The sequence below is a fragment of the Diadema antillarum genome, unplaced genomic scaffold (genome assembly GCF_040938485.1).
Source record: "Diadema antillarum isolate AM-2024a unplaced genomic scaffold, OU_Dant_1.0 scf00000115, whole genome shotgun sequence".
Taxonomy (NCBI): domain Eukaryota; kingdom Metazoa; phylum Echinodermata; class Echinoidea; order Diadematoida; family Diadematidae; genus Diadema; species Diadema antillarum.
This window is the reverse complement of record NW_027271004.1, coordinates 589,729-711,624: the sequence shown is the minus strand read 5'-3', so window position 1 is coordinate 711,624 and position 121,896 is coordinate 589,729. Positions and strand designations below refer to the sequence as shown.

At 37.5% G+C, this 121,896-nt stretch overlaps 1 protein-coding gene across 2 annotated transcripts; it reads left to right on the top strand.

Moving 5' to 3' along the window:
* Nucleotides 1-20,637: 20,637 nt before the first annotated feature.
* On the top strand, nucleotides 20,638-68,597 carry LOC139719797 (methylmalonyl-CoA epimerase, mitochondrial-like). Of its 2 annotated transcripts, XM_071631183.1 has the most exons (6): nucleotides 20,638-20,710; nucleotides 24,021-24,123; nucleotides 27,974-28,029; nucleotides 30,900-31,046; nucleotides 54,396-54,586; nucleotides 68,489-68,597. In XM_071631183.1, exons 1-5 carry the CDS (start codon nucleotides 20,651-20,653, stop codon nucleotides 54,546-54,548), a joined length of 519 nt encoding a protein of 172 aa, XP_071487284.1. In that variant the 5' UTR covers nucleotides 20,638-20,650; the 3' UTR covers nucleotides 54,549-54,586; nucleotides 68,489-68,597. The 2 variants fall into 2 exon arrangements, with proteins under 2 accessions (XP_071487284.1, XP_071487283.1); XM_071631182.1 differs by lacking the exon at nucleotides 68,489-68,597 and having other exon boundaries at nucleotides 54,396-54,631.
* Nucleotides 68,598-121,896: the final 53,299 nt, after the last annotated feature.

Sequence of the window (121,896 nt, the reverse complement as noted above, 5' to 3'; positions counted from 1 at the left end):
TTTTTAAGAGAGCAGCAAAAATGTACAGAATGGAACGCCACAAAATATGGAGGATAATTGAATACGACACATCATTTGGGGATCCATTGGTGTAAATGTCGGAAACCAACATAATCTACCACCAACAAAGGGGGATTGACGTCATTTTCCCTTTGATACTACCATCACCAATAATGAGCTTACTGTAGACATTATCGGGGGCATGTTAAGATGACGTTTAGGCATATTGCAGTGCATACGAAATGTGTGTATTTTTCTTGTGCAAGCAAGCAAGCAAGCAAATTACCGTTATGTACATTTCTGTTTCCAGTGTCACATTAGTTTTGCTGCCGTGGTGTAGCATTATCACTCAAATTTATCATCCCTTCCTCAGGGAAATAACAAAGAAACAAAAATAGTTTTCCATGGACTTCTGTTCAGTGGATAGATATTGAAGAAGCTTCGTGTTTTCAAGGTCCTTCGTCCATTTTCCTGAAACACTTTGTCAGCACATGTAGATATTGGTGTATGACTTTGAGCTTACATCCCCTCTCATCAATTCTAAGAGGACAGAAGAAGTTATTCATCCAAACTTTTCTTGTGCTTTCCCCCTCCATCCATCTCTTTATTAAACTGGAAAATGTGGAAGAAAAAGTGGGACAGCCTCATAGATGATCAATATGTTAAAAGTGTGCCATTTCTCATTTGCTTATAAAATTGAACATGATGTTGTCAAAGTAGCATCATATAGAGCAGTGACCAAAATGGGCCTGAAATCAAGAGGAATGACGGAAGAAACATTTGTTCTGGTATACTACCACTCTCCTTCCCTCGCACTAAACGGAAAAAAAAAGTATCCTAACATTTTTGGGGGTCTACATGGTGTACCTTCAAAAGTTTGATTTATGTGATTTACCGGTAATCAGTTGGTATGGAGCGTAGGCGTAATGTGAAAATCAACAAATACATTGTTAGAACAGATGGGGCCCTTGAGTTGTTATCCTTCTTTTACATAATTAGTTTAATCCAAGCACACATACACACAATTATCTTGTCAGAGAAAGACAAATATGCAGAAGATGACTTAGTATCTGTGTGGGTATTCTTCCCCCCCCCCCCTCCCACCCCCAACCAAAGGGATTTCCTGTGTAGATTATGGGTACTGTATGTCATGAAATTATTTTAGAGAAATCCTTGTAACCAGCAACTTAGAAAATGTGTGAAAAGTTAGTGGAAATTAAAAAGTTAAAACTCGCAGCATGAAACAACTTGTGTGACGGTCTCCGTTGGGTTGAGAGTATGACATAACATTGAATCCCGTTGTTAATATGTAAAATAATTATCTCGCTTGTGAAATTTCTGTGATTTATCTGTATATTAGGAGAAACCTGGAGACAAATATGAATGAAAAGTGGTTGCAATCTTATTGAAGCGAGGTCTTGCAAATAACATTTGTATTTGCATGAATTTCCAGTTTGCTAACTCAAGTGTATATTTTGTAGGGTCTCATATGTTCTGTACAGGCTCACTGCTAAATGTAACCCAAATTATGTGAAACAATCTTCTTTTTCGTTCTCATTTCTTTCTCCCTTGGGTCAGCAGCGTCTCCAGCTGGTATGAATGTGCAAATTATGCTATAATTAATTCTCATATCTTTGTTTTGCCATTGATTTTTGTGATGTCAGTGTCAATGTCTTGTATATTAAACAACAATATCCCATACTCCTGTGTTTACAGTCTTTTCTTGGAAGCCCCATTGCAGTGTCCTTACAGCCGAATCTCTGGGAATACCGTTATTAAACACATCAAGACATGAATGTATAACATCAGATATACCGATCAATATACCTGATGTAACAGGGTACACGATATATATAGGAAATTTCAGTGGTGCTAACCACTGTACTGGTATTCTCAGAGACGGCTTAAAAGGGAGATTCTCCCGAAACACGCAAGTCTCGATTCTGTGAATGCAGAAATGATGGTAGAACCAAGGGGGTTCGAGAGAATGGAGTCACAACTGTCTTATTTCCTTTGCTAGATGTTCGATGCCGCCGCTCAAAAATATTTGAAGCACGTGCCAAACAGGATCTGCCACGCAGATAGTAAGACAATATGACTCGTGTCTCATTGCATAATCACCAGCCACTTTCCAAGGAAGATATGTCTTTGTGATGGTAATTACTTTCTGCTATCCCTTCTTATAAAAGGTAGGTGGTACAGACACAAGGATGTGCGAATAGAAATTGCGCAAAAAATGCTGAAATAAAGATGAAAATTACTCGACTGGGCATACCCAGGCACTAATCTGATATATCTATCAATAAAGAATTATATTTGAAGATTATTCCATGTTAGTTTTATTTGTCGGAATTGAGCGGAAAAGTGATAAAACCGGCTTTCCAGGATGGTACAGTTTTAAACATTTTCACATGATACAGCTCTGATTTACACTTTTGCACAAATTTCTGCACAGGATTGACTTTTGTTTTACATGCTTTATAATTTAGTGAAATTTCATTTCATTTCATAAATAGATAAGCAAAATACATTGTATGGCCAATATCATGTTAACGTTTAAAATGAATCTTCAGATTGCTCAGCAAGATGGCGGCTTTGAACATCGATCATCAAAGGCACAAATGCACCTGTGAAATTCTTTTGTACATCAATAGAAATCTGACAACTGTTTATATAATTACAGCCAGTTGGAACTCCAACTCTTAAACCTCTTTGGTAGAACACATCTTTGAGGTTAGAGGAAATTCAAGCAATCGGTTTGGAAAGTTATGAATGCCTAGGTAAAATCTGTGTGCTGTTACGACTGGATTAAATGGCTTCAACAGTTTGTAATGAGACAGTACCTATATATAAAGAAAATAAACTCGAAATCCACCGATTTTCTGTTGGTCGTAATAAAAAGTATACATACTCTTGACTTGTTAAGACACAGGCAAATATTCCCACAAAGGAGGCAAGTCACGCACTTTTTTATTGTGCCAGAAAAATAAGAATGTGTAATTGTCTTTATATTTTCCGTATACACTGTGTATTAATTCCTAATGTTGCATTAGTATTTCTGCATTCACTGAATCTACCTCGTATATTTGTTGTCGATTTCCCTTTGAATTCAAACTGTCATGTTAATTCAGACCATAGTGTGATAATGACGACGATGATGATGATGATGATGATGATGAAGACGATGACAATGAGAGATGATGATACTGAATAGCGATAAGATGATAGTAATGATAATGGTAAATTTATATCATAAGGTCTACCACTGCTATTGTAATAAAAAAAGAAAAATGACAAATTACACCACACACGCACACAAAAACACACATACACTCTTAAGCCAAAACCTACAGTAAATGTTGGTATCGGGGGGAAAAAAATATCAAATACAACGTAAAATAGATAATCAGAATGAACCTTGACTGAAAATATCCTCTCCTTTGTCTTTATTCTCCACTACACTGACACCACTTAGACAACAGACATGTCATATTACACTGTCAAGCAAATGACCTACTGTCTGCACTAAACAGGTCTTTTCTTACATACAATGTATCTCACAAGAAAATTACTGGTAAATTTCGGCAGTTCATATCTTGATCTTTAAGTCTGCGGAAAAATATTTCTGGTTGTTAACTCTCCAGTCAAAAGTTTTTACAGGTGTACCTTTCCACCATAAATCACACAAGGGGTATTAAAATTTTCATATGTAAAAATTGACCATGCAGGATATTCATAAAATCATTTTTATGAACTATTACAGGGATGATACAAGAGACCCTTGGGACTTGTGCTGAATGAAATATCACAAGTTCACCTTCCATGCATTATTGCAGACTAATAAAATACATCAGGGGTGGGGGGCTGGTGCCCATTTGTGCTACCAAGTTTGGAGAAAATCTGTCATGGGGTTTTCAAGAAGAAGCTGAAATGTACAAAGTTTATTCATGACACATGGCACACATCAGATGACAGATGATCGCAATAGCGAGCCTTTGGCTCAGATGAGCTAAAAATGTTTGCTCTCTATAAACACAAATGTCTGTAACATCGATGGGGCTCACCAACACCGTATCTTGATAAAGCCGCTGAGGATGTACATAACTAGTTGTTAAACAGAAGCCATTTATTGTAAGCACTGAACTCAGTTGCAGAAGGGTAGCATTATGAGTGTAATTCAGTCAATACTCGTAGCTCCATGCAATAACAAATTAAGCACTAACTGAAATACTGTATCAAAATAAAGGGCAAAGGAAGTGTTGACAGTATCAAAAGTATACACATACATTGTGATGAATTATGAAACCTATCTTGACAGCTGAGAGTTGCTGGGAACATTGCAAGATTGACACAAACTGATATAGAGAGTTTCCTCTAGATTGCAGCCCCTGCCTGCTGTAAATCAGGAATTTATCATGCAAATGTGACTGCCTCAAAAAGCAGCACCTCGGGGTACTTGAATCATACTTGAATGCCATGAGATCTATGAGAGTCAAAAGTTTGATATACAGACAAAGTCATAAAGTTGAGTAATCAATGCTGCATTTTTAGCATTCAAATGCTCTGTTTGAATGCAAACAAAGTGAGAGTGATATCAATAGGCATGATGGTAAACACTTAACAAATACCTTGTAAGTACTGATCTGTACTTGTGAAAATTAACTAACTGACTTTGCAGCTGTAAAGAAATATAAAAGTCCTTTAAACATTGGTATTATCGAATATAATTACTTCTCTGTTCTGTGCCACAACTCCCCCATACATCATCTCAGTTCTACAGTACCTCCCTTCTGAATATGCGTTTGGTGTTTTGGTGCAGCAATTCAGTTCTTAAAAACAGCATCATGTCTATATAGATGCCATCACAACTTTTCTGGGGGACAGACTCCACATAAGGTTGGAAAATAGCCCCAAAAACACTTCCACTGCATCTCTCTGATCGTGACTCAGAGCTGCAGATCTCGTGTGTCCTCTTTGCATTCACCTGCATATGTACTTGATGCCACATAATCAGCTCCATGACAAACTCAAACCTGAAGATAGAGCTTTACACAGGAGGAAGAGTTGATTCACTGATCTCAGCAGAGAGGGCAGTCTCACTATCAAAATATCTCAGCACCACACTGCTAGCTGCATGGGGTTGGGGCTCAATGCTTTCCTTCTTCACAAGAGTTCTGCGTTCAGCCGATCGTGGCACGGAGGATCGCTCCTTGCACATTCATTCTTTGAACTTCCACTCCTGCCGACACATGGGGCACTGCTGGTGGACCTGCTGCGAATTCAGCCACTTCAGAATGCAGTGCATGTGGAAGACATGAGAACACTGCCCCCACACTGTATGAAAGAGAAAGGAAAAAAAGACACAAGGTCGCCAGTTTTCAGGACGATGCCATGAATAATAGCAAATCATTCAATTTGCACCATCTCTAAATTTATAGGTGTGTTAGTGTGTGCTGAAATACTTGAGTATGAATTGAGTGTGACTCCATTGCAAAATAACCACAGAAAAAAAGGTCATCATACATGTACATCAAAGAAATGCCATAAAAAGGTATAACTTTAGAATTTTAATTAGTATTTTCTATCCACATCCCCTCCATTTCTTACACTGGCTGTAGCCTCTTCAAGTCATCAGAGGAATTAAGAGTCTACATAGTAAACCAGGGTAAATGATGCATGCTCATCATGTACAATGATGATGTATCTGTACCATGTAACATGCACGTTTATGGAGTAATTATCCAAATCCATACATGTACATCCTCCAAAATTCAAATCAATCAACCAACCAATCCTCCCAAGATTTTAACCCATTGAGGACTGGCTGATTTCGCTACAACATGCATTTCTCATAGACCCCTGCCCAAGTATACTCAGGACTTGTCCTCAACAGGTTAATAGAAGACAAGTGCTCCGGCAATATTACAGTGTATGTGATATATAAACAATGTCATCTGACATCAAAATAGACGAGATACAAAACGTCACTTGAAGACTAGTTAGGTATATATGCTTGGGGTCATCTGATACTGGTCAAGATAAATTTGGGGGGGGGGAACATTCATTTGCGCATATTGTTTCTGCCCACACAATAATATAAGCGACAAGTTAAGCAAAAGATTGTGTTTGAAAACAAAGCAAAAAAGGGGTAACGAAAAACTAAATTTTGACAGCTCTCTCGTACTGTACCTAATGGACAGTCATCACCAGGCATCTTACAGTCTGGGCAGCAACCGTCAAAGGCCATGCGACAAATTCCACAGTTGTCATCGTTGGCTATCCATCGCCATGTAGCCACAGCTGTCCAGCTGAAAGTGAAATGAAGCATTCAAACTCTCATTTAATTCAAATCATACAGAACAAAACAAAACAAAAAAGCGCTGAGGTATCATGAACACAAGTGTTGCTCAAAAAATACAGGCAAAACTGTATTAATTGGGCATTCAAGGGAGATGGAAAAAGTGGCTGCTAAAGAAAGGGTCTTTAATCCGTTGAGGACGGACTGATTTTGCTACAACACGCATTTCCCATAGACACCTGCCCGAGTATACTCGGGACTCGTCCTCAACGGCTAAACATGGCTTTTCTCCAGGAGGGAATTTTTCTAGTGGACTTATACAGCAGGTGGCCGCTATAATGGCCACTATGAAGGCAGGTTTGACTGTAGTTTGGGAAGACCCTTGCAAAACATGCTTTTGAACACCAAAATTTACTTCAATCATCTGTGATAATATTTCATCAATCCAATTTCAAATCTATCACTAGTGTGAACATGAACAAACATACAAATAAACAAAAGTACATTTATCCTCCTCAAGCTACAGTCTGATGGTGATTTTTAGCACCCATGGTCAGCCATGAGACTGAGTAATTTGGTTTCAACTCTATGGGGTCAATGCCAAGAATTCAAAAGAAATCAATAGTCAACAGAATAATACTAAATCCAAGTGTGACCTAATGATGACATGCACCTTTACTGCATTGACACTGGCAAACTTGAACAACTATTGCTTGACATCACAACTGTATGTCCTGCAAGAATGTCTTACAAATATTAAATTCATCATGGATACATTGTAGATCTCAACTTTTTGCTCAAGATTCACCTAAAGAGTTTTCCACATTTTAAAGTGTAAATCATCAGTCTCCCTGTTGTCTTCAAACATACATGTACCACGGTACTAGTCTAGGTTCTCTCTTTTTCTCATCTCTTGTCATATTTACTTTGTATATCAACTGATTTATCATTCTCCTTTTTTAACATGTACAGATGTACCTCTTTGCTGTATGAATGGTCTACAATAGATCCAGAACTCTCATATTTCATTTGCGTAAGTACATGAATTCCAGTTAGTAGCTCTGTCTCTATGGGGTATACAGTGCACTCCCGTTATAACGAACACGGTTATAACGAAATTCCCGTTACAACGAAGTAAAAATTCAGGCTGCAACATTATCTACTCTATGTATTTCTATGGTTTCTTTGTTTGGTTATAACGAAATTTCGATATAACGAAAGAAAACTGCTGGTCGCGAGGACTTCGTTATAAAGGGAGTCCACTGTAATACCATGGCACAAATACTCACCCTTTAAGAAAAAAATGATTCCATTGAGAATGCATCCAGACACGAAAGTCAGCCAAGGACAACAAACCAGGGAAGGAAAGAAGATGAAATCAAGTTAGGTGAAAGAACACAATACAGTACAGATTGTTCAAGAGCAAAATAGAAAGGGTACTGTCCAACATTTGATTGGAGGTTTTATACAAGCATGCCAGTCCTGCACATAGGAGTGAATAGCCATTGTCCTAAGGGTCTACCTCACTTGAGAAGTTGCTGTTGCTGTGGCTGCTGCAACTGATCTTTCCCCACAACTTGTGCGACTTGAAAGACCCCAAAATAGCTTGTGCTCTCACCAAGAAGGCAACTCCACGATGACATCTGAGAATTCTCTAAACAAGGTCTCAACTTTTCACCCTTTTTTAAGTTGCAGGGACGTCAGTGGCGGATCCAGAGGGGGGCACACCGGGCACACGCCCCTCTTTAGTTTTTGCCAAAACAAAAGAAATACTAAGGAAAAATGGGGAGGGGGCGCATGCCCCTCTTTAATTTCGTGAAGGTGCCTCCCCTTTACGGAATTCCTGGATCCGCCCCTGGACGTCTCGACAACTTCGTCGGTAAGTTGCCATAGGTCTCCGCAAGGTCGTGGACAAGGTCAAAACTTACCCACTCTTAGGTTGGGATTTAAAAGGGGATTATAAAATATCTTGCAAATCATTAAAAAAAAGTTGATCAAATCCCAGGTTGAGTTTCTAACAACGCGGCAGGCCGGCCCAATAAACTTCACAGGAGCCAGCATACCCTGACTGTGACAATTCATCACATTTGTTGGCTAATTTCAGCAGGCCGTGCACCCCTGGCTGCCAGGCATACATTACGTGCGTAGGTATTCGATGAGTAGCGAGTGAATCTCGAAATGGCATAAATTTGTAATGTCTGCATGCACACGACAATGTTTAATTGCAATAACTTCATGTATTTATGGTCCAAGTTGCATTGTAATGACAATGTAAAGAAGCTCAATCATATGAGAATATAATTCTGGAACCAAAATATCATCAGTTGGAGTCATTTTGAGGTCAAAAGGACAAAACTGAGTGTGTGTGGCCCCTTAACCCCTGGATTGCACAGGGGTGCTGTAGATCAACATAGATCTCTATATCTAGACCACGGCCTAGGTCTTTTGACATTAAATTTAAATAAAGGCCCCATCACACTAATGTTAGAATGAATGCCCAACGAATACCAAAAAAAAAAAAAAAAAAAAATTGACGATATGTTTGCATCCATTGGCATTGCTAATATCAGAATAGTTCTTTACAATAACATGTTTGATGTTCTTTGTATGATTAACTATTCATATATGGATATGCAAAGGCCAGAGTACGCTGGAGCCAATTTTTGTTATTTGAAACATATTTCCTTCTTTGATAGTGATACTATCCAACACCCCTCAAGCTCTGCAGGGAGGAAATCATGTACTTCTTTATTAAATGACAGCCCCAATTGGTGCAAAATAGATTGCCTGCAGGGATCTCTGTGAATCCCTACAGCTGTATGTATGAATAACGGTAACGTTAGCTAATTCAATATGGTACAAAGAATGTCAAACATGTTACGAACTATTCCTGTATTACTAGTATTAGCAAGGGATGCAAGCGATGAATTCATTGCTGGGTTGGGCATTAATTGTTAGGCTTTCATTCGCACTGGGGATTCGCTCTGCCACTCTACAGGGTTGCCAACTCTCACGCATTGAGCGTGAGACTCATTTACTCATTTTGGTCCTTTCTCACTCTAAAACTTTATTTCATTTGCATGCATTTCTATTGATCTCACTCTCAACTAGTTTCCAGTGTTGGCAGCCCTGCTATTATAGCCTCTGGTGTGACGCGGCCTTCTATTTGCTATAGGGGTCTAACCGCAGCAGCGACCCCAACGCAACAGTAACACGTACCCGACTGGTTACAGCGCCCCGCGCCAGGGTTTAGGGGGTCTACCGTCTAGTATTGATTAAATGTATAGAGTAAAATATCCCGTTTGCGGCAGTTTAAGCATTGTTAAGGGTTTTTCCAACTTGTAAACAAATCAGGCAAATTATTTTCAACCATCTCGTATATCATAGACAAGATTATTCATTAACACAATTGTTTTCATAAAAGAAATTTACCATTGACCAACGCAGTTTTCATGATTTACCAGGGCAAAACCCGGCACAGTTTTCGCCGATAAGGGCGATATGCGATGTAGTATTTCTGCTTGTGGCACGATGTACGATCCCTATGCAATGCGCGCGTGCTCCGCGATCTTTAGCTGAACGCCTTCACATGTCTCGCGAACATTGCGTAAGCGCCAATTCCCATTGTGAAAGCACGTGAAAATAGCGGGCGCACATGCATTGGCCGCAAACAAGATCGCAATTCTGGCGGTGTTGTTGATGTCTTTCTCGTGTTTTTCTGAATTTTTTCGATGGTAACATCCACTTTCCGAACAAAAATGGCGGCCCACATCGGCTCGCGAAAGTTCTATTTTATGTGAGGATATGTTTTCAAAATCCATGAGCATCGGGAAAACGACAAAAAAATCAAGTTTCTTGGACCATTATTTCTTAATTGTTGCGTTAAGAAGTACCGAAAATTTTATTTTGGATGCGATATGTTGTCATTTAGGTGAGAAAATTTCACTTTCTTCAGAGATCGAGCCCATTTTATCGGTTGGTTTTTGTTGATTGCTAGTGTGTTAGTATATGTGTAGTGTGCATGTAACAGTGCATGTAACAGTGCAACAGAGCAACTTGGACGTGGTCGGTGGTGGACGTCTCTTTTCATCCTCTCCGCCTCTTGAGCTCTCTCCGCCTCTCTCCTCACGTGGACCTCTCTCTCGAGCGATACGGGTGAAGGCTGAGCCGGTTTCGATGAGTACCACACAAGTGCATTAAGTTGATAAATAGAAAAGAAATATGTTAGTTTAATAAATATTAGGAAAATTTATATATAAATTAATCTGGATTAGTTTAAGGTTTACAGTAGTTCTCTTTGGGGCACTTTGGGGCGCTTCTACTCCTGAATACCTTTGTTTGTCTATGCTGTTTCTTTTTCCCTTACTCTATATCTGTGTGTTCCGTGATACAAGCGGCTCTGTTTAATGATTCATTTATATGTTCCTTCTGTTTCATCTACTCATCGTTTTGGAGTGACACATCTCATCGTGTTTTCTTCTCCCGATACCTTTGCATTCCTTGTATCACACTCATAGTTTATACACGTGTATACCCTCCGCTTAGCAAGTTGCTATGCGTACGGATACAGTTTCTTTTTCTCGTGATACACTCTGCTTTTACATGACCTACTCCTCATATCCTTGTATGTATTGATTATTTGCATATTGTATCTGTATTGATTATCTGAATACTCATCACTGTACCAATTTATGATACAGCAGCCTTTAATTTCATCGTATTTTATCGCAGGCTGAGGTGAGGTGAGGGAATTTCCACCTCATCCCGCATTGTTGTACTTTGATTACTATACTAATTTCTGCAGGTTTTTTTTTTTTCTTTCTAGTTTTCTATACTCTCTATAGTTGTGCGCGTTATAACTACAACGCTCCCTCCCTTCTCCATAGGTTTCATTACATACCCACAGTTTCACTGTCAGGTGCATTTCCTGTACAGTTTCTCTATACCCCATAGATTTTATACTCTGTCCTTTAACAGACAAAGTGGACATTCCTAAGCACGGAGATTAGCCCAGATACTCGCTACAAGCTCCACTGAAACTTTCCGGGAATTTCTTTCCTCCCCCCAGCAATAACAATAACCGTTTCCAACACCTCACACAAACCGACGCCCTTTATTTAGCTTACAAATTCTCTTCCTCGCACCTTCCTTAATCCTTTCATCAGTGACAATAGAAAGCCAGGACTAATTTCGAGTCTGTGGTTTACATACTCGCATCTCTGTGTTTTGTAGGTCCCTTCCACCTGCACAGTTCCCCTTTCTCGTTTTGTTTGCTTTGTTTTCTACCTCTCCCATACAATCATTACTAAGACATAGGTTCAGTTCATTCAAATCCATCAAATATGGAAGACACCGAAACGGAACCTGACCCCGACCCCAATGACACCATGTTCACTCAGCTACTGTCAAAAGGAAAAAACGATCCCGAAAAGACACTATATCACTCGAAGACAACGAAGATGAATTCCACACCCCCTCACGGCCGTCAATCTCACTTTTCGTCACTATAACCGGGGTTGACAAAAACATAACTCAATCCAACCCTATACAGGTAGCGAGAGAAATCAACCGCATGGCAGGACACGTTGTACATGTACGACACCCTAAATCGTTCGTCATTAAATGTGCCAACTCAAAACAAGTCCATTCTTTTTTAGCGACAACCAACTTCTGCAACACTTCAGTCTCTGTCACCAACACCAATACCCCCCTCAACTCAACAAAGGGAGTAATCAAACGCGTACCCGTTGATCTAACAGACGACTCAATTCACCATGAATTACGGGATCAGGGAGTCACCGAAGTTCACCGCATTTACAAAAAGGTCAATAACACTCGCTCAGCTACATCCGTTGTCATTGTTACTTTTAAACACAAATCTCTTCCCTCAGCTGTTTCATTAGGGTACGAACGTTTTGAAGTATCGACGTACATTCCCCCCATCACGCGATGCTTCAGATGCCAAAGATTCGGACACAGCATCGACACCTGCCGTTTCAAGCAGCGGTGTGTCAGGTGTGGCGAATCCCACCAACTTGACCAATGTCCAATGAAAGGTACTCCTCGATGTTTACGATGTGGGGGTCCCCACAGTGCTGCCTACGCCGGATGCCCAAGTACAAACAAGCAAGGAAAATACAATCAGTCAAAGTACTAAACAAATTGTCTTATGCAGATGCGGTCCAGCACGTACGGAATTCAACACAAACTACCCATAACCCTCCTCCCGAAAGCTCAGCTTCTCAAGTCATCGCAGACCCCGTCACTCACGTCTCCCCACGCCGATTAACCAACCCTCCTCCTCCCACACGAACTCATCCCTCACCGCCACGTCGTCTGCTACCCCTGAACCTCAACGCATTCACGCCACAGCCAAACACTCTCGAGTCCTCCCAACCCCAAACTTTCCTCCCATAAGACCTCCGACATCTGACGCTTCAACACAGGTAGACAAGCTTAACCAGTCTTCACAATGTTCTCCAGGTTCTCCACTCACAGTCGAAAACCTGGTTACCTTCCTTGTTTTTGTTATTAATAACCTAGAGACAGCCAACTCGAAGAGCAACAGAATAAAGCTAACAGTACAGGCCGCCAACACCTGCTTTGGCACTATAATACCACCTGAAAAAATCCATGAACTTTTATCATCCATTTCTCAATAATGGATACGCTGCTACTCTGTCTTATACTTTGTTCCTCTCCCTTGCTCATTATGCAGTTTACCCTCTGGCAGTGGAACGCCCGTGGAATATCGTCCAACGGACATGAACTAGTTCACAATATTAACACCTCTACACACCCCCACACATTATTTTGATTCAGGAAACCTGGAGCCATAATCACACAAATTTTTTTATTCCTCATTATGTATCCATCTGGCGTCACCGTCCCAACTCCCTTAGAGGAGGATGCGCCATCTTCTTACGCTCCGGTATCACATACAACATCATTAACTGCGCCCCCACACTCGAGGCGCAACAAGTAAATGTCTTGTTAGGTACTGTTAAATTGTCTGCTGTAAATTTTTACAATCCATTCAAAAAACTTACTTTAGATAATCTCAAAGAGCTAACCTCCAATTGTCTTCCAAATTTTATATTAGCAGGTGATTTTAACGCTCACCATCCCATGCGGGCGGAACCACGGAAGATCATAATGGGAGATTAATAGTTGACTATATATTAACCAACAGCATATCTATACTGAATGATTCTTCTCCCACACGAATCAATATTTCACGCGGGACATCATCTTCCATAGATTTAACTCTCTCAAGCCCTTCTCTAGCCGCACGATGCAACTGGTCTGTCTCTACTACCACGATGGGAAGTGATCACTTCCTGATCAAATGTGATATAGCACTAAATGCACCGGTACCTAACATCATTCCCACTGATTCTAGATCAGCAAAACCATCATTATCCTTTCACAGGGCCAACTGGGAGCTGTTTGAAAAGGAATTAAACAATATTTATAAGATGAAGAATGTTGATATTGAAAATATTTATGACTTTTACAATTTTTTCATCTTACGTATGCATCCAGAAAGCAGCGGATACTGCCATTCCAACTAATAAAATCAGAAACCTTCCTCCTAATCCTTGGTGGAATCAAACATGCACCGAAGTTACCAAGGCTAAACACAGAGCTAAAAGAAGACTGGAAAGTTCATATTTATATACTGATTTATGTGCATACCTCAAAGCCTCCGCTCTGGCGAGGAAAACGATTAAACTTGCCAAACGTGTACATTTTGAACAGTTTTGTAATACCTTAAACCGGTTTACTCCCCTTTCTACGATATGGCGTAAGATTAAAATACTTTCCAATAACCGCCAGCACGGCACACCTTTTCCTTCTCTCCATATCAATGGTTCTCTCTTTTCTGATCCCCTAACTATAGCCAACGCCTTAGCAGCCTCCTTTTGTGAGAAGTCCGTTTCTTCTCCCTTTTCCACACGTGAACTACCCACAATGGCTACACCGAATATCATTCATGATAACAACTCCCCATTAAACTCCCCCTTTACACTCAGGGAACTGAAAAAAGCCATCCATGTTGCCAAAAATTCGTCACCTGGAGCTGACGGGATCAACAAAGAGCTCATCTCCCACCTGACTGATAGCATGATCCATTCGCTGTTACGGATGATAAACCACATATGGGACACTTCCACCCTACCACCCCAATGGAAGCACTCTATCGTCATACCCATTGTGAAACCCGGCAAGGATAAGCACGACATACGTTCTTATCGTCCTATCTCTTTGACTCCTTTCTTATGCAAGACAATGGAACGAATGATATGTAGCAGATTAATTTATGTTATTAACAAACACCACTTGGTGTCTCACACTCAATCCGCTTTCTTACCCCATCGCAGAATAACCAACAACCTTCTTCTTCTTGAATCAGATGTCCGTAAATCCCTAATCACTAAACAATACACCGCAGTTATTTTTTTAGATCTCAGCCAAGCATTCGACACTGTCGACCACAATGCCCTTATTGCCAAACTCAAATCCATCGGACTACAAGGTAGATTCCTTGACTGGATCCGCAACTTTTTAGACTCGCGGACTTTACAAGTGCATGTTGATTTCACTCTGTCAGATACCTATCACCAAAATATCGGTCTCCCTCAAGGAAGCGTTATTAGTCCAATTCTCTTTACTCTTTTTATCAACGATATCTCTTACTGCAGCAAATCTAATATATCTCTTTACGCAGATGACATAGCGATTTGGCGTACTTCCACCAACCTACGATACATAAATTTCAAATTACGGGTGGACATCGACAACGTCGCTTCCTGGCTGAAACAATGGGGCCTCTCCTTATCAAGCAATAAATCCAAAGTAAGGATTTTTTATCCATGATCAGTTGCCGCCAGTAATTTCAACATACAAATATCTGATACTCCTTTAGAAATTGTGCCAAATTACAAATACCTCGGTGTCATTTTTGACTCCTCCCTGACGTGGTCGCCTCATGTCAATTACATAGTGAATAAATGTAATAGACGCCTTAACCTTCTTAGGTCTATATCCGGCACGTCGTGGGGTGCTGATACTAAAACTTTGCTATTGTTTTATCGTGCATTAATACGTCCCCACCTTGATTACTCATGTGAAATCTATCATTACATTTCCCCAACGCTCGCCAAGAAGCTGGACTCAGTTCAAGGCCACGCTCTACGTATTGCCACTGGTGCTCTTCCCTCCACCCCGCTACACTCTCTCCAAGTGGAATGCCATGAAGCTCCTTTAGACATACGCCGTGAAAGGGCCGCTTTCAACTACTGTGCATATTTATTTACTCTCTCCACCACTCACCAAGCCCGGGCCGCCATTTCTGACTGCTGGCAGTTTGCTACAGTCAAATGGCCTGAACACAAAAAACCGTTTGCCCTTCGTACCTCATATTTATTTCCCACTTTCAGCAAACTCATCCCGCTCTCTGACTGCCCGTGTCCGCCATGGTCAATAACACACCCAACGATTGATCTCTCTATACACGACCACTGCACAAAGACTTCCCACCTTGAAATGCAAAAACAATCTGCTCTCCAGATAATCAACACCGTTTATGCTAACCATCTTCATCTCTACACAGACGGCTCTCACGACCCCGCCAGCAACAGGGTTGGCATCGGGATTTATATCCCCCGCCATGAAATAAAAATTCATGAAAGAACCTCCCAGCTATCCACATGCCGTGCTGAACTCGCTGCAATTTTAGAAGCCCTTACCTGGCTCGAAACTTCACCGCCGTTGGAAGCTGCAATATTTTCAGACTCCCTCAGTGCTCTGTCTTTATTACAAAATTACTCCTCCAATAAACATGATCTAACTTGCGAAATTTTATTGAAATGTTCACAATTATTAGCAAACGGATTTTCTCTTTCCCTGGTCTGGATTCCCTCACATTGTGGCATTAAAGGTAACGACTGTGCAGACTCTCTCGCAAAGAAAAGCCTTAAAAAAGATTATATAACCATCATGATCCCTCCTACTGTTTCTGAAATTAGACAATTAATTTCGACAAAATTTCTGGATGCCTGGAGCGAGACCTGGCGCACATCCACCCATGGTCGTCATTTATACTTTATCCATAGTAATGTTAAACAGCCTTTCTTCATCAATTGCACCTGCCGACAAGACGAAATTATCATCCATCGACTCAGAGTGGGTCGTGCTCGACTCCCTGCTTTCTTACATTTAATTCATAAACACCCCACTGGCCTCTGTCATATCTGCAACTCTCCAGATACTGTAGGACACTACTTGCTATACTGCACACGATTCCAGAAACAACGCATAGCATTAGCCCAAAGATTACATAAACCCATCTTGCAGTTGTCTGATCTCTTCTCGAATCAGCAATCTATGGACCACCTGCTTCAGTATGTCAAAGACACAAACCAATATTTTAATCTTTGATTTTTTCTACCTTCTCTCTCTATCCCACTACCTACATTATACATAGGTCTGATGTTTGCAGAGGCTTCTCACTCGATTGCATCCACTATCATGTTTAGGCTCTATTTTAACTTAGAAGTATACCCACCCACTGGGAGAACTCCACCCTCGTGTACCATCGACATACTCAACACCGTCTCTGTTTTATATCAGTACCATGGCACTCTACTACTTGTATTCAAAGCCGTGCTTTGTTTTTATACCGTTATTTTTCTCTCAGACCTGCGGATCATCAATGGCTCGTGGCAATGCCTAGTATATGTGACTCATTTTTCACATTCCCTTTCTTTTTTGTAACTTTGGTAACGGGCTGACCCTATGTCAGAGAGAGGAGCTCAGCACCCTCCACCCCCTAGCTGTCTATTTTCTCTGCTCTGTCCTCACCCTTTCCGCTATTCTTCTATCATTCCCCTCTTCCATGATGTCCCTGCCTACTAGGCTAATAATAATTTAACACCTAGGCCGATAAGTCACTAGAGGCGCCTGCCCCCGGGAAAGGCCGAGACTTCACCGGCGTCGGCCGGTGGGTCCTCTACCTGCCTGGCCGACGGGAACGGCGTAACCCTGCATTTCTCTCGATGCAGGAGTAGGCAGATGACATTATTTCCGGAACCCTGTCCCTTTTCCTTCCGATGTACATACATCACTTGTAAATATAAAAATAAATGTAACTGTTTTTTTTTGTAAATAATTAGAAGTAACTTAGGTTTTTATGATTAAATTTAAGGGTATTTTTGAATAATTATATTTTTTTGGAGCAAATTGCTCACCCGGCAGAGAGCTCCACAATTCAAAAGAACAACAACAACAGTGCAATGCTGTGTTTAGCGGTATATTACCATGTATGTTGTACCTGCCGCGAACGGATGCACGGCCGCTTACTGCCGCAGTTACTCTAGTAGATTCTAACCGGTTACATTTCATATTATAGAATGGGTAGAGAGAATCCTGCGATCTGATTGGTCGAGAGCTATGTGTTCATTTTTACTGGCCACACGCTGAGTCACAGTGGTAAACATGTTATCGCACACTCAGCAAGAGTACGCGTACTTGTAACAAAGGTTCGCGCACTAAAGCAAGCGTTCGCGCACTCAGTTTGGCCATGCATCCAGTAAAACTGATGCATGGCTGGCCATGCATCCAGTAAAAATGGTAAGTACGGGTATGCATGCCCGTTTACGGCAAGCCAAAAGGAAATGCATCCAGTAATTTTGTCATCGGGTAACACGATAGAAAAATGAATTTTTGACAAGAAAATTACCCATTCTATAAATCAGATGACGCACATGTCTTTTCGTGCGTCAGTCGGAATGTAGTGTGCATGCGGTAACTATGGAATTTAGCCTAAACCCACTCGGCTTCGCCTTGTGGGTTAAGCATTCCATAGTTACCTTATGCACACAATTCCGACTGACGCACTCAGACCTGTGCATCATTTGTATATTTACCCCTTTGGGCTTCATCTTCAGCACACCACCAACATGACCAAACTCCAAGCAAAGTCAACGATTATCATTCATTAGTATCTACTCGCTCTCTGCTGCTGATTAGCCCGACAGACGCCGTAGCGACTTACGTCCAGTGTACACGGTTTACAGCGACAGGGCTGTGTGTAAACCGCACCATCAGCGACCGGGGTTGAAGGGCTGTACGTATGCTGTGCAGTGTACGGTCATGATGGCTACAGCTGAGCCGAGTCTTTAACAAATTCTGACCTGTGATTAGTGTGAACAATAAACCATACTTATAGATCTACTCACTTTTCACTTTAACTTTCATGCTTTTAGTCTGTGAATTCCTGTTTAGGACAAGCTCCAAGGTCTGTCTGTTTACTTCCGTCCTTTAGTTTTATACAAATCTGTTGAGTCAAATATCGCGGGCATCTCTAACGTACAGCTGTACAGTAGTTGTGACGAGAGTCCGATCGATATCCATCCAAGCCATCGAGAGCATGTATAGCTTTAGCGGAACAACGAAGGGAAGGAAGAAAATTGTATGGTGTCTTCAAAGTCACAGAAAGAAATTGTCAATTCAATTCAATTCAATTCAATTTTATTTGTTCAATTCCACCAAGAAAACAAATTACAGAAATTGTAATATTGAGTGAAGACAAGAAATCAATGATTACACAAACATGACAGATAGCTAAAAAGAGTGAACATATAATACATGAGGTAGAAAAAATAGGAGTCCTGCTGAGAAGCAAAGCTTGTAAATTGCAGAAACTCCTATTTACAGATTAAAAAAAAAAAAAAAAAACACCAGATACACAAGACTGGAAATTTCAGCCTGAAAACTATATACAATATATACATACAATATGCGAAAATGAGATATTCAGTGACAGAATTAATCAAGAACATTATAGTAAAGTATTTTCACGCATTCTATTTTGAATATTTAATATTGGGAGTGTTTGGCTTCTATTAATAGTGGATATCAAGTCGCCAAATTCTTCCTCAGAGGAAGTCAGGTCGTGTCTTGCCTAGTCTTTGGACATGATGTAGGCCTGTACTCTCCATGCTACCACATTCAGGGGCGGTGCAGCCGTGGGGGCCGTGTGCACCATACAATGGAAGAAAGGTGTCATCACTTTGGGCCCCCACACTTTTTTCAACCCGGAAGTACGTAAGTGGCACCAGAATGGGAGGGGACTGAAGGAGCTGAGGACCTTTTTTTTTTTTTTGCTTGTTAGCTGAAGAAACCCGCCGGGAAGAGTACGGGGAGAGATGAGCTGAGGACCTTTTTTTTTTTTTTTTTTTTTTTGCTTGTCAGCTGAAGAAACCCGGAAGTGGACGGGGACGGGGACGGGGAGAGATGAGCTGAGGACCTTTTTTCTTCAAGTTCTTTTTTTTTTTTGCTTGTTTTCGTAGCTCATGAAACCCGGAAGTGGGCCCCCTTTTGAAAACACTGCGCCCGCCCTGACATTTTTTGACCCACAATCACTCAGGCCGTGTTATAGCAAACGAAATCAGACTTTATTCTATAGGCCTATTGGGGGAGTTATAAATGACATCTGTCAGTCAAGATGACATTGGATCTGCCATGCTCTCCAGATTAGAGAACCAGTGGTATCAAAATAAGTTTGCCATTATACGGAGATCTAACCTTTTATCATCTTATGTTAAATATTGGGGGGGGGGGGGAGAAGGAAAACATGAAATAAGGTAACCCTGCTTCACCAAACTCGCTGAGATAGGCAGTTATGCACGTTGTCAGTGGCGGATCCAGGGGAGAGGGCCACTGGGAGCGCACTGGGGTGCCCCCTTTATTCTTTACTAAAACAAAAGAATGAAAAGAAAACATGGGGGCACGTACGTGCGCCCCCTTTGATTTTGTAAAGGTACCCCCTCTTTACGGAATTCTTGGATCCGGCCCCAATCCAGAATACACCCCTGGTTCTGTAGCGGTATAGGGTATATGCCTGCATGTTTAGTGTTTTTGATGATTTGCTCTTGCCACTGTGTAATTCTAAAAGAATGAAATTTCGAATTTCTCTTGGGACAAATATGTGGGAGGTAAAATAAAGTACTAGTAATGTCGATTTACCATAAAACTTGCAATATATGCTTTCTCTTATATAATTCTCTCGCGATAATTATAGGGCCTTGATCCAATGATGACATTCCTTAAACTCATCAATGCAATGTGCAAGTAGTTCATACTTTGTCAAGGTCACCAGAAAAGCAGGGCTCAAAGAGGTGAGAATTTGAGTTTGAGAATTGGAATAAATACACCTGCTAGGCGAGCCCATCACACGTACGTGTTGTTCTGGACAGAGGATGTTTTCTTTTCTTATTGCGAAAGAAGTTACCGCAGTAGGACAGCGACTAGTCATATTCAGGTGGCAACTTCATTGTATATTCCAACATGGCAGCCTCCATGGGTAGATTTGGAATCAGGAGTTGTCGATTATTCAATCGAGTTGGTGTAAGTATGTCGGTAAATGTACAAATAGTGCATGGGAAGCATTTACTTATGGAGATAAAGAGTCCTTGTCGTCAAGTAATCTTATAATTTGTAGTCAAACAGTGAGGTAAAATATTTAGAGTATATTACGTAGATGTAAGTGATTGTGTAGTCCCGCATATTTATATTAGTGTCAGTAAATATTTGTATATCATTGACCAAAGACAAAGTCTAGCTAGGGCAGGGCCAGGGGTTCCTAAATTTTACCTGTGTGTGGTAACTGGTTCTATCTAAGTCAGACATTTACCATTGTATGATTGAGTTAATGTGATGTCAGTGTGAAGCCTTTAAAGGACTAATTCTAGACTCTACATCAGGAGCAACTCAAACGGCGGCAAGCAAAATTTTAATAAACACATTTGAACTTTATTAGTTTAATAGTAATTTTAAAATAAAATAGTCTAGATCTAGGTGTTTCTAGATCTAGAGATTGATGCCCGACTGTAATTTTTTACCCTGCAACAGTGCAAGCGTAAATTACATTGGTCTACTTCTAGTAACCAAAAGATTACTGAATGTGTGATGTGGCAGTCATGTCCTCTGCTTTCTACAAAGAAAAGAAAGGAACAGTCATTCACCTCTTTAGTTTATGGATAATTATTATCATTATTATTATTGTTTTCATTATTTTTTATTTTTTTTATGTTTCTCATATCACCAATATTAAGCCTTTTCTCCTTACTTTGATTAAAAAAAACCAAAATCTATCTGTTCCATGTGAGTACCTTTTTACATCTTTTCAGTATTCTATTTTCTGTGTCCGAAGGAATAAAGAGTGGTGTATACTGTAGTTAGTGTAAGTTAAATCAAAGGTGATCCCAAAATGCCAAATGTACATATGTTATACACATGACATACCTTACATTATAGTATACCTGTCAGAGTCTATTCTGCATTTCTTTCACATGTTCTTGTTCAGTACCTTGAAACATGATGGGGGGGGGGGGGGTGGGGGAGTGGGAGGAGACATCCTTGAATAATGGAAAAGTGAGTAGATTTTTAAATGTTTTCATCATACTGCTGATTCTTTTGTAACTTTGTGCACAAGATTGGTGCAATTATTCAGATGTTATCACATCGATTTGATACTTTTTTTTTCATTTAAGTGTTTAAATGGCAAATTGTTTGAAAGTGAATGTAAAATATATTTACCTCCTAGAAGCTCATCAGAGAAACTTTCTACCTGTTGTATTTAAAATCAACCAACAATCATTTTTTAAATGAATTGCATGAGTGAAACCATAATTAAGTTTTGGGTCACTTGAAACATAGTAAGATGTTTATATTGTTTATTGTTAATTGTAGATAACAAACAGAATGATTATCTTTTCTGAAGGTAGCATTATTGTGAGTGTCATCGTTATAGTAATCATTCACACCTGTGTCATAATCTACTTTGATGGGGTTTATTATTATTAGTAGTATTAATGTTATTATTATTATTATTGTTATTTTTATTATTACATTATCATTGTATTGTTATTATCATTTTCATTCTCATTACAATAACTATTAATATTGTAATCAATATCACTTCTTTGATTATCATCATCATCATCATTAATTTGTTTTTAAAGAATCTTACCATTATATTGCTGGTGATGGGATGTCTCCAACCTGTTTGTTCAAATACATGATTTAACAAATGAACAGAGAAAGCGAGCACTGCAGGTGAATATGTAGTTACCACAGTAAGTTATCCTCAAAGGTATTTACAGTACCCCCTTTACATATTTGCAATCATACTTATTCTTATAATGTTTGAGGTGCATCAATTAAAATTTGCAATTTTTCTCCAAGATAGCATGAGCCATTTTTTCTATGAATCTTTGAAATGCTTCATTGTCATCAAAATCATACCCTTTTCCCAGATCTTTTGCCATATTTTTTTTTCTAGACATTTAACTAAAATTGTCTATACTGTAAGCTTTCACTTAATTTTGGACTGAAAGATCTTCCAAAACCTTCTGTTTTATAAGGCCATATGTCATCTACGATGCAATATTGTGTGTGGGATGAAACTATTAAAGAAAAATTTACTGTTAAAGGATAGTGAAACCCATATGTATTGTATTTGAATTGAGGAATGCAGCAATATTGGTAGAGCACATTTAAGTGAAGTTTGAGAAAAAATTGACAATCCTTTCAAAAGTTAAGTTTTGGTGTGTCATATCTGAATGAGAAGACTGCAACAGTTTTTGATGTCACTTTCACACATACCTTGTGTGGACAATGATATAAAGAAAATACAACATATGTTCACTTTTCTGGCATAGTGAAAGAGCCCTTGACTTATGCCGCTTTCAGAAAGTGGGAATGATGTAACCCTTAACATGTCAGTGACAAGTCAAGGGAATGTGTACTATTGATAGGAAATGAAAGTTTGTAGAGTTTTCTCTATAAATTCTTTATATCATATTACATATGTGACATCACAAACTAAAAAAGTCTAATCATCCAGCAATGACCGCACCAAAATTTTAAGAATTCATAACTTTTCTATGGATTGTCTGAAACTTCACTTATGTATTCTGCTAGCATTGAGTACTGCATTTACTCAAAATAGTGTATAGCATGCTTGTCATCAGATGATGTAAGTTGAATCTAAAAAGGATTCTTTTATTAGGGACAAAAGAGATTGACAAGATTAGGCTTACTTTCTTTCAGCTTAAATCTATATTTGATGAAAACCTGACATAATCAGCAGGGCAACTTTGAACAAACTATTCCCTGTCATAAAGAACAGAACAAGAAAAGAATAGATAAACAAATGAACAGAATAAGAAAAAAGGAAAGATGGAATATACTTAAAGAAAAGAAGGAAGACAAACAGACTTACATAAATGAAGAAAATTAAAGAAAAGTTGAAACTAATTCTCGTTCTAATATTGAGAGTGATGGAAGAGTGATATTCCCAGTTCTGATGTGAATTTTGTCACCTCCTGACTAACTAGTATATTTGTGATTTGAACATTCTTGTACATAAAATGAGAAAAGATTCTGATGTGAGTGTTATCCATTCTTTCTTGGAACATGATGACTGAAGATGTGTGATCCAAAATTACTTTGCAGCAAGAAGTCAGATTTTTATGAGGAGAGCTAGACTTGATTGAGCTATGACCAGAATGTATACAATTTGCGTGACATTCTTCAAATTTTTTATTAGAACTTTGGAGCCCCACACACTGTGAAACCTTCTCAGCTCTTTCTTAATTGCATTTAAGAATTAAAATTAACAAATCACCACATTTTGTGTTGCTGGACATTTCAGGCAAGCCTTACACAAGTCAGAAGAAGTCAGAGTTCAGATGGAGTATCCAAGCTGTGGAGTCTTGGCAAACTCAACCATGTTGCCATTGCAGTGCCAGACCTAGGTAAGGCTTTTTTGTTTCTCGTCCGGTATCTACCAATGTCTACGACCTTCTCGGGCACTCAAAGGGGAACTTTTTCCTCATTTACATGTGGATTAAGTGAATGCAGAAATAATTAGTTAAACACTTGTGGTGAAGTTTGAGGAAAATCAATCTCTTAAAAAGTTATGAATTGTTAAAGTTTTGATGAAATTTGTGTGCCATCATCGCTGGCTAAGAAAACTGCAACAAATTTGTGATGCCACAGTAGGAGAATTAGAAACAAAGAGGATTTTTCAAGATTCTTATCAGTTAATGAAAAGCAGACATTCCCTTGTCTTGTTTGTGGCATATGTTGAGGGTACTATTATTCTCCCTGATTTCTAAAGGAGGTATAGTCAGTGTGCTTTCTTGTTGTGCTAGAAAAATGAAAATTTAACATATCATTCTACAACACATTGTTCCTTTATGGGGTGAACAATATGGAAAGGAATGTATTCCACCAGAGAGGGGAAATCAAATGTTTCCATGATATGAAAGTGGTGTGTTTTCTTTCATTACCCACGCCGATGAAAATCGGCAGGGGGTTATGTAAAGGGTTCCGTATGTTTGTTTGTTTGTTTGTTTGTTTGTTTGTTTTTTTGTTTGTTTTTTTGTTTGTTTGTTTGTTTGTTTGTTTGTTTGTATGTTTGTTTGTTTGTTTGTTTGTTTGTTTGTTTGTGTACAAGATAACAAGAGAACGGGTAAACGGATTTGCACGAAATGTTCAGGGAATGTTTGGATAATGACAGGAAAGAATCGATTAGATTTTGGTGATAATCGGTTGACCCTTGCAAATTCTGTGTGACCTTGAAGTTTTGACCCCATGGTATAGTGACCATTCCGAAAATTTCCCGTTTCTCACTTTGCGATTTTCCGCTACCATACGAAGACATAAACTCCCCAACGATCCGACTTCGCTGCTCAAATGTTCGTAAGAATTCCGAAATTTACGTTTAGGCCTATTTGAGGGACTATGTCCTTCTAGATTTATGAAAGTTCGTTCTCCGTCATCACAAACTGGCCCGTATTTTGATGATTTTTCAAATCAACATTGATTGTTTTTTTCGTTGGAGGAGCATTTTGCTCGGTCGCAGTCACACTGCACGATATGCGCGCTCAATGTCAATGCGTGTGCAAGGCCGCTGAAAATGCATCGCGCTCTACACTGTTGGTGCAAAATTGCACCGGGGACGTTGCGGCGCTCGTTGGTGGGCTAATACTGGTGCAGTAGACATTTGCATTCAACCCTTGCATTGAATAATTCCCGTAGACACTAATCATAGGGGTAATTGCCTAGGGGGTACGTAAATTTTGTTTTTCTTTTTTGCTTTTGTGGATACCATCAAAGATCGTACACTCATACGACCTTTGATATTTGATGATTTTTCAAATTAACATTGATTGTTTTTTTTCGTTGGAGGAGCATTTTGCTCGGTCGCAGTCACACTGCACGATATGCGTGCTCAATGTCAATGCGTGTGCAAGGCCGCTGAAAATGCATCGCGCTCTACACTGTTGGTGCAAAATTGCACCGGGGACGTTGCGGCGCTCGTTGGTGGCCGAATACTGGTGCAGTAGACATTTGCATTCAACCCTTGCATTGAATAATTCCCGTAGACACTAATCATAGGGGTAATTGCCTAGGGGGTACGTAAATTTTGTTTTTCTTTTTTGCTTTTGTGGATACCATCAAAGATCGTACACTCATACGACCTTTGATATCATCACACTCTCGGCTTGCTATAATTAAAATATCCCGCAAGAAAACGGCGTATTTCTCGATTTTTAGCGCTTTTTCCGCGACCCGTCGCGTAGACAATACTCTTAAAACTGGACTTAATTCGCGCGCGCTTGGAAAAGTTCCGATTCTGCACTTTTGACGGTGGAATTTGGGATTTTCGATGGATTTTTGGAGGAGACTTAAGGACTTTCCTGTACGTGAATGAGTGTTAATACCGTATGTGTAATTATGTGATTTGCGTGTGATGTGACTGTAGAACCAAAGATCGTACACTTCAGTGTACGATCTTTGGTAGAACTCACTGGCTGGTGATAAAGCACACTGGCAATTAAGTGGCCGAATTCTGGTAGATGACCGAATGCACATTATGTTTACCCCGACTTTGTACTTAGGCGTGGGTCTGCCGCCTTTGACGGCCCCTCTCTAGTTTGTCAATGACTTTGATGGTTTTGCCTTAAAGAGCAATTATCAAAGTTTTTAGCCCTCATTTTGTATGAGCTTTCTCCATTTTCCAGCAAATCTGTTGTCAGAAGAAGGCATCTTGAAATGTTAAAGTTGGCTGTGTCAGATATATTAGCTCAAACTGTCTCATTTTAGGAGCAGAAAACTACAGCTATCCCTGAATTTATTTTCTTTTATGTAGTCTTTGAATGCTGAAGGCACTTTCCAAGATGAAGGAGCCTCCTGTATGAGATTAACGTCTCATGGAAACTTAAGTGTCCACACAATGTGAGATATTCAGAGCTAACAATGCACCAAGTCATATTTTCAGACCTTAAAACAAAGTTGTTGTTGTTGTTGTTTTGTTTTGTTTTGTTTTGTTTTTTTTTTTGCTTAATATGCCTGTCACCTATCAGGGAAGAAGGGGGAGTTTGTCATATGGGTGACGCTTTAAATCACTGCACAGGTGTTGAACATTATGATGTTTTACACGACTGTAAAACACAATATTTTTGCGGCATGAAATTTTGACTAATTGGAGCCGACAGCCTTTTTCATGGCATGAAATTTTCGCGAATTGCCTTTAACATTCGATGGATATTTCTTCTACTGGTCCGACCTGTCCATCGGTCCAGTAGGTACCCAGTTTTTCCATTTTTCACGGGTAAATATCTGAAAAAGTTACTGGTCCGACCGTGATTTTTACTGGTCAGGGACCGTCGGACCAGTGCCAGTGTGCAGCCTTGCATATAGTGTAGACAAGAACTTTCGCATGCATTTTGATTGTGCAAATCTTGGCTCTCGCAAAATTTGCAAAATTAAATGCACACAAACATTCTTTGTCTTACAGTATATGCATTAACACATTTATTTCATTTAGCCAAATCTCCAATTAAATCAAAGAATGGAAAATGAGGTAATGATAGATTTATGTGGATCTTGTATTCATAACAATTTCATGACAACTGTCACAACTAACAGTGTCAGATGTTGGGGAAAATACATATTGGCAGATGATGCACAGATCTATGCCAAAATATGTACAGTACCCTAGCATGCGCAACATGTATGGTTGCAGTCCATCATATTTCTGCCAAATTTGTGAGCATTTGTGTCAATATCACTGCACAGCCAAGTTCCTCCTTTCTTCCTTTCTTTTTTTGGTAAAGTCACACACAATCTGCAAGCCTGTATTCAGTATTGTAGAACAGCATATTCTGTGATAAAGAACACTTAGCTTTGTTAATCAGCATATAAACAACCACCAAAAAGCAATCAAAATCTTTTTCTTACATCAACTGCTGCCAAATTTGAGCTGTCCCCTTTCTCTTAGTTTTTTTTTTTTCTTTGATAGCACGGGATACTAGGTTAGTGGAAACAGAATAAACGTGACTGACTATGTATTCCTGACTTTACATTGAGCTGAAAGGGCAGCTTTAAACCGCAACTTTCTGACTGCCGTGTTGGCAAGAGAAACAAACTTTTGTTTTGTTCATTTAGCCACTAATGTTTAATCATTTTGTACTGCTGAAGAAATCACCATGTCTGTTGTCTTGCATTTCATGTAGAACATGCTGGCAGAGCGTTTTGTGAAAGCAGATTGTGTCGTAACATGCTTGAACACCTCTCCTCTCTCGTTTCCTATCGCAGATAAAGCAGCCAGTATGTACAGAGATATACTTGGGGCCAAAGTCAGCGAGACTGTGGTTAGTATTTGTCTCTTTTGCCCCTCATGGGGAAGAATGAAAATCATTACTTTGTACTCCCCTTAACCCATCACATCCCAGAAAATCACATTTCTATAATTTGATGCTATATCTTCATATCATAGTTCAGAATTATTCATTGTCAGTGTTTCGTGAGCTGTAGAATAAAAGGTTCTCTTTCATTTGAACATTTTGTATATCCATGTATAACTATTTTTTTTTCATTGCAAAATTGTTATAAGTTCCCTCTTAATTGCTAGATTCATAAATTCTTCTCATATTGGCAACACATTTTAGAAGGTTGACATTCCTGTTTCTCTCTCAAATTAGCAAAATTTTTGTAAATCTTTGTAAACTGCAGATTTCATGAATTCAATCAGTTCCATCGTATTTTTTGCCGATACAAAATATGCAGTGAAATTCACATATTTGTCAGGCAAAGAAACAGGATGGATGATGATGATGGTGATGACGACGACGATACTGAGGATGATTATTATTATTGCTGTTATTATCAGTTATTATCATTAAGGATATTATTATTATTAGTAGTAGTAGTAGTAGTATCATAGTTATTATCATTATTATTATTATTATTATTATTATCTTTATTATTATTATTATTATTATTATTATTATTATTATTATTATTATTATTATTATTATTATTATCACTATTGTTATTATTATATCATCATTTTCATTACTGGTAACATCACCATCAACATCATCTCCATTATTACAATGATTGTCAAAATTTTGAAATGGCATCATGTTTGAGTATGTGCACTGAAATGGAATGGTGTAATTTTGTTTTGTTTTGTTTTGTTTTTTTGGGGGGTGGCAAAAAATACTTCATGTCCATCAAGCAAGAGTTAAGGTTAATACTGAGTTAAACTTGTCTTCTGCTGTGAGCGAGACATATCCGATAGTCCAGCTCTGAGCGGGGCCCAAATGTTGCTACTTTGCCCTGTGGCTCCCAGCCAGTTGCCACATCCTGTATTGGATTGCATGTGTTTGATGAGTAATGCCACAACACACCTCACACTTAGCAGTGAGCGATGACAGTGCTTGTAAATTTGGAGAAGTATCTCCCTTGTGTCCTTGTAAATCTGATGTGAATAATGACATCTTGAACTTTTCATGTTCATGAATGGGTAGAGTACCCAACTAGGGAAGCATTTTGTTTAGCTTTTTGTGTGTGTGTGGCTTTGTTTTCAAAAAGCAGTGACACATTTGCGACAGATCAGTCACAAATGTCGGAGTAATGTTCAGAAAATTAACAGCAGTGGAGATACATTGTCAGTAAATCGTCTGATACAAAAAAGAGAGTAACTCTTTGAAAGGATTGTCCTGGTCATGTGACCAAATCAGTCGAAATATGAGTCACTTGATTTCTTCTTTCCATGAAAATTATCTTCTCTGTGAGTCTTCTGAAGTGACACCAGTAATGTCATCATACCTACGTCATTCATTCGCTGTTCTAGTATAAGCTTCTTTCCTCACTAAACTTTCAGTTTCCCTCTCTTCATATCTATGTACTGATGATGTTGATGATGATAATAATAGTAATTGAGTTATGATAATAATAATGATAATAATAACAATAATGATAATAATGATAATGATAATTATGATGATAATGATATTATCATTATTATTATTATTATTATTGTTATCTGATTTATTATTATTATTATTATTATTATTATTATTATTGTTATTATTATTATTATTGTCGTTATCTGATTTATTATTATTATTATTATGATTATTATTATTATTATTATTATTATTATTATTATTATTATTATTATTATTATTATTATTGGCTTTTTTATATTCATCTTCATCATCATTATTGTTATTCAATTTTTTTTTTTTTTTTGGATCTCCTGTCTCCAACCGTAGAGCTGTGTCCAATCCATGGACCTGGGGCATAACAGAGGGAATGTCACATAAAAAGTTTGATGTACATGAAAGAATGCATAAAGGCCAGAATGGAATGCTCTCTGAGTTAAACAAACCCTACTGTAACCCACTGCTCGTACTAACTGCCCGGTTCTCCAGCAGTTTAAGGAGCTCACCCATAGGGCAAAGTCCTGCCAGGGCAGACCAGTAACTCACAAGGAGCTCTAGAAAGCAAGCCTAACCCTATCATGTGCATCACCTTGGCTTCCTATATGTGATCATGTACACATCATCTTTGATAGGATCTTGAGAGAAATCTGGTTTGTCCCTGGGATGGAAATTCCCTGTACTGTACTGAAACTTATGTTGCCTGGTACATTGTATGTGATCACTAAACTGTCAGGATTATCATTATAACAGGCGATTCCCATTACAATAAAGTCCCCGGGACCGGCAGTTTTCTTTTGTTATATCAAAATTTGTTGTAGCCAAACAGTAAAGTATATAAAGACATAGATAAAATTTTGTTACCTGAATTTTTACTTTAGTGTAATGAGAGTTTCATTATAACTATATTCATTGTCATGGGAGTGCACTGTATTACTGTTATGGCAATAAATAAAATCAGTAGTCATAGTAGTTGTATTAGTTGTATTACTTGTACTATGTAGAAGTAGTAGAGTAGTAGTAATAGCATGTAGCAGTAATGGTGCCAGGTAGTTAAGTAGTAGTAGTAGTAGTAGTAGTAGTAGTAGTAGTAGTAGTAGTAGTAGTAGTAGTAATAGTAGTAGTAGTAGTAGTAGTAGTAGTAGTAGTAGTAGTAGTAGTAGTAGTAAATGTAGAAGTGGTAATAGCAGCAGTATTTCTATCATTACAATTGCTACATTACTTTATCATTACTATTGCTATCATTATCATCAAATTGATCATCATCATTATCATTATCCTTACTTCATCAGCCTCTTCCGGAGCATGGTGTCTACACCGTTTTCATTGACCTCGGCAACACCAAGCTGGAGCTGCTTCACCCACTTGGGGAGAAGAGTCCCATAGAAGGCTTCCTCAAGAGTAAACCAGAAGGAGGAATGCATCACATATGCCTTGAGGTAAAGCTTTCTGATGAAATTATTTAAAGGGATCATATAGATTTTGTTTTGACTTATTTTCAGGTTTCTAACATTTTTTGATGAGATAATGAGAAACCTCGTATGAAATATGAAAGAGCATGTAATTCCAAGAGGGATTCAACATTTATTTACTGAATATTGGTTTTGAAATGGCAGAGGTATCCAAAACAGAGCAATCCTAATAAAAAGTGGGACACACCTTTTATTAGGATCACTTTGTTTTACTTCGTTTTTGGATTTCTCAGCTATTCCAAAACTGATTTTCATCTAATAAACTTTGAAATCCTCTCAGATTGGTGTGCTCTGTATTGTTTCATAGATGGTTTCTTGATATCTTGCAAAAAGTTAAAAGCCCAAACCTCATCTCCACCAATACAATACCATCCCTTTAATACCTGCCATCTGCCCATAGGTCTGCTCAGAAGGCGCATAAATGCATTTTCAGTGGCAGTTGCCCCTAGACCTCCAGAGGGCGACCTTGGATGATGGGATCTTAATTTGTTCAAATGAGCCCTATGCCCTCACCCCCCCCCCCAAAAAAAAAAACAAACAAACAAACAAACAAACAAACAAAACAAAACAACCCAAAAAACAAGAACAAAAAACAAAACAAAGCAAAAAAACACACACAAAAGGGATAGAGCTTAGTTAGTGCTATGAGTTAGTACACTGGTGACTGCTGTTTCAAGTTTGTTCCATGCATGCCCCCTTTAGGGGAGGCGGGGGACAATTATCACATTTTTCTAATCTTCTTGAAAATGCATGGTCACATTTTTGCCAAACTTGCCAAGAATTTTTGCAAGGATGATAGAACATATATTTGTCAAGATGAGCTCTATTCCCTGAGCTCTATTTCCCCATTTGGGGGGAACCAGGGGCCAAGTACCGCCTAAATTAGAGAATCTTTACAAAATTGTCTTATGTGTAGCCAGTAAATACAATGTCCATTAGCAAATGTATTAAAGTTTGTTTTAGGCAGTTCCAAGAATTGGCCCCAGGCCTTAGAGCCAACACCAAATTGGTGGCCTTTTTTTTTTACATTGAAAACACATGGTCAAATTTTCTACAAACGTGGCAGGTGTTATTGCCAGCATGATAGAAGACACATATGGATGCCATGCCCTCCTAGAGATCCCCAAAGCTCCCCAAGTTTGTTATGTGCTTCTCTGGTAATAGTCTGGATGGATGTGTGGAAGGTGCATCCCTGGTCTCTTGTTCAAGTAACAATGTATGCATCAAACTGCATTGATTCATATCACTCTCCTCTTTGTATGGTGCAATTATTGGTGCTCTGTTTTGTTCTGTAAGGCCTCAATAAATGATAATGCCATGGGGGAAAAAAAATCTTTCAACTCTTCATACCTGTACCTCTTAAGTGATCAAAGACTTCATTATGAGGCATTTCTCTTTTCTAATCCTTTGCTGACATGTTGTGCTGTGGTGGGCTCGGTGTTGCATTGGCATGTGTCTTTGATGACTTATGAAGCATTGATTAGATGCTCTGGCGGCAGTCTGTTCTAGTGCAAAGCACAAGGACAGGTCACACACAACATGAGCAGAATTGAACGGGACCGAACATCTGCAGGCCCCCACACAAAAGGGGGAATCGTGATACGAAATCATCGCCATGGTTTCCGGAGTGCGGTTGGCTTACGAGGAGCGCTCCCGTCTCCAGATAAGTATGATGAGACATCTTCGTCACCCCCCGCATCACCCAGAGACCTTGATGCGGATCTAAATTTTGCATGCCGCACGGTGAGTGCTTGTGAAGTCACCGGGCGTGCTGCCAAGAGTTCGATCACTCTCCCTTTTTTTCTCTCTCTCTAGATCTCTCTCTTTCTCTCAGCCGTCCATGGAAAGTTTGACCTTTTGTGTGTCCGTAACTTTTCGATGCGCAAGGTCACGCTGCGATAGTGTGGGAAAAATGTATTGCATTGAATCCCCCTCCAATCACCCGTGCATTATTGAATAGAAGATTCCAATCTGCTTGCTGCTGTCCTTTGAGCTGTGCTTTTTGTACTGCAATGCATTGTGGGATTGAGAGAGGTGACTTTTAAGGCTTTCTGGGGCACAAGCTGTCCCCTTGTCATCTTGCTGATCATGTGTCATTTTCACTTCCTGTACCCTGTGTCAAGGAATTGCGTTTTACTTCACAAACACACTTAAAATTTTCTATTATTGGGACTTTACACATAGCGCCCTTTGCTGTCAATTGTTGGTGGGTGGGGAAACAGAAGTAAGCTATTAGTAAGATTAGATTGTTTGTCAAGGTTTTAAATTTGTAAATTGAAATGTCCCCATTACATGGAAGAATTACACCTTTTTGATGTTCGCATAAAAGACTGAAGGTGGCTGGCAGTGCACCGTACACCAAAAGGAAATTAGTAGGAAAGGGGTCTGTAGACACTGGCAACAATATTTCAGAAATATTTATGTGTCTCATTGCTAAACTAGGTGGCATATTGATGCAAAAAAACAACAACAGCATGATCATTCTAATGACAACACCAGAATACAGTTTTGTTTTTTATCAAGATGTGGGGTTTGTCTAAAACGACACTGAATAAAAAATGAACACACAATAAACATCACCCAAGCAGGTGGTTGATGTTTTTTTTTTTTTTTCTCTCTCTCTCTCTCTTTCATGGTGATCCGTTATGTGCCAAACCAGATGAACATAGAAAGAAGGCTGTAAAGTTGGAGTGAATTTTACTTGGAGCCAAGAAAATTCTGTAAACATTAAAATGTACACACTGCAATCTTCGAAGTTGGATGAGTAATAATCAATGATACCAGTGCAAATGAAAATGTTAAGAGACACAAAATAGGAGGTAAACACATAGCAATAGAAAAGAGGCAATAAATCACAGAATTAAAGTGGCAAGTGCACAAAATCGGGCATGATGCTGTAGCCATGATTTCCAAGGCTTGTGTTAACCAAGAGTACATGTTTAAATTTTCTGTAAAAAGAATAGATGTATTAGAGAAAGTTATCATGCAGAAGAAAAGATAAGAAAGAAGGCAAAAAAATGCTGGTGAGTTGCAAATGACTAGACATGTTCAGGGTTCGAAATTGGCGATGGTCCGCTGGCCATTGGCCACCCAAAAATCATGTCGGACCAGCTAAAAATCATAAAATTCTGAAGTTACTAGTCCGTCTGGCTAGCCAAAATATTGCTTCAGTGTCAAAATTGATTCTAAGTAGTCCGTTTGGCTAGTTAAAAAAAAAAGTTAAGTGCGACCCCTGCATGTTACTCTACTATTAAGTATAATGTTGTATGGTAAGAAAATTTATAGATAGACAAGATAGTAATACTTGTCCTAAAAATATAACATAAACTTGATATCTCAGATGCTAAACTGGTCAAACCTATGCCAGAAAGACTGGTCAAACCTATGCCAGAATTCATAAGTATGTCAACTCTGGGAACGGTGTGCGTGGCCAGTGCTCTTTGTTGCTTCCGTGGTCTATGTCTATGTCATGACTGTTATCAATAACGCATACCTGCATTTTGCTCTTGCATGGGTATTCATGTTTGAACCAGCATTGAAAAAAACAAATAAAGAAAAAAGTATGGACCCTCAGAGATTAGATGGCTTATTTTGTAAGAGCTATATCACACTGAGCCAGTATTACATGAGTGATTGTTACAGGTCGCTGTATAATGAGTATAAACCTTTCATCGATAGGTTTGGGATGAAATGTGTGTCAGCAGCCTCGTGAAAGATGTTTTACATCCAAATTGGAAGATAATGGGGTTGCTTTAAAGGCCCAAGGTCAAATCACATCGTGACCTTGGTGTTTTCAAGGTTAAAGGTGCACTCTCTACTTTGACCTTCCATCTTTGTAATTGATGACCTTTACGTGAAATTTGCATGCCATTATTTTTGTGCTTAGGGAGGTGCTTTGGGGGCCTTTGTAAGGTGTTGACTAATTTAGAGAGAGATAGCATGATAAATTTAGTGCAATGTGGTCTTAAAAAGGGTCCAGAACACAGAGAAGAAAGCCAATGTACGTGATCGATATTACTTCATGTTATGTCACCATGTTCAAACAGAGAGACAAAACAAAATCAGAGACACTCTGGATGCCAACATACGGTTCGTTTTGACTCTGCTGTGCAGTACCTAAAAGTAAGCCAAATGTAATATATTTAGCTAAAGCTAAAATTGTGCCTGCAATTATTGCAGCACTGAGACTGTCAAGCAGCGTAGTCATGTCCTTTCGTTGTTTTATTTCATTTCAGCAGACGCTACGCTTACCTGCAAAGTTTAAGCTTATGACGCAAAAGGCCATCTCGTTAAAATGGGATGGACTTGCTTCAAAGAAATGTGTTGCGGTGAAAGTAGCATGGTAATAACAGCGCAGCACTACACACTTAAAGCCGCTGATTTTTCATCTAGATGCGGGCTGTTGCTGTGCAGTCCTGAAAAAGCAATTTATTAAGATTACTAGATGTGCTTGTGTTGTAAAAAACAAAAAACAAACCCAGTTTCATTTTGCCATGGCATGTTGAATGAATCACTCATACATGATTCATAGCACTCAAGTATTACTCATTTATCACTGAAATATTCTGTCTGCACAATTTTTGTGCTTGAATGTGACACAGAACAGTGAAAACAAAAAGAAATGTTTGGAACATGCATGGCAGTTTTAGGGATTTGAAAGTGCCACAGAAGTGAAATCCCTGCCACGGAACAACATAATTGAAAGGACTTAGAATACAGGGTGAAAGATGATAGCGTTAACTAGTCGACATGTACATTTTTTCCCCCTCATGTCTTCTACCGAAAGAGCTATAATGAGTCACATGTGAAGCACATGGCACTTGATTGTCAATGTTAGTTTGGTGCAGCCACAAGTTGTCTGCTACCCCCTAGTGGTGGGGCATGGCCAGCTAGGACTCTGCCCGCATGCCCCGCTGAACTCGGTCACTGTACTTTTCCGCAATGCAATTTCCAATTTTTCTCCTCGCTGCTTGCCATTCATATTGTGCGGCCGGATGGCGACTAATACTGCCATTCTGCGCGCGGGAATAGATTTCCACCCAAGCTTCGGCACAGGGCCCCTTAATTGCACAAATATGAAAAACATCCATGCTAATTAATTTACTGAATCATGGACTCCCCCGCCAGAGGTAGATTGTGTTTGTAGCTCTGTGTACATCCAGGTGTAGGAGGACTATCTGTGTGTAATAAAACCCACACGAATACAACATTATGGGTGCCACCCTACCGCTGTGCATTGCATGTACGAGTGTGAACACTTGCAATAGCATTTGTCTCTGTAGTTTGTGGTATGTATTCGGTGCTGGGTTTGTGTGCATTCCGGTCATGTAGCTTGTCCTAGTCATGTGTGGTTAGCAGTATGAGAAATGACAAATGTATTCACAGGCAGAACAAAGTGGTTGAGGGGTGAAGAAAAGCCCGAACGAACGTGCATGCCTGGCTGGCTCGATTCCAGATCAGGGATGCCACCGGCCTGTCAGTCGTGAAGTATTTGACGCAGCACAAAGTATATGTATGCATTTCGATCATCCCGACATGAGTAGGATTTTTTTTTTCTGTTCCGGCAGAAATGATGCTGCGCCATTATTCTCGCGCCAGAGAGGGGTGCGGATGCAAAGTCACTGATGCATCGAGGGACGACTTTGTTTCTGCGTTCTGCTCTCTAGTTGAGACTGAGGGGAAAGGATCAAGAGAGATGCGTCATTCTTAGACCGTATGGTCTTCAGCGAATCAATTGGCAAAAGTCGCAGATGGATGTTACAATGAAAAATCTGAGGCTGTCATTCAAAAAAAAAAAGGAAATAAAAGTTATAGTCTTTGCTCACCAGAGACTTGCTTTATGAGGACAAAGGAAACATTTAAAATCTTAATTGATTCTTACACTTGCACTGCGTATAATTTCTCTCTGCTCAATATATCGGAGCCTTTTCATCTCTTCCCCTCCCTGTCCATTTTGGTGCTGTTAACGCTGTTTCCATACTGACTTATCAGGTGTGTATCATATCCCATGATATATGCCCTCTCGTGTCAAGCATGCTTATAAATGCAGGTAGCACCAGCGATTCTACTCATTGTTTGTTCATGTCTGCACTATTGTCTTTTTTTCAGTCCCACACAGGCTATTCTATGTCAGTGCATTCCTTCTCTTTTCTCCTTCCTGTGTAGATAATGGTGATTGATCACCATGTTTCAAAAATTCAGGGGAGAGAAAAAAAAAAACCTTGCAACCATATTTTTCCACTTCTCTTTAGTGAGGCGGGTGCACCCTTTTGAATATACGTCCTGATGATCTATGATGAAAAAAGAAAAAAAATGGGATTTTGATCTATCAAGAGTCAAACAAAATGACTTCTGGCCAGAGTAAAAGGTGTCTTTTATTTGTGCTGCCTTTGCCAAGTGCGGCATTTGGCACCAATGCATGAACGGTACACCAAAGTGCTTGTGTCTGTTGCTTTGTATGGACAAGCATGCACGATAGGGCATGTGATCTAGCTTAAACTTCCTTACCTTTCAGTGAGATTCAATAGGAGGATTTTAGGCAGGGCCAGAGTTTTATCATTCTGGGCAAGGATGGAGGCCTGTATTATTGTAATCACCACTATTTGTTTACTAAGGATACCATGAATTTAAGATTTATCAGCCCCTTCACATGTTTGCCACATCCCTATAGAGGCGTGTTGACTGACTGAACAACTTTGTAGTAGTATTTTATAGTACCCCTCGATGTTGTTGATTTATCCCAAACCTTTTTCACTAATGAAACTGAAAGCAGTAAGAGGCTCTGGATGTGAAGGTTATGAGTTTGGACGAGACATCAACGAAATAAAGTGGGCACTTGATTTGAATAAATACCCATTTAATGCAAAATTATCATTGGCATGCAAGTTGATAGCAAGTACTCCAACTGACTTGAGAGTGTCTATTGGAAAGATCAAAGCCCCCCCCCCCCCCCCAAAAAAAAAAAAGAGAAAAAAAGAGGAAAAAAAAGGAAGAAGCTGAAACTAGATGTGCTACTGCACACTACTTACACATCTTGCATCTAATAGATTAACTTGGTATTTCTTAGGCTTTAGTGCACAACAGACAATGGGTTAATGCATGTCATACTGTTTGGTTACCTCTCCTGTCCCCAAGACTACATTTTTCTTTCAATTTTGGCAGTTTTTCCCATCCTGTTCACTTATTTGCAGACCAAGTCTCTGTTCATGTAACAGTGTAGTCCTGCTTGCTATTACAAAATACTCTTCATTCCTGCAGTAGGAGGTGTTGTGGTTAAGATTGTGGGTTCTCAATCTGTAGGTCCTAGGTTCAAGTCTTTTGGCAGCAGTGGCAGTGCCCTGAGGCGAGGCATCATATCTTCATTGTACAGTAGTCCTAAGGAGGGCATTCTTGAAAGGCTGGTGGTTCCGTGGTTGCTTCTTTTGTCACCCAGCTTACCTCATGGCAATGTAAAACTGAAGCCAGTCTCAAGCTCAATGTATACAATGTGCAAAGCAAAGTGACACAGTTCTTTAATGCTGTCTCTGGGTCGTACGTTCTATATATATATTCATATCATATTTCTGGTAGCACTGAATGACATGCCAAGAAATATTTTGCTCACTAACAAAGGCATGTTTCTTGGTATCCCATGAAATGGGGCTATCCAATGTGATCATTGTTGCATTTGGATTGAATGATTCCATGCCCTCTTTGCCAGAATTTCATCTATTTTTGGCATTGTTCAGCAGTGCACACTGCCACCCGGGGCTGCCCCATTGTTTACAATACAACATGAGTATGGTATAATGTGCACAAGGTGGCAAGTTGAAAGTCATGCGCTGGGTCTGCACATTCTACGAGCAACTCCGCGGGATTTCCCACGGAATCGGGCAGCGTCATCGCGACAGCTGAGAAGCGGCCATCCTGACAAGTTGATTACTTCTGCGCATGCGCGCTGGAGATGATGCAAAAATATGCTCCGATATTGGACGCTAAATGAGTGCAGTGGTCTGTTCGGGGAAAATGCCGTCGTTAATACAGCACATATTGGGAAGGCTCTGCTGCGGGATGCATACAGAGGCGAAGCATGTATTTACATTGTAGTACTAGCTAAACTGCCCAATAGATATGATATTTCAAAACACTGCCCAGACTGAAAGATTCCTTGTTGGTTTTATGGTGAAGCATTTGCATGAAACTGAAACCTCCACTACTACAGAATCAAGTGAAGAAGATCCATTTTAATAGCAGTGATGAGTTATATCAGTTCAACTCATTTCTTTTGAAAACTTTAGTTGACATTTAAACATTCCCTCTAAAGAGAAAAGATGTTATTTTGTGTGTTATGTGTATGTCTAAGTGTGCAGTGATAATTATTCAATATGGCAGCAGTGACTTATGTAAATCTGGAAGTGTAAGTGCTTGTATGACATTAGAATATCATGTTGATGAAACAGAGAGTTGTAATGTTTTTTTCACCAGTTTTATTCCTTAATGTGTTGTCTAGACAACACATTGATATAGACAACTATAGGCCTACATAATCTCTGTATTTTCTCCTCTGTGTTACTGCTAATGTTGTTTTGTAAAGGGCCAATCCAAGCAATGTACAAATTTACTTATAAGTTATTAGACTAAAATTAGACAAAACAGAGTGTTTCTTAAAAATTGGACATAGGATAAGAAAGTTGTGGAATGTTTCAATAAAGTTTGGCATGATTTCCAAAAATTACCCGGCAACTTTCACGTTTATTTTGAGACTGTGTGGGATGCAACTAGGGTGCTACTGGTACTTGTCAGACATGTTGATGTAGGTGTGAGCGTAGTAAGATTTATGTCAAATACAATTCCTTGATGTAGAATTACAAGTATATGAGTACCTGCATTCATATGCCACTTTTATGATTACACTCATATTCTGTCCTTTATTTCATTCTCTTGTTTTATTAATTACACTATTACTTGTAGCACCATTTGTGTGTAGGTATGTACATTTACATTTCAAGATACACTCACGTACACACATCACTAGATACCAGTAGATATGTGTATGAATCATGAATAATCTGCTAATTTGATTCAAGGTAAAAGTATTTTTCTGGAAAGTACTGTATGAGCTGAAATGTTTGTGTACAGATGTTTTCGCAAATTGCTACTGGTACTTGTCAGACATTTTTGTGTGTTGTTAATCTGAGCTCTGTTGCAAGGTTCTAGTAATCGTAGAATAAATATGAATGAGTAACAAGCAAAAATATTAGTGGTGACTGTTTTTATTTTGTGAATCATCATTCATTGTACGTGAACATTCACCTAAACAAGTAGTGTGTTCTACATTTGAAGCTTACTGTGCTAGCATGCTGTTATGCCCCAGATATCGCTGCTATCATGACCCATGCAAGGGTACTAGACCTACAGTTAGTTACTACAATTTGTAGTTGCATGTGATGTAAGCGCTGGCGTGGCTTGATATTTATTTTCTTTTTAGAATTATATCTTGCATGTTATTGTTGTTTTTGCACCATTTCTATGTTCAGGGTTCAAAAGCAACTCACAAAATTTGCCAAAAAATATAACCACCACAAAAATTTCAGCTCATATGGTATAAGATTTGGAGTTGTTCATCCTGTCTCCCACCAGCAGCCCCCCCCCCCCCCCCCCCGAAAAAAAAAGAACAGAAATTTGACAATGCTGAAATCTAGTCCTGTGATTCCGTGCGGTTTATGAGACTCGCTTGGTTACATAAGCAGACGAATCAGAGTCGGTGATAACCTCTGCTCCCTGTGACCTACGGTGTCGTGCTAGTAAAGTATCAAGCTAATTACTGTACTGGTGCATCAGTGTTATTGAGAGATATTAATCGTGAAACTCTTTGTGTCCTGCTCTCCCTTCCTCCCCATTCGACTCCCCCTTCTTACCCCCCCCCCCCCCCCCCCCCCAATCCTCCAATCCTCCAATCCTTTTCCCCAAGGTTCCCCAATTTGTGTCGGGCTGATTGCTATTAAAGTGCATTGGAGTTATCACTATCAGGTGATACATGTACTAATCATACAACTTTTTCCTGCCCCTTTTTCACTTAACCCCCCCCCCCATGTACACACACACACACACACACATACACACACTCACACACACTCACACACACACATACCCTCGTACACATTGATGTCATGTACAGCCGTGCAGGACTGAAGGAATTGTTTGTGAATGTGGAAATGATTAGAAGCAATACCGCTGGCATGAATGTGTTGATCAGGGAGCCTTTTGTTATGGCTTGCATCTGTTGTTGTTTGTTTGTTATTTTTTTCTCTCCACGATGTGGTCATGGCACAAACAGCATCCGAAAATGAAACTTCCCAGGCGAGACAGTAAGATCTTTTATCCTGCCAGAGTATTGTTGTTTCACATTTTAGAAGCAATTAATGCATGTACAGCTCCGTGAATTAAAACGTACAACACACACACACACAGGAGCACACAATTCAAATGGCTGTCGCAGCGATGTCATCAGTATTTCTTCCCTTCTCGCTCCACATTTTGCAAAATACGGGCTTTAAAAAAAAAAAAGTTACCTTTGTTCATAAAAATCAGGCTTTTTCAAACTGTGCCGTCTGAGGACATCATTGCTAATTAAGTGGTGGCCAGGGCCTGCCGTGGCAGACTTAACCATCACATTAGCTTAATCAGTTGCTAACAATCAGCTAATTGGCATGCCATTTTCAGGCCGCTGTCATCAAAGTCGACGCGGCGAGAGGGAGGCAATAATTTTTTCACCTTAATTGGAGGGCCATAAAAAATTTTAGCTAATTGAATTGAAACACTTGCCTATTATTTCAATTCTTTCTCACGATAGTGATGTTCAAGGGATTTAATATATATATATATTAGATGTGTGTGTGTGTGTATGTGTGTGTGTGTGTGTGTGTGTGTGTGTGTGTGTGTGTGTGTGTGTAATCTGGTCAATGTAAGTGTAACAGTCCTCTTCACACTTGATACAGAAAAGATCAGAATTGTTTCAGCTAGACTTCCCACGTGGCTGAAGAGGGGATATCTTTATTATATATAAAAAGAAAATCTGCCTCTAGAGAATGAATGTGATGTATAATATTTTCCAGACAGATAGATACATGTATATATCATATATTCACAAAAGATATGGATAGATTGATGGATACATTGTAGATAAAATAGAAAAGAGACATGGAAAGATAAAAACTGACTGGAGAAAGATATTCAGGTGAATTACATCATGTTAATTTTTATACCAGGTTTGGGGAAGACTGAATAACATAAAGGAGAAAGCATGCTACGTTTGTGTATAACACACACATATACATGTAGATAGATAGATAGATAGATAGATAGATAGATAGATAGATAGATAGATAGATAGATAGATAGATAGACTGGAGAAAGATATTCAGGTGGATTATATCATGTTGATTTTTATACCAGGTTTGGGGAAGACTGAATGACATAAATGAGAAAGCCTGCTATGTATGTGTATAACACACACATATACATGTAGATAGATAGATAGATAGATAGATAGATAGATAGATAGATAGATAGATAGATAGATAGATAGATAGATAGATAGATAGACTGGAGAAAGATATTTAGGTAGATTACATCATGTTAATTTTAATACCAGGTTTGGGGAAGACTGAATAACATAAATGAGAAAACCTGCTATGTATAGTGTATAACACACACATATACATGTAGATAGATAGATAGATAGATAGATAGATTAGATAGATAGATATATAAATTGATAAATGAATAGAGAGATAGATAAATATATAGATAGATAGATAGATAGATAGATAGATAGATAGATAGATAGATAGATAGATAGGTAGATAGTTAGATAGATAGATTGATTAGATGGATAGATAGATAATAAATAAATAAATAGAAAAATAGATAGATAGATAGATAAATAGATAGATAGAGAGAGTTACCATGGAGCTACCACTTGTATCTCCATAGTTAAACTTCCACACTCCAGTGTATCAGCAAAAGATACAAACAATGTACCAGATTAAAGGGAGTTAGAGATTGTGGCATATGATCATACATTTTGCTCAGCTAAATGAAACTAAAGTTGTTGCTCCAATTTCCTGTTTGTGCCTCTGTGTACTCTTGATATTTCCTACATTTCTGAATGAAAGAGGGCATTTCCTCTTGGAACATGAAGTGAATTTGAATTTGTGCCAAGCGAATAGATTAGAGGCTGTACTTTGGCTAGTGGTCATGCGTGTGGAAACTAGGATGTTGCATGTGTGTCCAAATTCTGGTTTGCAACCTCAAACATTTATAGAGATGTTGCATTGAGTGTGTCCAAATTCTGGTATGCAACCTAAATCAGTTGTAGAGATGTTACATTGAGTGTGCCCAACTTCTGGTTTGCAACCTGAACATTTGTACAGATGTTGCAGGCTACAGCAAGCAATCATACACACATCATGTTGATAACATTGTAGATAGTTGCAACTGTCATGGGAGGTGGAATTGAGGGCTTACCAACAATGGTGGGGCTCGTTGAGGTGCATGTTGTTGCATGTTGTGCAACAAGTGGGCACCTATCTTGACGTCATCCGTTGCAGCATGGCGACCACTCGAGAGTCGAGCACTAGTGGCAGCCAGTAGTGGTGACCCGCTGCTTGCCACAACCCAACAGCAAACTTGCTATACTTGTTCGGCAACTAATCACACCAATCACAACTTTTGTGTTTTCTTTGCAATCTGGCTATATTCACAACCTCCCTCACACACCATCATGCGTCATTCTTTAGTCTGCAACTAACTTCAGCATTGGTGCATCCATAGCTTAAAGAGCTCCATTGAAAAGCTAGAGTAATTTGTTCATCATCTAGAAAGCAAAAATACAAACAAACAAAAGAAGCAGGAATTTTTCGGCCCTGACTGCACAATGCAGAACAAAAGACTAGAGCTTAACAAATTTACTAAAACACACACTGCTGTGCATGAGTGAGAAATGCAAGCCAAATAAATAATGACCCACTCGTTGGAAACGGAAGTAGCTACAACAAAAGCTACTCATGATGAAGTTTACCTTTTTTGTGTTTGTCTTTTGTATGTGTTGCATTCTTTCTGATGAGATCACGTTCCTGTGCAGTCACTCCTCTTCATTCTTGTTTCATCCCATAGTCCTGCAGAGACTCCAACTCTCCCGTTTTCGACGGGAGATCTCCCGCCGAAATCCCATTTTTGCAAAATCTACCGTTCTCCCGCTTGAGATTTAATTTCTCCCGCCCTGGCTCTGTGTCTCCCGCTTGAAATGATTTCTTACTTAATATCATTGTATGTTGAAAAAATAAGCCTTAGATAGCACGAGAGAGCATCTAGAACCCTAGAGCAAGGAACTTCGCACATATCAAATTGGAGTCTCCCGTTTGCTAGGGGTTTCAGGCGGGAGAATCTCCCGATCAGAAGGTGCTTAGGGTTGGAGTCTCTGGTCCTGAATCATTTTTACTCTGCAAGTAGTGTCAAGAAGCATGTTCATATGTGACACAGGGCTGTAAGTGACACATATCACCAGAGCTTTGTTTAACCCTTTCTCTGCCAATGAGTCAACTGTGCTCAAATTTCACACAAAAACCTATGGACAGGAAATCTATATGCCATGCAGAGGGTTAAAGGGATCGTATAGTTTTGGTTCAGACCTACTTTCAGGTTTCTAACATTTTTTTTGATGAGATAATGAGAAACCTCTTCTGAAATATGAAAGACCATGTAATTCCATGAGGAATTAAATGTTTATTTGATGAAAATTGGTTTTGAAATGGCTGAGATATCCAAAACAGAGCGATTCTAATAAAGTGTGGGACCCACATTTTACTGCAATCGCTTTGTTTTACTTTGTTTATTGATGTTTCAGTCGTTCCATCCCGATTTTCATCAAATAAACTTTGAATTCCTCTTAAAATGGTGTGCTCTGTACTATTTCATAAGTGTTTTCTTGGTATCTCGCAAAAACTTAAAAGCCCAATTTTCATCTCCACCAATACTGTGCCATTGCTTAAAGACTGGTTACTGACACTTTGTAAACTTCACATTCATATGCTGTGTTAAGTCGAGGGAGGGACGGGGAAGAAAGAAGGAACAGACAGACGGACAGACAGACAGAGAAGAGACAGAGAAACATATGTGTTTCTATCGTCAGCACCTGACAAGGACAGATGTGTAGTTGTATCATTCCGACGGCTAGTTTAGACCATTGCAATACCTCAATCCCCTTGTGGGCAGCAAGTGTTTTTTCTGGGAGACTGGCAGCTAACTCCCAGGCCTTGCCTTTGAACCTGACTTGCAAGGCAGCGGGTGGCACCCTTGAGTCGAATCGGTGGCCCCAACGAGCGAGCCCAGTCACCCTTTGCTCATCCGAGAGGAGGTCACTTGCCTGGTGCTAGAAACTTTTTGAGTCTCCAAGTCATAATGGGGCGGGTCATCGGAGGAAGGCAACAGTTGTCTGGTGACACCTTTCAGAAGATAAAAATTGAAATAAAAGGGGACGCCAAAACCGCAAGGATGAAAACCTCTGTCACCTTGCCTGTTGCAGAAGACGCTTTAAATAGACCGGTCTATTAGCTCCTTGTCGTCGGTGCAAGCAGTACAGATTTATTGCGTGTCCCTATCAAAGCTTCTTGTCGGCAACAACTGTTATAACCTATATCCAAAGCCTTGGAGACATGTGTATATATATTATATACATTTTTTTTTTCCATTATGGCATTTGTCTAGGCCTGACAAAATATTAAGATTAGAGGAACTAGATATTGGAACAGAGGAGGCATGACACAAATTTATTCATTGCATCCAGATGAGCAGGTATGCCAAATGCACCGAATAAGTACCAGTATATCTTGAGATATGCACTGTAGTTTAAAATGAATGTGGTATTGACATATATTAAGATACCCATATCTACCTCTCGTGGCATCTTTAGAGTTACCGCTCCTATACCATCTAGGACCATGCCATTATTCTTTGACCACAGCTTTGCCAGGTTCCCATTTCTTTCTCATTAATGCCTGGATGAAGAATGGCATGTACTGTAGAAGGGTAAAAACATCTTGTCCAGGGATGTTAACATGTGGTAGGTTTAGTACTGAACTACCCCCTTTTATGAGTCCAAACTCTTATCCACTTTGCCACAGTGCTCTCACAGTGCAGTGTAACAGATGGTAAATGTGGCTAGCTTCTTCCTCTATGAGCCAGTGAAAATTAACAAAGATTAAAAGAGGAGGCGGAGTGGAGGGGGTAGGGCACAAAATATGGTGCAAGGGGGTTGTATTTGATATTACCCTTGATATCCTCACTTTGCAGTTTTCACTAAGAAAACAAAATTAGTAAAATAGTGAATAAAAATGTGAGAAAAAAGGTGGAAGACGAAATGTAACCATTTAAGTGCCCAGGCACTCAGCTTACCTTGCCGAGCATTTTCATCAGCATTCCTTATTAAGCCATCCAAACTTGACCTATTTGTGACATTAACAAGCCCACTCAGTAACAGTAGTGTGGTTCAGCCTAACAGGAAAGCCTCGGTGACACAGTATAGGGATCAGGGGGATTAGGTTATCTCTATTCATTGACAATTAGTTTCCGGACATCTCCACCAACAGCACAGACAAAAGCACTGTCATCAAATTATTCACCTAAATCACTCAGAAGGAGTGGGAATATCTCATGTGATGAACTGCTATAAAAAAACAGCTTTTTATTTTTTAAGTAACATGTCTCAATCAGTCATATTGTGTGCTCAGATGCATGCCAATGGTACAAACTAATGAAGAGTTTCATTGCAAAATGGGCTAAGCACCTTTTTTAAACATTTTAAAGTATGTCCATTGTCAGATAGAGCAAAATAAAACCATTCCAATGAGACCTCACTTGTAACCTAACAAGGAATGTTCTAGAAGTTATGATGAAAATATCCCATATTTTCTTATTATTTTCTTTGTTTTTTTAGCAGCTTTAATCACTAATATCTCAACTTAACAAGAATGGAATTAGCTCCTTTTGTGATAAAACTCTTTATATGCAAAGAGGTACTTATTTAGATGAAATTATGTTAGGTCTTCATGAAGGAATCTCTCAATTTCTGTTTTCCTAAAACACATGTAAAATGTCATCTGCCTCCATTTTTATCTCTCTATCTGTCTTTCTGTCTACTTTTTTTTTCTGTAGCTAACTGTCTGTTTCTCTCTCTTATTATCTTTCTGTTTCTCACCTGCTGTCTCTTAATAATTATGTCTACTTATCTTAAAGCTAAATGTCTATCTGTTTGCTATCTCTAATACTGTAGTTATTTCTGTAGCCAGATACTGCCCCAAATAGTAACAATTATAAAAGAAAGGTTGCTGTGGTATAAATCTGTAATGTACAACACTATTCTGGTAAAATTTGGTTCTTCATAACTCCTAGGTTGCTAAGCAACCCACCATCCTCTCCTGGTATCTCTTTTGGCGCACCTATGATGCTCTCTGACTTTCTGCCGTATTCTGTGCTGTGTATACTCTCCTGCTGCCTCTAGTCCGTCCCAGGATGACGTTCGTCTGTCTGTGCGTGTGATAGTCAGCTGCCCTATCAACTGACCATCCACTGGGCCGTGGCTAATTTGTTTTTCGCCTCTCATCTCGCATTCTCCGTTGACATGAAGAATATATCAGTGAAGCTTCTCCTGTCTTAGTCCTCCATGAGAAAACTTGTTCTGATTCTTGCTTCTTCTTCTTCTTCCATTTTTTATGCATCACTACAGTTTTTAGGTCTTCTATTTTCCTGAGAAAACTCTCACTACCCTGTTGCTCATATTATCTTTCAAGGCTGCTTTCCACAGATCAAAATTTGTTCCCATCCCTCACACAAAGTGGTGTTAATGTGTTATTGATTCATCAATTAATTGATAATAATAATAATAATGATAATAATAATAATAATGATAATAATAATAATAATAATAATAATAATGAAAATGATAATAATGATAATAATAATAAAAACAAAATAATAATGATGATGATGATAATAATAATAATAATAATAATAATAATAATAATAATAACAACGATGATAATAATAATAATCATTCAATTCAATTCAATTCGAAGGTTTTATTTTCACTTCTTTCAACAGAATGTACAAAAAGTATAAATTCGACATGTGTTTGAAGGAATGATACATAGATAGCAAAGAATAACATTTGTCAGTAGTCATTACAAAGTGAGGCATTTTTCATACAAATATATTTATACATTCTGCGAAAAAAAAGTTGAGGTACCCACTCAAAAGACTGTGCTTGTACTATGTGGGCACCTCACAGGGGAAAAAAAAAAAATAGGTGAATAACTAAACTACAAGTGTGCGGGAAATGAGAAAAGAAGGGGAAAAGGGGAGAGGGAGGAAACAGAAATAGAAGTAAAGAGACGAGACAACTAAAAATAAAAAGCCTAGATCAATTGATACATTAAAGATCAAGCCCACAGAGACTATTAGCCATATTAGAAGTGTAGAGCATTGAAAGCGACCGAGAAAGTGACATATATGGAATTGCTGATAGCGGAACATATTATCTGTTCTGTGAAGGCACGTATGATAGTATACAAGTTCGCAATAAAATAAGCAAGGGATGTGATGTGGAATGCCGCGAAAGACGCGATCTAACATGCCTAAGAAGAATCAATAGCATCCTGGTGCTTACAAAACCTACATGCTTAAAAAAGATAGACAAACAAACTTAGTTTCTTTCTGTTACATCATAAGACTTAAGGAGGAATGATTTCAATATCTTTTTAAACGAATACAAAGAAGGAGCATTTTTTATGTCTGGACTAAGGGAGTTAATAATAATAGTAATAATAATAATGATAATAATGATAATAATAATGATAATGATAATGATAATGATAATGATAATGATAATGATAATGATAATGATAATGATAATGATAATGATAATGATAATAATAACAATAACAATAATAATAATGATAATACAGGGTACTTATAATTAAAATGTCAGATGTACTGTTGTGCTTGCTTGTGGAACTTTCACTCATGAATTTGTGTCAATGGACATTGAGTCTACGGGCTAGAAATTTTCCATGGCAGACACATAGCCAATAGATGTATGTGTGTCAAGGACAAATGATTGACGGCAAGAATAATGAATGAGGAAAGAGCGAGAAAATAAATAAGAAATGAGACCCAAAGTGATGACCATTTGCTGTTGATCGATCTTGCACATCTACAGAGTGCATCCAGGATGTACATCGCAATGTTGAGAAGCAAAGGGCAGCTACTTCATAGTTAATGTTCTATGTTAATGTCCTTGTGGCTCTCAGATATCAGTACATCTATCACAATGTCATCATCCTTTCCATCGTACAGAAATTATTACGTGGACCCTCCTCCATCCTGCTCTACTCGTCACATCCCTACCTGTCAAATCTAAATCGCAGCTTCCCTCCTTTGTCAAATCAGCTTTTAGTAGACAGAATAAAATCGGGCGTTCAGGAACAGTACTTTCATCAAAATCAGACATAAGAGTCGTACGGAATCTCAGCATCTCACATGTGTTGTACACAATAGAGATATGGTTTGCAACCACATTATTTTTGCATATTAGTTTGATATAATGTTACCAACTCACAACTGTTTCATTGGTGTGTGCTCATAATCATCATAGGATAGTGTGTTTCTGGTTGAAAATTTAGCAGCAACAACCATACAGGCCTAAACATGAGGTCATTAAAAAACTAGTACATGTCTATTGCAACAGGATGGAAGAATTTCTGCATGCAAAAGATGCAGATTTTTCTGATTTTGCGCATCTTTTAAAAATGAAATGCAAACTGAAGATTTGTGTGTAGCTCAGCTGAAGACTTGTGAAAGTCATGACATCATCACCTAATAATCTAATACAAATATCTGCTTCCTACTCATAACACTGATCTGTTAAAACATGAGGCACATTAGTATTCCATAATGATGCTTTTGTTGTTGTTGTTGTTGTAGGTCTGATATTGATGCAACCTCTGTCCACTTGATTTTACCCTACACTACTTTACAGAGAGCCAAATTGAAAGTGTTTTGGCATTGTATGGTACCTCTCTGCTTGTCTTTTGTGACATTGACCCTGTCATTTTATTTTATCAATTTCCTCTTCCTCTTCTTTTATCAACATCATACTTTTTAACCTATCAAGTCTCACAAAACATATTTCTGAGGTTGGGTGCTATATTAATCTTCTCAACTCAATTTTGATATCTCCTTAATATAGTTGCAGTGAAAATTATTATCTTTTATATGAGCCCTAATTTGATTATGTCCCATGATTTTACTGTAAAATTATCAAAATCCTCAAAATGTGCAATTAATAACTGATCCTTGAATTAGTATTGCATTTTGATATATCAAAAATAATGTTTTTGTCACAAAATCTGGCATATTTTCTGTATTTATGTCTGATTTCTCTTTTGCATATTATATGGAATTAATCAGTCCCGTCTAATCTTTCTGCGACACAAGATATACAGAGATCAATTCAAAGGTACCTGTTTAAACCGTTGAGGGCGAGTCCCGGGTATACTCAGGCAAGTGCCTATGGGAAATGGGTGTTATGGCAAAATCAAGTCGTCTTCAATGGGTCAATAACGGTGTGATGATAATTTCTACCGCAAAATTCAATCAGGATTTCTATATACAGGACCTTGAAACATGTTCATAAATGATTGTCTACATCTGCCTGTTCATTTGTTCCTTTTTCCATTGGGGGTGGGGGAGGGGAGGAAGGGGGCGGAAGGGGAATCGGGGAGGGGAGAGTTGAAGGAAAAAGAGAAAGAATGAAAATGAAAGGAGTGAGGAGAATGTCTGCAAAAGTTTATTCCTCCCTGTCGGACCATGATAATGAGAAATAGAATATTCCCTCATCCCAAGATTCCCTCGACAAGTCACAATCTGTATACGTGTGTATCTCCGTACGATTCACCTCCCGGTGAACCTAGAAAACCCGAAATCACGTCTGCTCCGATGAAGCTACTCAGAGTAAGGAGGAGGAGGTTGGTAAGAAATGTGTACATGTATGAGCAGCACTGATAGAAAGAAAAAAAACGCAACGAAACAAAACAAACTACAAACCGCTCCTTGCATCCAGTCGATCATTGCGGAGAAAAGGAGCAGAGAATCAAATGAAATGTAGCGTGCACTCCAATGCATTCGCGGATAAGCCTTATTCAGTCGTGTCAGCATCACTCAAGCGTAGAGGTGCAGTCCCTTGATGTGCGCTCCGCTCCCCTCCGTTGGCTAATATACGTCAGCGGGTCTCATCCACAGATACGGGATGTACTCTGCTGTCGCTGACTGCCGTTTGTGTGCCGTCAGGATGCTGCATCTAGTTTCGGTCATTACCGATGTTACTGATCTCATTGCAAGAGATGCTGCGTGCATGCTTGCTGTGTGAAGGCAGGTTGCCATATTTGATGAGAACTTTCAGAGCAAAAAGCAGGTCATCATGTTGTCAAAATGACAGACTGAGATTAGAATTAGTCTACATCTTTTAGAATATCGTGCAGGGGAAATATTTCTTCCTTACAATTTCTTTTTTTTAAATACCCCTCGTCTTCTACTTCACGTATGGTTGATACCTTGATACTGTTGGTGCCATAGGATTCTATTTTTGAGAAAAATGCTATACTAATACCATCTTTACTGTGCTGAGATCCGCCACAGCACAGCGCCCATTACTCAGTAGTTTGTTTACATGCCTTATGTAGTTTATGACCGCTCCATTGGAAGTGCTTGATCCTATTATATTACCCCCATTTGTTAGGCTTGAAATGATTTATGATGCAAGGGAGTCATGCAGTTTTCGTCTACTTCATGGCGTGGAAGTAGGTGAAATGAAATGTTATGAAATATCAGCTTTGTGTAACACTTTTTTGTCCCAAGAGGGAACACCATTGGAACGCTGTTTATGATAGAGATTACTCAATATGTGGAAATTCTAGAGCAATTCTTAATCTTATTGACTCGATGCATATGTAGTATTTAAATGGCAAAACACCAATATGATCTCTTTGAAGTACATTAATAACCATGATAAGATGGTAATTTGCATATATCTACACTATATTGGGAAAAAAGTCACTGGATCATGGACACAATGGACAAGCTAATATGTTTTAACCTTTTAACTGTTTGTTGACACTACGTCAGTGCAAATGGAAAAAAGAATAGATACTGTATTATCAGAACTTATCAAATGAATATGTTCATATGCTAGTACCTGTAGATACTTAAATTGCTGATGTTATATTTTAAATTCATTCATTGTTACTTGTACAGTATAGTCAAATGTCCATTATCATAAATATTATTATTATTATTATCATTATTATCATTATAATTATTGTTATTATTATTATCATTATCATTATTATTATTATTATCATTATTATCATTATTATTATTTTATTATTATTATTATTATTATTATTATTATTATTATCATTATTATTGTTGTTTTGTTATTTCTTACCATTATTTGTGTGTGTGTGTGTGTGTGTGTGTGTGTGTGTGTGTGCGTGTGAGTTACAGGACAGTTTTCCCAGCTGAAGTCCACCCAGTATGTTTTAGTCATTAACTATGTATCACAAACGAGCATTCCGTCCGATGTGACAGACACATCGTTTTTCAGGGATGTGTGTGTGAAATTATGCACTGGGTGTTCATGGGCAGGCAGTCAGCCCGCTATCAGTGTGCCAGAATAACAAAATTCTTTTTTAGTCTTCTTGCAGATTGGCCGTAACCAAAAGAAAAAATTGTAATATAGCATTCATCTTATCTCTTATACCCTGTTGTTTTTCTTCTGTATTTGCCAACACAGTGTTAAACCTAATTCATCAGTTACCTGCCTGTATGATACTGCCTGCTTGATTTGATATACTAGAGAAAACATAAATTTTTCCCCAATGTGGAAAAGCTGTAATTACAGACCCTGTGTAGAGTAACAACCCGATTTACTGGTGATGGTAGTATCTGAGGTTTTTGTTCTGTAAACAATATTTTACTGCAGTTTGCAGCCACCAGGTCATGGCTTTTCTGTGGTAGGCCAGACTCTAATGAACATAACAGCAGATGTCTTCACAAATCATGAAAAAGACCAAACAATCAATGAAAATACTACACTTCATTGGATTCATCTGTGTTTTCTACTGTTCTTTTATAGTTGTATATTAGGAAAAAATATCAACACATTGTGAGTGCACAATTTGTGCTTTAATAATCAAGAATAAAATTCATTGTCATTGTCATTGTCATTGTCATTGTCATAATGTCAAATGTAGTGCATAAATTGTGCATCAATGATGTCAAACGCAATATTTTAGAGCTTGATTCAAAATGGCTGCCAGGCCATTTAGTGCGGTTGTAGTGGTCACACGTTACATGTCCAGTGAGTGATAGCTATTTCAAATTAGTTCTGTATGTTTGTATTCATAGGCAGCTGTAATACTGGCATAAAGGGATATCATTTCTTGTGTGTTTACATTTCACATATGTGCGTACAGGAAGGCATCCATTGGAATTTGATTCAATCCAACTTAGGTTCAGGCAATCAAATGACAGTAAATATTTTGCAGAATCATGAGAGATGACTTTGATTTGTATGAAACCTGCAGTGGGGTTTTATGACTAAAATATTTACAATGAGCTCCTCATATTGTATCTCCGCTACTATCATTGATATTTGTCTCATTGCACACTTTCTAAAGCTCTCTTTTTCTTATCTGTCTATCCATCTACAACTGTCTATAATCTGTCTATCTATCTATCTATCTATCTGTCTTCATTTTTGTCCTTCTTTATTTTCCCCTTTATTTCTATGTATAATTTTTGTTTTCCATCTGTTTGATTCTCCTTCTCCATCTTTGCCTCTTTGTCTGTCTGTCTCTAGTTTTATATCTCCCATTTTCTATTTCTGAATATCATTCTTATATATATATATATATGTATATATATATATATATAATCACTACACTGACGAAGGCCCGAGGTGGGTTGAAAATTTTGTGAATAAAAACCTTCTTGTTGGATCTACAGATGGCGTATTTGAGACTCATTCTTCTTGTAATTATATATATATATATATATATATATAGATATATATATATATATATATATATATATGTGACGGAGGAATATGTATATATATATATATATGTATATATATATATGTATATATAAATATATATATATATATATCCATCTGCATTTATTTACACTCTCTCTCTCTCTTCTTGATGTTTCCTGATACAGGTAGATAACATACAGGAGGCAGTGAAGACAGTGAAGGCGAACAACATCCGCCCGCTGAGTCCCGAACCTCGGATCGGCGCCCACGGCAAGCCCGTCATGTTCCTCCATCCCAAGGACTGTGGCGGCGTCCTCATCGAGCTGGAGGAGAAGTGACAGTGTTTGTCCTTAATGTGGGCAGCAACGAAATACTGGTGACTGGTGGCCGCTGATATCAAACTGATAGAATGTGCAGTGTGTGTGTGGACTTCCCATCATGCTGGTCAAGTATTTTTTGGGCCTGGCATGTCGTGGTATATTGATATGGCAGGGGAATGGATCATTGCACACACAGTGGTAAAGGAAAGCCATCCTCAGTATTGTGCTTACTGAAGGAGGGCGTTAACATGAATACTATAAAATATGTGTATATCATGTGTGTGTAAAGTTATGTTTATGCGCATATATATATATATATATATGTATGTATACATTTATATATATATATATATGTATATGTTTATACATACATATATATATATGTATATATATATATATATATATATATATACATATACATATACATATACGTATATATGTACAAGGCTTGACATTAATGGTGGCCTGGTGGCATGGGACCACTAAAAATTCATGTCTGGCTACCAAGTTTCCAAAATGGCTATCTCTTTGTGGCCCAATCAGGCGGCTGAAATTCAAGATGAATTTCTGTATTACCTTTTATTTCAGACTACTTCATTTCTTTTTCAAGCCCACCAAAATTTCAGATTCAAAGATTTTAGTGGCCCAAACAGGCCACCAGAAAAAAAAAAGTTAGTGTCAAGCCCTGTTTATATGTAGATATACACATACACACAGACATATAATATATATGCATACATACATATGTACATTAACATACATATATACATCTATATGTGTGTATATGTAAGTATGTACACACATAAACATACGGAATATTCCGTGATTTGTATATTAGGATCGTGATGTGGCAAAAGAGGTCTGAATTCTCAGAAGGTTCCTTGATCGGAGGCGCCAGCTCTTCATACACTACACGGTGATGGGTATTTTGTTGCATGGCCAACACACAAAGATTGGTTTTATGGGAAACAGATGTGACCAGCATTTTAGCTGCAGTTCAATGTAATATAATGATGATATGTTCTTCTTTATCCAGGGTAGCCTCTTCAGTGTATGCACTTGTTCTTCCAGAGGGCCCTGCCATTATTAATACCATAGTGTTGCCATCTACCTAGTGCATGCTTGCAACTTTATGCACCAGAGGATAAAGCATCTCTTCTTTTGGGGGGAAATGCACAGAGCCTGAAGGTTTTTCTAGAAATACATTTTCTTGGAAATACAAATTCATAACTCTTCCCTCTCTCTCTCTCTCTGATTCCCTCAACTATTTGTTTCTGTAGATTCTATGTACCTCCTCCAAAGCGACGTAGTGTTAAAAAGACACCTGGGACCCTGCCTTGGAAAAAGAAGATACAGAAATTTATGTATAAATATATATATATATATATATATATATATATATATATATATATATATGTGTGTATGTATATGTATATATATATATATACATGTATATGTAATTTTCCTTCTGGGTATGCTAGAAATTGAGCGTATTATTGCAAATCAAGCTTTGGCCCAATTCTTAATGCGGTCGAATGAAATTGGATTCCAGATCCAACAAATCTTATGAAAACATAGAGAGAGAGAGAGAGAGAGAGAGTTAGAGAGGGAGAGTGGAAAAAAATGAGAGAAAGAAGGAGATAGAAATGACAATACTAATGTTGGTGCTGAGGTTCATCCTGCAATTGTGGGAGCATTACAGCCATAATTTTGTTATTTTTATTTTGCTTTCTTCCTGTGAGATTCACACGCAAATATTTTTAGTGCCAGTTTATTGATCTCCCGACAAGGAAATTCATCGGCTTGTTGATTCATTCAAATCAACTGAAGGGGACATCCGCAGAGGGCCTTTTTTTTCCTCTCTTTTCTTTTTTTATGTGAATTAATGCACTGAGATGAATTAATATCACAACTTGAAGTCATGGTCTGGGATGTATGGGAGGAATAGACTGGAAATGATTCAAATTTCCTTAAAATATTATGTACTCATGTAAGCATTATGTATATTACTTTGTATTACTTAAAATGGAAATAAAATCATTTTGAATTGAATTGAATTGAATTGAAATGAAAGGGAAGGTTTTATCTCTGTTATATAACAAAGAACAAAACAAAGAAAACCTTGTCTGTGTTCGTACACTATGTAGTGTTACCATAGATTGGACCTTTTTCTGTATTAATGTTCTTGCCCCTCCCCCCTCCCCCCCCCCCCCCCCCACCGAATATGGCTTATAAACTTTCATGATATGATGATAGGCAATACTGAAACATATCCCATTCTGCTTTGAAAAGTAAGTGTGGATGGCATACAGTAAATGAAGAGTGTATGCTTAGTATAATGAGGTGCCATTCCTTGATTACATGGAGGGTGGTATTCCCATCAACATGGAAGGTACAAATATCGAGATGATACCACATAAAATTTCATTATGTTAGTCTTTGAGTTTATCTATTGCACATTTCATGGAAATATGATATTCAGAGTATGGCAATGTGAAACTCATCCTTATATTTTGCATTTTGTGTAGGGGGATCCTGCTATCTTGGTCACATCAATGCAGAAAGCACGGAAAATGAAGAGACTGTGTGTATCTATACATGTAGATTACTAGCCATACAAGCCAGTGCAGTACCACACTTTAAATTGTCTTTGAAAAATTACAATCAGGCTTAAGAGAAGTCGAATTCTTGAATTTCAAAGAAATAAAGATTTGACTTGTTACTTTGACATCTTAATGCTGGATTTTTGTTGTTGTTATTGAATAAACAATCAAACAGACAAAACAAAGCAAAAAAAAAAATGTCTAGTCCAACCTCAATGAACTGTTAAGTCAATACATATCCAAGTCTATTATTGTGTTTGTGTGTGAAGCTTTGATCTTGATTTGTATTCAAATGTGGAGGATCAACGAAAAATGAGGTTGAGTGTATTAGATAATCTTCCACTTTAATTTTGGAAGGGGAGATGCCCGAGACAAAAATATATGTTTACAGACTATGCCAGTATTTTGTGACGTCATATACAGTGGAAGGTTGTGAAAACGAGGCTGGGTTTAGCGATGATACTTCATATATTCAAATTCTTTCGTCGAGTTTTTTTTTTTTATGAAAACAACTCGACACAACAATTCAATTAATTTGAATGAATATGCAGTACCCGCTGTTACACGGATATAACGAGATACGTGATGCAATAATGAGGAAATATCAGTGTACGCAGGCAGCTCGTTATAACGAGGTTTCCTTGTTTAATGTACTCGGTTCGTTGCTTCATCACATCCTCGCAGGATGTATATGTGCGTTGCAGAAAATATATGGAGATGACCTATAATAAAGAGAAAATTCACCCATTTGTTGTGTGAAACGGCAGTTTAAATTCATTGCTGGGGAAGTGGTCTTTGTCTCGGACAATCATGTGATTGGTTACGAGCTTTGTTTTTTTTTTCAATGTGTTCATCAGATATTAAAGTATTTTATTTGTTTGTTTGTATGTATGTCCGTACGTGTTTGTGGTTACATTGGGATTATATAGAGCGTCTGTTGTTTGATGGGAATGCGATATGGTAAATCTTTAGACATTGTCAAACTGAAACAAGTGTTGGTTATTTTTTAATCATTGAAAATCGCTTGAAAAATATCCGACTCCATTATTAAACAACAAAAATGCTGCACCACCCTACTCACTGTTCTGAAGTGAAATGTTTGCAGAAAGGAAAATCTTTCAATTTTCTTGCATGAAATTGCCTCAGAATCTTTCTTCTTCTTTTTTTTTAAACCTGAATGGAAATACTGCTGTACTAAATACGGTTCCTAGACGTTTGCTCCAGCGACAGTTACTCCCATGAAATATATACACGGCAAGCCAAACATACATTCTACCCACGAACAGAACCCTTTCCCTAGATCAAATTGGCCTTAATCCTTTCACAACCCTAACCCTAATCCTAAGAAATGGGAAAAAATAAGACCGGAGCAATTGTCGCAGGGGCGAATGTTGTGTCACCACGAAATACAAACTAAGATCTTAATATAATTATGTTTTGAAAAAATGAAAAAAAAGGAGATGCAATTACTGTGACGATGATTTATGTCTAATGACCTCATTTCATTTGGGATCATTATAACAGGTATAAAACAGTTATTATGGTTAGAGATGGAGGGCTATGGTTCTTAACACCTTCGGGTACTCGCATCAATACGAATGATCAGTTGTTTTTTTGAAGCCATTTTTTTTTTATGTTTGCCTGCGGACATGTATTTTGTTGAAAGGACCTGTAAACTCAAGTTCTGTCGATATATGAATGCAAATGTTTCTTTGTGTGTATGTCTGTGTTCTGTTATGTTTGTGCGTGTTTGCAGTGTATGTGTGTATGTATGTATGCATGTGTGTGTGGTGTACAGTATAGTACTTGGCTGTTTTGATTCGAAGGCATCTTTTAGAGTCGATTTCAAGTAAAGTTTTAATGTTTCAAGGTCAAAGGTGTATTCTTTGGCGATTTTTTTTAAAACTTCAATTTGCATCAACGTTCGAGGTTCGAACGACTCAGCTTATATCCAGAGTCCCGCCAGGCCACGCCGGACTTTGGGGCTATATCTCCGAGTACCATTATTAGAGGTCTTCTTTTCTTTTATTTATTCATGTATTTATTAATTTTTTTACCTTTCACATACATGACTTTGCATGTTAACTGTTTTAACAATGTGAAGTTAATTATGACCATATTGACAAGCTCTTGGTTATCCAAGCTCATGTACAGTAAAAAAAGAAGTCAGTTGTTCATTACTATTGTTATTTTTTATTCCAAAAAAGAAAAAAAAAAGAAAACATATTTTTTTTTTTAGTCAAAGGTCTTCTGATCTATGAGTCTCGCAAAAAGTCGGATTCTCTATCAGTAGATGTAAAGTATCCATTTTAAGTTGTTTCTAACTTTTGAAATAAATATCTCCTTTAGCACTAAAAACGAAAAGACAGTAGTTCAAAAGCGAAATATTAGAGGATAAAAACATGCACATGCTGTTGTTTGGGCGGCAGACAATTACCTATTTCCAAACCATGATTGTAACAGTTTTAATCTTTATAAAAGTGGACGATCTCATTTCAAAATTGTGAAATTTCTATACGGCTTCATGACGCTTGTGGTCAATTATATGGGTAGATGGAAAGATAGGATGGTAATGTACTCTGATTTGATTTAAAGCCACCGGCCTCCCCCTCCCATTGATGCTGATATCTTATGGCTCTTAATTGGATGTTGTGGTTTCTTGCTGAATAAAAAGTCGAAGTTAAAGGAAACCTACACCCAAATATATAAATTTAGATTATCAGTGAAAAGAGCAATATCAGTAGAACACAAAGAGAAGTTTTAGTAAAATTGGAGAATCGATTCAAAAGTTATGAATTTTTAAAGTTTTGGTGCCGTCATCGCTGGATAAGAAAACTACTATAACAGTTCATGACGTCATGTATGAACAATAGTATAAAGAAAATATTAAGAAAAAAAATCACTTTTCTAGCATATAATGGAAAAGCATTGACTTTTATAATCCTCTTGTAGATAAGAGGGGGAATAATATTGCTCTTAAAGGGGATGGCTAGTAACTGATCAGCAGGAATCAGTGGGAGTGCTGGGGGATGATTGTTCCAATCCTTGTGGGATACATTTAAGAGTACATTATCTACTGTTGTGTAAAAATTATTTGCTTCAGAATGGTCTCATATTCAAGTAATGTGCAGTTCAATGTTTCCAGGTTAGCATACCTGTACAGTGTCAGGGCGATTGTTATATCGTATATACCGTTATATTGTATATATCGAGAGATATGGATGATGGAAAGATTACTGTTCTGTTACTGCTTGATTTATCATCAGCATTTGATACTGTTAATCATACGATTATGGTGAATACTTTAAAGTCATTAAGTGTTGATGGTAAAGCTCTTGAGTGGTTCAAGTCATACTTATCTGAAAGGTTTCAGGTTGTTTTGTGTTAATAATGCAAAATCTGATCCTGCTCCTTCAGACTGTGGTGTCCCACAAGGATCTGTCCGGGGCCCAACCCTTTTTTCGATTTATCTGACTGGTTTGAATGAGATTTTACATTGTCACTCTTTTAACTATCATTGTTATGCTGATGATATCCAGATTATATACATCATTTCTACCTATACCCAAACCGATGTCGTTAACATCATTCAGAAACTTGAGGCTTGTATCCATGATGTCAAAAAGTGGATGAGCTCTCATTCATTGAAGTTAAATCAGGAAAAGTCAGAGTTGTTATTTATTGGCTCAAAAGTTCTACTTGACAAGGCCAGTCTTCCTTCTTTAACGGTTGACAATGACGTGGTTATTGCTCCATCTAAATCGTGTAGAAATCTTGGAGTATTATTTGATTCTACAATGTCTATGTCTGTTCAGATCGTTGCAGTCTGTAAATCCGTGAGGTATCAGTTACGCAATTTGGGCATTATTCGCAAGTACTTAACTCTCGTTCAGCCGCAGAAAATATAGTTCATGCTCTTATATCGTCCCGACTTGACTTTGGTAATGCACTTCTATTTCAGCTACCACAATCTCATCTTTCACGGTTACAATAATTGCAAAATTCTGCAGCTCGCATTGTTACCCTTACCAGAAAAAAAAAATACTCACATACCCCTGTTTTGTCCTCATTGCATTGGTTACCCGTTGAATCTCGCATTTTATTAAAATTATTACTGTTTGTGTTTCATTGAATACACGGATCTGCCCCAGAGTACAATGTTAATTTGCTGACATTTTATAATCCTCCCAGATGTTTAAGGTCATCCGATTGTAGATTGCTTTTTGTTGCAAAAACGAAGAAATCATGGGGGGATCGGTCATTTGCACATGCTGGACCTTACCTGTGGAATCTGTTGCCTCAAGCCATCCGTTACATTTCGAATGTTGACTCCTTTAAAGTTGCCCTCAAGACTCATTTGTTCGTAACCGTTTTCCAGTAGAATTGTATATTATGAATTTTTTTTTCACCGTCATTATTGTGTCCTTCATTTTCATGTGCATGTTTGTTTAATGATTTTTGTATTACATAACTCCTGCGCCTTGAGCACGTTAGTTATGTGGAATTGGCGCGTTATAAGTACTCTGTATTATTATTATCATTATTATTATTATTATTATTATTATTATTATTATTATTATTATTATTATTATTATTATTATTATTATTATTATTATTATTATTATTATCAACGGCCCCTTAACGATCCCCTCTACACTGTACAGGCAAGGATTGGAACAATCATTCCCCAGCATCCCACTGATTCCCACTGATCAGTTACTAGCCATCCCCTTTAATATAATATATATGCCAGTAAGAAGTCGATGGAATGAGTAGTTTTTATGAAAGATGACATTTTGTGAATTCTCCTTATATTCTCTTTCTATTGTTGTCCATACATGACGTCATGCACTGTAGTAGTCTCCTTGTCCAATTTTTTTAATGATCGTTCAATTTTCCTGAAACTTCGTTGTGTTCTACTGTAGCATTGCTGTTTTCACTAAGTCCACGTTTCTTTTAGTGTGTGTGTGTGTGTGTGAGTCCCCCCCCCCCCCCTCCCCCTTAAGTTAACGTTCCATGTGTAGGTGTGCTTTTGTGCATCAATGACATATCTCATGTTCTATTTATTAAACTGTGCGCAGTGCGCGCGTGTACAGCAGTACAGGCGAAGAGGCCGGGGAGGTGACGGGCAGAAAGGATTGGGATGGGAAGGGCGAATGCAAGAAGACGACACCTGCTCTTGTCTTGGAGCAATCCATTTATCGCTTCCTGGTGATGAGAGAATGTGACCAAACAAGATTACTTTGATCATCCATGTTTGGCGAAATGGACTTTTTCAATAGTTAATGGAAAGTGAAGATTTGGAGGGGTTTGTTTGTTGTTGTTGTTTGTTTGTTTGTTTGTTTTTTTGTTTTACGTTTGCCTTTTTCGGAAAGGAATATTTGTTTGTTTGTTTTTTTCTTGGATGGGGTATTACAAGAATTTGCTGATTATTATGTGCAGCGTTGATACAGAAATTGCATTGGGATTGCTTTTGATTGCTCTTGCACACACAAACATACATACCAGGGGTCGCGCAACGACGATTGGGGGGGGGGGGGGGGGGGAGGAGGGGGCTGCACCCCCAACACACGCACGCGCACACACACACACTCGCTTCATTATTGCTTAAAATTAAGAAAACACACACACACACTAGTAAACCCATGACTCTCGAGGGTTCCGTCCAAGAGTCTTTCGATCAGTGGGGAGGGGGAGCACTGACCCTTGACCCGACCAACTACGAGGGTTACCCCCGCCACCCCCCCCCCCCACACACACACACACACATACCACTCACACACAAAAAAAAATAAAGAAACAAACCAAAAAAAAAACGTTCCGCAGCTCCTATATTACATACATACATACAATGATATGACATACATAATCGTAATACGTATATAAGACAAACAAGTAAATATACAATGGCCATGACCGCTCACCACATCTCATATAGATAATACAAAAGTTCTGTTTTCCGAAACGATATCAGTCACAAACCATTATGCCAATTAAGTAGGGCATTGTTACCATTGTCATTCACTTCCGTATTGTTTGTGTGGTTTTTTTTTAAGGTTTTCTGGGTGTTTACAAGTAAGAATATTCTTTCGATTATTTTTTTTCCACACTAAATGTGATCTCAACGTTGGTTACACCTCCAGAATGATTTGATACAAAAGGTCTGTACAACTTCTTGCTGTTAAACTTATGTCAATATTGGATACTTGTTTGAATATTTGTTTGCAAACCAGTTGGGTATATCCACCTATGTGATTGTCACCTTTTTATGCTTTGCTGTCTGACGACCGTACTCTAGACTTAAAAATTCATTAATTCTCCCTCTCCCAAGGGAAAGCGCGTAATGTTCTGATAAATTGAATTTACTCCAAGCAACCTGAATATGAAATGGAGTGTCTTTAGTTTGTGTACACTATATGTTCTTTTCGACCCTTGATATCTAGTCCAGTCCGCTACTCTGTTACTCCTAAAACTGTTCAACACTGAGTGAGTGTCTCATAGCAATATAGAGTTGAGTAACTATCATTCCGACTTCTTAAAAGATTGTATAATCATAGGACTAGGCCACATTAATCATGAATCAATAAAAAAAATATCTGTACTAGATACTATTGTTGAATGAACAGAGTGGCACTATCATCTATGTTTGTAGCGATAATATGAATGCATGCTTCCAACTTGTCATGACTGTGCGATAACCAAAATGAAATAGATTGTAAAAAAATCCTTTACTTCGATATGTGTTGTGAATGACCACAGCAGAAGACTCATTCACAATCTGCTTAGATTTAAAAAAAAAAGGGGGGGGCAAAAAGTCGTGGTGCCTACAGCAGATATATTTTCTCAGCACTGAACGTTTATGTCACTGAACGGTGAACCCTATTTTGCCTTATTTGCGAAGATTCCACAACTTCTTTTGATGATTGCCTGCCCCCTTGAAAAGATTGAGGTGAAGTGGAAGAAGAGTTCTGCTGTTGAATTGTCGATTCCTATGAATACACCTGTTTGTTTAGCTTACACGCAATACATTGATACCTCGTGGTATGGAATATAGCTGCTGCGGATCATCTTTCATACCTACCTACCATTGACAATGATCATTATGGATAATTTTACGAAGCCCCTGAACCGAAGTAGCATAAAAGTATGCATTGCGTTTATTCTTATTCAAATTCAAAGAATTTGCCACCGGGGGTATTTTTACGGCTTAGTTTGGAGAGGTAATATGTTATAATAATGATAATAAAAAAAAAGCCTAGGAGCGTTTGTTTAGTAGATTTCAAAAGAGATAAGGACAAATAGTTTAGTTTGATGATGTCTGTGTAGTGGCGTCACTATTGACCCGCCGAAACCCGGCAATCTTCTCTCTCTGGCCTTGCCCCTTTAAGTTTAGAAGTCAAGTTTTTCAGAGTAAGTTTTGCTGGTACTCAGGATCGTCCTCATGCAATAGATGTTCTAGGTCGTTCCGTCCTTACTGCCCGCGGGGGAAAAGTGCGGGTGAGGTCAAACTTGGTCCAGAAGTCCTAAGAGAGAGAGAGAATATATTATACAGAGAGCTACCTTCATTTTATTTAAAAGCGATCAAGTGAGGCTTGTGCATGGTGATACGAATTCCATCCCATTCCTAGAGTTTGAATGAAAATAAACGTAGGGCTGTATTTATTGTGTTATGTTTTCATGTCTGTTGTATACGACAGTAAGAAGTTCGGCCATATTCAAACGGTAACATTTTTCTTTCATTCTGACTTTCATCATAGGTAAATCAAGGAGGTACTTATCGTATATGTAACATGCTAGAAACTTGTAATGCGACATGAGCTCTACTATGACTAACCACACAATAAATCCAAGTCTCAAAGGCAAGATGCTGCCCGTGGTCCTTAATAATTTTATAGTATGATATGATATGATATAATATAATATGATATAATATAATATAATATAATACAATAATAATATCATATAATATGATGTAATATAATATAATATAATGTAATATAATATATTATAGTATAATATAATATAATGAAATAAAATATAATATATTATAATATAATATAAGATAATACATGTATGATATAATATAATATGATGTAAATATAATATGTTACGCTATGTTATGTTTCATTATAAATTATGTAATATTTCATCATATTATATCATAACGAAGTTCCGGGTTCGAACTCTGCCATCACTGTATTTATATCTTTCTTTTAAATATACTTTATCAACAACAAGCCTGACCCTCTCTTTCTATCTTTAGGTGTAGAAATTAATGGTTAGGGCCTATATGTATACCATGTAGGACCCTGCATCGTGTTTGGATATAGCTTGTGTGTCCCCTGACATGGCACCCTGGCTGGAGTGCTCCCCACAGGGGTTGGAGAGGGATAGTAGATGTGAGGGGTATGATCCCAGTGACTGAGGGTTTACAGTATATATTGTCATGCAATTTGAACGCCACGAAGTGGTGGGCGTAAAATATAAAAGAATGCATATAAAATAATGTACTAGTATGTAGATATTCTTCCTTCAGTATTTAGTCTTCGGTCACGAGAGGACTGCAAATTACAAGTACATCTTTTCAGCGGTCCCCTCCATTTCCAACAACTCTGTTTTTAATAGTACAGTTATAAAAGACGCAGTACAGTATTGTATTTCCGTTGACAGTGTGCTACCTTTATTGAAATGTTGCACTGAATTGTATAGATATGTATTTGTAAATTCTATACTGAATTGCATTTTTGTAATTAAATGGGAAAAAAATAAATGAAGAAATAAATGAATTTAAAATTAAATGAAGTTTTATGAAATATGCGATACAGGAAGCCAGCTGCTATCATCATTATCATCAGTACTATCACTATCGTTATTTCCCACTCTAGCATTCTTCATGACAAGAACTCCATATACATGAAAGAAAAGATGTGAAAAATGCATATCAGTACGAATATTCATCCGCTATATAGCTGTGGTCTTAACTGACATTTTCGTGATGCTGAATCTTCGATATTACAAAGAGAAAAATGATAATCAAAGTAGGATCACATCAATTAATCTTCTTTTTCTGAATGCGGCATGTACAATGATGCATAAGGATAGTCGTACTAAAATTATCCGTCAAGAGGTTATTTTCTTTTTTTATAAGACAAGTATCTGCAATCATTATAAACTGCCATGAGACGTTAACACAACGTATCACATTTGGGACTAGCCCCCCCCCCCCCCCCCTCCCCCCCCCCCCCCCCAAAAAAAAAAGAAAGAAAGAAGAAGAAACAAATGAAAATAAAGAAGAAGAAGAAAAAAAAGAGGGATTTAGCAAAAAAGATGGTTGCCTTCCTTCTTTTAGAAGTTAAAGGGGGGGGGGGGGACTAGTCTGTGTCAATTTTCCAGTGAATTGAAGTACTGATAAATCGTTCAATCCATGTTCTAAGTATTAAAAAAAATGGACAAATGAAAGGAAATTCATAAACGACGAGTGTGTGTGTGTGCGTGTGTGTGTGTGTGTGTGTGTGTGTGTGTGTGTGTGTGTGTGTGTGATATGAGACGGAGAGCTTTGAGAGAGCATCACTTTATAGTCGGCAGCTGGCCATTTCATCATGAATAAACAATTAATAGAAAAGCGATGCCAAATAGACAGTTTGCCACCCACTCAACAAATTGAAAACGCAAACAACATAATGGGCTGGTGACCATAATCCGGAGCGCCATTTCCACTTATACGATGGTCAAGAACGCCACACATTTTTCACTGTGAATTGCATGACTCGACGTAACTGTGAAGTGAGGTAGATTGTGTTTCCTCCGCGCGCTCTCTCTCTCTCTCTCTCTCTCTCTCTTCTAATTGGTTATAGGCAACTAAAAAAGAAGGGGAGAGAGAAGAACGAAATTCTTTAGCAGCTCTGAAAATAGAAATGGAATAAGGAGTCTTACCCTTTTAGAGATAAATGGTTATCAAATCAAATTTTCTTAACCCTTAGGTTTCCCTTAGGTCTCCAAGTTTTTTTTTTAACCCCCCACGTATTTATAATAATGCATGTACCAGAGTTCCGTGAGCAATGAAAGGGATGGTATAATATTGGTTGACGTGAGGATTCAGCTCTTAACTTTTTGCGAGATACTTTAATTAGAGACCACTTTATGAAATGTTAAAGAGCACTATCGGTTTTGAAATGGCAGCAACATCCAAAAAAAAAGTAAAACAATGGATCCTCATAAAAGGTGGGTCCCACCTTTTATTAGGATCACTTTGTCTTTGTAATATCTCAGCCATTTCAAAGCCAATTTACATCAAATAAACTTTTAATTTGTCTTCGAACTATATGCCCTTTTTGTATTTCATGAGCGGTTTCTCATTATCTAAAAAAAAAAATATATATATATATATATATAACCATATATATATATATATATGTATATATATATATATATATATATATATATATATATATATATATATATATATCTTCAGGAGAAGTCGGAAACCTGAAGCCCCATAATCTCAACCAAAACGGTACCATCCCTTTAAGGTACTTCTCTTTTTTTTTTCTCATCACACAGCATGACGAAATCAAGCGTATATAATACATGATATAATAAACCTTCTTATTACTCAGCAAGTTACTTTTCAATCTTCTGCATTTTTCGTCTTATTCGTTGTGTATTGAATTGAAATATGAAATCAGCAAATGTAAATGAGGTGATGTTATTTGAATCTTTCTGTACAATATTTTTTTATATGACAAGAATAGCGCGTAATTGCCCTGCATAAATTAATGTCATCTATTAATACTGTCAATATCAAACTTGATGTTAAATCAAGGTTTTAGCTGATGTGAAAAAAATTCCATGATCAGAGAAAATATAATACAGATACAAAGTAAAAATTGTCTATTTTTCTATCTTTTCTAACGGTTTATCCTATACTGTCTCTTTTTTCAATGTGAATATTATATACATACACACACATATATTATGTGTGTGTGTATATATTTCATTCTGATTCACATTCTAAGATATTTCCTCTGAACGTATACTCCACGGCAGATTATAAGCTGCTTGTTGAGTGGCCGTTTCTATGATCCATTATAGAATTGTAATGGTGGTCATACAGACAACACAAACGTGTGTCTAAAACTCTGGAATTACTTTCGTCAACCTGTGTCTGTTTTAGTATCTATGTTGATAAGAGGGTTAGGAAGTTAAATGCAAGGAACCCTATCCCCCTTTTTCCAACAAAGAAATCCCCAGTTGACATTAGTAATATAAGTGCCAGCCTGCGTAGTTTCGCAATCGCACATCTGTATCTTAACTTACTGCAAAGAACTTTCTTGGTTGTCTATTGACTGATCACAGATCCTGGTCAAGGTTTACAGACGGTCACTTTTCATGGCGATGACTTTGAAAGGTCAGTTGAACGAGGAGAGAAAAAACACCAAACGAACTTGACCAACAGGAAAAGGAGCAATCGAAAACAACTCGACGACCTGACTGTTAACTCGTTCATATCCGTCTAGAGACTAACGAGGGATAAAAGGGAAGTGAAAGCAAGACTGTTCTGTGGATTAATCTACTTGAACACACATGGAACATAAGCTATATGTCCCCCTTCAAAGTGAAATAGTTGTTAGATATCAATCATCTATAGTTCGTAACATTCATAATTTCAATTCATTATATCTTCACGTTTACCTATCTTTTTTTTTGACATTACAACATGAATTTGATATTTCAATTTTTGTTTTTGTAAATATCACATACATAAAAAAAATATGTACTTTATTTCATGACGAACTCAACAAAAGCATAAGACGTGTTCATACCCTTCTGATCTTCGATGTCAATTTCCAGTTGCAGCGCCCATCAAAATAATGCGCGCAAATAGATACTGCACTCATCTGTAAACTTTCACACCATTCCACCACATTACCACATTACATCAACGCAATGTTCAGATGCCTGAGCTATCCGGTGCGTGCAAGCAAGTCCTACAGTTTCTACGTCTCAGAAAAGTATAACACATTTCTATCAAAACCCCACCATTTTACTACAAACTAAAATAAATTTTTTAGACGAATTTATGAATCATTTACAAAATGCTCATTTCAGAGTGGAATCTTTTGCGTTGCATTCACGATACATAGCAATTTCCGCTTTTCAAAAATGTCTTCCTTCTTACATTTTTCCTGGAATTAATGGTTAAGGCAGTGGCAATGACATGCCAGTCATAATGTGGCTGGTGCATTGAGCCGAGATGGGGTTCTCTGTAGGGTGTTGCCAGTTTGCACATGACAAAACCTTTAAAGATATAATCGATGGCATCCACGTATGTTTCGAGAGAACAAACTCTGTCAAGACAGGGGCTTCGAGAGTTTGAAACATGTTTAAAGATACTTCCCCAGCTACCTATAAAAATACTTCACTTTTAAATTACAGAATTATTTGAGATCTTAACGTATTAGCCATAACACTTGTCGTCATTGTAATATAAACAATGACAGAATTTTCATGAAGTTCATTGGCTATACAAAACTTTCTTATGTCATAATGGAAAGGATAAACTTGATGATGACAAAAATGACAAAATAAATGACACCGGTAGTAATAATCATGATAACAATGACACAAAATAAAAATGTATCTCAAAGTAGGCTTCTCGTCAACTATTATGTCAACGATGATTGTAATGAATTAAGCGATGGTAGTGGATGTCTGATACTGTGTCTGGAATTGAGTTTATAGTTCTCTTGAATTAAAGTTCAAATTCGCCTCTTTACATTACTTCTCTCGAATTAGCGCAAAAACTATGAATTATCAACACATTGTGTTTTGTATGTTTATGTATGTACGTGCGTGTGTGATTATTTCAAGTTCACGATCCAGATTTTCCCGAGAAGAGAAAACAATTTACAAAGACAGTATCGTACTAGGTTGTGCGATACTGTCTTTGTAAATCAAGTATACTAGTTTAGATAGTAACTTCTGATGTGTACTTGACCTAATCCTATTCTGCAAACTATAGTTCAGCAGAGGGAAGTGATACTGCCACTATTATTACTGCCTCGTTCTTGTTGTTACTAGTGTGGTTTTTCCTTTTTTTAATGGAGATGAGGGGGAGGGGGGGGGGGGGGGTCTGTGCTGCTATCCGGTTAAGGTGTCAGTTATTAGCTATAGCATGCCAAGCGTGTCACGAGTGCATATTTTCTTTTCCCTTGGTTACTATCTCGCTTGTCTAGTTACGTTTACCCTATTTCAATGTCTGTACGTATTCATCGACGAGTCTTCTCTACATTCCATTATTTCATTTGATATACTACCCTGAGAATGATAATCAACGGAAAGAACTTGGACCTATTACGTCAGGACTTTGAAAATTATAAATGCTGTAGAGTATACACACATGAACATAATGATATCTTTAACTCGCTTGAACTTCTGTGATGTTCTCTTGCAGGGCATCATTCCTCCACTTAAATATTCCATATGAATACTGACACCAGCGTCTCCGGAATGATGTAGCTCTTGATCAGTAGCCGTGTCCGTTGAGATAATCGAGTTCTCTTCGTAATGATATTATGTTGCGTATTGATACGGACGGAGCTCTATAAGGATGATAAACATCGGCCACATGAAAGAAGAGGCAGCTGCAATAGGTCGATGCTCTGCTGACGACATTTTGCACCCAAGCAAAATATACCTGTGTATATCCATGTCAAAAAATTTTTCAGCTTGTTCCAAAGTAACGCCTGCAAAGGAACTGATGATTTTAAAAAAATAAAAAAAAGCTAAATGCGTTTCTCAATCTGCATCATAAGAAATGCACCACCGACGCTTTACTATGATACCATGATATATATATATATACATATATATATATATATATATATATATATATATATATATATACATATATATAGGAACCTACTTTCACAACTTAATGGATAATTTTGTTTTCTTCTCTGTTTGAAATTCAGAGAGTTTTCTCTTACAATTTTGTTTGAATGTATAAGAAACATCAACATGACCACTAAATCCATACTGATATGCAATTACTTTAGTAATATATACCTCAACAAGGATCAAACACGAGTTCCTTGAGTTTGATTCCTTATATTCTTTGCGACATAATTCGTTAGGATATGGAAAAAGAAGAAGCTATTTTTTCGTGTCAATATGTTTTCTGACTAACAGACATTTCCCTGCCAGTTGATGTCCATGCTCTTTTATGAGTACACCCTACACCGCGGCCATCCGCCAGCTGCCCGGCCGCTGCGGAGCCTCTCCACATCCATGATGCGATCAGCATAAAAGAATAATAATTGCCGTCATCTATTTTATCACTGAATGCTCTATTGCCTTTTATGGCGGGCGCAGATCAGCGTTGTGCTTTTATATTAGCTGTACGGGAGGCCATCCCCATGCCCCTAAAGAGAATCCATAACTCGCCGATTCACCCTTTTTGTGTGGAGTATACTCGCTGGAGCAGCGCCATTCTTTTCAGGCCGGGAGAAATAGATTGATAACATCCAGCGGAACGCTGAGTACCAAACGCCCCGTGGCTCTGGCGTAATTGTCCGGGCGCAGTGACCCCTACCACGCCGCCGCGGTGGCGATAGAAAGCCAGTTTTATCCTTTCAATATCTGCGGGTATGATTGTTATGAAAAATTCCTCTAATTTTTTTTTCCTGTGCCTTCTCTTTCTCCCTCTGCCCCTCCGCGCTTGTTTTCTATTCTGTGTAGTGATAAGAATACATTATGAATGAAGTTGTAATATAATGAAATGACCCCTACTGCGCCTATCGCATCATCAATAAGGGGTTCTCGCGGCTTACGTCGGCCGGGATCTTTATGGGAACACACTAGTTCACCTGAGTGGGAATGTATACATGCCACTAGTCAGCCGGTCCGCCTCACTGGGCTAGTACGGTGGCAAATCGGCATCAGAAGTGCGCACCAATGCGTGGGCGCGCTGATGGTCATACGGTGGAATTGAAGTGTAAAACATACATCGCATTGGCTCATTGCAGACCAGGAGTATATATCTACTTTCCTCTCATTCCCAGGGTTTCAATATTGGAAGATAAAATTTACCCAGAAAATTTATTCTTTCAGCCTTTCGTGTTATTTGAATGCTCTCCTTTAATGACGCCTGCTCACAATATGCCAACTGAAAAGTGTGGCGCTTGTCTCTTTTTATGTCCTTTTGGAAAATGATATTCAGAGTATATAGTGAAAGTGACCCATTCATTTTACCTTCATGCATCGAAGTACATGCACACTTCATATTTCCTTCTGTTTCATTATATATATATATATATATATATATATATATATATATATATATATATGATGCAATCGGCTAAAACAACCATTTCAGCTCCAAGGGATTCAGTTCATATAGACAAGGAAAAAATAAGCTGGAACTTCCTGACGTATCCAAGAGATACAGAGTATCTTATCATACGACACATTATTTGGAAGGATGTATCTGAAGGAAATATATAGAGAGATTTACTTTAAAACTTCTGACAGACAGACAGACTTCATGTCACAAATTCGGTTTAAGCTGTAGACAAAGCAAATTATCAAGCAAGTTTCGTTGTTACAATATGACAATATAAGATCTCAGTCCGTTTATCGGCTGAACTTTATTCGACCTGTGTCCAACATGCATGCTGTCCAACGGTCTTGAACTTGATAAACTCCTGTCATCCAAAGTAATCAGTAAAACATTTTGCGGAAATTACCTCTTTAACTTTTAGTCTTGAAAGTATACATACGTCTTGAAGTCATAAAATTAAGTTCAAAAGATAATAGGAGCATTTCTTAAAACCTCTCGAAAATGATAATACTGCACATTCCTTTTTATTGAAACTTGAATCCTTGGAGTGGTCATGGTACGCTAAGTGCAAACAGTTGCAGCTTGGAGTCACATTCATAATGTCGTGACATTGAGTTTCTGATTAAGAGAGCATGATGGGGATATAACTGTATTTGAATTCATTCATTCATTGCAGAATCAGACTTTGTATCTGATAGAACTTAAAGCTACAAACGCTTGAGAAAAACCTTCGCCATTTTCAGTCGCCTTGGGTGAATCTTTCGGTCTCTTTCATCGATATCAAAAATAACGTCAAACAAACAAGCAAAGAATTATATTACGGTTGATGTCCTTCCTGATGAACCGTTGATTTTCACCAGCGGTCCAATGGGAGTGGTATTATGTTGTTATATCGAATTAAGACTGTGACTCTACGCATGAACAAAATTTGATTTGCAATACTGCTCTTCGCCTGTTAGTACTATCAAGAGGAACTGAAGAAGATTGTGTTGTTCAAGAATTATTTTACAAACTTGTGTTGGTACAATCAAAATACGCTGCATTCCCTCGTTTGATTTTATCCTGTCTTTCTTCTTTTTTTTTTCTTTTTTGAGGGAGGAGCAGTTAAATTTCATGGCGGCGACGTTGATCTTCCTGAGAGCTACGGCTTAGGAAGGAAATAGGCGGGTAGATAATGGGCATCATCGAAAAAAAAAAGGGAAAGAAGCGTATAACCGGAAGTAATTGTCGCGGAGCGTTTACATTCAGCGGAGAGTCGATGGGGCTAGCGCTGTCTTTCCTCCCCCTCGACATTAATGGAGGTTCATAACGCGCGCAATTTCTGCCTTACGTATGAGAGCCCTGTAAAGAGTAGCTGTCGTTACTAATATCCAAGGAGATGTCGGCATGAAAAGCACATACGGACGTGAAAAAGATGTGTTTGTTTTGAAGAGGGAGGGATGGTCATTGTATTACAATTCTTCTCGATCACATCTCGAAAATGTGAGCGATTCATTGTTGTTGAATGAATCCATGCTAACAAAGTTTAACTATTATGCACCATGTTTATTCCAGAGGAAAATTCTTGGCGGATGACATCGTACACGCACTTTGTATGGCAGACAGAGAAAGGGTCCTATTGTCGTGTCTCCTATACACACTTAATTGAACAGAATCATGAAGCACAGAAATCGCAACCCCCAAATACACAGCGTGAACTCGGTGTAAACTAAAAGGATGAGGTAAAAGTGTTGTCAATGTAATAATCCACCGAGTGCTTGATTATTCAGAAATGACCCTTTAAGAAAATATGAATTAGCCTGTTCTCAGTTCAACGCATCAAAACAGTTTATTTGTGTCTGGTTTTGATTGATCTTTATGTTTTCGCAATCTTGGAACAATTCTTGTTTTTATCAAAGTAGTAGGTCACTTTTTGACCACCCCTAACGTATGCCGCTGAGAGATAAGCCAATTCGCTGCACTTTGTTGCTGTTTTGGAATTTTACTCCTTTTTATGAGTGCTCTGTTAATAGCGCGAACAGGAGAGAAGAGGAAAGGCTGTGTCGGTCCCTGTGGCCCGATCTTGCACCCGGTCGTTGTGTGGTAGAAACGAATTTCCACAGGTGTTGGCGTTCGAACAACAGTGCTGCGCGATGCACAGGAGAAGCCATCTGCTGCATTGTTTTAGGATCAACTTTTCGATGACCTTGAAGAGTTGCAGGCACGCGATATCGCCAGAGCACGTGGCGCTTAGTCCTTCAAGGCGCCGCAAAAACCGACGACATTGGGCGGTCCGGCCTAATCATGTACGCATGTACTTGGGGATCATGGTATATAAATATAACATGCTGGCAACGACGTACGCAGTCATATTACCGTGACTTCTGATATAGCTTTCGCAGAGAAGATCTTCGCGTGCTCAGAGATAAGAAAGAGGAACAACGACATAGTATCACTTCCCGCATCTCTCGGGATAAATTTCATCGACTCCACTGGTTATGACAGTCCATAGTTTGGTTTTAATAACGAAATCGCTTCCGCTGTTTTCATGCTTCATTAATAAATGCCTTCTGCTCCGTTAAACAGATACAATATCTATTTATGGCATTTTGATGTCATGCTTTCCGTTCATTTATATGTGTCATGGAAAGAGGAAACACCGACGAGATAATTTGGCTTAATAACCTTTCTCTGAGACAGTTTAAACGAACTACTGATATACCATAAATGGTGTGGAACTACATTTCTGGGAAACTTTTATGTCTTGGCATGGTTCTTATTGAAGGAGACGTATCGATGGGTTTTTTTTTATGTTATGCGACAACTTCCAAAGAGACCTAATACTTAGGCAAAAATACAGACATACTGTATTTGAACTTGAAAATGATGGTTGATTTAATCATATTTCAACACAACGAAGTCATAGACTCATAATAGATATGCAAAGTGTTTAAAATAGTGTAAAATGTTTTCAAATTCTGTCAGCAATGTTACAAACTCCGAGGCTAGCAATGATGTAATCATATCAAGTCATAAGAAATGATATGGTCTGGTTCATCCTTATGAAGTGTGGTTTGCCTGCGGCCATGTGTCAAAAATTCCAGCTAGTAATAATTAAAAAAAGGAGATACGAAAAAGGCTGGTGTGTCAAAGAAGACGTACAATGCTGTGACAATATTGATAAAGATAAAGATATTAAAAAGAGACGAAGCGTTTACCTATAAAACCAACTGACACAATTTGTAAGGCTACACGTTGCTATTTGAGCGGTTTCTACCCATTTATGTGTGTGTGTGTGTGTGTGTGCCATGTCTATACACATTATGATTATCACGATAGGAAATTGCCGTTATGATTAATATTATGATTAATATTGTTGTCAGACACCATAATTTTCTTTTTTCTAACCATAAAAAATGAATTGCTCTACAAAATGAGGCTGTGTGATAATGTCACATTCCATTTTTCAAGGTGATAGCCCAGGACTATGGCGGACTCCGATAGAGGTGCATTATGATCAGACACAGGTGTAAACTGGAGTTGTAAGTTGTGAGAAGAAGTTGTTTATTCAGCACCTGGTAAACAAACGCACTTTCGGCTTTCTACAGGATCGCTCGGCCTCAAAGCACGGTTCAGCACAGCTACAATGAAAGCGGCCCCGTAAAGAACTTTGCGGTTAATTCATTCATTTCATTTTTCTTTTTATAATTTCCCTTTGGTTTCATAGCTGTCTATGGAAAGGTTAGGGCATCTTTTTTTTTCTGCTTGATTTTATTTCCAGTATTTTCTTTCTGCATTCGAGGAAATGTAATACAAATCTATCAAAATGAAGGAGTATTTCTCTTTGTAATTGTTTCGATAACCTAACACAAGACTGACTTGAGGCGGGAAAAAATAATGCGGTTTTACAAATAATACATGACAGTCTCATTAAATAAATACTTTTGTGATCGACTGACTTATCTCATTACATTTGGCAGGATAGATTACTGCAGAATATGCAGCTACAGCTCTTGAATGCATACTCTCAAAAAAAAATCGGGTGAAAATATTCACTCTTAAAAGAGTGAATACAAAAAGGAGTGAATTTTGAGTGAAAATGTTCATTTTCACTCATTTTGGAGTGACTTCAATGATCACTCGAAGATTTTGGAGTGATCCTTGACGTCACTCTAAAACGAGTGAAAATGAACATTTTCACTCAAAATTCACCCCAATTTCACTCTAAATTCACTCTTTTATGTATTCACTCTTTTAAGAGTGAATATTTTCACTCGATTTTTTTAGAGAGTAGATATAACTCTGAGAACCACAACAAATTTTTAACAGACTATCATAGCAGAAAAACATGAAGCCGGGGAATAGAAGAGGACAATTTCAGAGAGAGAGAGAGAGAGAGAGAGAGAGAGAGAAGAGAGAAAAACAAAACTATTGCAAACACACACATCCTACACCTCAGTTATTACTTGGACAGACGTATCGCGCGAGCCTGTTTCCCGTACAAATCCATTTTACAACGTTGCTCGGAGTGTGCGCGAGGTGGTTTTTTCTTCTTTGGAGCTAGTAGCATCAGTGTATCCGATCTATCGCATAGCGTGCTGATCTCAAGCGTGTATGTAAACGTGGCGCCATTTCAGCATCACGTGACAAGGCGCGATAGGCCTCACCGCGACTTATGGGGTGACCCGACACCACGATATTACGCTGAACTCACTGTGTATATGACACGAAGCATTTCTGCATACACTGTGCCTCTTTTACATGTGGCTGCTTATACGCTTTGAATACTTTATGGGTGTCTCACTTCAACGCACCCATGCTTTACGTTACGCTCAGAGATATCATGCTGTTCATTGTGTTGTTTCTTGTCTTGAAAGGAAATGAGTGATATTTCGTTCAACCAGTTTGTCGTCCCGTTAGGTCATGACACACATGCATACATGCTTTTCCAGACCTGTGTTAATTTGCCACAGTTGATTGCATGATATATTTTTTGTTTACTGCGAATTTGACTCTATTGTGATATCATGAATGAATATTTGGTGCTGATCATCTATTAAAATAAATTGGGCCACTACCACTCGTACATAAGAAGAAAATTAGAAGAAAAAAAATACAAATTAAAAATAACTAACATCTGAAGAAGAATGACTTGCAATATAAACATGAAATGATCAAAGTGGCATGGAATATGAACGAAAAAACGACCAAGTGCAAATAAAGTAAATATTACTTGCGGTGGCATGAATACGAAGAGATGCACTGTTTTCGCTGACTCAGATCACATCAATAGTAATAGGGAGAGGGAGCAATCCACTCCATGTTACTTACAATCGAAAAAAAAGAACACGTTGAAATTTGTTACTTTTACTTTTACTTAACAGTGATACCGACATGTTCACGTTAGCGAATTACCCAACACTTGCTATGATGTCTGATGTATACTCTCCTACTGGTTTGCAAGGGGAATGGATGAAATCTGTAAGTCAGCAGAAATACCCATTCCTTACCTTGTACGAAGTCGCCTGTGCTATTGTTGAAATTCTAGAAGTCTGATGGTAAAAGGTAAACTTCTTCCTCTCGATTTCATGACCAAAACGAAAATGTAGTGACGATTTGTATACGAGCCTTTTAAAGATTCTTTTGAGTCCCTTATAACACACATCATCTTCGTAAAATGTAGCTTTATAATATGGCTGACTCTGATGAGGGAATTATGCAACATCAAATTCCAAAACTTACAGACTCTTGCGTCCGCTTTTGATGATCAATCGCAGGTCTGTTTGTTTATCGTACTCCATTTAGCATAGTCAAATGGCACATGGAGTTAGGCTTACTGCATGCTGTCACTTTGCACAATCTGTACCCCCCCCCCCCCCCCATCCTACGCGACATCGATTACAAGCGTTGGCAAATCTGTTTGGACAGCTATACTAAATATATTCAAACTTCGTCGAGACAGAATCTGAAGAGTTTCTTTTATTTTGTAGGTCGTGTATTTCATTTGAAAGCAAGACCTGGCGTCTCTCAACGAAACAGTCTCATTTTAGTCAAATGCAACGATTACTTCATTATTGTTAATTAATCAGATACATCACATCTCTTAACTCACATGCGAAATATCACATTAGCTTCATATGCGAGTCTCGTTTGCATTATTGGATCGTCTGGAAGACATCTGACGCATTTAAAGGCAAATCAATTTATTTTGACTTATGAGAAATCTTTGAATTCTGATCGCCAAATCCACGAAGATGTATGTAATAGCTGTCACCCTCTTCCCGCATAGAATATTCTATCGTCAGATGAAATTTCGTGAAAATTTTTAAAACAAGGGAGCTTAAAAGGTTATAATCCTAAGCCAATTTTTGTAATTTCAATTTCGAAGTTTATGGCTTTTTTAACACATTATTTATATATCAAAGATATTTGGACATGAGTTAATGTTTCACACCAATATTTTCGTCATTTTTTACGATCTTAATCCTTTTGTACTTCCCATCACCATCAGTTTATCTCTAACATTACTGGCAAGGTTATACAAAATTAAAATCTCTCTCATTATAACAGGGGATGAGTTTCATGCGATATACTGTAATTTGGTAATGCTTGCAGTGTGACGGCAAAATGAATTCATTGGTTGCCATGTCATGGGGTCATGTGTACTTTCTTCACAGGCTTTTGTGTGTGTGTATGTGTGTGTGTTCTCGTGTATGTGTGTATGTGTTTATGTGTGCTTGCAGGAGAATGGCTTTTCTAGAGAAACTCTGTATTGAACTTTTCATCTCAAAATGTGAGAAATGATTCATGAAGAATGATGCATGTACTCATTTTCGGCATCGCTATCAAACGAGTCAGCCGACAACAAACAAACGACTAAAATTTGAAGAGAGGTTTGTCATGACTGTATCCATAACGTAGAACATCTGGAATCAGTTCATTTCGGAATTAACAGGATGTTTTTCTTTTCCTTGTATACTCATTAAATCTGCCAGAAGATGAAAAACAATAACGCCAGATACATATAAACTTGTTGCTCTTAAACTCTTGTTTTCTTGAATTTATACAAAGTATACGTCTGATGTAAACTCTACACACGTATGCGATATCACATTTTCACTTTTCGCTTCATCCACATTATCATAATACTATGAGAAAATATATGTGTCCGCACTTCCACTGGAGGTTTTATTCAATTTCAAGTTATTTTCATATTTCTCAGTGAAAAAAAATACATCAAATATAACAAAATGAAATGATACATGATATCCAGCTAGCAAGTACTATCGAATATTGCTAACATGTAGAACATGATGGTCAATCTAATATGAAAGTTTGAATCTCAGAATGAATGCTAAAGAAATATGATGGAGCCTACTTAAAAGTAAACTTGTTGAGCGTAAGGTCCCAGTATTAAAACCGAGTGTAAAGATTAAGATGAATAGCACGGCGTACAACAAACATGACAAATGATCAAAATCTAGAAAAAAAAAAGAAGAAGACAAAAATACTCGGGGGATATTGCAAATTCTTCTCAAATGCAGATTTGGAGATGCGGATAAACGACGTGCTGCGAGCGGATAAACAGTTATTATTGCAATATTGACAGTATGATATAATAACAAGATTTAGACAATTAGAAAAAATATACATTTGTGTCCTCAGAAGAGACAAACAGTTTTGTCCTAATTGTAACAATCATGGGTATAATACCATAATGACCCAAAAGTTTCATTCCAATTCACCAAACGTGCTCAAGAGAGAGGGCATAAACTTTGTAGTCGTCAAAAGTTACAACGCAGTTCTATCTATTTGCAAATGTGACCCCTGCACCTCAAAACAAACAAAAATGTCGCCAGACATGAAATTTTAAGTTAAGACCATATTCTGAAAGAGCAGACTTTAAGCTTTAAAATGATGTATAACTCAAATCAAATGGACTCTCCTAACCTATCTAAATATTGGAAAGAAAGCACAAACTCATGGAAAAGTGTGAACTGAGAAAAGAGGCTCTGAAGTACAGTGTCTATTCAAGCGCTTAATCTTTACCAAACCGTGCTGGCTGTGCGATGAATGGGACAAAAAACAGGAAGTAAACCACCAGAGTAACAACAATGAAGGGATTATCAAATTAAACTGAAATTAATCATGCCTCATTAACACATTCTGTCCATAATTAATGCCAACTTTCAAAGCATAGCAGTAGCACTATCTTTTCAAAAGTTATTAGAGTTAAAAGTGAAGAGTGTGGACAAGGTTTTTCAGAAATGAAAAAGGGATTCTAAAGACACACCTAATCACACTATTCTACCAAAAATGTTCGAGATAAACTGCAAAAAAAAAAAACACACCTTCCTGCCCGTTTTATGATACCAAATTTTAGCATAATGTAGAAGAAGACCCGCTCTTTCAGAAAATATGAAAAAGTCAAGTTCGGCTAGGTTGACCCATTTCACTTATTTTCAGTCCTCACGCAAAATCAGTGTGTGCGACTTTATGTTCGTTTTGAGGTGCACGGTCACAAAGTCTCATCAACAGCGGATTTGAAATACGTCAGTAACGGACTTTCAATGTTTACTTACATTGTTTACAAGGGTATCATATTTTGCATGCTTGTATGGAAATTAGCGGAAGTGATATCAAATTTTTGGTCAATGATTTATTTTAGCCAATACAATTATTTTCCCTCAAAGGCATGGCTAGCTTATCGCAACACAACACCAAAAAATGCAAATTATGCGATGGATACAAAAATTTAGGGTGAATTTATATAAGAAAAGGAAATCTAGTGAAAACTTTTGTTATCAAAAAAGTTAAAGAGAGACTTCAGAGCCCATTATGACATCATCACTTAATATCATTTGCACGTGTGGTTAGTAGTGATATCACTGTCATGTGAAACTTGTGACATTTATATAACATTTCATCTCATTTCTTTCTTTTTTATCAAACCTCTACAATTCTGATTGTTTGATTTTACGCTTTTCAATGAAATCAGCTTAAAATGGTTCGGATTTTGCATTTTTAAATGTTTCACGTCTGTTAAACCTGTACGCAAAGAGATAGCCATATAGATGTCTATGAAAAACAAACACGTTTCAAATTCAACAAAGATGAAACGCTATACAAACAAATGAGAATATATGCTACATGAAATGGAGGTGGTATAATTTAAAGATATAATCTAGTAATTCAACATAATGTCACGATTGGTCTAAAGACAAACCAAAAATAAACAAACAAATATGGTCTTGTGCTTTGGCGTCGGTTTGCATGTGACCCTCACCGATCCAGTCCCCCCCCCAAAAAAAAAAAAAAAATCATAAAGATTACTCTACTGCAAAATTATCATTACATTTATAATACAATTTCTTAGGTACAATAATAATTGGTTTTGTTTTCCTGTTCGGATATCCCCTAATTCTATTTCCTTAATTTCGTTTCTGTCTCGTCATATCACCATTGTCTTAATCTCCTCAGCCCAATGACAGTAAAGATACTCCAAATTTCACGTTATTTGGTCATTTTTTGTACCCGTCCTCTTCATCTTAAAGGACAAGTTCACCTTCATAGACATGTGGGTTGAGTGAATGCAGCAATATTAGTAGAACAAATCAGTGAGAGTTTGAGCAAAATCAGACAATCCGTTAAAAAGTTATGAATTTTTGAAGTTTATGCTCAGTCAGGGCTGGATGAAAAGACTACTATAACTTGTGATGTCACATGAGTACAACGATATAAAGAAAGAATAAAGAAAATTCAACATATTTCCATTTTTCTCGCATAACAAAAGAACACTCGACTTCTCTCTTTCAGAAGGCAGGGGGAATAATATTACCCTTAACATACGTCAGTAGCAAGTTGAAGAACTGTGCACTTTATTCAAAAAGTAAAGTTTTGTGAAATTCTCTTTTTATTTTCCTTATATAGTTGTACGCAAGTGACATCATACACTGTAGTAGTCTTCTCTTCCAGCAGTGACTGTGCAGATACTTAAAATATTCGTAACTTTTGAACGGATTGTCCAATTTTCCTCAAACTTTCACTGATGTGTTCTACTAATATTGCTGCATTCTCTCAATCCTTATGTATATGAAGGTGGACTTGTCCTTTAATCTTTACACTCCAATATAATACTAATAGGTTCCATCACATTTCTTTAGCATTTATTCTCAGATTTTAACTTTCATAAATTGACCACTATGTTCTATATGTTTGCAACATTATATCGTGCTTCCAAAATTTTGTGCTTCGTGTATTATTTCATGTTGTTATATTTCATGTATTTTCAGCGAGAAATATGAGAATAAATTGAAACTGAAAAAAAAATTGCTTCTGTGATTATGTGTTTCCTCCCTTCAGTTAAAGATAAGAGAGAATAGTAACAAACCATAACGTCCACAGGCCGTTAACCAAGTCAAGCGAACTGCTTAGCGATAACGGTTTCCCCCACCTGTATACTTTAAGATATACCATGAAATATACAAGTATTATTATTCAATATTTCGTATGAGTACTCTTGCTTATATTTTCATGTGAAAATGTTTGACTTTGACATACTGATTTCTTTCATACAAGTGGCGAAATTAGACCCTATTGAAAGTTAAACTGAAACTCTCGAAATGTATCGTTGCAATGTAATTTCACTGATATTGTGAAATGCCATCAGAAAGCCATCTTAACTGAGTTTTGTTAACGAATTTTTTCAATTGCGCTCGAAGGATCGTTGACACTTTGCCCGTTTTCTCCTATTCTCTCCTACCAGCACGGTCTCCTTTATAAGCAAAATCGCCATGTTTTTGATCAGTTACCTACCACATGTTGCCGAAGACTTCATTTCGTTTGTGCTTCCTCTTTTTTTTTTCTGGAAGAGAAAAACAAATTGTGTGTTGTTACGAGATTTTCTGTTCCCGCCAACCCGTGGGATTTGCATTTACGATTAAGAGAAGCTTATGTTGATCAATTCAAGCAAATCAATTAAATTCAGAAAATCACGCAACCGTTTCAAATATTCGTTTGTTTGTTTTTTTACCTTTTTATTTTGCAATTTGAATAGATGAACAACGTATATGGTCTTACTTCTGTGATTGAAAATGTACCGAATATTTCCAACCAAAGTGTGCACCACATCGTTGAATTCCCTTTCTAGAAATGCAAAATCCCTCGTTTGGGAAAGTTAATGCCACCCTCACCTTGCTCGGTAGCTGCGCTTGGATATCAGAAATTAAGATTATTTGATAAGTAAATAATACAATCTTGAAACAATTATAAAATCTTCTCTTTTGTTGTTGTTCTTTTCTTCAATCTAATCATCGACTGACTCTTGATTTAAAATTTCCCCCTGTGTTCTACCCAAAGTGTGCACCAGCTGGTTGGTACGGTTACACAAATGCAAATGCTCCCTCGTTTGTGTGGGGATATTTACATAATCATATTTATGTGTATGCATATACATTTATTCATATTATGTTCTACGCATATATGTATATTTATATACATATGTATAGATATGCTTTACACATATTTGATCCAATGAAAAACACTTATTCATATGAGATTATTGTTTACAAATACCATTTATTATGTTCTTCACATCTAATGAGTAAAAACGCTACAACACAAACAAGACAAATGCATGATATTACATTATAATATTAATGCATGCAGAGAATTTGATATGAGAAATACTAGTAAGTCACTACAACGCCCGTAAGATCAAGACTGAGAACAACTGTGGCGGCAACATGAACAAGGAACTTCGGAGTAAAACAAGCAAGGTGATATTTGTCATCGAAATTTTGAAATTAGAAAAATGTCTTCCACATTTTGCATCATAATCTACCAACAATAAGTCGGTCAGAATAAGGCTAATCCTTTTTATTCGGATTGATATCAATAGTCCGTAGTCACAATCAATAAGTTCGGAGTTTTTTGTTTGTTCATACGAAATATTGCAGTAATGGAACGCTGAGTCATTAAGTTGTTTACCTCCGTCCTCGTGGGCTGCGCTTACATTGCCCTTTTTTCCAGGAAAAGGTACCAGAGTATATATCTATCTGCCTTCATCACCAGTGCAGTAGATCGCGGAGCACTCCATAAGATTATCGTGCCAGGATTGAATAATGCATTCCAAATGCGCCGTTAACCGGGGACCAGAGGAGAGGCAGGGGTCTTCGGTCTATAAATACCCATGTCGTGATGTAAGTTCCTACCATTTCTGACATTTGGTACAAACACCACTTCCCATCGTGGGCAGGCAATGCCTACAAACGCCAACTGCTTCTTGTACTGGCTGTCCGCTCCGGTATGGCATCGTTTGCCTGACGGCGTGATATCGGAGCGAGGGCGGTTAGGCCAGAGCTTTAGAAGCAGGGAGTCACGGGCCTCGATCGGCTGACAGAACGGCGGCGGGGACTTGATCCTGGCTCTTCATGTGACACGTGTGCCAAAAATGTCGACCCCGCGGGCTAAACAATCATCTGAAAGAGTGTGATGTTGGTAGATCTTGTGATCTAAAGACTGTTAACAAAATAGCATATAATACATGATTAAATGAACGGGTATAATACCCATTCGATCGTCTGTTACGATTTTTTTTTCACTGTCACAAAAAAAAAAGAGAGACAGTTATCACTCTCAGTTATCACTGTCATTGTGTAAATTTATCATAGAGATAATTACCGAGTAAATCGACATCTTTTTCGTGAACACAAAAACTCTGTGTATTTAAATGATCATGTTAAACACTATCAAACTATGCAGAATTAATATCCATGAAAACAATACATTTGTTAAACCTATCATAGATTGATGAAAAGATGTCTGTAAGTAGTTGTTTAAGCAGTGAAAATAGTGCATGAAGTTCTGTGCAGTTAACGGAGAGTGTCTGAATTTGACTTGAACCCAGTTTGAGATGGGACATGGACAGAGACAGAAAAGGCGTGGTACATGTTTGTACTAACACTGGTAAGACGAGTATACTTTGGGGCAACGAGCAAAGAATGACGACTATAAAATAACAGCAAATTCCTTCCTTCTATATATGCTCTCTTCTTCTTTTTTTAAAGTGAAATATCAATAAAGCAGTTTGATTCAATTTACTACGTAATGAATTTCAGTGATCCCACACTAATACGATAAAACGCGCGCGCTTTATGCCAAATGAGTGCATTTGAGCTTTGTTTTCTATCGAAAATTTCTGAGAAGTTGAATTAGATGTTCATGTTGCTCTGATAAACTGTTTCAAAGCATTCGGCACCGAGAATTTGATGTTCGATGTAATTCTCTAATTCTAACTTACTTTGCTCACAGAAAATGGGGACATTAAGCCCTTGCCAATTCTCTTTAACCTTTATGTTCTGTGAAGTCTATGATAACACATGCAGAAAACGATATATAAAGTCACATCCTGTCCCAGAAATCCCATACGACAAATTGAGGCTGAGACATGGTACATTTTACATGTTCTCCATACTTACAAACGAGGGTGAGTATATATGGCTGCATGAGGATTTCAACGATTTGAACTTGCTAGATTTCTTTCCACTTACGGATGCAATTTTACTTTGAATCTTTGATTTGTGAAGGGCATTTCGCTCAAATGACATGACGTAAAGTGCAAAGCGGCTCAAAAATTATATTTGAACATCATCGTGATCGTAGGGTTCTAACATGTTTCTTCAGCAGCAAGAAATATATGCTTCGGAGCATATCACCGTTAGAAATAAGCCAGTTCGAAAGTAGCTCATGTGTACATTTGGTGCAAATGACCTTTTTTCTTTTTCTTTCTCTTTTTGCATGATGCATGAGCTTGCCCTACGTAACAATCTATAAACCTGTAAATCTTTAAACAAAGAATAAACTTGCGCAGATCAGGTGACTAGAATGATCTGTCAATAACATCTGGGGAAGCATACATTTCATTGTTTTCCCCTGAATGCATTTTTAAAAAATAAAATATTACCAAATACCAGGCTTATTGTCTGACGGATGTGCTGGAAAGAGGCATTTTATAAGGATCACACGAATAATCATCACATCACAGATGCATCATGTCAGTGAATTTACAAACTAAAGCGTCTGTTAGTACATTAATAACCTTTTTCTGCTCATGCGCAAAGTGGAATTACGAACTGGTCTATGACAGCCAGTGCAATTGCATCGAGAAAGAAGTGCCACTTTAAAGTGAAACACTGTTCCATATACATAATCATTATCGTTGACTCTCATAAAATGTGGTACAGTAAAACAAAAATATTGGTCAAAGTTTCAAAATTAGACACAGAATTTAAATCATAAAGATCAGGCGGTGATGTCATGGCTTTAAGAATAATAAAAATAATGAATTTCGTATTTCCTTTCTGATTCTTGTGAAGCTGTCATCATTCTTATATATCGCTTGTATTGAGAAAGGAAAATCCTATAATTGCATTTGCAATTTTCTGATGGCAGATATCTTCTCCGATCTTTTACTGTGAGCGAGTGTCGGTTTGATAATTTCACACGCCCTTGCATACGTCCCCGACGACGCGTGTGTGCGCGTGTGCGTATGGTGCGTGTACAAAACGTGCTTTGGTAGTACATGGATACATAGTCATTTTTCTTATTCTCAATCTATGAAATCCAAAAATTTTGTTCTTCTACTATACAACAGTGGGGGCACAGTAACATTCTAGTAGGAAAATGGGTCCATACACGTAGAAAGAAGATGTAATCCAGTCGGTAAATTCTGCCCGGCGCGTATATCCTTTGATAAACAAGATGTTTCACCGACTTTGAACCAAGGTGATATGTATAGGACACGTGCATCGTGTTCACATCATTTTTCCTCGCTGCATTGTGACCTGATTTGCTTCCTTATTTCAGGAGGGACTTTGTTTCTGCGCATTCAGTAAATAAAACAGTAATTGATATTTCACATCATATATATATATATATATATATATATATATATATATATATAAGTCCATTAACTGCAGAAGAAGATAGACGAAGCAAGGTGCAGAAATGACAAACTACATAAAATAACTCACAACAAAAATATACATACTTCAGTTGATCTTGCATTGTCTAAAGGGAATATTGGTAATAACAGCGACAGAAAGTGCAGATTACCACCATATTAAGAGATAGTTGAAGGAATGGCCAGCATTTTGATGTACAATATAGAAATAGGGAAGGGAACCCCTGATCAGAGTAGTGTTTTGCTCTACTAAGTTGAAGATGCCCTTCCCCAGGTGTGGTGTGACTCTTCTGAACTTTTCTCTATATTCAAATTTACCTTTAATCGTCGGGAGCTATTAATCTTTTTCTTTGTTTTATAATTGTCACATCTTACTAAATACAAGCCACTTTCATTAGATTGAATTCTAAATCAGATACGTTCAAGAAATGCTGTTTCATCTGCATTTTCTAGTGTGTTCAACTTCTAAAGATTATCTAAATGACTGGCATACATAGGGGCAGGACACCAAGGTCTTTTGAATGCTTTTGCTTTTACAGGGAAAAAAAAACACATTATTTTCTAGTACGTTACCTCTGTGCTAGAAAAGAAAGTTATTTTTTCCTGAATCTCCCCCATAATATTTTTAAGTTTTCGCAATTTTAATTTATGCTCGCGTTATTGTGACTTCTCTCTAGCACATTCATTCGTTGCTTCTTTTGAAGATCTTCTTTAAAGATCTTCAAAATCGGCATACCTTGATGAAGGATCATCCCTTTTATTCTCGCACATAAAGCAAATACTTGCTCAAATCTTTAACACCGCTAATATATCAAAGATAGACAAATAATTCAAGTAAAAACATGCGACCTAAAGTGGGACACAGAATACAGTTGCTTCCTTCTTTCTTACCCCTCTAAAAGAAGACATGGTCTCAATGAAATGGTCAGATCGCATGCTCCAGGAGCCCCGCGCTTCACCTCTCGCACGTGTTAAATCATTCCCACTAGCTGTTGGTTTGAACATTTTCCGGAGCCGAGCGGAAGGTTAAGGTCAAAAGGTCGCCAAACATCGATGGCATATCCAGATACATCCATTCGCTAAACAGCCCATTTTGCATATTCCGCACAATGCACTGGGCTGCATTATTTACTCAATCAATAAAGTTGTATCGGTTTCGGAGGCGATAGAACACCTCCGCTTTATATGTTTAAGGTTGATAGTTATAATGCAGTTTGATTCCTCCCAATCACACCAATAGTCGAGAATTTTTGTCGGTCACGCGATACGGTCATATTCATAGCTGCGAATTTGTGCAACCAAAGTAGTAATCATTAGACAGTGTTATATTATCATAAATGGACTGACATCCCCCGGTAAAGGGCACCTGAAAGTTACCTGTATTCATGTTGATGCAAAAACAGTCCATCGTTGATATACAGAGCTCAAATATATAGAAAATCAGTCAATCCAACACAACTCTATTCCAATCCTTTCACTTATTTGTTTCTATCTATTGCAAAAACAAAAAACAAAACAAAAGAAAAAGCCTGCAATACACAATTTTCAATATGTTCCGAAAGTGCCGATGAAACAGATTTTAAATAGCTTTATACAAACTAAAACCGAATTCATATCATTGTTTAGTGATTAAATAGTGGCTTACCTGGTAAAACGCGAATCAGCGTAGCATTAAAAAAAAAAATATATATATATATATATATATTAATATATTTATCTATCTATCTATCTATCTATCTATATAAGCCTACATTTGTTTTATGTGCGGGAACAAGAGCGACAATGATCCGTCATTAAAGAATGCAAATTTCGAATATCTTTAAAGAGTGTTATCAGGCAATAGAAGTAGCAAATTAATGTCCTATACAACGATATTGCGATAACGCAAGTTTAAAATTGTCAATACTGAAAGCATTATGGGGAGATTCAGAAAGAAATTTCTTTTTTTTTTCTAGCACAGAAGTAACCTACGAAAAAAAGTTTTATTCTTGTTTAAGCCTAAGTATTCAAGATACCTCCTTGGTTTCTTGCTTCTATTCTTTCTTGAGCCGTTTAGATATCTACCATTCAGGAAAACGTATTTTTTAGAGGTATTGTTTACCATTTGGAGCAGTGATTTAAAAGATGTTCGAGTTAATTATATTTGATGCATATGGCATGTATGGTAGTTCAGTCGTATCACAAAACATCTTGCCATAAAGAAATCTTGCAATAAAGCCTAAAATGTAAGGAGATATCACTATTTTCCTCAATAAACCATGTTTTATAACTGCAGCTGGTTTATTCTAGAAACAATTTTATTATAACCATTGTTCAGATTTTGTGTATTTAACAATAATTAACATTGATTATACGGATTTGAATTTGTAATTAGGTTGTTTCTATCCCTAACTCACATGTTAGAACTATTTTCAAGCACTATAACTGGGATTTTGTTTCATCTGCAAGTGGTAAATAATGTCTTAAATGTACCTGATTTGGAATTCAGGTATCATCATCATCTAATAAAGTTGGCTTGCATTCAATAACACATGACCATAAAAAAAAGAAAGTATAAGAGGTATATTTGAAAAGAAAGTTCAGAAGAGTCACGCCACGCCTGAATGTTACCTAATTGATATTCACATTGATGAGAAAAGCCCATCATTGGTGTATAAAGCTAAAATGCTCTTTTTAATCTATCAATCCAAAAACCACTCTATTCCAATCCTTTCACTTACTTATTTCTATCTATTGCACATACAAAAAACACACTTAATACTTTTTTTTTTTAAATGCGCGATGAAACTGATTTTAAATAGCTTTCTACAAACTACAACCCAAATTCATATCAACGTCTAGCTTAAAATCTCTAAATCTTTATGGGGTTTACTTGGTAAAGCACAAGTCACAGGAGCATTGATGTATATATATATATATATATATATATATATATATATATATATATGTATATGCGGCTGTATCTTATGTTTTACAAATAAACATATATACATATGTACTATATATATATATATTATATATATATATATTATATATATATGTATGCATATATATTATATATATATATGTATATAACCCATTTAGAATGTAGCCACTCTAATCATACACTGCAAATAATGAGAATCTTACCTCGTTTATGTATAGGTCTTAATTTTCAAGATGCATTGATTTATATATGTTTAAAGAAAATCTAAATGTCGGAAAGGAAAGAGAAATAGAGAATCAAAGATTAAGAATACGAAGAGAGAGAAAAAATGAGAGAATAGCAAGGAAATAGAACAGAAGAAAAGTGCAGGAGTCAGGAAAAATGTGAATTGCGATAGGTGATATACTGAGTACTGCTTAAGTATTAAAGATTTGTGTGCCTTTAAATGGCTTGATTATGCTACATACAAAGTTTAGTTTAAACATATAATAATAATAATAATAATAATAATTGCATTTATATGGCGCTTCATACTGACGTTTCTAAGCGCACTTTGCTACTCATACAAATAGATTAGAAAACACAATAACATTAACAAAATCTATATCAAAATTTATATAATATTTTTCTCATGTATATTCTGCGATCCTCTTTTATTTCCTCTTCGTGTGGCTGTATCTCCTATTTCATGCCAGGAATAATCCAGCCAAGTCGTTTTATTGTTTATTGATATCATGGGGAATGTAGTAGAGGAAAAAAAAGACTGTTAAGCCTTTTGAAATGACAAGGTCGGGATATATCTTCCCTTTATAAGATCACCGTCGACCCATAAACAAGGCATCTTGATACTAAGTATAGTCAATGCGGTAGTTATTCGTGTAGATTTACTCCCAAATAATTGCCTTTTCACACACTATTCGAAAATCTAGATCTGAAATCACTTCAACGTGGCAGGTTCCCATGAAGTAGGACAAACAGTTATTGTAACACCTTTATGCTTACTGATTCACTTTACCCAGCTTTATACTACTGATGACGCGTGGGACTTTGTACAAGGGAGTATACCGACGACAAAGAATTAAATGAACATCCCAAATCATTCTAAGTCATTGAAAAAAGAAAATCAGGCGAAGAAAATAAGCAGAGCCGAGATTTTCATTTATTTCGGGGACTTTTCTCGAAATGGAGTTGTGTTATCTATATCTGTTTACCACTTGGAAACCTGAAGTGTTTATGCATGCTAGGATGTGTCTATATAGCTACGCAAGAGGGCGATTGTGTGTAAATGTCTTTGTTATTCATTTGCTTTTACACTAATAGTCTTATAGTTTTCTGAAGGAATGTTTGCTATGCTGTCTTTTCCAACACGAATACACTTCTACGTAAATCATTAAACCAATGTTGAACAAGGATTTATATCGTAGACTATTGCTACGGAGAGGTAAACTGATGGTAAAAAAAAAAAAATGCAATTTTTAAAAGTGAATTCTCAAAGGCAGAGCATTGTCAGATTATGTAAGCAATACAAACACACACACACACACACACACACACACACACGCCAAGATATAAGCCTACCTATAGTTTTCATACATACATTCATGTATAAATACATTATGCATATATTACATGCATGTACACACATACGCACACACATTCACATGTGTATACATATAAACATGCAAGTAATATCTTACATTCATTTTTTTTCGTGAAATTCGTTTATTTCACTTCACACATCGATATAAATGATGTACATTATACGTATAAGTGTGTTTTTGTTCATTTTGGGGTTTAGATGAGCCACAGTAGTAATTCATAATTATTTCAAAGCAGTCGATCCAAATTGTACATCAAACAGAGAATATCTTAACTTATCTTAAATGACTATTCCTCTCTTTTAAGTCAACTAACTTTTATGTCGATTAAATCTGACATACATGAATATAAAAAAATGATATCAAATCATTAAAGTCAATACCGCTCACAGATTATACATGTTGAAAAAATCGCTGACAACGGTCGGCCAACTTGGTAGAAATACAGATTTATGGTGGCTCGGCTCATTTGAATTTGACTAGATTGCTTTTCACATTTGTATAAACAGCAATCCAGACCAGACAGCAAAAAGTGTATGTGTGTGTGGGTGTGTGTGTGTGTGTGTTTAACAGTGTTACTAGTTGACGTTGAGCTGAAGTACCATCCAAATCGTCGTCCTGAGATACAGACACACTCCGATTATTGGCCCCACGAAGATCCGTTTGGGGCTGACAAGCAATTTATGGAAACATCCACAGTAGGCTTCTATCAAAACGGAGAAGTAGATAAAAATGACTCGGATTGTTCGGTTGTTTGGTTGTTTGTTTGTTCTTTTTATTGTAAAAGGTCAAATCGACGCCACATTTTCATTTTCTATAGTGACAAAAACGCCATATCAAATGGCCGAGCTGTTCTTACCTTCAGGTCAAGAAGCAATCTATAAAATCGCTGCCCAGCCACAAGAAAGAATACCTCTCATATCAATATCCATCCTCCCCCCCCCCCCTCCATCGCCAACCAAAAAAGGAAGAAAATATTGGGCTTACTTCGGGAAATTCATTCTGGCATGTGAAGAGACATATTAAACCATCGCCTCAGTGTTCACGCGGATTAAATCTAATGGCCGGCCATTTTCTTTGACGACTCTACCGTCCGCCGAAATGTTGCCTTCTCATTCGCCCGTCCATTGCTAGCATGCTGTGGATGCCTTCTGCAACACAGAGATCTCGTGTATTCGGTCGGCTATGAGTCTGTTTATTGTATTAAGGAGAAGTCACGACAGTTCATTGACTCACTGTCACCACACGAACAGTGCTGCTAACTTTCCTTTTAGCCAGCAAACCGCCATGGCGGCTGACGGTTTGCGGGACACGAGAGGAGTCGGGAGGGGCAAAAGCGCGGATGCATCGTGAAGAGAGGAAGTATACGGGGTTGGACGCAATATCAGCTTGGAAAGGAGGGCTAGCAGCATACGCAGATGATGAATCGAAAATACTGGAAGAATGATAAGAAGCACAGGCGAGGACGGAAACGAAAAGCAGGGTTCTATAAGCTCGTAAAATATTTATTGTGTTTGATGTTAATGAAACGTAAATAAATTTTCATTGGATTCAGTCCTAAATGTTTGTTTCAGATTACCGCTTGCTAACATTATGTAACAAAATACTCACTTTACTTATTTAAAGCAACGCGGTATTAGAGCTTCATCTAACATTCACTAAACGTTAAGCGTGACACACAATACATTTTTCTTTTTTCTTACAAGACATGAGTTATTGGAAAACATTTAAATATAATATGAACGGGTATGGTGCAGATTGATTTAGAGAAGCCTTATTCTATTCATACATTATACCAAAAAGAAAACATCAGAAGATATGCTATGTATAACAAGTCCTTGGAATATTAAGTGGAATCAAATGTGGAATCAAAATAATGAAAAAAAAACTAGATGAGAATAAATCGGTTTTGTAACAACTTGGCCTTTTGTTTGTTACATGAATGTTGACAAGGAGTCCTCTAAAATTGAAAATCAAAGGTACATTGTCAAGTGTTTTCAATGTCTATGCTATATATTATATGGCTTCCTCAATTCTGTGAGAATTAAGGTCAAGGGGATTTCTGATGAAAAACTGATCAAACTATAGTACTTGTTGTGGAATAGTACATTTTAACTCTATCTATTTGATAATCACTCCGTATCTAAATTATGGTATCTCAGTTGTGTATAGGGAAATATTTCGTCAACATCAATGGACAGGGGCTTTTTTTATTCTCCCGGAAAATATTACAAAATTTATTATAGAATATTAGATAAACAATAGGTTGTACTAGTGCCCATGCATGCACTGATAATTGGTTTCTTTAGAATAAGATCCTCAAGATTTAATTTGATTTACTTTCATTTATTTTCTTATTTTCATCAAAAATTATATATGATCATAAACAAAAAATGATAACCTGAATTCAAAATATTTCAAACATCTACATGAGAATTATGTGATAAAGGTAACAAAATTTCAAGTAAGTCATATGGAAGTGATTTAAGTTGTATTAATGGATAATTGGATAGGCTGTTAGATTACACCAGATGCAACTCGACCGAGTCATTTACAACCTTTATAACAATCTAACATTAGTCTTTAACCCAAAGTGTGTCCTTTTAACAATATTCAATACATGAATACCATATAAGACAGTCCAATTGTAAATATCCATTTAGTCTTAAAGCAGATATTTTGTTCGAAACACTTTTCTTTTTTTTTAGTGGACCCAAAATGTGGAACTAACTTTAGGCTGTTACTCATTAAACCTTGGAAACATCTTAATTCTAATCTTTAAAAAAATAAAACTTATTTACTAGTTATTGAAACACAGAAAAAAATGGATAACATCTCCTCAAAGTTCAGTGATCACCGATGATCTTATAAGTATCCTTTAGCATCATACACGATTTAACCAAGTGTTTTTTTTTCTTGCATACGGCTGATCGTTTTAATTCACTCTTTGAATTTTAAGATTTCAAGTGCTTTCTAACACGTACTTTTAATTCTTATAAATAATGTGTAATGACATCCTAAATTGTACGTTGGTTTCTTTGTCACATAGTCCACTTTTACTGCGTTGTTGGTTTTATTCCTTCAGGTGCTACGGTATGTTCTTATCGATCCTTATGTCTGTGTGTGCGTGCGTGTGCGTGTGTGTGCAATTGCTTTATTTCCGCATATCCTCCAAGAGTTTATTTTTTAGGTTCTTTTCTGAATCGTAATGCCCGTTAAATTACTTTTACTGTATATTTTCTGATGTAATTTTCTTATTATATCATATCTAATTATTCTTCTATCATATTATTATATCGTTATCTTATATTTTTTCTAGTAATCAAAAGAAGTAAAAGCTTTTCCTTTTAATGTTTTAATAAGGACTTTGCTTGTCGTACAAGGTTTGCTTTCCCTGCAAGTTCCCACTTATGTATTCATTACAATTCAGTTCTACTTTGATTTGTCTTAATTTCATGAACATCAAATTAATTTTTGGCTTATATATATGTATATGTTTGTAAATATATGAATATATATATGTATATATATATATATATATATATATACATATATGTGTGTGTGTGCATGTGCGTGTGCGTGTGTGTGTGTGTGTGTGTGTGTGTGTGTGTAAATATTAGGCTATTTGGTTGGGTGTATTTTAGACGTAAATGTTCGTATTTACTTCATTGCATCAGTTCATGTGCCTTTTCACCTGTTTGTACAAACGTATGTTGTGACTTTCATCTTTTTCTTTATTTTGATATGCAAATTATATGAAATTAAATGACAAGAACCTGCATTTTTCTGTATCTTATAAGATATATGGTTGGTTCCAAGATGCAGGAGAAGTAATTGACGAACCAGGTGACTCTGCTTAATGATACTGACAGAACTTACCTGCTGACTCTTTGCGTGCTTAGAGTGCGTTTGGCACAGAAATTCCCATAGCCTTGGGCACACTGTTTACATTATATGAACTTTTTGGCCCGGGATAATTCAGGTAAAATTTCGATAGACAGAATTAACTTATTACAAAAGAAGATTCTCCATATCCGATTCTAACACATGCTTTTATTTACGTTTATTTCCATACTATCCACTTGTTTCAATGTGTTTTATGAACATAAAATCCTTCAAATTCAAGATTTATATGACTTTCATTGAGGGCAACTCATGCACCAATACAAATCCAATGACCTTCGTGTGACATTATTAACAACCTTAAATAAAAACTTGTTATATCTATCTCTAAGAGACAGAATTTTAAACATTCTAATTAGAACGTTTTTTTTTATATTTTCATATTTGATTTGATTTGATTTGATTTCTGAATTTCTTTTTCATACATAAATGAAGCACAAAGTCAATTGAACGAACTAATTGAGCACAGCATAATTTGAATTTGAAAGTTACAACAGATAAATGATTAATTCAAATATCCAACATTTTTTTCTAACACAATACAAAATGAAAACAAACAGGCATTATTTTATGCATATATTTATGCAAACATAGGATCTGTCGTTCAAAGACAAATTAAGCAACTCTTGATGTAACAGAAATACAGGAGACCATCATCATAAGCAAACGCTTGACGAGGACAATGGCCTAAGCAATATAATTTACCGGGCCTGAACTTGAAATTCATGGACCAAAACTGTTAAAAAGAATGGAGTATGACTACAGCTTCAAATGGAAATTTAGAAATGGATTACTACAAAAATATTCTGTTTAGAAATCATCTTGTTTGATCTCCTCTCCTCTTTCCATCTCTTCTTTCCCCATCCACCTTAACTTGTCTCTTCTACTCCCTTTTGTCACTCTCTCTTCTTTTCTTTACACATAAGTGGAGATCTAGTTTCAAATTTAAGCAATTTTTTCACAAGCTTTGTCACACGTCCAATTGTCGGAGGGCCTAAGTAATATAAGCTGTGCTTTTAAATTGGGTCCCCCACCCACTTTTGTTTTATAAATTACTATTGTGTATTTCCTTTGCTACTCAAGTATACGTTTTGACTATCATTTACGACATGAACAACAAAATGTGATTGCATCGTAATGATCATTGTAATTCAGTTGTGATTTTTCATTGTTTTGTTAACACAAGGGACAAAATAAATTCAAATCGATCAAAGTAGCAAGATTATGTTTTCTTGCGATTAATAAGTGTTTATGTTACAAGGAACATCAATGAATACGCCTGTGAGTTTCAATAACATAACACGTGTGTACCAGGACATGTATAATCATATGCTCACGTACAGGCATGATTCATCCACACAAACGCCTACCAACATACAAAGTACAGTAATTTGCCTGCACACAGCACATAATGATCATTAAAATGCTTGCTTCTCCATCAGGAGATGTGACATAGCGTGGTGGTGTCATCATCGGTTAAAATTAATAAAGCTCCATTGAAAAAAAAAAACAAAACAAAACAAAAGCGCCATTTCCGGGTGTACTTTTCATATCGTTTTTAATGAAGAGATATATCACTTATGAGAGTCATATGCGCGGAACAGCAATTTCTGCTGATAGAATGAAAAGTTACATCGCGATGAAATACCCCCCTTTCGGCCAAGGACGTTTCGACGGGCCAAACCTATTCACTTTGCATTACACAAATTACCGTATGTATATGGTCGTCCCCGCACGGAGCTTCGGGATATCATCTTTTATACACGATCCTCCGAGTAAAATTTCTCCGCTAATGACCACAGTGTAATAGAAATTTTTAAAATTGAATTTCTCGAAAAGCTTATAGTCTCAACGAGTCTCAACAGCAGTTAACTGCCACGAGTGTGTGAGACATTGCCCGAATTGTAAGTCTTTTTTTTTCTCCATAGCATTAAAAAAACGAAAAATCAAATAGGGGATACATAACGTTCCTTGAAATCAGGTGTATGTGAAATGTTAAAGCCAGCTTCCGAAAATACATAGCTAAACGAATAAAAATGTACTTATCAACATTCGTTTTTAAGGAAATAAACTGAAGCCAATTGAAAAATTGCCTTTTATCGACGTAAAAATTTCCGATTATTCAGTCTTTTACAAAATAGCCATGGTAAAAATAAAATGAAATAATGGGAATTGGCTTTACATACTTGGGTTGAACCTTTATTTGCCAGTTTGATGTCGACCGTTTTTTCGAAAGTATGGGAAACGTTTTATCAATATCTTTCCTGTGCTAGTATCATTTTGTCTGACTTAAGGACAATTATGAGTCAGTTAAAAGTTAGTCTGGAAAGAAATAGTACAGTTTCATTTCATTTCATTTATTAAGTTTTCACACAAATTATACAGGTGTTGTATTTGCAACATCCATCCATGACAATGTAAAGTAACACATAAATTATAAGTTCAGTATAAATATAAAGACTATAATAACATTTACATGACACAAAATCAATTGAAATCAATCTCAAGTACATTACATTCATGATGGACGAATAAAGTTGTGTGCTGTGGGAACCTACATAGAAGCAGATGCTTATGAGAGTAGGTCCCTAGAAAAAGTCAAACACAGGCAGTTACACTCACACACACACTCTGCACGCACGCAAGTGCACCTGGACAAGCGTGCGTGCACGCATAACCGTGAAAATTTGATCAAAATTGAATAATGATTAGGAACGTTATGAAATTGTGAAGTTTTGCTAATATCACAAAACAGTTCTTGAACAATAAATATGCAAGTGAGTGAGTTGAGGTCTTCGCCTCACAACCAGGCATATAGTTTGTACACATAACATTGAAATTTCCCAATTGTTTAAAATGCATTATGCTCCAGTCTCAAAGACTAATATATCTGTCTGATCTGTCTGATCTGTTGTTCAGCCATGAATAACATTATTTCTTACACCTTAAGCGCAGAATGAGATTTTCGTCGGATTTCTTGCACATAATCGATGAAAAACTGGGGGTGATTTCATAAGCTAACTCAATTTTACATTCACATTGGCTATTAATTAATTGAACTGTTAACTGATATCTTTAATCCAAATTGGATAAAATTTTCATTGTTGTGTTTGTAAATTGCTTTCGTTTGTTTTCCTAACTCATGTAATTTCTGTTCCAGAATGGTCCTTTGAACAAAATATATTTCAGTTGTCAAAATAAGCATAATGCAACGTTCCCTCTATAGAGTCCGTTATTCAGGATAGTTATTGCTGTCAGCAACACTGTCTTGTATGACCTCATAAGATAGAAGGAAACTAACACTATACTGTCTGTATTAAAACCAACAAAGTGAGCTAACAAAGGACAACAAAGGAAAAGGAATATATATATATGTATAATATATACATAACTATTATTTAGATATATGTATTATATATATTAATCATATATATACATATATATATATATATATATATATATATATTAAACAGGACTATCTGCGCACGGAAGCAGAAATGGAAATAATTTTGTAAAGAGACGGGGGAGTTGCTATGAATCCAAAAATTCTATGCACAACCCCCCCCCCCAAAAAAAAAGGGGGGGGGGGGCTTCTCGTCAGCAACCAAAAAAGATCCCGCAACTTTTACCCACCTAATACCAACTGAAACAATGCAAAGTTATCTGGCTTTAGCAGAAGATTCACACACAAAACAAAAACCTTCAAAAACAGGGTGAAGGAGTGGCAAATCATTCAGATCATCTGACACAATAAAAAAAAAGTCCACGTATTTGAATACATCACGAAATTCCCGCTTTGTCTTAGGCCAGTATAGAGAGAACCTCTTGTACTTACTTGTATCCTTAGACACAAGGAAAAACAAAACGGGTTTTCAAATTCATGGTCCATTTGCTACCTAAACTTTTTCGTCAGTGGCAAAGAAAAAGAAGAAAAAAGGGTGAAATGTCCTTTGCGAGAAACCTAATAGATCGAAAGCAAAAGACACATCTGAAACTATTTTCAAATTCGTTTTTTTTTCCAAAACCAAGCGCCATTATCATTTATATTCCCGACATTCCTGGTTTCATTTCTTTGTCGCTGTACTCGGCACACGGAAACGATAATCGAAAGAGCCAGCAATAATTGCGGAAACACACTAGCACCGGGTGGATGCATACTGGGGAAAAGTGACAACCGCTTGAGGATTTTTTTTTCGCTCATCAGAGTCATGCGCATTTTGCATGCAATGCTTGTTCCTGAGAAGAAGACCTGCCGGCAGCTTTTGATGATATAAACCATGGAATCAGTGGCCTTCCACAGCCCTCGCACATTATTAGATATTGGTTGCTGAATAAAGGTATATATCAACATGGATGTTAATGGCTACAGGATCAACAGGCTGAGCATTGATACATACATCTATGCGTGTGTGTGTGTGTGTGTGTGTGTGTGTGTGTGTGTGTGTGTGCATGTGTGTATGCGTGTTCGTATTTATTCAAAATAGTTCTTTCAGTTTAGGTAAAAACATTTATTTCTTATAGATCGATCACAACACCACACAACAGAAGAAGATGAGAGATATCATGATTCTGAGCTCTTAGAATCTTGATAAAACGAAAGACACAAAAGAAAAGTGCTTTCGAAACCTCAAAGTATTGTCAAGGTTACGCTGTGAAAGACAAGTATAGACATACGATCATGCAATGAAAACCTGGGAAGTTTGAATAAAAAAACAAGGCACGAATTAGCTATAATCTAGTGGGCTTGCAAATGGGATGGAAGGTATGAAAATAATGTTGTAAACCTTCGATATTTTACAGCTTAAGTTATGATATTTTTTATTTATGTTTTTTATCGATTTTCGAGACTCAAAACAAAATATTAGTATGACAATATACAAGTCACATGAAAAGGATAAAAAAAAGTTCGAGGAATTAGAAGAAAAAAAGAAGCTGGAGTTATGATAATAGATAATTCTAACATCTAATACCAGCTGAAGGCATATGGTAATTAGTATCTTATTGATAGGGAAAAGAAAACAGCTTCTACTTGGATCATACTGAATTCTGTGAAGAGCCGAGGGAAGTTGAAAGAAGCCGACATATTATGAACCAAAAGAAACCGAAAGAGCAGAGAGAAATCGCAAAAAGGGAGCTACAGAAGTTGATCGAAAAATATGTTTATGATATTTACTAAGTAGCTACAAAGATACGGCTATGTTTGAGAGAAAAACTTTTACAGGAGTAGATTCGTTAAATCCTAATATTCTCCTCTGGTCCAATTCATGCATCAAGAAAACAAATATGATTATTCCAAGTGTGTTTTGAAATCACACAGCGATGGCATTGCGACATTAGCTTACACTCTCGCGGATCAATCGAATGTGTATTTTACCATGAAATGTATACATTATAGCATATGGGACACAAGGAGACTTTCACATGACGAGTAAGAAAGAGAATAATACAATTAACCAGCGAATGAAACGTGTTTCACTTTAAAAAATCTGTGCAAGGGAAGAGACATCAAATTCAGCTCGCGCATTGTATTTAGTGTGATTACGTCGGTCTACCAAATGCAGCATGCAATGCGATGCGGTATTATTACCTGATGTTAGTCATTTGTATTCAACTTGCAGGCGTTCCCGGAATCAATTTTCACTTTTGCTTCATTGCTCGTGGGTATTTAGGTGGTAAAGGCTATGGGCAAAGGTAAAGCAAAATATGCTATTTTGGGGGTTTATTGTCACGATAGACACGCCAACTGTGACTTGACTGAGCGGGTGAGCGTGATACAGCACGAGAAAAAGACAACATAAACCTGTGTACTATCATGCAGAAAGGTGTGTATGGGCTCCGGCATTACGTGCAGTCATGGTGCACTACATTCCTTGCTCTTAACTGCTCAAGTTGACTGCAAAGGGCGAGTCGAGGTCACGTGACAGATTCTCATCTTCACTTGCATGTCGGGATTCCCGCGAGTGAAATCATCGCCTCCACTCACTCACGTGATCAAAATTGAGAGACACACTATATAGCAGAACTTAAAAGATGACAATTGTGACGTTCATTCCTGAACCACACCTTTGTGTTCTTATAACATTCTCAAAGGACTACAGTGAGTTATCACATTATTTTCTTGTTTTATATGCGATAATCAAACCCCTATTTATAGCGTTCTCTACATCATTATCTCATTATAGAATGTTGATTCCCGGCAAGATGGTTTCATGCATTTTTTTTTTCTTTCAACAATTAGGCCTATACCTCACTTACGGCACTTCAGTGGGATATGAAATTGAACTTCGCAGTTTCCAGTTTACGAGCGTCATACCAAGCTCAGCTATCGTATAATCAACTTAACTTGCAATCAAACAATATCAACTTGTGAACTGACATTCTTGCAAATTCTATATGCGATGTGTGAGGTGCTCTATGAAAAAGTACAACGATTGTCATGAATAGACGATTTAACTAAAAAAAAAGAACTGCTTAAATTTGTGATTATAATCACAAATTATTCAACTTACCTCTTCGTCTTCCAATTTACCCAAATATATCGTGAAAAAAAAAAACAGACCACATGGGTGATTCCAAAAGTACCCTCTCTCCGAAATACTGGCACGACTTCTCGCCGCACATTTTCCCCTTCTCTTTTTTTTTTGAATTTTTGAACCAAAATATAAAACAAAAATACTATGCCTAATTTCGAGATCAAAATATGGTTAAAACTGCATGCCTCGGTTCCTCCAAAAGTACTATTCCTTTCGGGGCTGCTCCTCTCAGTGAATAGTAAGCCTACTATTTTTTAGTCATCTCTGCCCATGGTTTTAACCAGAAACTCTCAAGGCAAAATATATCAATACTATTTTTAAGAGTTCACATATTAGAATAAAAATTGAGTTTGCCTTGAAGGATGATGATATGCTGTAAGAAACCTCTATAAAATCGTATAATCAATTATTACATTATTAAACACTGAGAGTTTCTTTTTTCCTGAAGTCTAACACCACCGTTTCTAAATACCAATCAGTCTTGGTCAAAACTGACCTAAATGATTTACATGAGCAACGATACAGGCTTAATAGACATGGCAGTGATTGATTCACGGAGGAAATATTCTTTAAAAAGGAATATCTTGCTGTAACCTGATGATTGTAATGAGTATGAAGTTGCAACCGTAGAACCACTAAACGGGTCATCATAATCATCATACCGCTAATCTCAATACGAAGCAAATTTTCGATAACAGTTCTTACCCCTATCTATTGTGATGTCAATCTTTTAACCATAAGCTTGTTTTCATTAGCGCGTCAAAGCAAATTTTGGACTAATTCTAGATTTTTGTCTCCATTATTAACATTAAAAAAGGTTAGAGAACAGAATTACACGTTTAAAGAAATGTTGATTTTGACTCTTAAGACCAGTTCATGGGTGCCTACAACCAAAGCAAGCGTTTCTCGAATAAAGACGTTAAGTGATCTGTGACGCACGCTTGCGTGCGTGGTGTGTGAGTGTGCGTGTGTGTGTGTGTGTGTGTGTGTGTGTGTGTGTGTGTGTGTGTGTGTGTGTGGACTTCTACTCTGGGCACCCACTCCCATCAGCATCTGTTTTTTATTGTATGGGTTTCCCCATGTAGGTATATTATCCTAATTTTAAAACACAAGTATGACATAATCTAGACTGATTTAAGTGCATTCTGTGATTTCAATTATCATATAATCATATAAAGTTCATTTTGTAAACGAAAGATTTTCACCTGTATTTTAGATACAGTATAGGCGTACATGATGTATGCATGTAGATGTATGTTACAAATGGTCTTTGTGGTAAACTTAATAGAAAAAAATGAAAATTGAATAAAGTGAACTTTACATGGTGTTATCAATGTTATACAATGTACGTACACTGTATATACATGTATAAAGACTTATCATAAAGACATAGAATATTAGACACACACACACATACACACACACACATACACATACAAAAATGAGAATCACTGAATATTCAGACCAAACATGACAAACGTGACAAGTAACTAAGTGAGCTTTGATGTTAATCAATTGAGTCAATTTGTGTTGTTAGTCTACAACCCGCATAAGATTTAATGTATCTTGGTCCGTACTTATAACAAATATATTATGTGTATATAATATATACGTATATATACTTCGGCCATGCTTTTGATGAACACAGGATATCCTTTGCTTTGTCTTAGAGTCTAAGAAAAAAAAAACACAGAGCAATCACACCGAAAAGAAAGTAAAAAACGACAACATAATATCAACCGTAAAATGCGATACCAGGGTCAGTCTGTTGAGATAAACAACCTTTATTGTTGGTTGTTTTTATTTCTTTTTCGGGGGGAGGGGAGGACTGGTCGGAAATCATAAATCATAAATGTTGGTCAGAAATCATAAATCATAAATATATATGTACTAAGTCCTTTACAAAACAAGAAAGTCTTGGTCACTTACATAAGCGAATATTTTTATTCATTTATGTTTTTATTGAATTTCAAGCTTCATAACAACATCTTAGCATAACAATAAACATCACATGATAAGGAAAAAAAATAAAAAAACACAGAATAACAAAGAAAAAAGGGGGAAAAGACAATGTAAAATAGTCATGTATCAACATAAGAACCTTACAGACTCATTGCATGAGCGAAGCAAAGCGAATATTTGTTATGTTTACATGCGGTATAGTGCAAGAGTTAAGATGTAAGTGATAAGCTTGACTTTGTTTTGATTGCAAATTAAGTCTATCATTTAGATGAAAAGAGTAAATTTTAGGTCAAGTCATACTACGGCGCCATTTCATATTCTCTAAAATTTATCAAAACGTCACATAATTCTGCAATGTATCAAAATAAAAGTGTAGGTTTTCCCGCTCAATTCAATATTTCTGTTATTCAAATTCGCTTATAATGCATTCAAATTCAGATGTTATCTTATAACAATCGATATCGGTCTTTCAAATTTTAAATGCAGACAGTGAAATTCATTTCGAGACACGCGAATCAATTTGTGATAATTCATTTGTCGACAACATTATGTCGATTACATTATTTTTCCCCATTCGTTTTATTTTCATGGTATTCAAATGAGAGATTGTCTTTATGAATTTAATTTAGTGCTATACGGTTTCAAATTTCGTGCACTAGATTTTAATGTTCGTGTTATGTTTGGGTATGTTTGGGTATGTTTGGGTATTCAATTTCATTTTCGGGAATTTAGTATAAAATCATAATTTCGTTCAATTGCTTTTACAGATTGGGTGGTGTTTAATGTTGTGTACATGCGTGTGGTATTTGTATGTGTCTCTTTGTTTCTGTATACAATTACTGGTATGTATTTTTTGCCTGTACGTAAGATACATTTTTTTTTACTTGCATTATACTAGGCTTTATTGCCATTCTTAGTCCCTATTTATACTATATATTCATTAATTTTTATGAATGGAATTCATATTTATATGACAAAGTGATTATTGATTTTTACATTTATTTTTCCTCAGCGTGAATTTTAACGCCCTTCTTCCTTTTTTTTTTCAACAATCATGTTGAATGCCATAAATCCATGTGTGCTCCTGTATAATCACACACGTTTCACTTAATACACGATAATTTGTGTGGTTCACAATTTACAAGCATGCTTTTCAGCGGACCTCTCAATTCTTTTTTTTTTCTTCTACAAACATAACTATGGATGTATAATCTTTTATTTGCTAACCATTATCTATAATGTAAAGTAGAATACATGCCTATGTTATAACTCCTAATTCGTTTTGCGTTATGTTTTGCTGGAAAAAAAAGAATGGAATAAATGAAATGAAATGAATTTCATTTTTCCATCTGTTTTATGTAGGAGAGTACAGGTATGTCTTTCTTCTTCTTCATCTTTACATTCGTTATTTCTTTTTTATATGGGACGTAACGAGTTCATTTGATTTCTGAACACTTTAACGAAATTTGGTGTAAAATAAATCCTGTAAGCTTATATTCATATACTCGTCATATCTTGGAATACGGTAGGATGCACCTTAAATCCAATGCACTTATTTGAAACATGCTTGTCTTTTCACAAATTTGAATGGCGGAAAAGAGCGTATGGCAGTGGGCATTAGAGTTTGAATGCCCACTTGCTAAAGTTATGCTTATTTGAATTTGAATGATTTATTTGAATTTTCTTTTGAAAGGGTAATAAATTCGAACGAACGAGAAAAAATTATTTGTATGCGCAGTCCTTAAATCATTTGCTTTCAGTCTAACTTTGGACGACTCATTCTTGAACAATTTCTTGCAGGAAAAAGAAATTCGAATGAAAGAAAGTGAATTTGAAAGCTGATTCCTTAAACTGTATTTTTTTTTCATTTCACTTCGGGTGAGTCATTAAAATATTTTTTTTAAAGACTAAGAAATTGGAATGAGATAGAATGAATTTTAATGTTCAAACCTTAAACAGTATACATGTATGCTCCTAACTTAAATTTGCTTGACGCTTCTGTACTATCTGTTGGACAAATAACGAATTTTAATGAAAGAAAATTATTTCGAACGGTTTATCGAGGCGATCACAGCTATCGTACATTTGAATGCTTTTAACGTTACATTGAAAGGTAAATATGCAAAATGAGCGGGAAAACCTATATAAATAAAAGAGTATACGGTGATTGCCCCTGGGTGATACACCACTTAATATTCCATTGGCAGTCAATTTACGACGTAAATTTTGCTTACCGGTTCGAAAACACGGTGGACACAAGCGAGAAAAAATAAATAGGAAGTTCGCAATCACAATCATGAATGATTTTAAAAGCGCTGGTTAAAAAGAATACAAAACTGTATTGCTCAATGGTTTTGATGCTTTTATTTGAAATGCTCAACAAAGATGATTTCCCGCATTTCAACAAAGCATGACAAGTACAATCTAAGTAAGCATTCATTATGAGTGGTACCTTCAAGTAGTGCGTAAACATTAGAAATGAGTATAAGGTGCACTACTATAACAACAATTAGTTGAAATTGCAATTAAAAGGTAGAGCATCACACCACACAGAAATGTGCTTACTGAGACTCGATCGCTTAAAGAGACTTATCATTCGTATCGTTGAGGACATCAGACCTTATGAATGTAAACACTTACCGACACTGGATTGATGAATGGATTCCATCAGCACCTCACCTGGTTGACAATGACGGTCTCTCACCCACGTGCAGATATGACGCGTCTCACCTTTGACCCCCAACCTCGCTGGGAATTCCCCCGGAGTATCTCCAGGGGTGACACGTGACAACAGGCACTTATCTTTGGTAACCTAGCTTTATGACGCATTGACTCCACTCATACAGCTAGATAACCAAAGACAAAAGCAGAGTCAGTCAGATACAGTAACGATAGCAAGGCTCGAGACGAGATGGGTTTTAATTCTGGATCCATTCTGCTGTCCCTAGTATTTTCCTCTCCTTCCTATCTTCCTTCTGTCTCTCTTCATCTCTCTCTCTCTCTCTCTCTCTCTCTCTCACTTCATCTCTCACGCTTTTTTTTTGTCTTTCATTCAGTCTGTCTGTCTCTTTTTCTCTCTCTCTCCTGCTCTCATTCCAAAGCTTGGAAACTTCTACGAGGCTTCGAGTTGTCAGGCTGAGTTGCTAATAGCGCCCATTTGCAACTTGCCGTCATCGATAAGGTACATCCATCACCGTTGGTCGAGAGGCTTGCCGACACGACGCATCCTGGTCATCCGTCGATTGGCGTCTTATGTGGCGCAAGAGCCGTCAAGAGCTCTGTCAGCGATTCATATTTGACGTTTATCGTATCCACACACACACACACACACACACACACACACACACACACACACACACACACACACACACACACACACACACACACACATTCGTACCTCTCATCATATACATACATAAACACGCAGAGATAGCTAGCATGACGCGGTCCTTCAAATCAACAGCGGAGTGCGCCCCTCAGGTTACGAATAACCAGATGTGAATGTGCGGGTTGACGATGGAATACGTTGTGGTGATTGTATATTTCATTCAAAAAGCAGAAAAAAACAATGACAGATATGAATGCGCGACGCCAGGCTTAAAATGATTATGATTCGCTCCATCATTTTTTTTTTTTTTTTCGCGAGGTTACCAGGGATAGCATATTCCCCCTTTTAGAAACTTAGTCGACTTTTGCTTTCGGCATATTATTATCTTCTTATCTATGCAGGAAATTAAGGATGATCAATTAATGAAAGCAATTCAAAAATTATCAAAACAATTATTAACCTGCATTTATGAAGTTATATAAGCTGTGACTTACAATAACTGCTTGCTGTCACTATACCATCTTGTGAATGAATTTTAATACTTTGCTAACACAAAAGCGTGGATTTTCTTCAACGATATTGTTCTTAAATGAACTTCAGGTGTGCACTTACTCAAGAAACTGTCATGGACAGAAGGAAAGCTATAGCAAAATTCATTGCATTCTAGCAATGATGTAACAGGCCCGATGAGCTGTAACTGGTTTTTATGTCGTTTTAATTCCGTTTATGTATTAAGTTCTGTTGAATTATTTTAAGAATACACGAAAACTACATGCACGAGTGACGCACGCAATGAAGACCACCACACAAAACTAAATTCAACAGACTTTAATAAAAGCATTGAACAATATTTCACCTTATACAGATTTGGTTTTGCGTTTATTTTATCTCTACTTGTTCCTTTTTTTCATAAAAGCACGAGGGTTGTAAGACGATGTGTACGAAATGAATAGAAAAGACTGCATTTCGTATAAACGCTCTTAATGACAAGAGCAAGACAATGAAAACCAAGGAAACATGATTTTTCAGTAAAAATAGAAAAAGAAAAGATGCTATAGATAATTTCTATACTAGGATGGCGGCTTCACTCGGGATGATAGAGGATCTTTGGTATGACCATTAAAAATGTCTCTGTCTATAAATTAGACACATATATTTCTGGTAGTAATAATAAGAAAACAGTAAGAGCATAAATCTATGCACTCACTTTTTTTTTTTCGTGCCTGTCCTATAGCGAGTATATAAATGTGTGTTAGAATTTGTGAGCACGTGAATGCTTGAAAATACATTGTATGAGTGAATAGTGTATGTGTGCATGCTGTGCGTATCACTACACCAAACAAAGTGTGTAGGCCTATGTGACGCTATGCATGTGTATAGCAAAGTGCGTAAACATATGTACCTATGATGAGGCTGAGTTTTTACAAAAGGACTACTGTAGCCTTCAAGTAAAGATGGAAATATGAAAATAATAGCAATAAAAGTAGAGATTGATACCTTTGGAAACCTCGAAATATGAAAAAATGAGGTAACAAATTTTAGATACATGCTTTCTCTGTAAAGGTCAAGCTTTCAAGGGAGTGCAGTATCTACATGTATTTTCCTTTCACAAATTGAATAAAATCAAGCTAGACTGAATCCATGAATCCCTATATTGGTATTTCTGAAATATGATTCACAGGGGTTCTGCTATAGTAGGCCTATACGTTAACGGTATAAAACAAAATCATAACGAAAAACCTGTTTCTGACTACACTTTTGTACCTCTTCTCAAAGATAAGTTATACCAAGGTTTACTCATCCATAAATACATGTGTAGAACGAAGATGGAACTGTTTTTCATGTTTCTGTTGTTCTTGCCTTTGCACGACAAACACATAACAAATATTTTCCTTAATCCATCTAACATGTCTAAACATTCTTATTCAGCAGGTTTCTCCTGTCTGTTACTGTGCTCGAACAATTATGCTCTACACATATTTACTTTTCTCAGACTGAATTACAGTTATAGTTGATGAAAAAACTGCATATGTTAATTATTATATAATAAAGGGCTCTACAACAGTACATCGATGGGATAAGTAAATTGCAACCTACACATACCAATATATAGGCAATATCATACGAAAGGACGCGATTATAGGAAAGCAAATTACCATCCCAGAATATGGGTAGCTAAATCACATCTATTGTCATTGTCCCCTCTTCTTGACCTTCTTTCTGTTTCATAAACAGACGGAAAACATTAAGAATGTATCTCCCAAGTATTGCAAAAATCTACATATTTTGACCAAAGCCGCTGACATCCCTTAACAATCTAACCAATAGGTCAACTGTCGTAACAATGCTTACAAACAACAAAAGTTTGTAACGTCCGACAATCAATGTCACAAAGCAGCCAAGTGGAAGTGTAACTATCTAAATCCCAGTGACTGCTGGTGGCAAATGGTGGACAAATATGACCTGAAGGCCAAAATGAAATAAAAACGCACCTCAGGAGAATCGTGAAAGGTCGGAAAATGCACCACGTGGTGTATTCGCAGACGACCTGGTTCCAACGCGGGAAAACAGGGAGAGGCGTGCCACAGCGCTGGCAGACAAGTTCGCGGATGAACAGCAGTGGTTATAAAAGGGCACGGTCGCTCAAATTTACGCAGACGACATACTGCTTAGCATCGAGGGGAGCTGTTATGGCGGGAAGCTCTGCTCACAGGGGCACCATTCGGTCAGTCTACGCCTGAAGCTTCTGGCAGACATAGATTAGCATGGTGCATACGAGCATCAGACAATGAACCATAAAATGCAATCGGCCGAAGACAAACTATGCTTGATAAAAACACGCACAGGCACAAGACAGACACGAGCAGATTCTTGCTCTGTACAGTACGTACACATCTAATCCTCAAGACAACACAAGATGTCCACATTAAAATCATTCTAAAATGTTCACATTAGGCATAGTAATACTAGTAAATACAAAAAAAGCCATAACTCTTTGAAAAATTGATATATAGCGAAATACAAGCAAACTCATACAGTACAGACACATTTTCTCTCTCTTACACACACACACACACGCAGACAGCACTTCAGCAGACACACAACACACACATCAACAAATCCACCAGCATACGTCACGTACTCCGGTGAAAAATCATCACTGTAAATCTGAACCTTATTTTTGTAATATGGCGCCTGTTCCACTGTGGAAGTGAAGACAATGATAATATGAATTATTCGGTATACTAACTCATTAGCAGCAAAAAGGTGTATTCTTTTTTCTTCACATGATGATAACAACGAAAAAAAATTTCATAGTCAAAGGGTATATAGCAGTCTTTAAAGATCAATTTCATGTGTACCTAATTTCCATCTCTGTGCGTAACATCTATGAATATCATGATATCCTAAAGATAATTTCACGAAATAAGTCTAAACAGTCATTCTAGGGCACGATCAGTTATAATTTTTGTCTGTGCGTATATGAGGGCTTGTGGAGTGGGTGGAAATTAATAGTGTGAGTGTTAATGTGTGAGGTATGCGGTCTGACTTGCGGTTTATTTACTTATTTGCTGGTTGGTTAGCTGGTTTTAACTCCTCCAACCTTAAAGGTATGGTACAGTATTGGTGGAGATGAGAATTGGGCTTTAAACTTTTTGCGAGATACCAAGAAAACACTTATGGTATAGTACAGAGTATACCATTTTAAGAAGAATTCAAAGTTTATTTGATGAAAATCGGGTTTGGAATGACTGAAACATCCAAAAACAAAGTAAAACAAAGCGATCGTAATAAAGTGTGGGTCCCACACTTCATGAAAATCGCTCTTTTTTGGATATCTCAACCATTTCAAAAACAATTTTCATCAAATAAAAGTAAAATGTTAGAAACCTGAAATTAGGTCTCAACCAAAATTATACGACCCCTTTAAACATACTTCTGGACACATTTAAGCTCCTAGTACCTTGCACCTGCCTTGTGATCATAGAAATGAAAGCACATGAATTTCACTTTAAAAGTACTGTTTACCAATAAAAGATCATTTCGGCTTGAAAGGACGGCTTAATATCATTGAAGCCGTTTTCACATTAGCAAACAATTAGAATCTCTAGCTTTTTTTTTTCGTTTTGTATCTAGCTATATCGGGTTATATCGATTATTAGACAAAAATGAAATCTGAAACTTTTTTTTTTCAGCCGGAGGGGTTATCTCACCATAACTATTCTAGATCGCTGTTATGAAATATATTGAGGCCATGAGGTCACGAGCCACGCGTCACATCGTAAATCTTTCACAGAGAAGGGGGGGGGGGGGAGAGCGAGGACGGAAGAGAAAAGACAGCCAGAAAATCATATTTCTGAATATTATATAAGCGGTATGAACATATCGCAGCTGACGGAGTACTGCTAGATGGAAATGCTACCATTGATAGACGGTGATGGACCTGATCAAGCCATTCCTGCACCCAAAGCATGTTGCCAACTTGGCGCCATTTTGTTACGGTGTGGTCCCACTGTATACAAAGCGCTTTCGTCGTGCATCAGTTCGAACGATGAAAACATTTGCATCTGTTGCTGGCTTTACGGTGTCTGTACAAGTAAAATGGGTGAAATGTGAATTAGTAATATCGAAAGCTCAAGCACTGCATGCATATCACTTCTTAATTTCTTCTTCTTCTTCTTTTTTTTTTTGGAAACCAGTATTAAACAATCTTTGTTTGATTATGAGGCTATATGAATACCTCCTGATAGAATGTAAGGGATGAACTATTGACCCTTCATTCATCCAATGTTGAAGCCGAGACGTCTTATTAGATAACCTGTTTTCATGGTATGCTTTATTCAATGTGACAAAAGATGTCAATGTCTGGGACGGCAATAGACGTAATCCTTTCCATAAATCAGTTATGAATCACGGCTCTTTGAGACATCGGAAACATACACTGGGAAACCCATTTTTAGGCCTCGCCTTACCATTCATCTTTTAATACCGACCTCGTCTATTTTGCATGTGTTTTGGCAGTTTTCCTCCTTTTCAGGCAGAACAATTCACCGTGAAATTCTCTGACGATGCATGGACAATTCACGCCGAGGTCCTTTCGATCGCCTCTCTTGTTCATGTCGACAACTTGCTGTTTCTGCAACACAAATTTTTGGCGCCTTTTTCCTTCCTCAGCCAACCTCTAACACAGAGGCACACACCCACAGACATGCACAAACATCACATAACCCATGTACACACAGCATACTTTCTTTCCCTCTCTCTCCCTCTCTTTCACATACATCCACGCACACACACGCACACATACACATAACGTACACACAATGCTGCATCCATGGGATATCCTCTCAGCTGTGCTCCTTCGACGCAGTGGGCGGCCATTTTTGATCGCCTGTGTCTTCTGCCCCGTCGAGCGCCGCGCGAAGCGAAATGCATTTTATAATCTATTTTAGGTAAACGTAAGCCACGTGACCGCTGCTTACTTTGAATCGAAGTCATCTGCGCAATATTGCCCCAATCTACGGACTCTCTTCGAGTCGTGAACCACGATAGCTAGTGGCCTAATGAAATGTGACTGCGATGGACAAGCGAACGCGCAGAGATACCTCCGTCTTTATATTAGTTCTGCATTTTGCATTATAACCCCTCGAAGCATGATGATATGCACCGCCTCGAAAGGTAAAGCTTCCCACGCTACAAACACCCTCTATGAGAGTTTTGGACCAAAACCAGAAGAGTGTTTCAGATATATATATTTTTGGTACCATTACCAGAACTTAACGCATATGCCTTTCCGTGTGAGCGTTTAGACGTGCCTCTGTTATTAGAGGCAATTATAACTTTATAAACCCGATCACACATTTTCGACATTAATTCGCAGTTTTGTTGGTCTCTTGACAAGTTGTCGAAATGTATAGGCCCTACTAGTACTAGTCAGTCCTACGGTTCAATCCCTTAGTGTCTGTATAGCGCATTTTCCTTTTCGTATATTATTTTCATCTACCAAAAGTACTAAATGCTATGCACGATTGACGACTTGAAGACAACTGGCTGACATGGCAATTATTGGGGAAGATATATTTTCAGCACACAATCATATAATTTTCCTTCACACTCACAGGAGCTGATTTCTTACGTGACCAATGATCTTCAGCTTAATTTCATTCAGCATTTGATAAATTTGCTATTTTTGCAATCACTTTCTGTATAGATATCTGAACAAATGCTTCCATAATGATGAGATACATTAAAATACGATAGTTACATAACTATCATTATACATTTGCGTCTGTCCTTGAATAATTTCTTACTGCAGGGTGTACGTCCTTGAACAATGCGCGATGAATTTATTGAAAAACGTATAGGTATATATTAAGGATAACGCTTAATTGCTTTGTACATGTATATTGACAACTCTGTATAAACATAGGAAGTACTGAGAGGATGGTAGAACATTAGGCCCTACATTGCTTTACCAGCGTCATGTAATTGAAGTAGCTGAAGATTTATGTTCTCTCGGCAAAATGTTAAAATTTTAAAACTTGCCTGGTGAATCAACGTATAGCTGCATGGTATGAATATAATCTACAGCTCACCTGATCTTAAGATATCAGACATTACACCAAATACAAGATAAAAACACATTAGACGGACCTGTACGATACGAAACAAAAACACACAGGACATACCTATACGATACAACATAATCAAGTATTTGAGAATCACAGCAACCATAGCTGTTCCATTTCGTCATCACTTCTTTTCGCTTCTCACTAACCTGTAACCCACTGGTGTACACGTTCCAAGTAGAATAGAAGTCCCTGGGAAGTTCGTGGACTTTCGATTTCAAAAGCCAGAAATTTGCCCATAAGAATTTGACAGAAATTATTATGGTGGCAATAGAACCGCATATAAATACGCTCCAATGAAGAAACTGGTCACCAAAGGTGAATTCCAGAACATCTACTTTTATCTCTCGAGCTGTTTGCATCACTCGACTGAGAATATCCATGGACTCGATTCAAGCTGCACAGAGTAATACGATGCATGAGATTTGGGCAGCTGGGAAGCTACATTGCAATGGCAAGATAATTCAGTGTTGGAAACACAACGTAATGTAGCCGTTCGTAGTTGCTAATCTATATTCAATGATTTCTTTTGTCAACGAATTTCACGCACTTGGTACGTTGCACTTTACAAAAGAATAAGCAAATACATGTACCATAAGCGTGGAAAATAATATTTAAAATTGGAGGATACCAGAATAAAGAAGCAACATCGAATTCTGGTTACTGTAATACAGATAATAAGTTGGCAGAGTGACTTGATTTACCAAACAGATCTGTTCTCGACACAAAATATGAAGAGCCGTGTGTTCTCATTAATGAGGTAAGGTCATTTTTCCTGGGTCACAAAGTAAACGGATAAAACAGATGTGGTCCTCGGTAGATTATCTCGCTGATGGGAACAAGGTGTCTCAACCAGGAATGGCCAAGTTTGCAAGACGATACATCAACCTCATCAAAAGGAACAACAGATAATGTTGTCTGCATGCTGCACACAGCAATAATGGCGCGGCATGATAGTCGGCAGCCAAAATTACTGTATACTGAACATTGGTTTCTGGGTATTGGCACAATAATGACTCTCAACGGCATGTACGAGGGCAAAATATAAATATTTCACTTGGGGTTTTTTTTTCAAACGCTGTGAAAGGCGAGCGTCATACTTCCTTTATAAACCGAAACAAATCAATACATACCTGCGAACGACGGGCACACACAGGTGTAATACAAGGGACCATGAGGAAGAAAAAGCTTGAATTGAGCAGGTCAAGAACGTATATAATTGCTCATGCACCTGACTAATATGAGCTACTAGAGGGAACGCCATCATGAACTAATGCATGTGAAATATGCCAGAGCCTATAAAACACTGATTCGAGCCGACAATTTCAGAGTGAAATCGAGATAGACAGGACGAATTGAATTCCAAACTTCTACACGCATAGGATTAATTCCACTACATGCATGAAAGGTGCCCAAGTGGATTTATTCCGCGTTAAAACAAAAATGAAATAGGTGACTAAGAGACGGGTTATTATTTGGGTACGTCTTAGTCGACTTATCTGTGTGGTAGATATTAAGTGGATCATTATCAAGTTCTTAATTATTTTCTTTAACTTGAATGCTATATCTTTTTTAAACAATAGATAAGACGGAAACATGGCATTCGACTTCATCAAATCTGCAGGTTACTCTGAAGAACGTTCTGTTCTCACTTCAAGGTTGACACATGGTTCTAAAAATGGCGGCCCAGTTGGCTTCTGTTTGCGTGACTAGCGCCAAAACCGCAGAGCGCCAACCGTCACACATCTGCACTTGTAATTCAGCGTCGGAAAAAGTCATCAAAATTGTGAAAATTAAAACTCTGACGTTTGAAATGCGATGCCAGTGAAACGCTGAGCTCGACATGGAGGAAAAGAGCATTCGGGGGAAACAAAACGAAAGGAACAGCGACAAGAGCAACGGGTGAGAAAACAGGGTGAATGGCAAAGAGGGGACTTTACTCCTTCCCCATAATACAGAGCCGAGGAACCGCAGACCTATAGCTAGGCGGGCGGCGCCGGGCGACTCCACATGGATGGCCGCCAACATTGGGAGCAGAACACGACCACACACAACAAACCAGCTTCTTTCTCGGCGCATTCACTGGTGTAGCTGCCTGTGTACGCGTTACATGTTACAATTGTTTCGAAGCATCGTCATCTAATATTACCTGACAAGTACACGTACCAGCGAAAAAAAAAATAAGGGGAAAAAACCAACAGTTGACCTAATCCTGACTTACTCGCGTTATTTAGAGACTTTGTCTGCATAATCTATCAAAGTAATATGGTCTATTCTATTGGTCAGACGAAGCTTAAGGGGTACAGTTACAAACGTCCAGAAAAGTATTAAGTGCACTATAAACGAAAGGCAAAAATAAAGTCGCCTCGTACCAACTACTTCGTGGCTTTACCAGGAATTAGAGGTATAAGGTATACTGATGGCTATATCCGGGATCTTTCAAAAGGAACTTATTTGCAATCATTATATACAACCATGTGTAAAGTGGTATAGTGGATGAGGCTTTGGGCTTTGCAATCGTAGGGAATGAGTTCAAATCTCACCGAGTGCTTACTGTCTTGGACAAAGTGTTTTACCCAAAACATCTCCTTAAATAGGTGTAGGTATGATGGGTACCTGGCAATCATCGGACAATGGCAAAAGCAGGACAATCTCTGTAACGTTCAATTCAATTGAGCTTAAGTGAAGAATGCGATTTGATTTGATTTGATTTGATTTGATTTGATTTCTATTAATCTGAAGTGAATTTATTTCTCATATTTCACAACAAAATACAATGCATATCCATGGAAAAAACAATATCAAAATCCTCAAAATACAATTGGAAACATAGATTACATTTACAAAAGCAGATGCAATGATGTATGGCCAGGCAAACAACACAAGGTAATTATCTAAATAAATAACAGACCCAAAGATTCATTTCCACAACGAATGAGAATGTCAAATATGACGGAACCAACTAAAAACAGTGTTTGTAAGTACTATCATAGTCCGTTCTTTTGCTTGAGAACGTCCTTACATTATGATAGAGAACAACACTCTTCAGTTATACGTTATCCACAAGGATTAAGATGTTCAATTTTGCTGATATTAGTAAAACATATGACAAAAACTGGAAAAAGAAAATATGAAGTAGGAAATTATCATGGTTAATTTACTTTAGTAGGCGTGACCTCTCTGATTCAGGGTTGCAGAAACAGAATAGAGAAAATGTCAAACTGAGCCTCAATCTGCCTGGATTCCGAAGGATGAAGAATCTACACAATTTGGGGAAATATCATTATAACTTTTATCATCTGCAGTAGTTATGATAGCACAGTGTATACTAGTGGTAGTAGCGATGTGATCAGCAATAATACGCAAGACTTGTAACAGTTCTGATTATTGCTATTACCCTTTAACTATATGTCACTATCATTACAATGGTCATTAGTACTTATACTATCCTTTTCGTGTGAAGTTTGCGATATTTGTATAAATTGTTTGCGATGGCGGATTTAGGCGTGGAATGGTACATTAACCATCAAAAAATAATGTAAAAGGCGAAATTGAAAACTTTGAGGATTGGACCTACAAATCGGTGAAGCTTTTGCCGTGTGATACACATTACATTGTTTTCCTTTTGCGGCTATGGTCACTGACCAGAGTGGTTTAGAGGAAATTAGAAAAAAAAATGGCGAATTCGGCGGTGTAATGGATGGAGATGATTTGGAAATACGAATATTTCCAGTGGCCATGGATTTCAAGGCAAGTTTGTGCCAATATCATGTTCATCTGCAGCTTGTGGGTGGCCATTTAATACAGAAAAAGAGGAAGAGAGTAAGTGCTACGACGCTGTTCCATATATCTCTTTGTTGTTTTTGTGTCTGTGTGTTTGCGCGTAATGTGTGTGCATGTAATACGATTAACTTAAGCTGTCTTAATAACGAAAATACGTGAATATTCCACTTCCGTTTTGATATTTACGCCCTATGAAAGTCCAGAGAAAAATTAATAAATAGCTGACTGGAAATGAACATATCGCTGAGACCAAGATTAGAATCCTCATAAAAACAACAAACAAGAAACAAAACAACAACAAAAATTGCTGGGGGCGGGGACAGCAACTCGGAATGCATTGGCATAAACATTCCTAGAGGAATGATAAACGCCAAATAAATTCAAATAACAACAACAACATATGATTTCAAGTAATGCAGCTTTATTATGACATCATAAAACTGCAGCTCATTTGGTGAACACGCTTTAATACACTTAATTCGCTATCATAATAATTATAAAGAAAACGGAATGTCTAGATCCTTTGTTGACAGAGCACGCTATTAGTGAATAGATACAATGAAATTGAACATGTATGTTTGAACCACTGTTACTCTAATGCAGAATCATGCCAACTTGTACAGAAAAAAAATGGAAAGATTGTCAGAGGTCTCCAAAAAGTAGGGCTGCTACCTATAAAATGTTAATGGTGTGCCCTTCCTGGATACAATTGCCTCCGAGACTGGATGTAAAAAAAAAGACAGCGAAAATAAAGACAGGGATTCCGAATTGCATTCCAGGTCATTATCATAAAGTCTCTCTGTCTCTCCCACCCCCCCCCCCCTCTCTCTCTCTCTCTATACTATGGCCCCGAAATATAGGCAACTGGAGAGGACCAGTCGTGTAGAAGTTCAAGCAAAGGTTATGGCCCTCTTGCGGGTACGACTCACCCCTCTCCGAAAGTGACCCCGCCTTCATTTCGACTTCAACTCTTGGGTAAAGTGCAGCCGCAGAGGTTAAGACCCGGCTTGCGAGATGCTTAGAGTACGTTTCCTGTTTCCCTACGAGTATCGTTTTTTTTTTCTTTGTTTTTTAAAGACTGTACTGTCTCCACCGTAATATCCACTCTCCGTCCCTAAATAGTCTTAATATCCATTGTCGCGGCTGCCACGATTTTGACTTTCCACTCGCGAAACCACGTGCTCAAGAGCTTGCGACATCACTGTACGCCGCGTTCCATCCATACAGTTATTATTTGGGATGAAAATACGAGAGTGATATCGCAAATACTTGACAGGGGATGTAACGACAGAGCCCAAAGATTAACAATAATATCAATATCAAGTATCAAACAATAACAACAGAGCCAATGAGGTGTATGTCGGCATACTGTCCGGTAACGTGTCCTCAATCGCAATTGATAAACGCGACATGGTATCGTACATCCAAGTACCAGGTGCCATGTGATTTATTTGCGTTTAAAGCAAGTTTTCGAATGAAATTGATATAAAAAACTACAGAACTATGTAAACATCATGGTTGATTTCACCACTATCTAACTGGTATGACTCGTTTATTAGCGGCTTGCTTTAGAAGTGATAGTAGAAAAAAAATACAGCAGGTACACAGGGCAAGGACATTCGGCAATTCTTTTTTTTTCCACGGCAAACTGTTCATTCAACAGTGCAATGATTTGGGGTTTTTTTCCCTCCAGCTTCATGTGATCATGGTACAGCTCTTAAAGAGGTGAGTAAAGTACACTCAGATGGCATTGTGTACGGGATTGGTGTAAAATAGAAGACGCAACCATACAGACATTTTTAGCATAGATTTCATTTCCAACCAACAATATTCAAGTTTTCTTGCTACGCAAAACGAGAGCAGCGACAAAGAGAACGCCGGCCTACTGAGCAACACGACGTGGGCCTCGCCCGGGCACGGTCGCAAACTATATTTCCGCCCTCATTGGTGTGCTTATCTAAGCAAACGAAATTCCAACCATGGCCTTTTAAACGAACTTATGATAATGATAATGAAATGAATATAAAAACGTAAATGACGTAAATAAAATGATATTTGTGGCACAAACTTAGGTAAGTTTTATTCCGCAAACGAGTAACATTAATCACTGGAATAGACGTGATCATTGTTGGCATAAGACATTGTTATCAACATAAATCTATAGTAAACAGAAAGTAAAAGTTCCTTCGGGCATAATCATCAAAATGATGGTGTAATGGCAGCATAATAGAAATTATGATCGATGGCACAATATCGTTATAGTGTATCATGTGGGCCTATTCTTCTACTATTAGGTAAAGTCGCTTGATCCGACAGTAATAGTAGTTGCGTTGGCGGATTTGCGGTTCCTGGAAAATCGTTATGAATGGCCAATGTAAGAATCTATATAGGCTGCTCTTTTTAAAAGAAGAAGATATACCCTCTATTTCGCATTAGTTGTGAAAGCACCTTGCTAAACTCACGTAACAACGCCAGGAAGATAAACTGCATAATCTCAACGGGTGAATCGGCTTATGAGTATACTCTTGGAACACAGATCAAGACGGATGATGACGTCAGAGTTTCCACGCTAAACATGTAGCTATACCTGTGTAGGACCGTCTATGATACTGACCTACAATACTGTTTATGCGTGACCATTATAACATGCACTATACCATGTATGTCAGCTTTCAAATGGGAGTCGCGTTGCATTCAGTGCCGTTTAGACGAAACTGCTGACAAGGAATACATGTATCTCTCCGAACAATGTCTCTGCCCACCCCTCCCCCATGTAGTAGAAAGTTTATGAACATTATCTGCAAATCAATTTACTCGTTGTAATAGACGCCGGTTCTCTAGATTGTGTAGGTAAATCGCTGTGTAAAATAGTTTCCGCTCACAAAGGGAAACGTGAATCGGCGTTGCAGGTATTCCGTTTCAAAGGACGAGCTAGAGTTCCAGCGTAATTTTACCCACATTTTGGCGGCCTCGCATTGCCCAAAGTAGTATCGGGTATGCTTGGCACTGACATAGACCAGAAGACCGTGGCATTGAGCGTGTGGATAGTAGCCATGCCCTCTACGTGTACACACGCCACGGGCGCGTAAACACGTTAGCTGGCGATTGATGTAATAATACATTGCTTCCGCCTGTTCGTCAGTGGACGGACTCGTATACTATAGTAGTTTGATGGTATTCTGTCTTTGCTTTAACGCTACCTGAGAAACACATAAACAAACGAACAGCATAGTATAATCCTTGACGTCAATTTCAATTTCATGATCAGAGGTAAAATATACATCATTGTATTGAGCTCAAATATTGGCCTGAAGAGGAATTGAAACAAACAATCATACGACGTGCAATGAAAACTATTTGATTTGAATGCCAATCTTGGCCAAAAAATCTAACCCAAATGAAACAAGCCTACCTCCTCCTCGTTTTCTGATTGTGTGAAATGAACCAAACCAATCTTTGTAATTTCAGACTGAAGTCAATAATCAATACGTACAAGCCACGAAAGTGTTGGAGTCGTGAAAACGAAATCACCGACCACGGAGACAAAATGATCGTAAGCTCGCCGACTTCCTTGACCGTTGTAACCTTCCTTCCGGTCACCGTGCAAAGGAAATCAAACGATATCCGTCATCATCGGCGAGGAATAGAATATTGGAAATCGGAGTGAGAGATCTCTTCATCAGCTCATGATTAACGCCAACGACAATGTGTCGAAAATGAAAGTAAGTCCTCACCTACTCCGCTTCGATTCGTAACAAAAGCAGCGTTTCTACCATCCGGCGCTGCCACGTGAATGTTGGCCGTTTGCTATGAGGCGAAA

Coding starts and splice junctions, on each gene's coding strand:
- LOC139719797 (XM_071631183.1), top strand. CDS start 20,651: ATGGCAGCCTCCATGGGTAGATTTGGAATCAGGAGTTGTCGATTATTC. Junction 28,030..30,899: donor CCAAAGTCAGCGAGACTGTG/GTTAGTATTTGT, acceptor TTACTTCATCAG/CCTCTTCCGGAGCATGGTGT. Junction 31,047..54,395: donor TGCATCACATATGCCTTGAG/GTAAAGCTTTCT, acceptor TTCCTGATACAG/GTAGATAACATACAGGAGGC.